The sequence below is a fragment of the Xenopus tropicalis genome, chromosome 4 (genome assembly GCF_000004195.4).
Source record: "Xenopus tropicalis strain Nigerian chromosome 4, UCB_Xtro_10.0, whole genome shotgun sequence".
Lineage (NCBI taxonomy): Eukaryota > Metazoa > Chordata > Amphibia > Anura > Pipidae > Xenopus > Xenopus tropicalis.
In genome coordinates, this window is record NC_030680.2 from 120619535 (window position 1) to 120763713 (window position 144179).

Below are 144179 nucleotides of genomic sequence, written 5' to 3' on the forward strand. Positions count from 1 at the left end.
AGGAAAGACTTCTTATCTCAAAAACCATAGGTCCCAAGGATTCTGGATAACAGGTCCCAAACATGTACTGTAACAAAAATGCTGTTCATGGTGTTCATGTTCAAATGAAGCTGATTGCTTGTACATGGGTTACACCAGGGCAACTGTGCCGTAGATCACGCTGATTACTACAATACCAATATTCTATTATAACATCATTATTCTTACAGGCCATTACTAATTCCTGTTGTTCGGGTACTTACAAGCACTGGAGTGATCTGTTTTAGGTGGATGAAGCAAAGGAAAACAAAGCAATTGCCCCAGGCCAAAAACACACATCAAACCCATGATTCCAGGAACCATAGCCAGTGTTCCCGAGAAGAGTCGTACCCAGTAAACCTTTGATTCCTCAAACTACCCACATAGAAAACTGGGCATATAATTTAATCTTTTTCCAGATTGGCCACTTTTGAACAACTTGATTATCTGCTTGTAGTGGCTTTATTATTACTTTATATGAGTGCCCCAGTTAGAGGTAGATGGTTTTTGTCCTGTGATACAAATGGCAAGGGGAATATTTTTTTCTCCAGAATTTTAGCAAATTACAAGTTAATAAAATAACACATTTTACAGTCAAACAAGTTTTTTTAACAACAAAAATATTGATATTATCAAAAATATATTAAGTTAAAATAGATGCTTTGAGAATATAATAGTCAACTTGTTTTTGTAATGTACACTGCTACTGCCTATCCCTTGTGTATCCCCCTATTATACAAATATTGATTGGCATATATATTGCTCTAAGGAGTAAAAACCAGAATGCAGTGCTGAATGTAATGTTTCAACGTACGTAACCCTTTTCAATATCCCTATGTTTGCTGACATTTGGACCCAGTAAGCATATAATGGTTGCTGCCACCTCCTTGTACTTAACAATAAAATGCTTGTGTGGTGGGTTTCTAAACTCCTCTATCCTTTCCCCATCAATCTGATACCTTGTCTGCCCATGTCACTCCTTTTATCTATCTGTTCGTCTGTCTGGCTATCTGATAAAGCTGTGCATCCTTGGCAGTAGATCAGTGAATATATATTGCGCCTGTCTGCATCATCTAATACAGTCTTGTCAGGATTTTCTTGAAGCTTTTGTGTCTATAAAGTGCCTCGTTGTAATACACCTATAATACGCATGGTGGGGAAACAGTATTTTTCCCACGGCCAATGCCATTCATTTTTAACATTAAATTAGAATCCCTCCTCATTTCCTTACCTCAATTTTCTCAATGCGATCTTTCAGTGTCCTCACTGCCTCTTCCAGCTCTTGCACTGCCTGGGGGGAGTCGAGGGGCAGATCTCCCATAGCTCCTTCCTTGGTTCCCCAGCCATCTGCACCCTCCCGATAACTCTTGTCCAAGCCGTTCTCACAGCGGCTGAGCTTACCAGTCAGCTCCCTTATGGCCTCTTGGTCAGTGAGGATCTGCTTTTTCTGCTGTAACACAGTCTGTCTCAGCTGTTCTGCTGTGCTTTGCAAAGAGAGCACCTCTTCTCCGGGCGGCTGCGGGGCATCTCTCTGAACATCAGACGGGCACTCCATTTCCAGGGGGGTGCACAGGAGCCTGCTGAAGGTTGGAGGGGCCTGGCTCTTTGAACCAGAGAGCTCCAGAAGGGAATCTTTGGAGCCATACAGGGTTTTAACACCATGGAGAGCTCCCAAGCTCTTCTCCATTGGAACTGTAGAAGCAGATTCATTGTCAGCACCAAGGACAGGTCCCTTGGCTGCTGGATGGACACTTGCTATAATGCATATGATGGCACCCAGGAATGCAAGCATTCCTGCCACCAGTAGTACTGCCAGAAACTTCAGGGTGACAGCTTCACAGGGGCACTTTAGCAGAGAAAAGAAGGCACTTACGCTGAGATAGGCAGCCCCTGTGTTAATAAAGACAAGCCCTTTCTCGGCAGAGAGTGCCCAGGCAGATGGATGGAAGCTGACAGGCAGCTCTCTCAGCTCAAGCCTCACTCTGTAGTGCACAGCCGTTGCTTAGTCTATGGCTTGCAAGGGAGGAGAGGGTTAGACGTCACAGCTCCCACCCCCATTTTTTTTATCCCCCTAGTGAGTTAGCACAGCTCGCTTTAACCCTTTCGTTGCTTAGCCTGCTTTTGGATTAATTACGTGTTTGTACCAGAAAATGCTGTGTACAAGTATAAAATTGCACATGAAATATAAGGAACAGTAATGTTGCTATACACAGGGTGGAACAGCCTTTACGAGCCTTAAAGATAATGGCACATTGAGAGAAATTAAAACATTAAAAGATGAGATCAGCTGTTTGAATGAATGAAAACTTTTTTTTTACCTTTATTATTTGTTTTTAGCAAATAAAGAGGAATAGAAAAAAGGAAGGGAAAACAAACAAAAAAAACCCATGAAATAATAGACACTATACTATTTATAAGGTGGTATGTATGTGTACGTCATAGCATATAGCTATGGATTCACCTGCTCTTATCATTATCTACCATAATAATTTAGGTAATGTATGTAATTAAAGGGAATCACCACCCAAAATTAGTTTTTTTGCATAGTGCAAAAAGAAAAAGTATTGCAATTTTTAAATGTTCATTTATTACAACTTTTCAGTGGTTTGAGTCAAAGCCAGCAGTGCAAAGAAATAACCTGCCAGACAGGTACTGCATTCAATAAGAATTACATTTACAAATAATTAGTAAAGCACTGCTTATAAATGCATATTGGAATATTGCTTAGAATTATATTTTCTTTCATTATGGAAAAATATGTTTTTGGGTAGAAATCCCCTTTAACCCAAGCAGACCACAGAGTTCAATTAAAGGAGAGAGAAAGGTAAAAACTAAGTAAACTTTATCAGAAAGGTCTATGTAAATACAGCCACAAGCACTTAAAGTAATGCTGCAATCAAAAGAAACACAGGATTTCTTGTCTCTTTTTTTTGTAAATATGATGTTTCAATGTTTGACTTCCTCTCTCAGAAACATCCTTAATTCCAGCGGCCAGAGTCTGCGCAGTTTTCTCCTCTCTCCTACTCCCCCCTCCCAACAGAATGCTAAAAACTCCCTCCCCCTACTTAGGAATGTGTGATCTGAGCTGTAAAGACTAGACTGCAGGCAGGAAGCTACTTAAAATGGCTGCTGCTATCTTAAGCAAACGGAGAAAGCTTCTAAAGCTGTTTACTCAGGTATGGTAATGGTTTCTGCAGAATAAATACATTGTTCTAGGTGGCACTAAGGTGGCATATCTATTGGCAGTAAAATGCCAAAATGACTTTCCTTCTCTATTTAATATGTACTGTACAAATGGGTGCAATCCACCATGTTTTGCATAGTAAATGAATTGTAGCAGGTGTGTGCTACTGCCTTCACGAATACAGTGCCGCCTGCACTGCACTGCTTTATTCATGAGGGAAGGGGGGAAGGAGGCATGTAGGTGCATCATTTTGACCAGTGGTCTCCAACCTTTCTTGCACCACGGACCGGTTTCAAGCAAGACAATTTTTCTGAGGATCAGGGGTGGTGGGTAAAATACAGCTCATCATAATACAAAATCAGCAACTAGATGCACCCAGCCCCTTTGCTCTTCTTACTCCCACCTAAGTGGTGACATCCCCTGACACTTAATATGGAGCTGTAAGCACTTTGGTCCTTTTCACGATCAGTAGAAAGCTTCCTGGGCTTCACATAGCTGTTGTCATGGAGTTGGGATCACAGGTAATTGGGACCAGAGGTGGCCCAGTTCAGCACAGCCCACGGCCCGGCACTGGTCCCCGGCCCGGTGTTTGGGGACCCTTGATTTAGACCACAAGTTAGAAGGAGCTTGCTGTGTCCCTGCAGCAAGTCCAACCTGAATGAACACTAAGGGGTGCACTTTTATGCCACTTATAGATCCAATCGTGGCAGGGGAAGTTGTAAATGGCCATACGTATTTCTCAGTATTCCTAAATCTGGGGGTTTCTTCAGCTGCTGTTTTCTTCTATTCTGAGATTTTCATTTTGTGGGAATGATTCACAGAATGATAGCCAGATTCATAGAAACAGCCAACTGATCTAAGCATTATTAGCATGGATAATGGCCTCCTGACTAGGAAGTGAAAAATAAAAAATTGATTAAAATCTTTTTTTTGTTATTAATTATGCCGATTTAATGATGAGAGTATGTGAATGTAGATTACAAATAGCATCCGGTGTTCAGTATTCCTTTAATGGCTTTGCATGCTGCACACGTTGTTGACGAGTTTGGCTGCTTATGGTCTCCTGGGACACTCACATGTCATCAGATTTCCTGATATTTCCATGAAGCTGGGGATGTGCTGAATCAGTATATGTGAACTATCAATCCCAGGATCCTAAGCTGGACTTTCATTTACAGCTGTTGGAGGCTAGTAAATACAACCTTTCTAACAACTCCAAGTGAGGAGCATCAACATCCTCCCTTATTTATATGGGCTAATAACACACTTGATTAGTTCTGCATGTCTTACACTGTCCATGTTTCCTAAAGAAAAGATTCACTTAAAGCATATAATTAGACGTCATGTGGATGATTTGTTGTGGATTGACTTGTCAGCTTCAAGTATGTAGGCTTTCTCCTACTATTAAGGCATAAAATAGGTTTTAGAGCTACTCTGATGGGATTGGTTGTGAGTTTTTCTGGTCTAGCACTTCCAAGTATACCTAAAACTAATTAGCAAGTAGGGGGTAAGTTCTTGGACACTGTGGGTACCAGAAGAGCAACAGTTTTACAGGCAGGGATAAAAGGAATGAACATTACGTCCTACAGGTTTGGGAAGGGGCCCACCTGTAAGATAGTATATAGTAAGGTAAGATGGAATCGGACAGGGGCTAGAGCTGTGGCATAGCACATACAGCAAGGGAGCTGGTGCCAGGAACACTTAGGGCTGTACAATATGGTTTAGTCCATGGCTATTGTTGTACTATAGAATTTACCCTCCCTTTGGCGGTTCAGGGAAGCTGGAAGTTGAACAGCTAAAGGAGAGATTCAGACTGGATTCTATATATTATTATATTACTCTAAGGGGTCATGAGACCTGGACTCACAACTATAAACAGTCAGCATTCCTGTATGTGGCACTTATACTCTCTCTTCTGTTGTTTTCTGTCCTCTGCTGCACTCCTTATTTCTTTGTATCCTATTTTGATCTGTCATTTTGATATCTTTTCATTATTCTCTTCACCTTAACTCTTCTCTGGTGTCCTTTATTTCTCCTGTCTCTTTTCAGTCTTTCTATCTCTTTTTCTGCCTCTGTTTCTCCAATTCTCATTTTTTCCATTATGTTTTTCTTTCTATTTCCCTCCTCACCTTATCTTTTCCATAAAGGAAGGAGAAAAATATGGATTTGCATTAATAGCTACTAGGATTGATGAATACAGAAAGTACAACATGGGGGCGGTCCTCTATTCCAGTTTTATTTCTGTGATATGTGCTTAATAAAAATGTGCTCTTTGCACTTCCGTATAGTTGTGCTTGGTGCCTCTCAGTCCTTCCTGCCTTCTGTTCTGAATTGAGCGCCTACTGGCACAGGGGGACACTGGAGTTACCATTGCTTTCTGACCAGACAGTAGTTTCAGGGTTACTTTATGGCCAGTCCACTTGTGCCTAGAGAAAATGGTGCAGATTTCACATGCACACTGGAAATGATTGCGCCAGGGAAAAATATGAACAACTGTGCCAGGGAAAAATACAAGTTGATTGTGGAAAAAACGTTGTCTTTGTTTAGTGCACTTGCGGACATAAATGGCCCCTTATGTTTGGATTTATACCAAGACAAACTAGATTTATAAATAATATGTTAGAAAAACACTTTGTTCTTAATCATTGCTTCGTAAAGTAAATCAACCATGCCACCATTTTTCTTGACCAATAGTTTCATTTGATTGGATGAGGTTAACTTGTCAAAACAATCTTGGCTGCCCCCATTAATATCAATTATCACAAATATATACAGGTAATAGGAATCCCTGTGCAGAACAACCTATGCCAATATTTTATACTAGGCAATAACTATGACATAAATTTAATGCAAGCCCTGCTTCTAAATAGGGCACATTGTTCTATTAACCACGAGCCACCTGTTATGATCATTAAAAATGTCTGGCTCCATGTTCTTAAGAAACAGACTTTGCACAATTACTCATCATTTTTTGAACATGTCACATGATAATACTTAATTAACTAAAGCAAAGCTCATGTGCATATGGACTATAATATCTGTGGTGCAGATCTGTAACATGTATTACTTTATTTATACATCAATATATATGATGTTTTATTCATAGATGGAAACAAATCTATTGATGTGGTTTTACTGTCCTTTGATACCTCTAGTGATATGTGCCCTAAAAGTTACTGTTGTGTGCAGGTCTGGGACCTGTTATCTAGAATGCTTGGGACCTGGGGGTTTCCGGATTAGGAATCTTTCCGTAAATTGGATTTCCATACCTTAAATCTACTTAAAAATCATTAGTTAAACACAATTTGAATTATTTGCTTAAAATGGAATCTATGGGAGATGGCTTTTCCGTAATTCCGAGCATTCTGGATAACGGGTTTCTGGATAATCCCATACCTGTATCAGGGTGTATAAATGCACATGTGAATTTAAAATCTGCATTGCAAAACTGTACAGAGGCTGTGTATGCTGTAACTTACATGTCATCAATTATATATAGCACGCAGCATCTAACAGCATTGACTCAGGAGATCAGTCCATAGGCACCAGTGCCTATGCTTTATGCCACGTGATTCCTCTTTATGGCTAAAACTGTAGGAAATGGCCCTGTGATAAACTCCTTCCAAATGAAATATGTTTTGTTAATGGCTGACATGTTCAGCTTGTGGTCCTCCAGCTCTCTAAACTACATTTCCCACCCACTCCAGACCAACTAAAGCAGTTACGGGTTACATGGGTTAACTTACCCATGATCAGGCCCCATCCCCCTGACTCAAATGTGCCTTCGATATACTTGCAACCCAACCTGCAGGGGCTATTAAGGCACTGTGACCCAAGACCTGCTGCAATAGAATTGTCATCACGAGGGTAAGCAGATGTGATTTTCAAAACCAGTCAAAAATAACCCAATTTGTACAGTGTATATAAAACTACACATGCTTCTAACCCTGATCGCTGATATATATTTTCTATGCCTATTTCCTACTAAGATGACTTATGTGCCCTGCTATCTGTGCCCAGTTTATGCAGGTTATTGCAAAGGTGGCCAAACACGTTGTGTTGCCAAATAAGCAAATCTTCTCTTAGTATGCCCACTTAAGGTGAGCGATGTCGGGCTAGTCCAATCCTTGGCCCTAGGCCTTAAAATGTAGGGCATAAGCTTCATCGGACTGAGAACCGCATTAATAAGCCGAGTGGTCCCTGATCCCTGAAAGAAAAATCAAACCTGCCCGATTGAGATCTGACCAATTTTAGGCCAGATGTTGGTCGGGTAGGCCCACCGGGGGTGAACATACACAGGCAGATAAGCTGCTGAATTGGTCTGAAGGACTGGCAGCTGAAATCTGCCCACGTTTGGCAACCTTAACCTTTGCTGCCAGCCCCTGGTTAAAGTGAAAGTACATTATCCAGCATGCACTTGGTACTTGTATTACTGAATATTGTTCCAGGAAACAAAAGGTCATTAAGAAATCTTTGGAACGTTGGTAGTTATTAACTATTGAAAAACGCTGCTCAGTTGGGGCCAACCTGGTAACCATGGTATCACTATACCCTGCCAGTGCTGCTACACCAGGAGGTGAATCAATCATGAATCAAACATCAATGTCCTTCTTGTTTATCCTCTTTGTAGACTGCAGTAGGCACTTTTACCCTAGCCAACTTCCCAAGCCTGTCCCTGGAGACTGCCCACACAATCAGGGCTTTCCTGCAGGAACAGTGAGGTGAAATCTCCACTGGTACTGTTGGTAGCATCTCTCCCTACTATACCTGCTATCCCACAGCCACAGTCCCTTCCCAGAGGCTATTATCCCACTGCTACTATAGGCACCATCTCTCCCTACTATACCTGCTATCCCACAGCCACAGCCCCTTCCCAGAGGCTATTATCCCCCCCACTGCTACTATAAGCACCATCTCTCCCTACTGTACCTGCTATCCCACAGCCCCAGTCCCTTCCCAGAGGCTATTATCCCCCCCACTGCTACTATAGGCACCATCTCTCCCTACTATACCTGCTATCCCACAGCCCCAGTCCCTTCCCAGAGGCTATTATCCCCCCACTGCTACTATAGGCACCATCTCTCCCTACTATACCTGCTATCCCACAGCCACAGCCCCTTCCCAGAGGCTATTATCCCCCCCACTGCTACTATAAGCACCATCTCTCCCTACTGTACCTGCTATCCCACAGCCCCAGTCCCTTCCCAGAGGCTATTATCCCACTGCTACCATAGGCACCATCTCTCCCTACTATACCTGCTATTCCACAGCCCCAGTCCCTTCCCAGAGGCTATTATCCCACTGCTACCATAGGCACCATCTCTCCCTACTATACCTGCTATTCCACAGCCACAGTCCCTTCCCAGAGGCTATTATCCCCCACTGCTACTATAGGCACCATCTCTCCCTACTATACCTGCTATCCCACAGCCCCAGTCCCTTCCCAGAGGCTATTATCCCCCCACTGCTACTATAGGCACCATCTCTCCCTACTATACCTGCTATTCCACAGCCCCAGTCCCTTCCAAGAGGCTATTATCCCTCACTGCTACTATAGGCGCCATCTCTCCCTACTATACCTGCTATGCCACAGTCCCTTCCAAGAGGCTATTATCCCCCACTGCTACTATAGGCACCATCTCTCCCTACTATACCTGCTATCCCACAGCCCCAGTCCCTTCCCAGAGGCTATTATCCCACTGCTACTATAGGCACCATCTCTCCCTACTATACCTGCTATCCCACAGCCCCAGTCCCTTCCCAGAGGCTATTATCCCCCCCCCCTGCTACTATAGGCACCATCTCTCCCTACTATACCTGCTATCCCACAGCCCCAGTCCCTTTCCAGAGGCTATTATCCCACTGCTACTATAGGCACCATCTCTCCCTACTATACCTGCTATCCCACAGCCCCTTCCCAGAGGCTATTATCCCCCCCACTGCTACTATAGGCACCACCTCTCCCTACTATACCTGCTATCCCACAGCCACAGCCCCTTCCCAGAGGCTATTATCCCCCCCACTGCTACTATAGGCACCATCTCTCCCTACTGTACCTGCTATCCCACAGCCCCAGTCCCTTCCCAGAGGCTATTATCCCCCCACTGCTACTATAGGCACCATCTCTCCCTACTATACCTGCTATCCCACAGCCCCAGTCCCTTCCCAGAGGCTATTATTCCCCCACTGCTACTATAGGCACCATCTCTCCCTACTATACCTGCTATCCCACAGCCCCAGTCCCTTCCCAGAGGCTATTATCCCCCCACTGCTACTATAGGCACCATCTCTCCCTACTATACCTGCTATCCCACAGCCCCAGTCCCTTCCCAGAGGCTATTATCCCCCCACTGCTACTATAGGCACCATCTCTCCCTACTATACCTGCTATTCCACAGCCCCAGTCCCTTCCAAGAGGCTATTATCCCTCACTGCTACTATAGGCGCCATCTCTCCCTACTATACCTGCTATGCCACAGTCCCTTCCAAGAGGCTATTATCCCCCACTGCTACTATAGGCACCATCTCTCCCTACTATACCTGCTATCCCACAGCCCCAGTCCCTTCCCAGAGGCTATTATCCCACTGCTACTATAGGCACCATCTCTCCCTACTATACCTGCTATCCCACAGCCCCAGTCCCTTCCCAGAGGCTATTATCCCCCCCCCTGCTACTATAGGCACCATCTCTCCCTACTATACCTGCTATCCCACAGCCCCAGTCCCTTCCCAGAGGCTATTATCCCACTGCTACTATAGGCACCATCTCTCCCTACTATACCTGCTATCCCACAGCCCCTTCCCAGAGGCTATTATCCCCCCCACTGCTACTATAGGCACCACCTCTCCCTACTATACCTGCTATCCCACAGCCACAGCCCCTTCCCAGAGGCTATTATCCCCCCCACTGCTACTATAGGCACCACCTCTCCCTACTATACCTGCTATCCCACAGCCCCAGTCCCTTCCCAGAGGCTATTATCCCCCCACTGCTACTATAGGCACCATCTCTCCCTACTATACCTGCTATCCCACAGCCCCAGTCCCTTCCCAGAGGCTATTATCCCCCCACTGCTACTATAGGCACCATCTCTCCCTACTATACCTGCTATTCCACAGCCCCAGTCCCTTCCAAGAGGCTATTATCCCTCACTGCTACTATAGGCGCCATCTCTCCCTACTATACCTGCTATCCCACAGCCCCAGCCCCTTCCCAGAGGCTATTATCCCCCCACTGCTACTATAGGCACCATCTCTCCCTACTATGCCTGCTATCCCACAGCCACAGTCCCTTCCCAGAGGCTATTATCCCCCCACTGCTACTATAGGCACCATCTCTCCCTACTATACCTGCTATCCCACAGCCCCAGTCCCTTCCCTGAGGCTATTATCCCCCCACTGCTACTATAGGCACCATCTCTCCCTACTATACCTGCTATCCCACAGCCCCAGTCCCTTCCCAGAAGCTATTATCCCCCCACTACTACTATAGGCACCATCTCTCCCTACTATACCTGCTATCCCACAGCCACAGTCCCATCCCAGAGGCTATTATCCCCCACTACTACTATAGGTACCATCTCTCCCTACTATACCTGCTATCCCACAGCCACAGTCCCTTCCCAGAGGCTATTGTCCTACTGCTACTATAGGCACCATTTCACCTTACTATATATTTCACAGTCCTTTTACAGAAGCTACTGAATTGTTCCACTTTTACAACAGGCATCACCTAACACTACTACTATATCTATGATACCCCAGCCACAGCCTCTTTCCATAATTTCAAATTTAGCTTCCTCTACTGGAGTGGTTGCACAAGACTGATGTGCCTGATATATAGAAGGTCTTACCTTAACCCTCAGCTACAGATTCTGTACTTCCTAGTTCCAGTCAGGCTGCTGACAGAGGGAGGAAATTCTGAGGAATGTAGTCTAGATGCAACTTTGCTGGGTTTAAAACTGCAAGAGAAATAATAAAGATTGTTAATAAAACTGCTGGCATGTTTTAAGATTGACAGGAATTTCTTAAAAGTCAGTGGCATAACTAGGGGGGAGCAGACCCTGCAACTGCAAAGTGCCCAGCAAAGAGAAGGGGCCAGTAAGAACTATAGTAAGCCCCTATTCATGCTTATTCCCCCCGATTACCTGTTCCCGAATGTCCTACATTTGCACTGACTGGGAATCCCACCGTATGCTCCTATTAAATGCTTTATAGGGTTTTCATTCGTACCTGTGGGCCATAACATTTAAAATGTACTATGTAATAAGACTAATACAACTGGATCATTTTCCCTTAGTTTTATTCATCCTTTTATTTAGGATTAAGTGCATAGCTGAGAAAGTTAGGACAGTGTGTGACAGAGAAAGGAAAAGGCAGATAAAGAGATTAAAGTGTTTGAGCCTTGGAAATCAGACAAAGGAGCAGGGACACTGTTTAATGATGGGTATATTCAGGGCTGTATAAATAACCAGCTCAGGAACAGACTTGTTCTATTCATTATACCTTATGATGCATGGATTCTTTCACTTAATGCTGAAATATAATGTGACTCTGTGTGCAGGATTTCTCTTTCATTCTGTGGCTGCTGCTGAGCTTCTTTCTGATTTCCAACATTGTATTAAGCCTAATTGTGTTGCATCTTGTATAGCGCAACTGATTAATAGCATGTATTAGGCTCAGAGGTGAGGAATGAATGTGTAATGGCATTGCTCCCCTCAAATGATGTGGGTGTCTGCAGAAAGTACATAAAATAACAATAACTTTGTTTTCTATTGTGCACTCACACATTTATGTTGTGATTTTATTCAAATGTAACTACCCCTCCCCCCCCTGGGTTGGTTACACCAATATAGATGCAGTATTCTTGTTGTATCTCTTGAATAAGCAATTAGTAATGCAAGAGTTGTATGTTAAACACCCAAAAGGTTAAATGTCTGCCCTGGGTAAGCAGCCTAAAACTCTAACAGCCCCTTGTTCTGCTCCCCTATAGGTGTCTGAGTGTCAGTAACTCACACAGAGGCAGGGAAATGAGAAGCGTTAGAGAAGGGGACAGAGTGAACAGGTGGTGAGGAGGAGGGTGAGGGAACAGATTCATTTTTGGACAAGAAGCGGAGGAGTGGGAGAATTCTGAACGGAGAGAGGGAATGAAAGAGAGAGATGGAAAACAGGAGGAGCGGGGGTGGATGCTGGTTATGGGAGCCAGAGCAGAAGGGAGAGTTAAAAGGTGCTATAGAAAAGGACAGAACTTGAAAAGTGGTTAGAAAGCATTCTGCCCTTGCCATGGGGGGTTGTTACTGCAAGATATACAGGTACAGGATTTGTTATCCAGGAACCTTATATGCAGCAATTACAGGAAGGCTGGCTCTAATTATGTCCATTTATGCAAATCATTCATTTTTTAAAAAGTACAGGTTTGTAACAGGTTATTCAGAATGCTCAGGACCTGGGGTTTTCTGGATAAGGGGTCCTTTCCATAATTTGGATCTCCATACCTTAAGTCTGCTAAAAAAAATCATTGAAACGTAAATGTAAACATAAACTTAACCCAATAGGATTGTTTTTCCTCCAAAGAATTACTTATATCTTAGTAAGGCTCAAGTACAAGGTACTGTTTTATTATTATTATTATTATTATTATGGAGATTTGGATGAAGGCTGCCTATGGCATTACAACATTATATGTTGTATTATATGTAGGTATATGTAGGTATTATATGCATTATACCTGTTCTGTTTGCATATTACCCTAAAGATGAAATGTTTGAAGATACCTACAGTATATATATATATATATATATATATATATTAATTTTGTTAGTGAGGTTTTAAATGGGCCCACATGTTGCCTATTGTAAGCGAATAAGGCATTCGAGAAAAAGGGCAAAGAACTAATAATCTATTTGACCTCTAGAGAGAGCTTTTAATGTAGCTTTAGCCATTGGTTGTAGGCTGTGAGGCAGCTCCAAGTTCAGGGTAATGATAATTTTCAGGTGCTCTGCAGATTCTTTGTAAAAATGAAATACTCCCGTAGAACCAAGCACCAATAAAACCTTTGCTTTCAGTTAAGTGAAAACTGCCAGTTCTCATGGATTCTGAAGAAGAATGTGATCATTTTCCAGGATCCATTAAATTACCAAGTTATAATACACAAGATCCATGAATATCCTTATAGTGATGTAATTTTTGTCACATGACCCACTGAAACTTATGTATTATATTAAATCATGTACCCCTTGTTGTTCAATATGAGGATATTAGAAGTCCCCTTGGAGTTCTACGACCTGTATAAAAGCACTTGGTTTTTGATGTTTTGCTTTTATATGGTGATGAAATTCTTTAGTGAATTATAATATCCTTATATTTTATAATAGGTGGTACAATATCCACTATACATTACATATAATCATATGATGCTGCAGCATTTAGTAAAATGAAGCATTAGTAATCATACTCCCACAGCCAAGTTGGGAAACCTACACATCCCACATATGTGGGTAGGGTCAACATATCGTGCAGTGTACTTTGAGGATATCCAAACACCACATAAAACTTGATTCTTTACTCCCAGGAAACATTACCTTTCTCCAAGAGGTGAATGTTACAGCAGGGGTAATACATAGATGTCTACAGGGACAAATTTAACACAACCCTACACTACTATTGGGAAACCAGATATAACCAAGACCAGTGTACAATGTAGATTAATATAATGAAACGAAAACCTGAACAGTGATGACAACATAACAGGCAGTTTATTACTTCTTGGTGGCCTCAAATGACTTTGCTTTTTCTTAACTGTTAAATACTGTTCAATCCAGATGTGAACTGACGCAGTGGGAGGCAATAAAGCTGAAGCTGTGTCCCATTTGTCTTAATGAAAAAACATTCCTACTCTAGAATAGCAATTGGGAAATCTGTTGAACCATACGCTACGAAAAATGCCTTTGTATTGATGTGTTCTCTGATTTGTAGATAACATAGCCAAGGACCTTTCAAGCTATTCTATAGATAGAAATTTGGAGTATAAAGTAGACAATGATGGTGTAAATGTTATATCCAAAATGTACAAGTGGTTCTTTATCTGCTGTTGCTATGTTACCAACAGGTTTTAACACTGGAGAATGATTATTTGACAGAAAGTCTTACTGCAGCTTTACCTGATTGAAGCGTTTAATATATATGTGTGTTTTATATATATATATATAAACCAAAAATGTTCCACACTCATTTAGAAACTTGTGCAAATAATAGAAAACTGTATATATATCAGCTTGTAGAACACAGAGCTCTCATGGGACTTAAATTATGTGCAAAAATTGAATGGTGTAAGTGGATGTTTCAGTCCTACACAGAGGACCTTTATTAAGACATCACAAACTGCAAACATACCCATATATATGGGGTAAACCCCGTAATGCTCTTGCACTTGTTCCCCCAGCCTGTAAATGGCCCTTTATGAATTATTTGATTTCATCAAGCCTCCTGAATTTGTGAAGAATATACTTTTTTTGGTAATTCATCTTTCCTGCATTTTCTTTAATGATTCCACTCAGAGGGCACCCCTGTACAACCGCAATAACAATTTTACAAATACTTTTTACCAAAAAATCTGTTATACTCACATATATATATATGCACACTATACTGAATCTTCTGAATTTCAATTTATTCCATCACAAGATGGTATATTAACACAGTCTGCATGTCTGTAATGTCATGTTTAGGCCAAACTACTGTTCAGCTGCAGGGATACCCCATCTCATAACCATATAGCACACTCCACATATGCTTGTTAAATGTGAGAGCCGCTGACCTTTAGTACTGCTCAATATGAATAATAGATGACAAATGTAAGATTGCTTCTGCTGTTTTATTTTGAAACTGAAAGGAAGAATAATCTAGTGGTCTCCGATCCAATTTTGTTTTTGTAAAACAGTGTTTCATACATAACAAGCAATAATGTACTGAAACTCACAATAATAATAAATTACTAAATACATGCTGCCCTTGTACATTCAGATATGATTTGGTTCTTCTCTCCTCCCTTCCCTCAATGATTCATATTTAACTATGGACAAACACATACGTAACTCATTATTCAGAGAATGCCCTTTATCCTTCAGCCTCCTGGTTTCAATCTCAATTTCTCAACCGATTGCAGTCAGTTAGATAAGTGCTGTCCAACGTCTGTGGTGCCAAGGGCCGGAATTTTTCTTGCCTGCATAGTGGAAGGCCGATAATGGAAGCCAGTTTTGACCACTCCCCACATCCACTTTAAACCACACCCATGTTATCACAAGAGCTTTAAAGACCATACCCACATTAATTGTGGTAGCACAGAAAAACCAAAATGGTTGGTGTAGGGATAACACCCTTCATTCATATGTGTGTAACACTATTTTGACTTAGATAAGGCAAATCCTGGCTAGTAGCGTAGTGTAGAGCATGTGTTACACGCAACACTTAATACTTAGGCATGGGCCTCCGCTAAGTGGGAGATTTACTATGGAGCGAGGGTGTAGTTGAACTACAACTATCTGAGGTTGTGTGGTGCGGTAGATATAAATGGATGCCAGAAAGGTTCTTGCTGATGAAATATAAACTTGTTTATTGTCCAAGAACAGATGTTATCAGGGTATTATACTCACAGACACAGCAGATGGATTAGATATAAATGAGAGAATGCCCTTTAGCAGAAGGGAAGGTGTGTACCAGTTTATCCCACCTCTTGGTAGAGTCTGGGCAAGGAAACACATTGATCAACCAGTGCCCTTAGGAGGTAGTCCAGGTAGCAGAGACTCCTTCAGGTTGATAACCTCTAGTGGATGAATCCTACAGGTGCGTGGATCAGGGATTATGCTTGCCTGTCCTACTTCTACTCTGTGGCCCTGCACTGAGGCAACATTGCCGGATAGGAGAACTACTCCTGACCCTAATCACTCCTTTGGTGGGGCTAATGGCTGCCCTTTCTAGATAAAGCTGGCTGTGCTCACTTTCCTAGAAAGTGCTATTAACAGAAATCTGACTGTGCTGACTTACTCCTCATTCACGGGGCCCTGTCCCCGACTTTCACTAAGGTCCCCTAGGGTACAAATTGGCTTCTGGGCCTATGTCTGGTCTCAGGCTCAGATGGAGCTCTGCTTAGGACACAGTATGCAGCCAAAAGAGGAAAACACTCCCTCCTGCCAGACACTATATCAGTCTGCAGGGGGAGTGTACAACCGGACTAAACTATAAGGTATAGTGTTTTAACTGTAACCTGAGTATAGGGGGCTCTGCCCAACAACAGTAAAGATATGAAAGGTAGGGATATGAAGCCATAGGGAACTTAACCCTATGGGTCCCTACATCTGTAACAGGGCAGGCAGAGTATAGCACACACAGGCAGCATAGGGCAGGCAAGGTATGGCATAAGCAGGCAGCATAGGGCAGGCAAGGTATGGCGCACATGGGCAGCATAGGGCAGGCAGAGTATGGCACACACAGGCAGGGTAGGGCAGGAATATGGCACACACAGGCAGGGTAGGGCAGGCAGAGTATGGCACACACAAGCAGGGTAGGGCAGGCAGAGTATGGCACACACACGCATCATAGGACAGGCAGAGAATGGCACACACAGGAAGCATAGTGCAGGCAAGGTATGGCACACACAGGCAGCATACAATGACACAGTGCTGGCACTGCTCCTGAGGTGTGAACAGGGGATCAATGTGGGGGTTGACAGCCTGAGGTGTGAGCACTGCAGGGGGTGAACAATGCAGGAATTAAAAGGTGTGAACAGTACAGGGGATTACATGTTTAAACAATACAGAGGTTTAAAGACTGAATCTGAGGAGTGAACCATTCAGGGGGCCAGTTAATCTCAATACTGATACCATTTAAAGCCTACACAAAGGTAAGCAGTCACAGCAGGCAAACAGGTGGGGGGACACACAGAGGGGGGCTGCCAGTTGGACAGCCCTGAGTTAGATCATCCCTCTGCTCTTTGCAGCGGCAGACAGTACCGCTAGCACTATTGAGTGCTATTCTCATATCTACCACTTGGTAGGGCAGGGGAGCATTTGTTTTTTTTAGCAATACAGATGTCAGGGAGCTGTTATCATGCTACCTTCCCATTGGCTGCTGGGAGGAAGGGGGTGATATTAATCCAACTTGCACCTCAGCAGTAAAGTGTGCAGTAAAGAGCACAAGTCACATGGCTGTGGCACCCTGGGAAACTAGCCTCATGTTGAATTTCAAAATAAAATATCAAAAAACTGTTTGCTCTTTTGAAACACGGATTTCAGTGCAGGATTCTCTTGGATAGAAATGCTTTTTGTAAAACAAAAACATGTTTTCCTGTAACAAAATCCCTTTAAAGGGAAATACCTTTTCATGGGATGATCTTCCTGTAGAACATCTGTATTTGAGCTGGACCACTGGAATTGAGTGTCTAACCCACCTGTTCCTTCTAAAACACTTCAGCCAAGTCTCAAATATGTGACACCTTCCCTGGAACTTACATCTCCCACTATGGAGAAAACAAAGGAAAACATGTCTTTTGATCTATCTCTCACAGTCTCTACTTTGAAAAACAAAATATCAATATATAGCATTTTTACAGTAGCAGGTTTTTTGGAAATTATTCTAACCTTTTTTTGCTGCCTCTGCTTTGAGCGTGGGAATATGCCTCCACCATATGTTAAAGCAATAAGATATATAAACTAAGTGTATAAAGTAAAACATACAGTACCTATTGGTGTCATGGGTTTATTATTATAATCCTTTATTCATATAATCCAAGGATATTGCACAGTTGCAAGATGAGGTAGAGAGTAAAACTGCCAGACACTGATAACAATATAGGGCCAAAATGACACAGAAGGTAAGAAGACTCTTGAAAATGTTCTTTGAAAAACTCAATTGTGTTTTCAATACCTCAGACTAGCAGAACACCAACTCTTGGCATATTATACACATAGAAAATGTATCAACCAGTTTCTCTCAAGCTCGTTCCGCTTCCAAAACCCTTATTTTACCCAAAAACAATTATGGATGCTTTAGAAGCAAAAATGGATCCTATTCTCAGCCTGAAAACTATAGGCCTGTTAGTTTGGCGTCTGTGGTACAGGTATGGGATCCGTTATCCGGAAACATATTACCCAGAAAGTTCTGGGAAGGCCTTTTCCCATAGACAAATAATTCAAAATTTTAAATCTGTGATGGCAGTGGATGTGAAGCATTGGATACGGTACGGCACAGAACTTTACAGGTTAAAAAGAGGAATATTGGCTTGGAACATAATATTTGTACATGAAAAAATGTTCTGGCACAGAAATGGGAGAGCACATTTTTCAATGCAGAACTAACTCTAACAGTCACCACGGGGGAATATATTAACAGGTGCAAAGCATGCTCAAAATGAGTTGCACCCTGTAGCAGTGAGTGACATATTTGCTTGCAAACAGTACCCTAGTAAAATCTACCTGCTGTGGTTGCTGTGGGTTACTAGACCTGGACCAGTCACTCATTAAAGCTTACCATTTCAACATAAGCAATATTTGGCATTGCACTTTATCCAATCTGTCTCAAACCATTTTATAAAGTATTTAATGCATTTTGTATTAATGTCATTCCAGTTCTCAAAATAATCTTGGATTTCATTACAATCTTAATTATAAATCCTTGTTACATGCTGTCCTCCAAGAATATTTATGGAATCCAATAATGTGGGAAGATTACACTAAGAAGCATGTGATTTATGATTTAAATCATGATATGCCTTAAAAGCAAGTAACAAAAAGGGCTTTTGATATATAGTTCTAGAATCCACTGTGCGAAAACCTGTTATCCAGAAAACTCAGATATGCAATATTATATAATGTCCTATTTAACAAACAACGATTCATTTACCAGCATTTAAAAGCTAGACCTTGTACGTGATTTTTAATAAATGGTCATGATTGCAAAATAATCCTATTAGTTTTTTCTTTTACAAATTTGTTTTGTAGTGCTCCATATTTCATAAATACCTCTTATCCAGAAAAGCCAAGGTACTAAGTATTCTGAGTAGCTGGTCCTATATTCATACTGCAGACATATATGGCACTCTGTAATACAATATAATTCTGCAAACAGCTGGAAATGATACATAATAAAGAGACAGCATTCCTGGGCCCCAGCTAAGCTGTCATGGTTATTATGGGGTACTTTTTAATTTCTGAATTACACAATTTGAATTTCATATAATTCACTCTCCCATTTAACATTTTATTCTTGAACCAACAAATGTATATTTTTAGCTGTAATATTGGTGTGTAGGTGCCATCTCAGTGCATTGTGCCTGAGTCTGAGCTTTCAGAAGGAGCCAGCGCTACACATTAGAACTGCTTTCAGGTAACCTATTGTTTCTCCTACTCCCATGTAACTGGAGGAGTCCCAAGCCGGACTTGGATTTCTTACTATTGAGTGCTATTCTGATACCTACTGGGAGCTGCTATCTTGCTCCCTTCCCATTGGTCAGCTGATCAGCTGCTGGAGGAGGAAATATTACTCCAACTTGCAGCACACGGGTCACATGGCTGTAGCACCCTGGGAAATGAAGAATATGGCCAGGGCCGGATTTACCAATAGGCCGCCCCCGCTCGCACGCCCCCCCCGCAGTGCGCATGCGTGTGCGAACAAGGGGAGGCGGGGTTTACGCGCGCATGTGCAAACAGTGCGGGGCAGGGGTGCGCACGCATACGTGTGTGCTGTAGGCCAAACATGCATACGGAGCAGTGGGGAGAAGTCCCTATTGCTCCGTATGGGGACAAAACTTTTACAATTTTGGTGCGGCGGAGCGGCATGCCGCCCCCAGGTTTCTGCCGCCCTAGGCCCGGGCCTTTGTGGCCTCTCCACAAATCCGGGCCTGAATATGGCTAGCCCCATGTGAAATTTCAAAATTAAATATAAAAAAATCTGTTTGTGCTTTTGAAAAACAGGTTTCAGTGCAGGATTCTGCTGGAGAAGCTCTATTAACTGATGCTTTTTGAAAAAAACATATTTTCCCATGACAGTATTTATTAATTATAGCCTGAATCTTTTCTATATGATATTTTACATATTTGTCTAAATATCCAAGATTTGTTGCTCGTTTTTTTCTCTGCATTCTCAAACACTGTGTACAACAGAGTTCTTACAGTCTAATAATCCCAAAAGGGCAAAAATAATATTAATTAAAAGAACGGTATGAAATTAGCACTAACCAAATCATTGGTCATGCCTGGGTGTATCAGTGCTCTGGAACCTGCACTACCCTCATGTATTGCACAAACTGCTGGTGAAGCAGCAACAGTATAGGCTCCCTGAAATGTCTCATTGGTCTGGGCATTCAAGCCCCAAAACTGTCCCGGCCAAAATCAGGAAGCTGCCTGTCCAAACAGCTCATTACATATTATGGCAAAATATGGATTTTTAAAAACTGAAAGAATTTGCCGAATGCATTTGCTCATTTTTAGCAAAGGTGATTTTAGGTGGATACTGTCACTTTAACTGATCTTCTTTTTCTGACTCCAGTTTCAAAGGCAGGTCAGTGGCTGACACCGGCAATCAAAAAACACTGCTTCCTAAGATTTTACTGTTACTGTTAAACTTAGATATCTTTTAGGCCTCTCCTATTCATATCCCTGTCTCCCAGTCAAACCACTGCCTGGTTGCTAGGGTAAGCTGAACCCTAGCAACAAGACTGCTTTTAAAATTCCAAACTAAAACGCTAACAAATTAAAAAACCCACACAAAATAAAAAATGAAGACAATTTCAAACTGCCTCAGAATATCATTGTCTAAATGATACTTAAAGTTAAATTAAACATGAACTACCCCTCTATTTTTTCTCAACATGACATATGGCAGATTTCAAAAAAACAAAAAATTCTTGAGTGTCAATGCTTTGAAATAAAAATAACAGACATAACCAATTTATTGTAAGATTTCTTGTTTGGTAAAGAGAATTAGTCTAGGGCCCAACATACAATTTTGCTGTCAGCTTCCCAGCTGAAATGCATAGAAACCTATTGTTTTGATCAGAGACACAGACAGCACTTACAATACGATTTAAAGGTCATTGGGAATATGTTTAAAAACAATGGACCAAGGACAGAGCACTGAGGTACTGACAATGCTGGTCTGGAACCACATTCCATTTAAAAGAACTCTTTGTAATTATCTGCAGACAGCTCTCCAAGTACAGTTAGTATATTCAGCATACATTCCTTAAAGCACAAGGAAAGGTTAATACTGTCCGGAGGGGGGGTACCAAAATCTCTGCTCAGGGGATCATTTTAGCTAAGCGCCACCCCACCATGTTATTAGTATATACCAATGCCCCCTTGCACAAAATATTGGCTGCTGACTTGTTGCCGGAATGTTGGTTTCCATGCACTCTAATTGCCATATTAATAGGGTAATACCTGATAAAGGCAAGAGGGTTTTACTGCCTTCCTCACTGGTTGCTCATTCTGTACTGGTCTAGTGATGAGTGGAGTTTTTTGACAGGTTTCGTAGAGGCCATAAAGGGCGATAACGCTTATCGCATGCTTTTTTGTGTTAAAAAGCATGCAATAAATAAGTCCCAATTCATCAACGTCATTTTTGCATGCGATAATCCGCATATCGCACGTGCAAAAAAACAAAGCGTTATTTCTAACACATTGACTTAATTCTCGCATAGAAATAATACTAACCCATGATTCACAAACACATATGAAGCACTAAACACGCAAAATATCGATTTAATCTGTGCGAATACCTACTTGGGGCGGTACTTAAAGAAAATTGCGGTTGGTGAGCTTTTGGCAACACAATATGGACTTTGCAGTGGGATTTATTCAAGTCTGTGTTGGCCCTAGAGTCATGCAGCCTCCAGTTTGCAGGGAAATGGGCATTTTCTGAACTGTAGTTTTCTGAAAGTAACGGTTACGTGTGTAATATCATGCGCTAATATAGCAAGCCGCAAAATATATCACAAGCAGCGGGAAATAACGCACATGGCGGGAAATAACGCAAGAAAATCACTAATCGCAAGTAAAATAAATACCGCAAAGAACATCGCTTCTTAATTATGACACGTGTCGTTTTAGTGAGTCGAGTGTTAAGTTGCGTTTTATCGACCTTTAGTGAATCGGCCCCATAGACTCCAATGCCTGCAAAAAAAAGTTGTGCAGAATGAAAGGAGTAATGACTTCAATGCATTTTGTGATTTTCACAATTTGAGTTTTATTTGGCAAAGTGAAAAGGACAGATTCGCTCATCACTACGGTAGCCCTTCTCAGATGTAATACAATATAAATACTATTGCACAAAAATGTGATCACTTTATATTGGCTTAAAGGGGTGGTTCACCTTTAAGATAACTTTTAGTATGTTATAGAATGTTCCAACTTGCAATTGGTCTTCAATATTTATTTGTTACAGTTTTTTAATTATTTGCCTTCTTCGTCTACATCTTTCCGGCTTTCACATGGGGGTCACTGACCCTGCTAGCCTAAAAACTATTGCTCTGTGAGGCTACAGTTTTACTTGTATTGTTACTTTTTATTCCTTAGTCTCTCATTCACACCCCTGCCTGGTAACTAAGGTAAACAAGTACATACATTAACTGTATATGAAAATGTATAAAATAATATATAAAATAATAAAAAGGTTCATTTACAAAAATAAGAGAAAAGAGTAAAACATTAGCACATATCACCAATGCACTATTGTTACCCAGAATTCCAGTGTAATTGCACCTGACACAACATGTCACAAATCTCTGCGCCAGATGCAAAAACATACAACTTGCTCCTTAGGGGAAAGCCGGTCGGTATAATCACCAAATGTCCAATGTTTCAATGGACGCAATTTCTTATTAACATTCATATCTGTCTTAAATAAATTAATACTTATTTGTAAAATAGATTTATTATCCATATCAGTTTAATGGATTTGTATATAATAACAGTGGTTCCCTTAGCAATGCTAAATGCTACATTCTGAACAGAATCCTCACTTACTCTAGATATTTCAATACTAAAGAATACCTTTACATTCACATGCAGCAATAGGATGTGTAATTACACTCAGTTACAAGTCTGTATCATAATATTGCTATGTATAGTATAGCTGCAGAACTGACATGAACGCCATAATAACATGATAATATCAGAAGATATCTGTAATTATATTCATTTATGTGGTAGCACAGTTTAGCAGAAAAAGGTATGAAGCTGTTCTACTGGAAAACCCAGCAGGGGAAGAAACAGATATAAAGGCAAGAATGTTTTATGTTGGCACAGCACAATTTTGTGCAATAATGAGAATGTGAGAGGCAACTTCACAATGAAAGGACAGAGACACCATACAGGGCAGAATGACTCAGAGAGGAGCAGAACTATAGCACTGCGCAAATAGAAACCAGAAAAGAGATAAAAGACATAGATCTAATTTATGGGCTTTGTTCAGAGTGGGTTCTGGTGCCACCTAGTGGACAAAGGTACATATTAACGCACAGGCACACAGCACAAGGCCTCAGAATTAACACAAACTATGTTTGTCATGCCATATATACTGTATAGAGAGGGCACTGTTCAAAGTGGCATTGTTGTGCTAAACACAGGCAATGAAAACTCTTTAATTAATTCTTCAGCTATCTGTGTAAACTAGAGAACATACTTCCCTAATCAGCAGATGTGGAAAGGCTGCATCACAGAAAGAGAACAATACATACGAGTCAGTTCTCGATGGCCAACTCAATAAAGCATATAGGGTATAAATGAATGCTGTTTGCCTGTTAGGCTTAGGGGTGGCGATGATGGTTGGTTGACAGATGGCAGTGTTATTACACCATAATAATAATAATAAAATCTCTAAGAACCATGTTTGGTCCTCTTGATGGTCCACCAAATGTGCTATATGTCTTTAAAAGAATCAGAAGCCACTCAAGAAAGTCATTGTGTGTTGATGTGCATTGATACTTGACACCAGTATACTTGGCAATGCAGCCAAACATTGTGAGCCCTTCCACAGCACTTTGCTTACATGGCAGGATGTGGCCGATGTCTAACATAATAGCCATAACACTACTTCCTCCTTTACAGCTCTCTAAGCTGTTAGCAGTCAGTAACCAATCAGTGACTTGAGGGGGCCACATGGGACATAACTGCTTAGTTATTTTGCATTTGAATCTGACCTGCGTGCTCACAAACTAACTGGACAGTTATGTTCCATGTGGCCCCCCCCTAAAGTCACTGACTAACTAAGAGGTTAGAGAGCTGAAAGCAGGAAGTAGAGTTCTGACTATTATGTTGGACATCTGCTCACTCCAGCCTTTATAGATTACATTTTTGCCTAACTATATTGAAAACATTTTTTTATTTTGTGCAGTCTATTTAGCCCCTTTTCATTTTTAAACAGAACTGTTCCTTTAAATTATCTGTAGCTGGGTGGTTATCTTGAGCTCCAGAAGAGCCAAACGTAGACCATTAGTGAGCTGGTTTCATGAGAGAATCATGGCTGATAACTGAGAGGGGTGCTTGGGGAGGAGATGGTGATGGTAACTCGCTAACAAAGATAAACCAGGGTGCAGTTTTGTGTGTAGAATATTTGACAGTCTGTGATTCAGGTTAACTTCAGCACTAATGTATTTGCGGATGTTTGGTCACCCAGGCTGGAGCCGATGAACAGGAAGCAGTGAGCAAAATGCAATTTTAGAAAAACAAATCGCCATTTTTTTTTTTAAACCAAAAATGCACCCCCCCCCCCAATTCCAGCATAATTGCGGCTCACTATAAGTTGCATCCAGTTAAATTGCACCTGATGCATCAAAGCAGATACAGTTGTGGTTGCACTTTGATGCAAATCAGGTGAGAGTTGTATCTGGCATTTTAAAGTTGGGAGTTTTGTCATTCCGGAACCTATTATACTGTAGGTTAACACTGCTATTAAGTTAGAATTTGTCCTTTCATGTCATTTTTTGATGCCCACACTTCCCCTACACTTTTTTGATGGCAACAGATCACTGTTTTTTCCATAGCCAAACTAGTTTAACCATAGTTTTCTAATTTAGGCATGACAGCAATAAAGTGTAGCCTGTGCCAGTCCCGTATACACTATATATTAAATAGATTTTGGGATAGTGTGACTGCTTTGGGAATTAAGACGTACGTAACTGTGGTGATATCATGATATAAGTTTTGCTTCAGAGGGTTATTTTAAGAAGTCAGTGCAATATATAAATACTTACTGTACGGAAGAATTTCCTGCCCAGGGGGAACAAATATATTGGCTGGTTTAGCCAACAACACTGAAAAAAAAAGATATAAAGAAATACATGGCCTAGATTGTTTGTTATTTTTTCAAGCATACAAAGTCCCTTTAGTATTTTATTGCCAGTGTTTTTAAGAAACTGCCTTTTAAGTTAGCAGTGTCACTACATACTGTACCATAAAGTAACATTACTATAATTATTAGAAACTCATTTGTCTAAGTTCCTTCATATCCTCCAAGTTCCAGCAGGCTATATACTAGAACAGTGCTGTCCAACTGGCGGCCTGCGAACCCCCTCTGTGTGGCCCCCCACCTGTCTGGCTGCTTTGATGGTTTACCCTTGTATAAGCTTTAAAGGAGAAGGAAAGGTTAAGTCACTTGGGGGTGCCAAAATGTTAGGCACCCCCAAGTGACTTAGAACGCCTACCTTGTACCCCGGGCTGGTGCCCCCGTACGGAGAGAACAGCACCAGCCCGGGGCACCTGTAGACACCGCTTCCTCCTTCCTTTGCGCGCTGCTGCCGAAATCCGTGGGCCGGCGCATGCGCAGTAGAGTGAAAAGCCGACTTTAATGTTTAAGTTCGGCTTTTCACTCTACTGCGCATGCGCACGCAAGCGAGGAGGAAGCAGGTAGCGCCGGCAGCTGCCCCGGGCTGGTGCTGTTTTCTCCTAACGGGGGCACCAGCCCGGGGTACAAGGTAGGTCATGTAAGTCACTTGGGGGTGCCTAACATTTTGGCACCCCCAAGTGACTTAGCCTTTCCTTCTCCTTTAAATGGTATCAGTACTGAGATTAACTGCCCCCCTGCATGGTTCTCACCTCAGATTCAGGGTGTAATCCCTCTGTATTGTTTAAACATGTAATCCCCTGTGTTTTTCACACCTTTTAATACCTGCATTGTTCACCCCCTGCAGTGTTCACACCTCAGGCTCAGACTGTAATCACTCCCATTGTTCACTTATTCACACCTCAGACATAAGTACTGTAGGCAGAGTATGGCACATACAGCCAGCATAGGGCAGGGAGGGGATGGCACACACAGGAAGGGTAGGGCAGGCAGAGTATGGCACACACAGTCAGGGTAGGGCAGGCAGAGTATGGCACACACAGACAGCATAGGACAGGCAGAGTGCTGCCTGTGTGTGCCATACTCTGCTTGCCCTATGCTGCTTGTGGGAGGTGAACCTGGCAGGGGTTTGTTGTTGGAGTTTGTTAGCAGTTGGAAATAGCCATTAAATGGTCCATAAGGTATGTAATTATGTACTGGGGGTTGCTCTGCTATCCACAGGGGAGGAGGAGGCATATGGAATTTAAGGGTATATCTTAATATGACATAATTCTTTCACATATGAATGATGGTTGATATCCCCACAGTAAGGACCAAGCATTTGGGATTTTGCTGTGCTACCACCATTGTGATAAAATAGGTGTGGTTTGAAGTGGGTGTGGTTTCAAAAAGGGGAGTGGTCAAAACTGCCTTCCATTAGCGGCCCTCCACCATGTATGCTAGAGAAATTCCGGCCCTCGGCACCGTAGAAGTTGGACAGCACTGTACTAGAATGTACAATAAGAAAGTCCGTCGTTAATCATGGCAATGACAAAAGTAGGCAACGTCTCCCAATAGCTCTGCTGATATGGTAACAACTTACACAGGGGCAGGTTTATCAAAGTGCGAGTTTAGAGCCTTATTCATAAAAACTCACCCACGTTCTATTCATTCCTATGGGATTTTTAGAAGCATATTTATTGGTGGGTGAAAGTTAGAGTTTGCCATTTTATAAATATGCTTCTAAAACTCCCATAGAAATGAACAGAGAGTGGGTAAGTTTTCATGTATTAAAAAGAGTCAGAGAATCTGGAGAAAAAGAAAAGTGAAAGCCAATATTGAATGCCCATGATCATTGGATCCTAAAGAGGCACTGCATTAAAGCCAGACATGATTCTATAGTAGAAATCACTGCACAGGCTCAGGAATAATTCCCCAAACCACCGTCTGGGAACACAGTTCATCACTGCACCCACAAATGCAAGTTAAAGCTCTAGCATGCAAAGAGCAAACCATATATAAAGCTGATCCACATACAGTGCCGCCATCTCTGGGCCCGCTCATGTAAGAGGCAAACTGAAAACTGCCCTGTGGTTTGACCAGTCTAAATTTGAAATTCTTTTTGGAAATCATCAATGCTTGTCCTCCAGGCTAAAGAGTAAAAGGAACATTTAAAGCTTGTTATCAGTGCACAGTAGAAAAGCCAGCGTCAGTGATGGTATGGGAGGTGAATTAGTGCACACAGCATGGGTAGCTTGTACATCTGGGAAGGCCCCATTAAGGTTGCCATACATGTAGCAATTCCGATCTTTCCCACCCTCCACTAAAGTTCAGGGCTGAATCGTCAGATATGGAGGTAGAAACAATAGCAATTCTACCTCCACCTGGCGATTCAGCCCTGAACATAGATTTTGTTCAGGTACCTTCAATGGTGCCCAATCAAAATCTTTTAACCTGGCCGATTGCCAAGTTGACCGATATCCGCAGCCTCTTTGAGCAGGCATACACCGAATATTGTACGAACCGATGTTTCATACAACATATCAGTGCATGTATGGCCGGCTTTAATGCTAAACATTATATTTTTATATATTTTTCCAGAAAACAAGAACATTTCTAAGTTTCAACATTTAATATGTACGCTTTCTATGACTTCTTATATATAGCAGTGATCCCCTACCAGTTGCTGTTGATCCCTAACTCACTGGATGTTGCTTGCAGTGGCCTGACTTGAAGGCAAGCTTTAGTTGCATTAAAAAAAGCTGGCAGTGCCCAATACCAATAGGCAACCACAAGCCATATTTGGCACCCCCAGGATATATTTGTATGCTTGTGTTGCTCACTAACTTTTATTACATCACAATGCGACTCACAAGTGGAAAAGGTTGTGGACCCCAGAAAGATCATATCATGGGAGTAGTAGGCATGTATTATAGACTACCAGATTTATACATATACTTGTCTACCCTATCACCAAATAATTACTGAAGAATAAATGAATCATACACAATAACAGACACCAGACGGTCAGACAGTTAAATGTGCATAGGTAAAGAGAGACACACAGGTTAGCGGATACACTTGCCAAAGATAAGAATTACCCCAATGTCTCGGCAGAAAGCCTTTCTCAAGGGGAATCCTGATGTGTCTCTTTTTGCCTATGCACATTTTTGTGGTATGTATTACGTTACAACTTTGTGTTATTTTCTGTAATTTTGTAATTAAAATTGATTGTTGTTAAACTTTGTGTAAACCACTGTGCTTGTGTTTTTTGTGTGAAAACCCTTATTCTATTTAAAATTAAGCGCCTTAAATAACCTTGTGTCTGCTGACTGCCCCAATCAAGTGGGAGCCCAATGTTCCCTATAACCACGAATACTGCCACACAGCCCACCAGCTTCATGCCACACTCCCATGCCCAGCCATAGGGGGTTAAACCCCCAGCTGGGCCATTCTCTTTATATTTACATTTTACACAATGTCACCAATTTTTTGGAAATAGGGGTTGTAGAATTCAGTGTAGAAGTAACACATTTACTATATATCATCACAATGCTATTACAAATTAAAAAATGTCCTTACTTTAAGGCCTCTGGCACTTGGGGCATTTTGACCACCACCGCTATACAGCCAAGAATAGTGGCGTCCATAACATAATGGGGTTTTCACTGTGAGGGCAATAAAGTAATGTATTGTGGCCAGCCCATATAATGCTCCTAACAGGGATGGGCTATTGCTTGGAGTTCAACAGGAATATAAAACAATTTAGGAAAATACATTAATTACCAGACTTGTTAATTATCCTTGTTAAAATTTGCATCCTATATTTTAAATAAACACAAAAACAAAGTTAACATTTTTGGAATGTAATATTTTATTTTTCAGGTTTTCAATCTCAAACTCCAATTAAAACACTGAGCGCAGCAGATAATGTATATATATTTTATATATATTTATATGCAGTACAACAGATATAAAATCCAGAAAACAGAGCTGAAATACATTGGGGCAGGCTTGGCCTGCTAATATCACTCACAAGACTATTATCGCCAGCTAGGCACCAATTTCCAACACACAATATTTATTTTATTTCATTTTTAACATTAAAAAAAAAAAAGACAAAAACGCCCATTTTTATCCCCCAAGTTTCATGCAAGAAAAGAAAAATATAATATATATTTTAACATAGTTAATTACAAAATACATTTGATAATTTTCCTTTTACAATGGATGTATCCTTCATTCCTGTTTATAGAGACACTGACACTATGGTGATTATCACTGTTCGTATTTTATATTTTTCTAAAGTATTTATATGCCAAAATGCCCCAAAAATTATAAATTTTTATTAAGTTAAAAAAAAATTGGAAAAACTTCACCATGTGAAAGCTTGCTAAGGAATTCCAATTCAAACATTGATAAATTAGCCCCTTAGCATCCACCAAATGAATTCATGACGATTGGTTGGAACTGCGGATCTGTATAGCTGAAACCTTATAAGGGATGTGAAATCTTCTGGCTTTTTTCTGCTTTAAAACAATGTACAGAAATACCAGTAAGTCTTTGTGAACACAAAAGGGAAAATGAATATTATGGTTTATTTATAAACAGTGGAAATAACTATGGCGCATATACAGGCTGACTGTACTTAGCATTTAGCGTGTATATTGTAGACATCTACAGTAGCACCGGCTAGAGAAATGAAGCATGATCACAGCACAGATATAGAGTAAATGGCGACAAGCGAATTAAATGGGATCCAAGACACCCAAGCATTAAGAGATGTAGCAGCACAGAGTTGGTCTTGCTTGGATCTGCTCTCAGCAGAGGAGGATGTGAGCAATTATTCCCATGCTACCAGCATAGCTTTGGCTGCACCAATAATTATACAGGAAAAGCTGTAGCTTATTGCATAGGGGTTAGGGGAACAAAACGGTGTTTGCCTTCAGCGCATTTAACAAAAAGCTTGCATATTTACTTCCTATTTGGGTCGCTGACCTGTCACGTCGAAACCTCTCAAATAAACAAAAGAAATGAGTTAGCACCACTATTGTGCATCCAGTATGGCAACACTGCAGCTTACTTACTGTGCAATTAAATAGACATACGCTACATTGAGGTTTGGTTTCCCTAATCAACACTTTTGCCGCTTAACATCCATGTAACACTAAACTGCTACTTCTGTCCATTTATCTATGTTTATGAAATGTCTTCTGCCCTACAGCTCACCCAGCAAATCAGTAACAATTTCACAGTGTGGGAAAATGACAAAGGGACATTACAACCATAAAAAGCACCATTATTTATAAAATAGGAACAAAATCATACTTTGAGCTTTTCATACAAAAATGAAATTCTGGTTTAAATGACCAATAATAGGATATTATTATACAAGGGTTAAAAAAGGGAACGCTTTTTTTCCCCTTGGTACCGGATACTGACGAACAAATAAATGAATAATTCCTTAGATTTTGCTTATTCTCATTAGATCAGCTACCTACAGGGGCATTTAAAGATTTATGAAGGTATAATTGCTAATAATGTTTTTTAAATGAATATACTGTATATGGCCACACATGCAATCAAAGTGTAAAATTAAGTGAAATAATATACACCTTCCAAAGAAAGTATTTATATGTCAAAATGCCCAAATGATTAAAAAAAAAAAAAGAAATATCCTTATATTTAACTAATAAAACGTGTATAGCACCCTTATATTCTAATAAACCAATTAGCTTCCATGGCTTTACAAAGCCTGATTTAAAGATCCTTAATGCCCGAGCAGACATCTGACATTCACTCAGATGAGCATGAAGAATCTGTGCATTATAAACAATTCTGTGTAAATTGTGGCAAATTATTCTCTATGTTCTGCCTACAAATCCTTTGGTTCACATGCAATAGAGCAACGGACGTCAAACGTTACTATAGCAACACGAGGGGCTCAGTAGCATCCCCTAGCAGAGCGTATATATGTATGAGCTGGCTAAACACTAATGCAGAGCTGTTACGTTATGGGAAATGATTACCCAGGTGTACAGTGCGTACATGTTGTAGTTCAATGAAACGCTAGCAAGTCATAAAGAGTTACGGATAGAAAGACTAGCATATATAACCATATTTCTCTGCTATGCCTGCAGTAGAATGGGTTAAATACTTTCATATTTTAACGGTTATAACCCAAGGGAACAGCTTGAACACTTGCCGTGGGTTCTATCAAATGAACAGTGCAAAATTGACCATCTGTAACCCTCAAACAACCCCCCACCATAAATACAATCCGATTGGTTATTTTCTTTCTATGCTCTATTGTAACATCTAACGTGCATAAAAAACGCTTTCACATAGCAATCACGTACGTCACAATTAGCAATTTGATAAAACCTTTTGCTAAACAAAAAGTGTCATCCGCAGGAGAGTAAACTGAAGTCGAGAGACATCAGAGCAAATAGCTTTCTTCTGTAGCAGAAGGGAAGCGGGCGAGAAGTCGGCCCATTAGCTTCCGAGCCATCTGTAAAAGTGCAGCTTCTCAAACTCTTAATGAACATGTACTTTTAGCCCAAATGGAGTACCGGACAGAATCCAAGGCTTTGGTTTTTAACTCATACCTTGGACTCAGAGTTGAACAAAATACATTTCATCAATTAAATGCCCAGTTAATAAATATGTATAAGGATGCTGTATACCCAGCTCTCTATGAGGATGTCAAATCTCTAACATTTCATTGATACATCAACTGATCAAATAAATATTTTAGTTTACTGTGATTATTCGACGACATCTTATTCTTGCACATAATCTAGAATATTAACAAATAGGTGTTCTCTATACTGGGGTCATAAAAATAATACAATGGCTGTTCCTAATGAAGGTAAAAGCTAAATGTCTGTCTAAAGATAAATACAAAAAGTGCACAGATAGTATGTATCCCATTCCACATACCTTCTCTTGTGGGCAATATCAGTATCTTCTTTAAACCAGGCCCTTGCTAGAATCAGTGGAGGAGAGATGGAAAAGTGCAATGTCTCAGATGACCTAGGAACTACCTACAATGCACACTTTATTAGACATATACATTGTGCTAAAATGGAGCAAGGGGACTTAAAAAAAAAAAAAGTGCATATCTGGGAAATGGAAAATAAACTAGAGAGACTACTATAAAGGAAAAACAACCTTTAAGGTTTCTTGGCTACTTCAAAAACATAAATAGTTTCCTGGACGCAATCTTAGTTCCATGTAGAATTTTCTTCTTGCCACCAAAATATAATGCCATTTATTTTTCCTTAAGGCAATCAGTATAGGTACTTTGAGCTTTGAGACCAGTACTGCCTTATTTTCTGTACAATTGGAGCCATTGAAGCACTAGATCAGGGGTGCCCAGATTTTTTCCCGCGGCGAGTGACTTCTGACTCCTCCCCATGTAAGTACGTGACGCAGCATACGTACACATACCCAATAACCAGAACCGCCGCACTTCCTGACTTCAACGCGGTCCACCAGAATTCCATGGGGGATCGGCTGGAGGACCGTGATCAACGTTTTGGCCACCCCTGCACTAGATACTTTAGTTTGGTGCGCTACACTGAATTTTGTCTTTGATTAACACCAACCCAATGCCCTGTTTCAACTGGCCAGGCTGCACCGACATCTACCTCGTAATACCAGAACCATTCATATACAGAGTTCTGCAAAACTATACAAAATAATTAACCAGCAATCATAACTGAAAATGCTCAATAGTGAGATCTTCTAAAGGCAAAATAAAAAGTACTCCCCCACCCCTTCATTCCCCTTTCCCCCTCTCTTAGCTTTCTTTGTTTCCCCTTTTCTGTAGCCCCATCAGTTATTACAACATTGGCAATAACCCTATAGATTACTGGCTTTATTGCCAAAGTAAATATTCGTTATTAACTATGTGCTTGCTGTGTTTTTACATAGAGGTCTATTTAATATGGATATGGCCCTTTTTGCTAAGCTTCACCCTTTTTCAATTCTTGTTAAAGTGCAACTACAATACAATACAACTACAATACAACTACAATAATATATAAATTGTAGTTGTATTATTCATTGCACTTTAACAAGAATTGAAACATATTGTAACATATAGATGAAACTTAGCAAAAAAGGCCATAAAATATCCATATTAAATGGGCCGCTATGGAAAGACACAGCAAGCACATAGTTAATAAGGAATATTTACTACTTGGCAGCAAACCTTAACAGACCATTCCAACTGAACAAGAAAGATGGCAACCTTCAAGTTCAGGTTTATATAAACAATTGCAAGACAAAGGTAACTCTATAGGCACCTACTGACAAAATACTTAAACTATTAATTTATAACAATTTTTTAACACAATCTCTGGTTGTTCCAGTCACCTTTGTTGTGGTTCAAGGAAGGCCTACATGGCACCATGCATCTATCCGCCCGACACTGCTAAACTGCAGTAAGAGCACCAATGGCAAATACAATCAAACTACTTTACCCTATGCTGCTATTTTGTACCTATATAAAACAAGTGCATTTGTTTTCTTCAGTATCTGGAAAATATTTATGGTTCAGAAACAGATACTGCTTAATGTCGCCTTGCATGTGTTGCATTGAAAAGCTGAGTGAGTTTCATTTACAAGATAAAAAAAAAAAGTAAAAAACATGGAAGAAAAATGTTCAACTGTCTGTTGGTTAAGAAAGGATAAACAGGGGTTAGCACCAGAATAAAGCACTCGGAAGATGAGACATATGGAGGAATCTGAATCCTGCCATGACTTGTACTAGCTTTTTCATAACTGAAATGTAAGTAGTTAAAAGTGCATTCACTCAAACAATCTGAAGTGAACCATTCACATTTTCAAATTTGTTTTGTCTGAAGAAAACTGGAAAAAAACCATTATAGCTTAAAATGACTAATCTGTCCAGGCACAGACTAACGATTGGTCAGTTAGACTGAAAAAAATTCAAACACATACATGAGGCTGGGATGTATATGGGGTCATCAACAGACCTGTAACGGGATGAAGTATTTCAATAGATCTGTATAACATAACATAGCTCTATGCAGAAGGCAAATTGCATGAGATCTAAACATTCGACTTGGGAGGTCAGTAGACCCTTGCCCTCTGTATGGACAGCCCTGCAGCTTCCCTAAACAAATCAATGGAAGTGGCAGGGCCTGTTACGTTGTACCATATGTTCCAGGAACTTATTTACTAACACTTTGCAAACTTTTCCCAGTGCAGTAGCACATAGCAACCAGAGATTTAGCAACCTGCAGAAGATTGATTAAAGCTACTTGCTAATGTGGTGCTATGGGTTGCACCCCTTGCCCAAAGGTACTCAGGGTTAGTACGCTTTAAATGAACTCTAATAATTATTTGAAACCAATCAGCAGGCGTGCCATAAATATTCTACCAACAAGACTTATGAAATGTATACAGCTTGTAACTTTTGCTATGGCACTTGGTCAACTGGGCTAGGATACTGCAAACCTCCTTAAATTTAATGGCAGCCACTAACATATGCCCATCATTTTAAAAACTTCACTTTGCATTTATATCAAGATTAATATTTTAAATAAATTATTCAAGATTTTCACCTTTTTATAGTTTAAGCTTCTACGTTTTTCAAGAAATATATTGACTATCATAGATACAAATGCCAGTGGCTTTTTGCAGCTAAATTATTGGTTATTATTTTAAATAAATATTTCCAAGCTTTATATATATATATATATATTTATATATATATCTATATCCATATATATTGCTGCAATCTTGCTCAGATGCCACGGTTTCACATAACATTAAAGTTGGCTGGTACTGTCTTTACTGTACAACCATTATACTACTCCCACGACCCACTGTTTCACAGATATGTTTGATGTATAAATTGTGTTTTTGCTGCCCCTCAAATGGCAAGAAAGGATAGGGTTGCAGTAAGGTATGTGGTTTTAGAAAGTTAAAAGCCAGCTTTGGGGATGGGATTGTGCACTTTTTTGTTTTTTTTCTTTTCTGTCCCTCTTAAAAATGTTACAGAAAATGTACTATTTAGAACAAGTTATCAGACACAAAGAAATGTAAGCACCAATATTACATTTTTTAGAGTAGCACCTATCAAATATAGACCTCTTGTGGAAAGGGTGGTGTAGCTTCAGTTGGTATGAGTGAGTGAACTGTTACATGTCAGGGCCCATATCTCCCTGCTCTTCTTAAGTGAGGGTCTTTCTTTCTCTTTCTGCACTTATTTGCTGGTAGCGACTTTCTCGAAGTCTTGAGCATTGCAGAATTCCTTTATGGTGACGGTTAACAAATTGCTTGTGACATCTGTCACCACTACGTTGGAGCAAGGAGACATGTCTGGACGCCAGTCCCCAGTCTCATCAACATCAGACTCTTCGGGTTCTCCTTGACCACGCTTGCTTGCAGAGGACTCTGGGGGAATTGACAGATCCAAGGCCTCAGACTCTCGCCAATCTGGAACAGCAGGACTGAGGGTCTCAGGCATAAGCTTGGGTGGGCGGTCATCAGATGGTGCTGGAGAGGGGCACCCAGAGGTACTAGAGCTGTCATCAGCCAGGCCTTCTTGGGTAGCCTCATCACCATCTTTAGCCGCCCCAGGATCCTGAAGAGCCGGATTATTATAAAGAGAAAATGCCCCATACTTAAGATGGCGTATCTGATTGCGTAGCATACTTTCGCTGTACTTTTTACTTTTACCAATCACCCGATTTCGGGAGGGAATTTTCGGGCGACCCAGAGGAGCCTTTGTTCCTTTGTCTATGACTTTAAGGTTAAGGATGATGCGGTTTCTTTTTGGCTCTCTAGGCTTGGCCTTGCGATTGATGATGCGCACTGTTTCAGAAAAAGGTGAAACAGGAGGGCGCATGCCGGAGCCTGTTCCAGACGGTGCGGTGGGATCTGGGCGAGGGAGTGGACGACGAGACATGCTGTGGCAGCGGCGGATGTCTTTTTTTAAACGATGTACTGCTGCGCTGGAGTGCAACTTTGGGGAGGGGCTGGACCCAGGCTTCATGGTAAAATGAACATCGTTCAGTCGCAGGGCTTCAGCCTGTGCTCTGGCCTGTTAATAAGGACATTACAAATACGCATCAACAGAAATATTTTTAGCCAAACACTTGATGATTATTTACTAGAAACGTAACTTCAATTAAAGGGGATATAAACCTTAAGATGGGATATTAATTACATCTTTATACCTACTCTGAGCAATTCTAACAATATTTTCATATATCTTTTCAATGATGGCAGATTGTCATTTGCTTTATTTACATGTGCTTCTCTGTGTTTGAGTGCTGGAGGATCAAATGATTAAAATTGAATATGCAGGATTCTTCTACCACAGTGATCTTCCTTGTATTCTTTATCTCTCAGCACTCTGTACTTTTGTTTTGCACACTAAATTAATGAAACACTTTCCTGAGGTTTTGAGCACAAATAAAACCCTGCCTGTGGCACTGCTGACCTTGTAATGTCTCATTTCAGCAGTGATAGACATATAGTATAAAACCACATTTTCTGCTTTTTTTCTCAGCATCAAAGCCAATAAACATTTTCCATCAGCTGCAGGGAGAGAGACTTTTTAATACAATTCAAATAGGACTCTCTTGCATCCTAATTGGTGGGCCTGTATCAATTACAGCCTTAGATAGCAGATAAAAGGGGAAACAAGAAGAAGTAGTGGATTCCAGCAGGAAATAAGAAATCAGAACAAAACAAATTTTAAAGGTCATGGAAAGCTAAATAGCCTAAGGGGGTGCAGTCTGTAGGGTGCCCCTCTTGCTGGCTCCCCAGTGTGGGCACAGTGCAATCAAATTAAATTAAAGCAAAAGGCATATGAATTTTTGCTGCTGGCTTGGTTGATCTATGCAATTGCATGAAGCTCATGGCAAAGAACAGAAACTAGGCGATTCAGGGTAAGCAATAGGGTCACATGGGGACCCAACAAGGTTGCTGGCCTTCGCTAGTCCTTCAATGTTTATTAAGAAGTGTTTATATCCTTTTCTTAATTTCTATTAGACACCGTGAGTTAAAGTTTTAAGGAGATCTATCGGCTGCGTTTGATATGGTTGACCACTCCCTCCTGATGCAGATTCTGCATTCAATTGGTCTCCGTAGTCAGGCTGCATCCTGGATCTCCTGGATCCCTTCTTACCTCTCTAACCGTTTATTCACTGTCTCCTATTCTAACACCACCTCATCTCCAGTTCCTTTTAATGTGGGGGTACCCCAAGGCTCTGCATTTAATGTGGGGGTACCCCAAGGCTCTGCACTTAATGTTGGGGGTACCCCAAGGCTCTGCACTTAATGTGGGGGTACCCCAAGGCTCTGCACTTAATGTGGGGGTACCCCAAGGCTCTGCACTTAATGTGGGGGTACCCCAAGGCTCTGCACTTGGGCTGTTGTTGTTCTCCCTTTACACGCTGTCTTTGGGAGATCTTATCCGTTCATTTGGCTTTAAATACCATCTGTATGCTGATGATACTCAAATTTACTTTTCGACCCCTTCGTTAACAGTCGAAACAGATTCAAATCTCTAACTGCCTCCTGGCTATCTCCACTTGGATGAACCAACGCCACCTCAAACTGAACCTAACAAAAACTGAACTAATGATCTTTCCGCCTAAGCTTGGTCCTACCCCCCCTTCTCTATCTCTATTGAAGGCACCCTCATCAACCCGGTTGATTCGGCGCGTTGTTTGGGGGTGATCTTTGACTCCTGTGTCTCCTTCTCTGACCATATAAACACCACTGTCAAAACCTGTCACTTTTTCTTATGCAATATTGCCAAAATCTGTCCCTTTCTCTCTACTGCAACAGCTAGGCTGCTCATGCATGCTCTCATCCTATCCCGACTTGGCTACTGTAACCTGCTACTAATCGGCCTCCCTAACTCCCATCTTTCCCCCCTACAGTCTATATTAAACACTGCTGCCAGAATTCTCCTCCTCTCATCCAAGAGAGTTCAGGCCCTTCCCCTGCTAAAGTCCTTATCGTGGCTTCCTATTAAACAAAGAATATTTTACAAACTCCTTCTCTTAACCTTCAAAGCCCTCCATTCCTCTGCTCCTCACTACATCTCTTCCCTTGTGTCTCCGTACGTTCCTGGCCGACTCCTTCGTTCCTTGCAGAGCAATCGTTTGGTTGCGCCCCGCCACTAATACTGCCGTTTCCCGCCTTAAACCTTTCTGCCCCTTACATTTGGAATGCCTCCTTGATTTCCTCCGGAGAGAATCCTCCCTCAGTCTTTTTAAAACCAAACTAAAAGACTACCTTTTGGAGCACTCACCCAGCACCTGACCAGGGAACTAGCACTTATATTGTAATGTCACCCACTGTGACCTACAGCACTTATATTTGCCTATTTGTGTCTGTAAGTTACCCTCCCATATAGATTGTAAGCTCTACAGGGAAGGGACCTCCATCCTCTTGTGTCTGACTCTTAACTTATTACAATTGTATCTTTTATTTATTTGTACTTATTGTAATACTTTGTATTTATCTATTTTAATACCCCTGTTTATATTAATGTATTCTACTGTACAGCGCTGCGTACATAAGTAGCGCTTTATAAAGTTATACATACATGCATACAATTACCTTCATAAGGAATGTTTTTGGTTTAGGGCCTCGTTTCTTCGGTCCATAAATTTCCTGTTCCCTCTCCCTGTTTGTTTAAAAAGAAGCACATAAGGAAAGGTGGAACACATTTCATACAGGTTGAAGGCTGCTGTAATTTTTTCCTAATATGAGACTTATGAGACTGAAGATTCCCTCATTCCCTTCCGCCCCCCATGACAGATATTGCCCAGTTTAGCTCATCATTCTGCAACTCCGGGTGAAAGAGCAGCTACTCTGGCCCAAAGACTTGGGAGACAAAGTGGATCCGTGGTAAATAAGAGATCCATGTCTGTACAGGTATGGGACCCCTTATCCGGAAAACCATTATCCAGAAGGTTCCAAATTACAGAAAGGCTATCTCCCATAGACTTCATTATAAGCAAATAATTCTAATTTTTAAAAATGATTTCCTTTTTCTCTGTAATAATAAAAGAGTACCTGTACTTGATCCCAACTAAGATATAATTAATCCTTATTGGAGGCAATACAAGCCTATTAGGTTTATTCAATATTTATATGATTTTTAGCTCAAGTTATGGAGATCGAAATTACAGAAAGATTTCTTATTGGGAAAACTCCAGGTCCCGAGCATTCTGGATAACAGGTCCCATACCTGTACCCACATAGGGCTGTATATTAGTAGTGTTGAACCTTACTGAAGCTTTACAGGTCTAGTGCCATAATTTTCTTATTAGCATAAGAATATCAGCTGCCCTGCAACTGCCATAGAAATGAGAAACAAAAGCAGCATGCACAGATTTGCAGGGGACATCAGCCCTGTTTCTCTTGCCATGGCCAGCTATTTAAAAGTTTAAGGGGCTGATTTACTAAAATTAGTTGTATACTCAACATGGTATAAATTCAAATTAAACGTGATCATTGTTATATTTATAAAATGTCACGATAATGCGGTTATTGGTTGTACAAAAATTTCGAGTTTACGTTCGAAAATCACAAATTTTTCGAGCTGAAAGTTTCGTTAAAAGTCATTCGTTTCCATGAATCCTCTTTATTTTCCCCATACAGGAATTGCTCCAGCAGCCATTTTAGGAACATTGGCACTCATTCTCGGAAAACAATAATGTGTTTAAGTTTCACTTGAAAATGGGTGAAATAGAAAACAATGATGGGATTAACGTCCCCTTAAAAATGTGTCAGGCTGTAACAGACTATTTTATTCCTCTACCATTGTAAGCCTCAATAGGACTTAATGGCAGACACGACAGGTCAAACCTGCTGAAATTTTTTTTTGCCAAAAAAAGTTAAGTAAACGTTAATAAATCTCGAATTATGGGAGTTATTTCTAAAAACTCGAATTTTTCAAGAAACAATATTGGAAAAACCGAGTACTGGTAAAAATCCAAGTTTACATCTTGAAAATATCTAGAAGTAAAAAAAAAAAAATTTGATTTTGTTTCTCTATATTGCTTAGTAAATGTGCCCCGTTATGTAAGACAGTTAAAATAATCATAGATCAGAAGAACAGAGACTTGGTGTAAAAATGATAGAACATACAGCATAACTCTGCATTGCACAAATATCCGTGGTACTGATATGGGACATGTTAATTGTAATGCTTGGAGCCTTGGGCTTTCTGGATAAGGGATCTTTGTGTTATGTAGATCACCATTCCTTAAGTCTACAAAAAAATCATTCAAACATTAAATAAACACAACAGGATTGTTTGCCACAAATATGAATTCATAATAATATCTTAGTTAGATTCTAGTAGAAGGTAATGTTATTATAGAAAATGCTAAATAATTTTTAATAAACTGAACTCTTTGTTAAAAAAGCAGTCTATGGGAGATGGCCTCCTTGTAACTGGGCAGATTTTGGATAAATGGTTTCCGGATAAAGATTCCATACCTGTACTCTTAATCAGCACTATTAAAGTACTGTATTTTTAGTGAAACAGAAGACCTCTTTCTGTATATTTATTTTGTTGCAGACACAAAACCCCACCCATTGTCAGCACAGGAGCAATTAGAGCTCATTTACTAACACTGGATGCTACATAAAACAGCAGTAGTGCAAGTTAGCACTTTTCCTGTCTTTCCTTTTCCTTTCATAGAAACAAACTGCTGCTTTCTATTGGTACCTGACTTGTGCAATTCAGCATCTATAATCGTTCATTAATCCAAGCGTTTCTTAGTATTTACAGTAGCTGTAGGGTAATGCAGACATTATGCTTTAATAGAACTATATGAGGTAAGTGAGGGAAAGAACAGAAACATTCTTACTTCTGCTCAAAAGCTACAATAAGGCGGGAATCCAAGATGTTCTCTTCTGGCTCCCAAGTGCTGTATCTGCAAAAGAACATAAATATCAGAAATGTATGCAGCATAAACACAATACTCACACAGACTTGCTGTTATCTACCATGATGCCAATGCTTCTTAGGGTATCTTTGCAGCATCTTATCAGTTTACAGTGGCACTATACAATGTCCAAACTTTATTGGTGGCCCTGAAAATATTACACCAAATGAGAAAATCTTATCACATTAATGAGCTGATGAGGTCCTCGATCCGACAGAAAAATCAAGCCTGCCCAATCGACATCTAGCAAATTTTTGGCCAGATATTGGTTGGGGAGGCCTTCGGAGGGCCCCATACAAAGTCAGATAAGCTGCCACAACAGTGGCAGAGAGAAGCAGATTCGTTGAGAAGAAAACATCAGATATTGCCAGAAAGCACAGAGAAAAAAGTGGGCACTTCATAAGTCCTGATCAAAGACCTATTTTTGAAGTCCACAGTTATTATACTGAAAAAGGTAAAGTAACTTGTGTAAGCATGGTGGTTGAGTGGCAAGCATGTCTGTCCTTGCAGCGCTGGGGTCCTGCGTTAGATTTCAGATTGACTCTATCTGCAAGGAGTTTGTATGTTCTCCTCTTGTTTGAGTGTGTTTCCTCCCACATTCCAGAAACATACGGGCAGCTTAAATGTATGAAAGTGTGTGAATGTAATAGGGACTTTAGATTGTAAGCTCCACTGGGGCAGGAACTGATGAATAATCTCTGTAAAGCGCTGTGGAAATATGTGGCCCTATAAAATTATAGGAAAAAAACCTCCATAATACTGCAGTTCACTATATAGGAGGCACAGGGAGAGAGGCTTATGACTATGTGATAGATACAGTTGGAGATTTTAAACTGGCTCAGAAAACCCTGGACTAAGTTTAGATTTAGATTATGGGCAATGACACATGAGGAGATTCATGGGGACATGGGGAGCGTTACAAAAAAAAAATTGGTACTTTTGGTTACAAATCTATCTGAAAATGCCTTGGCATAAACTAACATTGGGATAGGCGCAAGTAGAACATCTTACTCACAGCTATCGGGCTTGATCATGGGAAATTGCAAGGGAGCGGCCAGATCGCCGCAGGGAAATTAGTGGCCAGAAGTTGCATTTTTTTTTTTAAGTCTTGCTGCAAAACTTCCCATGTGTCATTGCCCTAAAGAACACTAGTTAAACTCCCAGACAATGCCCCCCCCAACTCCCTTTTGGTATCTTCAACTAAATAATTAGAAATTGCTCAGGGTTTCCAGAGTTCCAGTTTATTATCTCAGAGTTACATATATGGGCAGGTTAATGGGCAAAAGCTTTCTGTCCAATTCTGTTAAAGCTAGAATGCTAAATTACTCCCAACACTTCCTAAATGTTACTATGGATTGCTTTCTGTGTTCCACCAGCTCAATGTCTACCCGACAATAATGAAAACCTATTCCTAACTATTGCAACAAAACCTCATCCTTCCCATGAGACAACTGCTCTAAGAAAAGTATGATGAAGTGCAACCTGATGCCAAGGCTTTCCAAAACTTGGAAATGGATCAAAACCCACATTTAGAGGCAACAATAGTGGGCATTTAATGAAGGCTTTTGTAAAATTGATCTGGAGTAGAAAGAAGTTTACAGAGCCAATGCACTATCCTTGAGAAATGCCGACCTCTATGTGGCTGACCAAGCAGATATGGGTAAGTCAACAATACCATCCATGGAAATATATTTAATTGGGACCCACCCAAATCAGCATGCTAACCTACAGGTAACAAACAAAGCAGCATAAATATTTTTGTAGAAAAAAGGCAGATGGATGAAATGGTACAGAGTGGCATAGTCAGCAATATTTGATATCAATACGTTTTATCATAACCAATTCATGTTCCTATTTTTATTATAACCTATTCAATCTAGCAAAGGATCATGGATCAGTTTGAATACACCAAAATACTTGAGGTCATGTTGCCTTATGCCAAAGAGGAAATGCCTTAGAAATGGGGTTTTCACAAGACAATTACCCCAAATACACAACATCTTGGGTTGGAATACCTGTTCATAGGTACCAGAAGTTGGTCGACTCCATGCAACACAGATGTGCAGCAGTTCTCAGAAACAGTGGTTATACAGCTAAATATTAGTTCAGTGATTCAAAGGAAAGCAATATCTTGAAACCTTTTTACAGTTTATACAGTTTCAAGAATGCAGACACTGCTATTATTTTTTTAACAGCCTATTACTGCCATTTCTTTACTTTCTGTAAAGGAATAACACACATTTGATAATTTTCAAGATATTGATTTGGGCTTTACTCACTTTTTTTAAACCCACTGCTATTATTCTGAACACAACTGTGTATAGGAAATCCAAAAATAGAAAATGGCAGGCACTCCAGGACTTGAAGAAAAAGGTATCAGGCACTAGCCATGTAGCATCTAACACTAGATGCTACATGGCCTTATGCGTTTCATACTGTATGGTACTTAATCATAGACTGAATGCAAAGACATAGACAACAAGTATTTAAAGGCAAACTAGCCAATAGCTGTACAAGGTAAATTGGACACACATGATATGTACCTTGTACAGCTATTGGCTAATTTGCCTTTAAATACTTGTTGTCTATGTCTTTGCATTCAGCCTATGATTAAGTACCATATGGTACGAAACGCGTAAGGCCATGTAGCATCTAGTGTTAATTAAATAAACTTATGATTTTATTTCAATTTTTGGAGTCTACTGCCTGATACCTTTTTCTTCAAGTCCTGGAGTGCCTGCCATTTTCAATTTTTGGATTTCCTAAATGATCCCCTCAAGCTGAAGGTCTGGGGCATGAGCACCCAGGCCCATCTATACTTTCGGTGAGATAATATATATACTAAATAACTTATGAGCATAATCCTAAATGTTTGTTCCACAACTGTGTACATACTTGTTGAGGTCTGCACAATTTTGCCTTTGATGGAGTAAAGACTGTACTAACACAGAGTGCTTCTGTCATTTTATCTTTATTATATTTTATACCCACACAAAACAATACCATAACTACCTACAGAGGAATATATAACAGTTAACTTCAGTTTCCCACTCCAACACAGATCCCTGCTCACAGCAACTACACAGGATTATGGCTAATGATTAGCTGGGACACCTGCATCTGAATATCTTTTATTTGCATTTTTCCCCTTGTTTAGCCCTTATTAAATCTGGGCTAAGGGAGCAGGACGAATAGCTTTGTAAATAGCTGCAGCTGGATCAAGGGTGTTACAGTGGCGGCAGAAAAACTCTATAATCAGGCTGTTTTCTTAGCAATAAAGCATGAAAATGTCTTACTGCGTGGGAGTTATCAATCATTATGACACGGAGGGGAAATGCAAACTACTTGTTCATGTAAATAAAAGTTCAGGGGTGGGAGAGTTTTAGTAACCACAGCTGAAAAATTTAATTGAAACCATTTGAAAAAAAAAAAAATGTGTTGTTTCACATGGTGAATCAGGCTCAAGACATCTGGACAGGCAAAAAAAAAGCAATAAAATCAAAACCCTGCTCTTTAAAAATTATATATCTCTTTTTATTATCCGATTGTACACTCATAGTTGGCCCAGATATAATGGGAAAGTTTTCATGTATGGGTAGGTGTGAGTTATACATGGTATATTGTGGGTTGGGGAACTCTCAAAATGCCCGGTAACATCTCATTTTAGGAAACGAATAACATTAAAACTGAAAGTTCTGATTTTATTATAATCTGTGTGGTCATTAGTTATATTGTGGGTGCAAACAATGTATGGCTTGCGTTACTAATGGAACATTTTATTTTGAAAGTGTAAAAATGAAACTTCAAAATCTATGTGCTTATTCCAGTACAGAGGTTGTAGTATGCATGGGCTGAAGACGAGAGTATTTCTATATTTTAGAAATCAGGATTTTGCTGCTTTCCCTATGGCATTGTGCTGCATAATGTGGCAAAATAAGACAATAACACAAAGAAATATGGCAAATGGTTACTAATAGAAAATATTTCAAATCTGGTTGCCACAAAATGTAGACATTTTTACAAGACGGAATTCAAAATACAGTTTAAATTTGGCCTGTCACAGAAACTAGTGTCTATCAATCCAAGGGCACTTATAACATGGGGCAAGTTATCAGAATTGCCACAGAGGGTAGTGCCCCGCGAGTTTTATGGGGTTTCAAAAGGCCATTACTTTGAACTTGGAATTTTGGAATTTCTCTCTTCTAACAGAGAGAGGGTCCAACTCCCTGCATTAGCAATGCACCCCCGTTCCAATGCTCAGAAATGTAAGTGTAGGGGCCAAATCTGACCCTCCTTAGGGTGGCTAGGGGCCCCCTCTCTACATCCTTTGGATTTCAGGCCAGAATTAACTGAGGAACAACTGGAATACTCATGGTATTAACTGCTCTTGGACAATTAAAATTAACAGAAAGAATACACCCACTGACGGTGGATATAAGGCACAAAATTAGCCTCTACCTAGGTCCATCATAATTGTTATCTTTTCAACTATCAAAATAGTAAATTGCTTGTGGTGATGGTGGGAGGGAAAGAGGCAGAGAATAGCATTTTGTCTGCGTGGACAGCATGGATGCTACTGCAAAATGATCAGCCAGCTTGCTTATTTGCACCTCAAATATGTCATTATGCAAGTACAAAAATGAATCAGCATTAACCCCAAACATGCCAGAAATGACTGCAGGATGAATGATCAGCATTAACCCCAGACATGCCAGAAATTACTAACATAAGTGGATATAGGCATTAACCATCCCTTATTTCCACACTTCACCCTGCACTGTGCCCTAACCCAGCCCTCCTAAATCTGGATCCCCTGCAGTAGATGTGGATCAGGGGGAAGACTATGCCTGATACCCTTGTCAGTACTGCAGTCCCTTTACTAAGGCAGAAGAGCCTGCAAAGTAGCATACTCTCAGCTATCTCTCCTGGTTGGAACTAGAAAGCTGCTCTTTCTATCTAAATCTAACTTTCCTATAAAGTGCTATTACAGATGTTATTCTCTCTCGCTCTTACTAATCCTCGTTCACAGGGGCCTTGTTTATTCCAGGCTCAGTGGAACTTCAGATGCAGCCAAAGAGGAAGATTCACCCCTGCTGAACACTATATTAGTGTGTGAAGGGTATGGTCTAACTAAAGGTCCCCATACACGGCCAATTGTAGCTGCTGATATGGGTCCCTTGCATAGGCTCGTTGATGCGGTCCCCGAATCGACTGCCCCATTGCCCCCATTATAATTCGATCGTTTGGCCCCAGGGCCAATAATGCACAACATGCTAATATTAAAATAGATACCTGGGACTTTGTCCAGTAACAAGGAATAAGGAAGTGTAAGGTTTAAAGCCATAGGGGCATATTAACCCTATGGGTCCCTATACCTCCATGCATCCTCCTCCACCTTCTTAGTCATCTGTCTAGCGTCATTTATCCTACCTGCAATATCCAGTACCAATGGTATCTGAGCTATACGACATCTGTTATCCTCCATTTTGCCTCTTTCTTGCATTATTCACTTAGATTCTCCACTTTGTCCCATCCCAGCATGTCTCAGCTAATAGCTTCCCAACAGGGGGTGGGTACATGTATGTAACCCAATCAGGAATCAAAATTCTATTATTGCTGCTACAGAGGAGCCAATCACACATACATTTAAAATGTCAAGGATATTTTGAATCCCAGTCCAGGCCTGATCTGTGTGCATAACTGAATGCTAACATTGGGGAGATGGGAGTGCTAGTCTCAGGGAGGCAGGAGTTTTGGGGAAAGGGGCATGTGATATGTTGCTCTGAAGCAAAAATGAACAAAAATAAATGAAAAGCTCCAGTATTCAGAAACCTTGCATCCTGTCAGAGGGGATCCAGTTAAGTAGAAGAAAGGGAAACAGTGGGATGCCATCCCTCCATAATTCAGGCACTGCACACTGTTTTAAAAGGAACAGTAACATCAAAAGATGACAGTGTATCAAACTAATATATAATGTACTATTGTCCAGCACTGGTAAAAGTTGTGTGTTTGCCTTAAAACCCCTAGAGTAGTTTATATAAATCAAGCTGCTGGGCAGCCATTCAAGCTAGAAGAAGGGAGAAAAGGCACAGGTTACATAGCAGATAACAGATACGCTGCATCGATTCCTATTGTATTCTATAGAGCGTATCTGTTATCTACTATGTAACCTGTGCCTTTTCTCCCTTCTTCTAGCTTTAATGGCTGCCCCCATGGATACACAGCAGCTTATTTATATAAACTATAGTAGCTTTTCTGAAGCAAACACACAACTTGTATCAGAGCAGGCAACAGTACATTATATTTTATGTACTTTAAAACATTTTCATTTCTGGTGTTACAATTCCTTTAACTTTTGAAAAAAAAAATAATTAAAAACCCTATTTGTTGCAATCATAAAGCATTCATTTGAAAGTTGGGTTATTTTTCACTGACCTTACCCCCCTTTTTTTTTTTTTAAAATAGGGCACTTTGTTTGGAGCACCCTATCTGCAATCAAACCTCAGCCGATTCTAAGCAGCAGCCTTTGGGTTAATGGCATGGGAAGTTTTGTCACCTGCAAAAAATATTCGCTACCACAGGTGAAAAACATCCCTTGTTTTAGAGGGAAGATATAAGGAGCTACTAGTAGCAGCTACTTGTCGTGGCTACCAAAATAGACAATGCTGATCATTTACTGAAAGCTGTCTCTATGTGTGTTTTAGCAGAGACAGTTCTCAGTATTGTCTATGGCAGGGTATTTTCTGGTGTTTAGTAGCCATGACAAGTAGCTGCTACTAGTAGCTCAGTGTGTCTTCAGCCTTACCCGTTTCCTTTCCACTGGCTAACATGCAAATCGCCAGAGGTGAAACATACGCAATGTTAAGTCTCCTTCCAAGGAAACGCCCGGCTACTTTCGGAAAGCCAAAGCGCTGCATATATTTCCCCATCAGCATGTTAGCCGGTGGATAGTAAACAAGGGATGTTTTGTTGCCCAAGTTAGAGAAGATTTATGACTGGTAACAAAACTTTCCGTGTGCCATCACCCCTGAGCAGCTCATTGTTAGGGACCTCCCAGTGGACACAATTACTTTTATCAGCTCCTTTGAATTTCTGTGGGATCAGGAAGTGACAGGAAGTACTAAAGTGAAAATGGCTGTTGAGTGCCAAAAATAACAAAAACCATAGATATTTCTTAATTAAAACAATAGGCAAAACATATGCTCAGAACATGCCCTATTGATTGAGCTCATGTACAAAATGGGGGGGGGGGTTCCTTTACGGTTTAGTAAGAAGTACTGTAGTTCATCTGCTTGAAAGACAAAGTATTGGCATTACCATGGTAAGTTTACCACAGTAAACGTAAAACTACATGAGTGAAGTCACAACTGTATATTATTTTGGTGCACCACTACTGTAAGAGTAAATACAGCTATATAAGAAATATTTGAATAAATAGCACATGTAATGCATATGTTGTACTTGTTTATTTAAGTAACCAAAACTTACTGATTATTAAAAAAATAACTTACTTAATAGCCCAGCCTTTCCATTTCACCAGATACTCGATACGCCCCTGTAGAAAACAACAGAAAACCAGGCGTTGGGATCAACTCTCATTCACAGATTGCTTTTTGTACAAAAAGGAACAATTCACAGAATGTAGACTAAAGCCTCCTACAAGATTATTTCTGCAGAAACTAGGCTTGCCACCTTTTATGAAAAAACAAATATCTTCCCTATTAATAAGATTGGCATCAGACATTTTACCTACCATATCTATAGTATAGGTTTGATCCCCAGAACACAAATTAAACCCATTATGGGACAAAAGAGAAAATGCAAAAGGACACTTCTTTTATTTCCATTCTGCAGAAATTATCTTCTGCATTTGAAATGACTGACCATTTCATGAAAATTCTTCAACCACAACTGCACACTGGATTATGTGGGTATGGGCAGGTGGCTAAATAGAGGTATAGGCAGGGGGCAGGTGGCTAAATAGAGGTATAGGCAGGTGGCTAAATACAGGTATAGGCAGGGGGCAGGTGGCTAAATACAGGTATAGGCAGGGGGGCAGGTGGCTAAATACAGGTATAGGCAGGGGGGCAGGTAGCTAAATACAGGTATAGGCAGGGGGCAGGTGGCTAAATACAGGTATAGGCAGGGGGCAGGTGGCTAAATACAGGTATAGGCAGGGGGCAGGTGGCTAAATACAGGTATAGGCAGGGGGCAGGTGGCTAAATACAGGTATAGGCAGGGGGCAGGTGGCTAAATACAGGTATAGGCAGGGGGCAGGTAGCTAAATACAGGTATAGGCAGGGGGCAGGTGGCTAAATACAGGTATAGGCAGGGGGCAGGTGGCTAAATACAGGTATAGGCAGGGGGCAGGTGGCTAAATACAGGTATAGGCAGGGGGCAGGTGGCTAAATACAGGTATAGGCAGGGGGCAGGTGGCTAAATACAGGTATAGGCAGGGGGCAGGTGGCTAAATACAGGTATAGGCAGGGGGCAGGTAGCTAAATACAGGTATAGGCAGGGGGCAGGTGGCTAAATACAGGTATAGGCAGGGTGCAGGTAGCTAAATACAGGTATAGGCAGGGGGCAAAAGGACACTTCTTTTATTTCCATTCTGCAGAAATTATCTTCTGCATTTGAAATGACTGACCATTTCATGAAAATTCTTCAACCACAACTGCACACTGGATTATGTGGGTATGGGCAGGTGGCTAAATAGAGGTATAGGCAGGTGGCTAAATAGAGGTATAGGCAGGGGGCAGGTGGCTAAATACAGGTATAGGCAGGGGGCAGGTGGCTAAATAGAGGTATAGGCAGGGGGCAGGTGGCTAAATACAGGTATAGGCAGGGGGCAGGTGGCTAAATACAGGTATAGGCAGGGGGCAGGTGGCTAAATACAGGTATAGGCAGGGGGCAGGTGGCAGGTAGCTAAATACAGGTATAGGCAGGGGGCAGGTGGCAGGTAGCTAAATACAGGTATAGGCAGGGGGCAGGTGGCTAAATACAGGTATAGGCAGGGGGCAGGTGGCAGGTAGCTAAATACAGGTATAGGCAGGGGGCAGGTGGCTAAATACAGGTATAGGCAGGGGGCAGGTAGCTAAATACAGGTATAGGCAGGGGGCAGGTGGCTAAATAGAGGTATAGGCAGGTGGCTAAATACAGGTATAGGCAGGGGGCAGGTGGCTAAATACAGGTATAGGCAGGGGGGCAGGTGGCTAAATACAGGTATAGGCAGGGGGCAGGTGGCTAAATACAGGTATAGGCAGGGGGCAGGTGGCTAAATACAGGTATAGGCAGGGGGCAGGTGGCTAAATAGAGGTATAGGCAGGTGGCTAAATACAGGTATAGGCAGGGGGCAGGTGGCTAAATACAGGTATAGGCAGGGGGGCAGGTGGCTAAATACAGGTATAGGCAGGGGGCAGGTGGCTAAATACAGGTATAGGCAGGGGGCAGGTGGCTAAATACAGGTATAGGCAGGGGGCAGGTGGCTAAATACAGGTATAGGCAGGGGGCAGGTAGCTAAATACAGGTATAGGCAGGGGGCAGGTGGCTAAATACAGGTATAGGCAGGGGGCAGGTGGCTAAATACAGGTATAGGCAGGGGGCAGGTGGCTAAATACAGGTATAGGCAGGGGGCAGGTGGCTAAATACAGGTATAGGCAGGGGGCAGGTGGCTAAATACAGGTATAGGCAGGGGGCAGGTGGCTAAATACAGGTATAGGCAGGGGGCAGGTAGCTAAATACAGGTATAGGCAGGGGGCAGGTGGCTAAATACAGGTATAGGCAGGGTGCAGGTAGCTAAATACAGGTATAGGCAGGGGGCAAAAGGACACTTCTTTTATTTCCATTCTGCAGAAATTATCTTCTGCATTTGAAATGACTGACCATTTCATGAAAATTCTTCAACCACAACTGCACACTGGATTATGTGGGTATGGGCAGGTGGCTAAATAGAGGTATAGGCAGGTGGCTAAATAGAGGTATAGGCAGGGGGCAGGTGGCTAAATACAGGTATAGGCAGGGGGCAGGTGGCTAAATAGAGGTATAGGCAGGGGGCAGGTGGCTAAATACAGGTATAGGCAGGGGGCAGGTGGCTAAATACAGGTATAGGCAGGGGGCAGGTGGCTAAATACAGGTATAGGCAGGGGGCAGGTGGCAGGTAGCTAAATACAGGTATAGGCAGGGGGCAGGTGGCAGGTAGCTAAATACAGGTATAGGCAGGGGGCAGGTGGCTAAATACAGGTATAGGCAGGGGGCAGGTGGCAAGTAGCTAAATACAGGTATAGGCAGGGGGCAGGTGGCTAAATACAGGTATAGGCAGGGGGCAGGTAGCTAAATACAGGTATAGGCAGGGGGCAGGTTGGGTGTTTTGAATCTTTCCCTCCCTCCAAAAGGACATGTTAACCCAAAAAATCATTTCAGTTATTTGTATATATAACTGCTATTAAAAGCAGTGTTTTTATGTCTTTTTCTATTCCCTGCCCTGAGGCTCTGGCATTTGAAACACTGTAACACAAGACTGACAGACCTGACTTTCCGGAGGAGACTGACCTTTGCAACATTGTTTAAAAAGCCATAACCGGGAGTTAAACAAATGCTGCTTTCAATAGCAATTACATTTACAAATAACTTTTAAAGAACTAAAACTTGTCATAAATTCATATTGAAAAGTTGCTTAGAATTATGGGATTTTTTTTAATAGAAAAAAAAAATTGGGGGGTTGACAAGTCCTTTAAATCAGGATTTCCAACTCTCTTCAAGCCTTCTGCCTGACCTCACATAACATGGCTTCTAAGTTTCAGTGTGTGTGTTTAGACCCATGCAGGTATCTGCCTGTTATTGTAGTACTACAACTCTCTGCCCTGTGCACACAAGCTCCCCAGGCTGGTCTGGGTGCCCCTCACCTTAACTGACACCAAAGTTCCAGCCATGGGAAACATTAGCATTCAGCTGCACTTGCAGTAATATGCAGAGGAAATCTGCCCATAAATGATACTCAGGCTGGGATATGGGCATTGCATGCAGCTGCTCCCACAGCTGCCAGACTGGGACCCCCAGTAGAAGATTTAGTTCCGGGGGGGCCCAGCGCTAGCGGACTTACTAATGCTGACTCTATGCAAGTTTAGCGCTAAGGGCAGCCCGCACCTGTCTGTATGCAAGTTTAGCGCTAAGGGCAGCCCGCACCTGTCTGTATGCAAGTTTAGCGCTAAGGGCAGCCCGCACCTGTCTGTATGCAAGTTTAGCGCTAAGGGCAACCCGCACCTGTCTGTATGCAAGTTTAGCGCTAAGGGCAGCTCGCACCTGTCTATATGCACGTAAGACCGGTTACCGGTCGCCTCGCAGAGGGTTTTTCCATCTCCCCAGTATATTTTCCCAGTATGGATTTATTAGTAAATCTATATAGATGCCAACCTCGCTACTATGACACAGTGCGCCATTATTATGGGCGCAAAATCCTTTCCCAGCCGCAATACTAGGCTCTAGGATGCTCATACTCCTGCCTGCACCCAAAGAGTTAACGCCTGCAAACCAGCGCCATTGCGATGCAGAAGGGGCCTGCCTGGCTGGAGCTGACAGCGCAGCTACGAACCATGTAAACACAGCCGCCGGGGAGCCCGCCGCACAGTGCCGCCCGACCCATCCATTCCTTAACGCGTTCTTACCTTTCTAATACGGCGCTTCATGATAGACTCTGCGGCAAAGACTCGCTCCCCGACAGCAGACAGCTCCATGTTCAGCGCGCCCCCGGCAAACACCAAGCGAGCAGACAGCTCCTCCTCTCCCGGCCGCTGTCACCTCAGCTCAGACCCGCCCCTGCCGCTATTCTAGGGCCCGCCTCTTTCTGCTGTCAACTTCCAAACCACGCCCATCTCTGCGTCCCCTAATAAACTGTGCGGAGAGTGCTGCTTCCCAGAGGCAACCGCGCCCGCTAATTTGAGCCAAACTAGGATTTTTTTTTTTAGGATCCTCAAACATCCTTAAAAATATTGAAACTCGGCTTAGAACTAACAAAAAACTAATCTTTCGCGGACTTTGTGCTAAGTAATAGTAATAACGTGTTTTTTTCTTTAAAGTGTTTGGGTGATAGGTACCTTGGGAGCATATGAAACTATTCATGAAGGGCAGGGAGATTGAGGAGAATTTCTGCCAATGGCATAATGTTGAAAACTGTACAGAAAGTTTTGACCCAGACAGTCCCCTGAAAAACAAGGATGCCCAGGTCACTGTCCAGGCACCCAAGGGTGGCCGCTTTATGGGGGTTTCTCTCCGGTGCCTATGGAAAAAAGAAAAAACGAAAAATAAATAATGGAAACCTATGGAAATCTGATGGCAGAGCTGGGGGAATGAGGGTGTAGAGGGTTCAGTGCAGGCGGAAAGTGACATCATCTGGAGAAAGTGACATCACGAGTAGAGAAAGTCTGTAACAAATACAATACAATTGTTAGGCATGTACTCACAAATAGAACTCCCAGAAGTGTTTATCCATCAGGGGCCAGTGACCAGCCTGGGGATAGTCAGCCTGCAAATGTTCAACCCCAAGCTTCAGGCCCTTCAAGTGGAACTTAGGTGGGAACACATCTACCCTAAAGCTGGCCATACACGTGGCGATCTCACGATGTTTCGTACGACCGTCGGTCGCACGAAACATCGTCAGATCCGCCACACACCATTCAGGGCTGAATCGGCAGGTAAGGAGGTAGAAACAATAGGATTTCTACCTCCTTCTGCCGATTCAGCTCTGAAGGGAGAATTTTGGTCAGGCGCCTTCTATGGCGCCCGATCAAAATTTTCTAACTTGGCCGATCGGCGAGCCGACCGATTTCAGCAGCTTCCTGCGATATCGGTCGGCTCGCTGACATGCCATACACGCACCGATTATCGTACGAAACGAGGTTTCGTACAATAATATCGGTGCGTGTATGGCCACCTTAAGTCTGTATGCGAGTCCCTATCCTGGGGTAGTACAGCCGGCACTCTAATCCTTCTACTTTTCTTCTAGGTGCATCAGACTGCTCACTAATTACCCTGAACTATATCAGACAAGCATATTTACCATAAGGTACCTGTGACAGGGCATCAGGTTCTGGAAGGTGGCCCTCGAGTGCCTATATTAATAAAAAAAATTGCCCCCAGCCCCTGTCGCAGATTTCCATAGGAAATCCAACAACGGAGTGGGGGGGGGGGGGGGGTGAGAGGGTTGGAATGCAAGAAGAAAGAGAGTGAGCACTATCAGCTTCTCCCTTTTTACCATAGAACAGGGGTCGGGAACCTTTTTGGCTGAGAGAGCCATAAACACCACATATTTTAAAATGTAATTCCGTGAGAGCCGTACAATATGTTTGGCCGCGGATGCTGCGGGGCAAGGGAGGGTGGGTCCCAAGGATGCTGGATGCGATGCAGAGGAGGGCGTGGCCTGCGCTCGGCAGATGGAAGACGTGTTCTAAGGCTTAGAACACGTCTTCTATCCGCCGAGCCCAGGGGCAAGGTAGGGTGGGTGCCAAGGATACCGGATGCGATGTGGAGGAGGGCATAGCCTGCGCTCGGAGGATAGAAGACGTGTTCTAAGGCTTAGAACACATCTTCTATCCGCCGAGTGCAGGCCACGCCCCTCGTTATTTTTTTAATTTATGATTTTGCAGAGAGCCAGATGCAGCCATCAAAAGAGCCACATCTGACTCCCGAGCCATAGGTTCCCTACCCCTGCCATAGAACAATGACCCCTCCTGGTCAGCTATAGAGCTGGCAGGAGCACACATTTACACAAGTTCAGCAAACAATTACCCCTTCTTAACTTTAGGGCCCAACTTAGCTGTGTATACCCTTAAGGGGACTGCCTGCAAACATAAAGGGTAACTACTTTATCAGCCCCCTACAGGTGTATATACACGTATAACATTTCCCAATTATCATCCCTCTCCCCCAGATTTAAGTCATTCTAAGGTGTTTTTGCTCCTATACAAATGAATAAGGGCTCTTACACATTTTATGTGCATTTGAAAATACATGACAAGCACCTCAGAATGCATAGATTGCAATTACATACATTTTTTGAAACACAACTATTTGCATTTTTCTGTGTTCCAAATGCCACCCTCTATTCTATTTTAATCATGCTTCAAGCACAAAAAGCAGCATGTTGCCTCTTCACAAATGCAATAAAACTTGACTGCAACAAAAAGCAATTCTAAACGTACAAGTACAAACAGGCAAAATACAATGAAGTCAATTAACTGATGCATTTAAAGGAACAGTAACACCAAAAAATGAAAGTGTATACAAATAATTAATATATTTTGTACTATTGCCCTGCACTGGTAAAAGTTGTGTGTTTACTTCATAAACACTACTACAGTTTATATAATAAGCTGCTGTGTAGCCATGGGGGCAGCCATTTAAATTGAAAAAAGGAGAAAAGGCACAGGTTACTAAGCAGATAACAGATAAGTAGCATAGATTCCCATTGTATTCTACACAGTTTATCTGTTATCTTCTTATGTAACCTGTGCCTTTTCTCCTTTTTTTTTAATTTAAATGGCTGCCCCCAGGGCTACACAACAGCTATTTCTATTAACTACAGTAGACTTTCTGAAGCAAAAACACAACTTTTACCAGTGCAGGGCAACAGTACATATTATTTTAATTATTTTAAAACATTTTTATTTTTTAGTGTTATTGTTCCTTTAAGTGAACTCAAACCTCTCTCAAAAGCACAAAACAACAGGAGAGCTTTGGGTAATAGCATATGGAAGCCACTACCATCCAATGGAAACCTGTAGAGGATAAAGTCCCCTTTTGTATGTCACCTAACCAAATGTTTATAAAAACCGTTCCCTGGCTGTGCGCTGGGGTTGATTCTGGCTATGCCAATATGGGGTGGATTTATGAAAACTTATTTTACCAGTTTACTAGGGAGTAAAAAACATTATAAATCAACTGTTCCTTGTGGAAGTGGGCAATGGATGGACAAATGACACAGCATAGGAAATCAGCCTATCTGAGAAAGGATGGGTGGTTGGCGGTATGTGGCTGATGATGTAAATTTGCACCCTTAATGCTTGTGCACTTTCCCTTGGAACAACATTAAAGGATTCCCAAGATATAAGACCATTTATATTTTATTTACATGTTTCCCATCTAACTGTACTGCCTTCTGTAGTGATATTCTGCAGGGGAAAATACCTTTCCATTAAATGCTAAGCTAAAGGAGGGAAAATGCATTCACATACAATAATTTAGCACTGGAACCTTTGGCAATGTATTACTAATGAGGTAGTACAGTAGCTTACAGCAGGGGGAAACCAGGGACCAAAATTGCAGGGTTTCCCCCCAGCTGGTGTGCCAGCCAAAACACCATTTTTCTGTTATCCCAGGTATCCCTTCCATTGATCCAAGTTGGGTACATGTGTAGTAAGGTACCAAGACAATAGCCTGATTAAATAGGTATACAGCATATAAAGCTGCTGAATGTTAAATGAGAATACATCAAACCAATTGAATGTTATACTCTTCAACTAAAAATAACATTTCATATCTGGTTGCTAGGCTTTCTTGACCTTAGCAACCAGGCATTTGTTTGAAAGTCAGAACAAAAAAAATTATAGGTTGCTTTATTAAAATCTAAGTATAAACAATACTAACAATAAAATCTGCCCATGGATACACTTCTGACCCTAGCAATTAATTTACATTTGGAAAAAGGCTAATTATTTAAAATTTTATTCATAAAATGAAAACTAACTACAATGTTGCTCACAGTGTATTCAGATCCAACAGAAGCAAAGTTAATTCAAGGATGACCTTCCCTTTTTACCAGAAAAAGAGCTATCAGAAGTGATGTATTTCCTAGGCAAATTATTTCTTGTCCACAGATGCTCCCGTATGAAATGCCTGTTACCAATATTGTTTAAATCAAAGGACATTTTAAACACCTCTATGAGAACCAACGAATAATGAGCGCCCCATTCCTAAGCCTTCACCCCAAATCTCACACTGACAGTCTGGGTTTACTACCGTAATGCCCTAACTGCAAACATGCAATTGCCAATAGCAGCCAATAAGCAATTAACTTTGAACTACGACAAGTTTGAAAATGAAATCACTGGTTGTTATTGGCAACTGCACTAGTGCAATGTAGCACCTACATTGATAACTAAGCCCCACTGTACACAATTCCCCCTCTCATGGAACCAAATGAGGTCTCTTTGGCTGGGTCTGGCATTTGATCAAAGAAAAGTATAAAAGCAGTTTGGTCAGAAGTAATGAGAAGAGGGGGGAAAAAGGAGTAGATTACTGGGAAAGTTAGAAAACAAAAGCAGTAATGTAAAAGATGTAGAGATTACAAACATGGCGAGGGGGGGGGGGGGGAACGGCTGATACATGGATATTATAAGCTTGGGATACACTAGAAATGAAACTCAGTAATAGAACTTTAAAAATTGATATTAAAGTATTTCATATAATCTGTCCTGGTTTTACCTTTTTAAATATTAAAGACAAGTGGAAACACACTTTTCACATTCCTCATCTGCTTCAATGTTGCATGAATTTGTTAACCCACAGTGGAGGCAGTTACAGGGCTGCATGTGATATTGTACAGAGCAGAGCTTCGCATTCATGCTTGCTTCCGGCCGGCCTGAGCACAGGTCCAACTCATAATTCTAAATAAAATGGAAAGTGTGTATTTTCTTTGGCCAAAAAAATATTTGTGGTTCTGTGATTGGGTTCCAAGATATACATATGTCATGCACAAAACACAAGTTTAAGCCTGGAGAGAGTTCATATATTACATTTTGGCACAGGTACCTAAAAAAACCTGAAGTCTATAATTACATATAGTGAAAGTGAAAACTTTTACATCCTGCACCTTGGTGCCTTGTACTCCAGTTTTCCTACCCTGAAACAGACACTAAGGGGGCAATTTGCTAACATATGTATTCTTTTTCAGCAATTCATTTAGTTTTTTGTGGAAACAAAAGCACATTTTTGATTATTTATTATGTGTCAAAACCTTGAAAAAGGCAAATGTAAAAATACACCATCTAAAAGCTGTCAAGGTAATGTAGAAGTCACTGAGAGCTTTTCAAGGCAATATTTTTCTGTTCTTTTACTTCATGGTATTCAAGTTTTCTGTATTTTTTGGGGGGGAGGGAGCTATTCATGCTATTTAGGTCATGTAATATTCATGAATTGACATTTTTGAGTTTTTTTTTACGCATTTTGGCATCAGCTTTTTTTTTTTAATAAATAAGGAAACAATTGTGCTCTTCTCATTTGTGAGTTTAGATGTGGTAGAAAAAACCTCTAATACTACATAAACTGGAATTTTGCTAAATCTGCCTCCATGACAATAAGCAAGGGGGCACTAAAGGTCACAAACTTTATTTAACATTATTGCTATTATTCCTGCTGACATCTGTCAATAGTGGGTTACTCAAATGAATGAGCTTTGCAGAAAGTGTACACTGAGGTAGGAAATTTTACTATATATGCATTGTACCTGTATATATAAAAAGTAGAAATTGTGTCTTCATTATTCTTGTGTCTTCACATATCCTGATAGCAGTAAATACACCTTTTTTGTTTATCTATTTCAATATCATTTTCCACCACCCGAGTGTGGGCTGTGCCAAGCTGCAGTCTGAAGGGAACAATTTGTGGCCAATAGATAAAGTTTTTTTCATCTTTTGCTACTGGATTTCAACCCTTTAGGTTTATGTTGGGACATTACAGTTCTGTACTTGCTTTCATCTCACGTCATCACTTTTACCATTCCCTGACAAAGGAATGTGGGAAACATATACAGTAAATACACAGTCTACTCATATTTCAGCTGGCTGACGGCATATTTACAATATAGATGCAGAGCTATAATGAAAACAAGTACAGAAATGTTAACAATGTTGATTCTCATGACTGGATGCAAATATACAGGGATTCCTGGTGTATCATGGAAACACACTGTCCAAAACACAGAATCTAAATTATTTAAAGACATAAAGTCATTTTAGATCACAATTTTGAAAATACAACAGAATAAAATAAATCAGAATATAATAAAATAAATCTTGTAGAATCTCACTGCAGTGGCCTCCCAGCCTTTTTTTTAGTATTATTTACTTGCTGTCGAGTGTAAAGAACTTGCTTAGCTACAAAATAAATTACAGTTTTAGTATATTTATATTATATATATAGCATTTTTATTTATTCAGCAACAAATTTTCTACATAAATAAATGTCAAACAAGGATACAAAAATATAAGCAGACATATTTTCAATATTCTTTATACACTTTATCTTCCAAGTTTCCAGACCCTGGTTGCTTCCCAGCCCAAATCCCCTACGGCTTTTCAGACTGGATTACCATTTTAGGGCTTAATTTTGTTACAATGGATTCAAAACATTCACTACTAGTGCATCCCTTCCTTACATTGAAAGTCAGGAAAATGTAATGAAATATCTCTTGAAACATTTTGCATCATATAATATGCAGACACATTTATACAATATTTCATATTTTTCTAAATACATGTTTTAAGAGCTTTAAAATGTTGACTGAAACATTTGTATTATTTTAATTTAATACAAAAATAATTTAGCCAATACAGTTTCAATTAGACTATAAAAACAATTTTAAAAGGACAATAAAGGGCAACAATACTTGAATTATCTAAATAATATGTTGTTAATTTCTGGTAACTGAAAGTCTTCTTATAGGATGGAACTTTGTGCAAATGTCCCATGACTTAGTGAATTGAAATATAAATGGATTTTTAGGGGAACAGGCTAGCATTATGATAAGCAGTTGGCCTAGTTGGCCAGAAGTTATATATAATAAATTAAAATCACAACTGGTTTAAATCCAGTCTGAAGAACTCCTCCAATGTACATTCAGTCTGTCTTCTATGCATAATATTCTATACAATTAAATCAAGAGAACATGACTTCCAGAATCCTATATAACAATTAAACTTCCTTAACTCTCAGAAATAGAACAATGCAACATGCGTTTTCAGCCAAGGGATGCAATCTCAGTGCCAGAGTAACCATGAATTCATGGCTTTGCAATAAGCTGGCACATCCAAGCAATTAAAGCAGGCTATTCCCTTCTTAACAGACCTTCCCAAAGTGTTAAAACAAAGCTATACATACAGTTAATTAAATTCAACGCTCTCTCTCTATATTATATTATATATATATATATATATATATATATATATATATATATACACAAGAGCCATGAATATCCTGTAAATGATATCCTTATAAAGGGTGCTTAGTGATGTCATCAGTTATAATCAGTGCTCAGTGATGCCATTTGTGTCACGTGACTTGTGTATTATAATAATGTACCCCCTGTTGAAAAATATGAGGATATTAGAAGTCACCTTGGAGTTCGATGACCTGTATAAAAGCACTTGGCCTTTAGCCTTGTGCTTTTATACGATTATGGGACTCCTCTATTAAGCTGCTGTATGTAGTATTTACTTTAACACTACGGGACAGGTTTAAATTGGATGCAGCTTTGATTTAATCCCATACAAAATTAAACAAACTCTGTTCACACCAATATTTAGACTACCACATTTTTAGACATCGGTGGGCCATATTATACACAACTATCCCACAAAATAATTGTAAATCTTTAAATCTTATCAACAGTTTTCAATGTAACATTATTCTTAACATCTGTAAATGAATTACTGTAGAAGCTTAGTTAAATGACGTTCAAAGCTCTGACTACCTCAGCCAGCACACAGATCAATAACCAACCTATGCTAAATTTACATAAAGATACAAAACATGCACATGTTTGTGTCAAAAGAAGTGGTGGACTTTCCAAAGAAGTTCAAGTTCTGTTTCCTGTAGAAGACAATTGCATTGTTTTTGTCCTTTTTTTTTTTTGGATGGTTAAGGATTTAGGAAGTGGAAACACAACTTGAAGCATCTTGGTAGCCCATCAATAACCCATTCAGTGTCTAAAAAACGTTTTCACCACTTTGCACAAACATATGTAAAATCGCAGGAAGAGTGCTACAAATCAGCATTTGTAAGCTTTACTGTATTTCAACATCTCTTTGCTGAATTTATGGTGATCCAAAAGGAAGTTTAAAAACTTTCTGCAGCATTTTAGGGGAAGGTGCTGGAAAAGATTTAAATGACCTGAAATAGTAACATAAAATGCAAAACAAAGATTGGTCAGTTTTGTTGCCTACGGCAGCATGTGTGGAAGCCAAGGGATTTATGAACCACAAAAAGTGAAGCTGTTGCTTTGTAATGCAATGCTGATAGCTACATACTGAATATTGCAGAAATCCCAAACTATGTTCCGACCCTACCACTACATATAAGTGCAATGTCTTGGGAAAGTGTATTTATTATTATTAATTATTATCTTACTGGTACAAATCTTTTATTTATTACATTCAGCCAAATCTATGTTTGAAAGAAAATACAAAGATCTTAAAGCCTTTATGCCATATCAGGCAATATGAAGCCATGATTTTGTCAAAGAAAGGCTGGCAACCATCTCACTTTACTGCTGCCTTTGACAATATTAAAAAATAGTGCACAAGAAATGCAGATATATTACCTCATGATGCTCACTTATGCGTGCCTGCAAAATCATAACACCTGTCATTTTATTACCCAACATTTGATTTACGCAAAACCTAAACCCAAATTATATTAAACTGTCACTTACTAGGATTGTTTTTACTACACTTTCAAATAATATGAATATAAAGTCACATATTAAAAGCAACGTGAGTAGTTGAGCAGAAGAATTTGAAGAGAAAGAGAAAACAAAATATACAATATTAAGCCCCAAACCTGGTACAATACAACAGATATGATCTTACACAATACCATAGCACTGCACAAGTTATCATTGTTAAACAATGTTTAGATTTTATATTTTCTGTACTTCTATTTCCGTATCCAAAATGTAAGTCTTGTAGAAGCTATAAGCAGCTGCTCAAAACAGATTTGTAAAGAAGGGATAAATAGGAAATTGCTTCCCTCCTTACACTGATGATGGGTTTCTATTTGAACTATGCCAGGCTATGTGTTTATTGGTAGCACACAGCAAGTGAAGCTGCCACACAAAAGGTTTCCACGGATTCCGAAGGGACATTTAGCTTGGGCATAAGTGCTACAGGAAAATCAAGCTACTTAGAGCTAATTCAAGAATCACTTGTACACCAGGTCTTGCTACACTCTGGACCTCACGGCAGATTAATCCAGTATGAGATTCAGAGTGGAATTCTGGTGGGCACGAGACAGCCCTCCTTACTGCCTGCCACAGGAAGCCTGCACTCACTGGCACTCACTACATTGTGCTTCTGAATAGCAAGCAAGTTAGGGGGCAGAAGGAACTCAACCTATGTGCTTCCCTCTGCCACCCCTTATGAGTACAGCACTGACGAGTGCAGGCAGCACTGTATACAAGGAGGAAGCACAAGATCCTGCCCCTGTGGGTGCAGGTCAGGAAGCAAAGTGTGAAAAACTTAAGTAGGCTTATGTATGTTTTTCACACTTAACACCCTGCCCAGTCAATGTTAAATGCCCCCTATCTCTGTATACATTTGAACACAAAGGTACAGCCTTTACCCTCTTTGTTTGGTCAATATCACTAGAATGTTTAACAATCTAAAAAATTAAACAGCTTCAGTAAAATGGCTGTTTTTTTGATGGTCCTGACTAAACCAAATGGTATTCTTTATACATAAAAATAATATATCTTTGTTGTCTTTATATTGAGGGGAAATGGCAACACCCTTAGCCAACTCACTAACTGTGTTTGTCAAACACAATCACTAGTTCTTTTCAGTATTGAAATTTGTACCCTAAAGACTTGGGAAATGCTGATTAACATGGCAAGCAGAACACCTGAAGTCTGAGCTAGCATATCTAAAATTTGAAGCAAAACATCTCACTAACAATATTTAATATATATTCAGATTTTAGTTAATCTACAGGATTCCCCAAACCATATCACCAGGCAATGACACCCACCCTACCTACATGTCTCACATGTCAAACATTTAATAGCCTTTAGTATTCACAGAAAAGTGTTTTTTTTATATTCATTTTGGTTTATGCCAGCTATTACATATAAACTAAAGACATTTTAACCATACAACAACTAACTGAAACTCCATTTTTTAAAATTCTTTTGCTGTTTTTTTTTTTTTTTTTTAGACCTTCAGTATGTAATATACAGTACATGGGAAGATGGACAGTAAAGGTACATTAATGTAAATAAATTAACTGTGCAGACTTGAATCAGGTTAAGTGGATTGGTTTTGGCCCTTTTTTGATACTAGTTCTGAAGTCATTTACTTATTTTATGAATATCTGGGCCTATCTAATGTTGGGTACGATCTAGCCTTGAAGTGACCCAGCTCTGAAGTTGCCAAGTGACCTGCTAGGGCTGTGGCACACAGGGAGATTAGTCGCCTGCGAAAAATCTCCCTTGTCGCGGGCGACTAATCTCCTGGAAGTGCCATCTCACCAGCGAAAATGTAAATCGCCGGTGGGATGGCATGATGGGATGGGAAATCGCGGAAGTTGCGGAAATACGGCGCCGCTTATGCTATCCCACCGACGATTTACATTTTCGCCGGTGGGATGGCACTTCGGGGAGATTAGTCGCCCACGACAAGGGAGATTTGTCGCAGGCGACTAATCTCCCCGTGTGCTACAGCCCTTAAACAAATCTCAAAACAGCAGGGGGGTTTATCTACTACATTATAAAGACAGGACAATAAAAACAAATGGATGATGAGGACAACTAATTTTTGAGCTCCTGTGAAATATAATACAAAATATCATGTAAAAGTGTGCCTAAATCCTCAAAAACAGTGCAACTAATGTCTTTTTAAATTTGGGGAAAAGACAGTGCTGCAGGACCGTAAAAAAAAAACAAAAAAACATCAGCATCAGAAAACTCTTTTTCCTAATGTGAAAGTATAACTGCTTTTTCTTTAAAGGGAATAGTTTACCTTGAAAATGTTGGTCCAATAAGAGATATGTTGTAATTCTACAATACAACTGTCAGCCCAATATATTAATATACATCATCTGTAAATGGTTAGATGATCCCTTTTCAAACATGAGCCACATTTATTTTGCCTAGAGCAAAATCGAATGTAAACCAGAGAAAAGGGGAAAGAATCCCTAAAAAAGGGTTTACAAAACATCTATAAAAATGCCATTATCCTTATGTTTAACACCATGCTGATTTAATCAAAACACCAGTGTTTTATATCAATATTATCTTTAATAATATTTCTAATGATAACATAGCCCTTTCCCTAGTGCAATATAAAGTGCTTAAAGTCAGAAAACCCACTTGACATTTCTTCAGCCATTTCTATTTTACCCTGTGTTAACCTCTTGCATATTTTGGTACTGGTAGATTCTTTGTATCCACTGAATTGTATATTTGCTCTTTCTCTTCTTATCACCTCTATCTGTACCACAAAAGAATGAAATGTTTCACTTGTGCACTGAGAACAAAGGGACCAATCTTTGTTTAGAGACCTAGTATTCAGTTATTAACAAGTATAAACATAAGGGTATAACAATTTTCTAGAACAAACAGATGAATAGAAACAGTGGTCACAATGACCTAACAAATTACCTAAATGTTTAGCCCACATGTTCTGCCCTGTAGTTGTTCAAACTGTAAGGCTAATGGCACACAGTTAAATTTCTTACAACACACACAAAGTGGATTTTGGCATGGAAACACTGAAGTATGCATTTTACCACCAAAATCGGCTTAGTGTTTCCAGACAGGCTGATTCCGTGCCGGTCAGTAAAAAACACATAAAGGGTGCGGAAGGCAGCAGATAGGTTTTTTTCTGTTGGCATATATATATTATACAGCTACGGTGTGCCATTAGCCTAATGCAAACTGAAAAATAGTGGGTACACTGGAATCAGGAAGAGGCACAGGGTAGTAAAACAATACAGTCTGTTTTTCCAAACATAGCTTAGATCTGATGGGTTTTGACCAAACAGACATTTAGGGTAATGGCACATAAGATGTCATCACCCGTGGAAAATCTGCTCTACTATGGGCAACAATCTCCTGAAAATGCCCTTCCCTTTACTAAAATTCATTGCAATGGTGCACGTCTGTTTTTTTTTCATTTATTTCTCAACACCTCCTTCCGATTTCAGTCGATTTTCCAAGTAGTGACTGTACTAAATGCACACTAGTGTTGCTTTGCATACATGCCTATAATGACTCCCCCAGATTAAAAGCAATTAAGGAAACCTGTGTCGCAGGTTTATTAAACATTCACTACAACATATGAGATACAAGCCTCATGTAGTTTGTTGTTAATGTATAAGACATTTAGGGGTAGATTTGTTGCAATATGCATAAATCATTTGCAAAAATAATAAAAATCTCACAACCTAAAACCTGATGAAATTTAATTTTTCTTTGAAAAAACACAATTGTGGGGGGAAAAAAACAAGACTGAAGAAAAAAAAAAGTTTTTTTTCTTGCCATGGTTTACATAAATCACAGGAAACCTTGAAAATGAATGAATCTGCCACATAGGTTATTTTATCTTTAATGTGGTGTGGATAACACTGTAGTAGGGTGCTATGGGCAACACTTTCAATTAAAAAACACTTGCAGCCTGAATCTCTGGTCTTTACACCGACTCTCAGAATAGCAGCTCCACCCCTAAATGTGTAATTTCTGGAGTGCTTGTTTGGTAGCAGTGTGTGTTGTGTTTGCTTTCAGTTCAGAAACTGGAGGTTTTATTAAAAAAAAAACCCCATAAAGGCCTGATACAAACATATGTGATAAACTACAGAAGTGCATATTCCCAAAGCAACCAATCAGATCTTTGCTTATCTTGTGACAGACTGATCAAAATAAACTGCTGATTGGCTGCTATGGCTAACAGGATTTGTGCAGTTTATTATGTAATGTAGTAAATGAGCCACAAGTAGTCCAAAAGTGCATTAATGGCTGTGTAATATGGCAGTCATTTCCCTCTGGGGTGCTACAATTAAGGACCTTTTATACAAGTTTAAATACAGGTTTAGTCACTTAGGCCGAACATTTTAAACAATCACCCCTGCAAATTAAACTGAAATCAGAGTGTCCAATGGTAATTAGGGAAGGATTTGATACATGCTATTTTTGCAAAATAACAGTGATTTGTGGAAAATGCTGTAAAGAGTACCTTTCATCAGGATATATATATATATATATATATATATATATCTACATACATATATATAAAGCTCACTAAGACAGAAGCAATTAGTATAGATAGCCGTGCCAATATTGGTAGGACACACATTTGTAAGACACATATTTCAGAATGTAAACAAAGAAACTGAACAGGGTATTAGCTCACCATGCTTACAGAGTGTGGCTAAAACACCTGTGAATATTTTTGAGATACTGTCTGAGTGCAAATATATAAGTGCTTTTAGTATAGGAAGCTGTGTAAATACAGTGACAAAACCTGTAATTAGTGAGTGCATTTTAACCTGTCTATATTACAAGATGCAAGCATTAGTGCACCTAGAACACCTATCAGTAGAATAGGATATTGAGTAGAAAATGAAGTCTACCCAAAATGCCATATGCCATGGCTTACACTAGATCTGCAATGCCTGACATTTCTGTATTTAAATTCAGAAGTGAACTGTGGCAGACATAGTTCATGAGCCTATCTACAATATCTCATTGTAACAGAGTTCATACCAAGGGATAAATATATCAGCCTTGGCTTTACTGTAAACAAAGAGATCTTATTGAGTTTACCCTTAAACCACAAGCTAGAGATGCACCACCGGTGCACAAACCTAATCCCGGATTTAGTGCATCCCTGGCACAAACTATTGGATACACGCTTCTTATGTCTGTGCTCTGTAAAGAACATCTCCAAACATTAAAATACAGGGTGACAAGCTGAAAAAGTCAATGCAATTTTAAGTGCAGCCAGAACAAGTTCACAAATGTTGTAACATAAGATCATGGCCCTGCACTCTCCTATACAGCCTCTTTAAGAGGGAAAAATAATTGGTTTCTATACAACATCCCTCTTTTCCTATTGTCTCCTCCCTGCATTTAAACATAATTTCAGAAGAGGATGGAAGAGGAATAACATAGATAGAGCAAAGATGAAAAGATAAGGCTAACAGTCGCTTCCGCGGTCCCGGAAGAAACCTTCTGCTGACCGGGCTTCTCGAAATGTCACTGTGATGGAATTTGAGGTGATGTCGGTGACAATGATCTCGCTGGGCCTAGGGACGGCAGGAAGCCAAAGAGGTGGAGTCGCTGGTGTGCCATTTTCTAAAGCAAGACAGGACACATTTAGCAAATTTAGAATAGTTGCCTTTGTTCAAACAAACATAACCAACTGAAGATAATGAGTTAATTAACTTTTAATAACTTGCAAAGACAATTAAACTGAATTTAATATAACTTATAATGTAACTTCGAATTCATTACAAAGATAAAATTCAAATAAAATAAATGAGTCAAAATAAATAACTGAAGTTTGCTAACCCACTTCTTAACGTAGCAAAATCTGCCACTTGCATAGTAAGTAAGATTAAAGATCATTCAGATGTGCATGGTCAGACTGCCATACCCCCAGTCAATCCTACTGTGTGGTTTAGACTCATAGGAGAGCTTTGTAATGAGATAATAAGGAATAGTGGTATTAAAACAATCAATAGGAACACACAATTTCATCTTTACTGGCAAAGCAGAATTTGCAGTAAGCAAGACCTTTAAAGAAGAAAGACAAATTCTTGCAACAACAATGTTATTTATTATCTGGAAACCCTTAATCAAAAAAAAAATCAAAACAAAGGAATGTCATTTAATTTACAAACAATTCTTATTTTATAATCATTTCCTTTTTCTCTACTACAGCAGTATCTTAGTACTTGCTGGTACCTAAGACAGCACAATCTACTTTGCATCATCTTTTTTAATATTTGCATGTTTTTTTAGTAGTCTTAATGGTAAGGACCCATGGAGTGGTTCAGTCGCCCACGATAAATCTCTGCTATTACGGGCGACTAACTGCTTCGAAGCGCAACAACAAGAGTAGCTGGTGGAATGCCCTTCACATCGCTTCTGTATTCTGAAGTTGTGCTAAGTTTTTTCCAGCAGCAACTTTGCGTGGCTTCAGAAAAAGAAAGCAATGCGAAGGGCTTTCCACTGGTGATTCCTATTGTTGCCGGTGGAAAGACATTACAGAGTGGTTAGCCGTCCAGGATAACAGAGATCTATCACGGGCGACTGAATTTTTTCATGGGTCTTTAGCCTAAGGTTTGATGATCCCAGATATTCCAGATAATTGATACTAAACTTATATGCCATCTTCACTTTTTCATCAAGCACAAAACATTGCCTTGGCTTTAAACTTTTTGCTGCCAACTGCAGTGTTCTAAATGTGATCAGTCATGTACTACAAATGCAGTAGATTCTATGAGCTATATTATTAAGGGATTAAAAAGGTTAAATCTTGACCAATTTAAAATGAAGTATTATGTAGACAGTGGTATTCTAACACAACTTGCTATTGGCCTTCATTTTTTGTGGGTATTTTTTTTTTAAATTATATACATGTGGTTGATGGTTCTTACTTTGTAGTAACCTAGTAACCATACAGCAGTTAGACGAATTAGAATCAAAGATGAATAGTACAGGGCCTAAACATAAAAATGAGCAACAAAAAAATAATAAACGTAAATCTGATTTTTGGGTCACTGACTAATAACCAGATAACATTTTTAGTTGCAGGCTAAAAAATATAAGTATAAGAGGCTAAAATTATTTTTTTTTTTTAGGTTCAATTCCCCTTTAGGGTTAAATTTGATCTTACTTAGGAATATTAAAGTCAGTATAAATATTTTCAAGGTGAAGAAGCGTGCTCATCTTAAAGGAAAATTATACCCCAAACAATGTAGGTCTGAATAAATATATATAACATGAAACAGCTCATATGTAAAACCCTGCATCATCTAAATAAACCATTTTGATAAAAAAATATACTTTTTTGGGTAATCCTTAATAGAAAATTGCCATTTTAAGTACTAAGGGCTACCCCACTGGGATCATACGATTCACAGTGCACACAAACAATCCAAGGCACACATACATGTTAGGTCTCATCAACCAATTGATGGAAGAAGTTCTGCCCTGTTAGAGCTGCATTATTTCTGGTCATGTGATCTCTGAGGGAGCACACAGCCCATCACTAAATGGTGGCTCAATTTAAACAATTCTGGTAAGTAACCACAAAGTCTTGCAAATGTGTAAACTGCAATTTTTGATGGCAGTAGTCTTGTATCTAACTAAAGAGATATATGATATATTATAACTTTATTTATTGAAAATGACCAATGATGAGACCTCAGTGGTCCTCAAAGCTTACAGAATTAACTTTCATATATAGAATTGTTACATTTAAAATGTAAAATACAAATTAAAAAAAAAAAAAAAAAAACGCTTTCATTATTACAATTACCCAAACTGCTGGTTCTCGGAAGAGCTGCTGTATGTTGTGAATAGCGGGATATTTTTTTGTCTTTTTTTTTTGCCTTATTTTTTTTTTGCTTTGCAAGTCTCAGATCTGTGTGTAAATAAGAGCCTTGCTTATTTTTTTTTTTTTTTTATGGAGGTCTTGTGAAATAAAGTACACCTCTGATTTTTACATTTAGACAGGAATTTTCTTTGTGAAAAATTCCCCATGCCTCACACAATTAAGTTGGACTCATGCACAAAGGGGCATAAAAACTACCTAAACTTCCAAAACTAAACAAAAATGTAATGTAATGTATGTAAATGTCATGCTACCCCTGTCTCACTTAATTCCATTCTAAAGTGATGGGACTTCTCAACAGTACAAGAATCTATCACTTCACAAAGATGGGGGTTGTGGTTTTCTTTCTGTGAAATCAGGTATTTTTATGTTACTTATGCCCAATAGAATACGCTCATGTCAAAAAGTGGAGTATATTTTTCCTTTAGTGAGACCTGCATAATTGGTGGTACTGCTTTCTATCTGGTCTTTTTTAGGAACAGAAGGGTTTCACTTATGATTTAGGTATATTTCTACAAATCCTTTTGCAAGTGTACTTTTACCTTCAAGGCCTTGCTCTTCCATTGATTTTTCCTCCTGCCAATCAGGAATTGTTTCAGTCTCTTCCTTTTCTTCTTCCTTTGCAAAGAAGTCTGACCTCCTGCTCAATGGTTCATAGGTGGAAACACGCAGGAACTTTTTGCGTGACAGGCACAAAAATTTTCGGCCTTTACGCTGCTTGCTGAGTGGGAATTGCAGCGATTTGGCTTTCTCTGGCACTGAAGAAGTTGGTGTAGTTTTACCACCCAATGCAGGATTAAATCTTCTAGACAGTGAAAAGCAGAGGTTCCTTTCCTTAGATTTGTGTGCACTACGCAGGTCCATGCTGTACAGTCTCTGTAGCAAGAAATAAATATTTATACATGCATGTATGTGTGTCTTTTTATAGTCAAAGCTGTTACTTTTACCTCAAAATAACACTAAAAGTGCTAAACAATGGATAGATTTTTTTATTGTTTAACCACTTTATGAAAATTGCAGGCAAGAGAAATGACCACTAACAGAGTGTACTACAGTCATTACCTGTAGGAGAAGACGTTTTGGTTTTGGACCACGTTTTCGGCACCCTGAAGCTCTTTCCTTTTCTTCCCTAAACCACCAGCATAAAAAAAACACATTTTTTAATGGGTCTGCAGCATATTTACAAGTCATTCAAAAGTATAGCTCCTTTAAAATGGAGGGACAATGTATTTCTATGTAAATACACATTGCCACTTATGCACAGATATCATACACATTCTCAATAGTCAACAAGATTACACAAATCCAAGTGACTGTGCCACATCTAACGTTGTCTGTATGATGCTGTGCAAGAGTCCCACAGATGAACTACATGTAGGTGACACATGGCAAAAACTGGAAAAGAATGGAAACATTTGTTGAGTTTTATTGGAGTGAGATACCAATCATGATTCCCTTTGCACACACTCTGTCCTTTATTCTTGTATTGATTGAGGAGGTTTCAATACAATTATTGATCAGTTCCCATTCTTCCATATCAATAGACTATTTAACTTTGTTTCCCTGTTATGCATTTGTTTGCTCCTCTCAACCATTTTTTTTCTTGATTGCATTGTCTGCATATAGAACATATTTTGCCTTTTTTACAGTACATACATGTTTTCAGTGTGTCATTTTGTAAATTCCAGAAATCCTTCTTACTCTCTATAATTTAAAATGTCCTTTATGCACCAACAGTTTTAAATCTGAGAGGTAGTAATCTGGTGTTGGTGTTTTAGTTTATTATGTGGTGGTGCAGATTCAATCTTCAACTCTATGCACGCGGTAGCGGTGAACATGAAGTACAAACGTGGTGGCTGCCCTATATTATTAAAACACTGTGGGAGGATATTTAAGATAATCAGTGATACCCAAGTGATAGAACTTACTTCTGATCCCTGGATGGCACTGTTACTACAATAATACAATCATGTCAAAATGAACATAAAGTCTGTAATCAAATATGCTTCGTGGTGAGATGGTTAATTGCAAGAAAACTGTATGCCACCCACCATACAAGAGGTTTCGAACCAGTTATGGTGGGTCATGGAGAAATTAAAGGCTTTACTATGCAAAAAAACTGGCAAATGTATAAAGGTTTGGGATATATGGTTATACCAATAACGTTTACTAGACACCATTTAGGGTGTGCTTATATTTTGGGTCTAGCTCAACCTCCCCATCATTCTTCCCCAAAACGTTCCTAAACCTTTCACCCATTAACATTTATTGTCTGTTTAAATATATCTTTATTTAAAATAATTCATGGCAACTGTGAATACATTACAAACACAAAGCATCAACTCATTTTTCATTAAAGGGATGCTGATGCCATTCTAAGGACCCGGTGTCAGAATTTGTTTGACAATTCTGAGAAACTGCTCACCACTCTACTGGGTATTAGCATCACTGAGCTCCGACACCCCTCCAAACCGTTAATTCCTGATGCAAATTATGTTGGGTTGAAAAACCCAACATACTGTTTTTCGAGTTCAGCTTATTCTACCTCTTCTTCTTCTTAGCGCCCCCCATTTTCTAAACGCTACTCCTAAAGTTTTACGGGTACAACACCCAAACTCTCCACACTTCTTCGCCCTATAGCGGAGCAGGTTGCTTGCGCTTTTCTAAGCGATCCCGCCCCCCGTCTTTTTGTGGCGCTGCTCCAAACACCCCAATTTTCCCATTGACTTTGACAGGGAAGATTTTCAAACTGCTGCCACTCTTACAGCTTTGAAGCTACACCCCCCAAACTTGAATAACATAATCATGGGGTCACCCGGAATAAAACAGCAACATTTGTTGGATGACCCCAAAGTAGGAGAGGCCAACAACAGTCAATCAAATTTCACCCATTGACTTTTATGGGGAAATTGAAACTGCTGCCAATCTTACAGCTTTGAGGCTACACTCCAGGTAAATGCGGTTCAAGGTTAGAAAAAGTGGACGGGGCCTAAACAGCCAATCAGATTTTACCTATCGACTTTCAATGGGAAAATTCAACCTGACACCGGGGTCTCTAGGGGACTGCATTTTTAGTTTTTAAAAAGTGGGTGGAGCCACCAACAGCCAATCAGACTTCACCTATTGAATTTTTTTGGTTTAAATTTAAAATGCTGCCTTTCCCACACTATTTATGTCAGGGTTCCCAAACTTTGCACAGTCAGTCACTGGCTGACTACATATTCAGGGTTAGAACAAGTGGGCGGAGTCACCAACAGCCAATCCATTTCCACCCATGAAATTTCATTAGTTTATATTTAAACTAATGCCATTATTTAAGTATTAATTCCAGGGTTGTTAAACTTTCCAAAGTTAGTCACTGGGTATTTGCCGTTCAAAGTTAGAAAAAGTGGGCAGAGCCACCAACAGCCAATCACATTTACTTTCAATAGTGAAATGTAAAATGCTGTCAGTCTCAAAGTTTTTTTGCCTGAGTCCCCAAACTTTGCAAAGTTGGTCACTGGGGGACTGCAGTTCAAAATTAGGAAAAGTGGGTTGGGCCACTAACAGCCAATCAGATTTCATCCATTGAATTTTATTAGTTTAAATTTAAAATGCTGCCATTCTCACACTATTTATGCCAGGGTGCCCACTGTTTGTCACTGGGCGACTTTGACTCTAGTTTAAAAAAAAAAGTGGGCACACCCACCAACGACCAATCACAATTTACCTATTGACTTTTATTGGTTTAAATTTAAACTGCTGCCGTTCTTTAACTATTAATCCTACGGTCCTTAAACTTTGCAGTTAGTCACTGGGTAACTGCAGTTCCAGGTTAGAAAAAATGGGTGGAGCCACCAACAGCCAATTAGATGTCACTCGTTGACTTTTAGTGGGAAAATTTAAATTGCTGCCATTCAGACACTATTAAAACCAGGGTCCCCAAACTTTGCACAGTAGTTTTTACTATATAACTGTGATCCAAGGTTAGAAAAAGCGGGCGGAGCCAACAACAGATCAGATTTTCTTTAGTGACTTCACGTTTTTCAACCCAACATGAAGTTTGTTCTCAACTGTCCTAGTCTGAACTGCTTTCTTATCCCCCCCATAATTACTCTAAAAAAAAAAAAAAACAGTAAAGATATTTAGATCCATTGTAAAACAGAACTTTTCAATGTTACTTTTCTGTTCAGGGGGTGGGTTGAAATACTCACTTTTCCTCGTATGCCAAAACAAGACGTGGATCCAGAATGTGCTCCTCTGGCTCCCACGTGCTGTATCTAGAAATGTAACAATAACAATTAATATGTATAAGTCAAACCAAATACAGCTCCTAGACTGTTATACTGTTTTCATATTTGCAATATATTATAAATTAAAACTGATATTAAAAATATCTTTCAGGACAGTATTGGTGATCAAAATGTCTGCAACTCACATTGTCATCAAAAGGAAGCAGCACCGTTTGCCTGGATGGCCATGATTAATGGCCAAAAACTTACACATACAAATTTCATCCAAAGGTAGATAATCCCTCACAATGAATCATACTGACGTCTGCCATACAGGTTGACTTCATTAAAGGAAAACTATACCCTCGAACAATGTAAGTCTCTATAAAAATATATTGCATAAACAGCTCATATGTGAAACATTGGTTCGTATAAATAAACCACTTTCATAATATATAGCTTTTAATTGTGCCACTTGGTAATCCTAAAATAGAAAACTGCCATTTTATATGCTTAAGTATTTTAAGGGCCATCCGCTGGGACCATATGATTCACGGTGCACACAAACATGTTAGGTCACATCAGTCAATCAATGGACAAAATTATTTTACTCCCACACTACACTACCACCTGTTACAGTTAGAGCTGCATTATTTCCTGTCAGCTGATCTCTGAGGGAGCACACAGCCCATCACTAAATGGTGTCTCAAGGGAAAAGATGTAAAAAGATTCTTTAATAGGCCACTTAATATGATAAATGCTTATCCAGCTGTCCAGAGAATGGTACCAGTTGATTGGCTACTATATGACACCAGACTTGTTGCAAACATTTTGTCCTTAATTATATTGTCCTATATGTTCTGAAATCATGTCACTCTACAATACTAGACGTAACACCATTCAAAACAATGAGGTTTAGTAAATATGTATGTGACACCGTGGGACACAATAATCCGGCTGAACCAAAGGTGTATATATCTAAATTCTGTTCCATCTGTATACTGTACCTTTGTTTAAGAATAAGTGTGCAGAAAATATTATGAGGTTAGTGGCAAACAGCCAACTCTTCTTGAAAGTATGACAAAGAGATCTTAGATGACATGACATATAATTGGCTCTTGCCTGAAATAAGTGTGAACCCTGCTGGCTGCACAAATGTAACATCCTATTTGCTGGTATGTTATAACAAGTTCTAACTACCCTTTAGCTACAATACTGCAAGGCATTCACATAAGCAACTTGCACCCTGCACCAGATAATTGCTCTTAGCCATGCTAGGGCCTCTTCTGCTGGCATGTGACAAAAGCCTTTAATGTTCAACAGCTTTTATTCATGCTGCTCCTTACAGTAGCAAATTCTAGGATAAAGTAGTTCACAACAGAGTTCACAACCCTCCAAAAATCAATATATATGCAAGTTATAATTACCCAAAAAATACCAGTGCTACAGTGGCTAAACATTGCTGAGGATCAGATTGCACCAATAATGTGCTGAAGATCTATAGCCATAAGCGGTTTCTAGCTTGTAATGTATCACACAGCCTAAATATATAAAAATATCATAAGGAACAAGTTTGATTTTCTCTCATTTGCATCACCAGTATTGGTCTAAGTGAAACATAACGTTAAAGCCTGTTACACATACACATACATTAGAAGTAACTCATTCTGGTGAACATCAAATGCATGTTATGGAATGGCCATGTGAAACTTCAAGTCACGCAGCTAGCTGCTGACAAACAAAAATCCCATTATTACTATACTTGGCAAGTGAATGCATCAGACTCACAGGAGTTACACATGTGCAGTGACTGAAAATATGTGTGTACTCATCAATATTCTAGCACAGTAACAGTCTGGTGGCTACATGGTTAAAAGACTATAATAAACACAAGTGCAACTAATTCATTTTACAAAAGCATAGGTAGTTGAAACTGGAATCTTTTGAGACTGCAGCAAAGATTCCCTCTGCGGCAAATGGTGACTGCAAAACAGTGTTTTGCATATAATGCAAGGTCCCCCAGGCAGCTAAAGGGTTACAAGACGCGCACCTTCCTTGTGCTGTTCCTGCGCACACTGCAGCACAGGCTGAAGTAAACAAGCGAACATATGACTCATGCGTCACTCTCTGTCATTCCCCCTCCCCGAGTTCTTACTCCCCCGGTCAGATTAGAGGTGATAAACAAGACGTATTCAATAGGCAGTCCTTAGCTACAAGCAGGCAGTGCCATGCAGAGAGCACAGCTCACTCTGTAGCTAAAGCATCACGCAGCCTGCAACTGAAAATGACTCATACTCAGTACAACAAAACCATATATTATCTATCTATCTAAATAATAAATTCTGCTGTATTCTTTCTTTCACTGAGTACTTCTGATTCCACTTATTACCTTTCATTGTGCTGCAGTCTGCAGAACCTGTGAATCCGGTTACTTTCTTACTTTTTATTTTGCAATTGCAAATGAAAAGGTGACACACTACTTATTAGAGTGCACTGCCTCTTCTTGTGTGTGAGTGTATATTGTAGTTAATGTGCTCCTATATAGCCTGTGCCATGTTTTGCCATATTTCTTTTGATTCAGCAACAACTTATTCAATCTTACTACATGTGTAGGATCTATTATCCAGAATACTTGTGACCAAGCAATTTACATCATCATACCTTAATATTTACTTAATAAATATGTAAACATATATTTTATTTTTTTTTAAAAAAGCCAGTAAGATTGACACCATTGTGCTTAGTTACAATCAATTACAAGGTACTATTTAATTATCACAAAGAAAAGAGAAAAATATAAATTTTTTGTTAAAAAAAATTCTCGATAATACCATACCTGTAGTCTATCCATCAATGGTTTCCAGCCATGGTGAATCTCAGAGAGATCCAGCCAAGGGTATTTTAAATGTGAATTTTCTTGTGCTAGCTTGGAATAATGAGAATAGGTGGCATGACCCAATTCTGTGCTATCTGCCAGGACCAGTGCAGACACATTAACTCCTTTCTTTAAATTAACGTCTTTCTCTTTCTCAAAAAATATTGCATTAAAAAATTAATAAATTGCAAAACCCTGTTTGTGAATTTAGCTTGGAACATTTGTAGGAAAAGGAAACATCCATATTAACATTTGATGCAGCTTTTTTCCCACACAGAACCTTTTCCCCCATAGTGTATCATGTGTTATTTACTACAGAAATTTTCAAATCTGCATCTAAAAGTGTAAAAGCCCATTTTAAGATGCTATAATCCAAGTTTTTCCATGAGGAAGACAAAGGAAAACTGTTGAGCTATTTTTCCAAATGTTCTGATCTGCCACCTAGTGGTCACTGCAATGCTATGCTGATGTCTATGGAGATGTATGTTTTTGTGAGGCAAGCAACATGACATTTCCTGCTCTTAAATAAATAAAAAAAATGATATATATATTTTACTATTCTGTAAATAAGCTAAACATTTGAACTTACTTGCTGGTAAAAGGCAAAACACTTATTGTAATTAAGGTATATTCTACAAAACCATCTTCTACTGAAGCTGTAGTACTTAAAGTGTTTACTGTTACCTTTAAAGGAGAAGTTCACACTTTAACTTTTAGTACAACAGTGAAAGTCTAAATGGTCTTTATTTTTTTTTTTAATTATTTTGTTTGTTTGTTCAGCATCATTACAGTTTGGCATTAATCTGCAGCAATTTGGTTGCTAGGGTAAAATGTACTCTAGCAACCAGTGGTTTAAATGAGCAACTGCACTAGGAATAGGATATGTCCTGAGTAAAAAGCAAAGACCATTTAAAAATCTGTAAAGATGTTCAATAACAGGCATCCCAAACCTTTTTTACCCATAAGCTACATTCAAATGTCAGCCTAAATGAGGCAGTACACCTGTTTTTTATGCAAACAAAATCACTTTTAAATTACTCTCCAAATCTGACTTTGTGCACAAATCACAGACATCCATAAAAACATCTTTGGCTGTGAATTGTGTAAAAGGGTTAGGTTTTATACTTTTGCTCTATGTCAACAACAATAGTTTTATGAGGGGAACGGTATTGTTTGTCAGACAGAGTACATAAATCAGTGATTAGCAGTGTGCACATTTACAGGGGTCTCACATGTGGCCCTTAAGGCTTCATATTAGATACTTGTGTTGGTGAATGCTCAGTACAATACTAACTACCTTTCTGTTCAGTGCAGCACTGTGGGTTACACAAGGAATCACCAAATGAAGAATAAATACTCTGACTTTTGATAAAAGTGGCATTTTGAATTCCTTTACAATATGAGGATGTCCACAAATAGCTTTCCATTGTGACTGGGCATCACTGACATTACAAGTGCTAAGTGCCAAGTTCTGGCACTGCTCACCATGGTCACTAAAGCTCAAACATCCACAAATATACTACATACATTACTTTATTTTAAATGCAGCTCTGTCCTTAATTAAGAAGTTCTAACAAGGTAAGATAGTAGGATAAACTAGTAATAGCACAGAAGTGTAAACAGACAATACATTATCTTAGTGGCTGTCAACTATACATATGGGCTTGTTTATTAAAGTGGTGAATCAGCTAATAGAGCTGCACAACATTTTTGGCCACAAAAATAATAATAATCTTTGCCAGCACTGAGCCAGGGCAAATCTCTATGCTTAACTCTGCAGGTGCAAAGATTAGTATCTTCAGGTGCAAAGATTTGGCTGCTTCACTCACCATTTAAGGGTGGCTCATGGACAGGACATGGGCATTTATTTTGCATGCCCCTAACTTGAACTCTATTCAACTGGCAATATTAAATTGTGCACTGTGTCTGATAAGGAAATACACACCCAATGGCACAGAGTACACACATGACATATATGGCAAGTAACCACAAACACTGTAGTTAGTGCTGCAGTGATGGCTGCAATTCTGCGGTTATTATTGTGCCCATAGCTGCACCTTTTTTTAAATAGCTAAATGTGTTTTTTTATATTCATATAGGTACCTGTCACATACCTAGCAATGGAGAAATAATGGTGTGTTTGTACATACTTGTGTGCAAGCATTTGTTAGTATGGCAGCTTATAAAAAACTACTGCTAACTAGTGCAGTGCTAAAGCCAGGAAAGAATATTATTGTTAGAATGAGTGTCTTATAATCACTGCAACTGAAAGCACAGATAGGGAAATATATGAAAGTTCTTTCTGTGCTACTTGGCAAATTGTAATTTCCACAAAGCTCCACTTAACACTGGAGCAGATAAGTAGAAAATTCTGGAACTTCTGCACTATGTACTAAAGGAGGTGCTTGCATCTAGGAGGGATCTTTCTCACAAAGCTAAATTCACTCCGACAACCTATCCCTCTCCCCCTTTCCCCGTACAGTTAAGTCTCAGTCAAATTTAACAAACCCTCTGCAAGTATTATACTGAGTGTGTAATCAAAAACATAATAATTCTTACTTGGGAGGCCAGCCCTTCCACTTCACAAGATATTCCACTTTACCCTATAGGAAGAAACAAGTAGGCAGAGATTTAAATTAGGATATTATCAGACTATATCAGAAAAAAGCTACATTCCTAAATTTTATTTACAGGTAAATGCAAATCTATCACCAGGCCATGTCCCATTCTAAAATATACAGTGTTTTGAAAAAGTACAACATTCAACAGTTCACTTGTGTAATATGCTATAGTGCTAACCTGCACTGGGAATTCAAAGAAGACATCGGTATTATAGAAGGTATCAGCTATGGCATTCACTAAAACTGTATCAGTGACACCTATGTTATAGCTCAGATCCCAAAACAAATTGATGATGTCAGGCCAGCTGCTGATGTCATGTTCTATTTTACTGTTAGCAGGTTCTGGATTACAGGAAATGCTAAATGCAACCTCTGTGCAGCATGACAGTGGAAGCTGCATTAGCAGCAATATAAAGCATTGAACATTCCCACTTGCCACTGGCACAAAACCTGAAGTCATTTGGATACTTGTGTATTATGACTAACAAACTAAAAGTTTGGCTACTGGTAGCTATTTTACTAAATGTAATGTAGTACATTTGGTATATCTGGTAGGTTACTCAAAGGACAGATATTCCCCTTAGGCGCATTTTAAAAAATCCATGCAAAGGCATATGCACGGAAGGCAATGCCAAGCCGGGGGGCCCTGTATTTGTAACTTTTGTGAGATAGTGATTAATAGGGATAACAGTCGGTCCCCTTCCAATGTGAGACTCCCTAATGTTATCAGGGTTCATCTGGGGTCATGCTCTACTCATGCAATAGCAAAGCAATAAGCAAACACACCCACCCGACCCCTTCCCGTTACCTTCCGGATCCTCTTCTTGCGAATACTTTCAACTGCGAACACTTGCTCTCCAATGGCAGACAGCTCCATAACAGAATCTGGAGTACTTTCCCTAAACCAAGGGCTCTCCAGTCCACTGGTGGTTGAAGCCCACTCTCAATGCAGATGAGGGATCTGTCCTGTGTTGCAGAATGAGAGATGCACTGTGACACACCCCCTCTGCAATGCACTGCTGCCAACTATATGCTGTAGCACTCTCTAGTCTGATCTCAGTGTAGCTACAAGGGACAACTTCTCCTTGGCTTGCAGAGCAGTGCAGCAGGCTTAATGCTTCCAGGGCAGCTCCTTGCAAACAACTGCTGCCTTCAGGCTTCACAGATCAGAACTATAACAATTACAATTCTGACGTACACCCCCCTTTCTTATTTTTTAGAGACCTGCTATTCGCCCCTGAATGCTGCTCACCCTCATTGCTGTATTACTGCTGCTCCTCCTTGGGATGCTTTCGAGTTGGCCCACGCCCCCTTAAAAATGCTATGGTCCTGTAATTAGCGCAGCTCACCTGCTAATGCCTACCCTGCACAATGGTGTCCTGCCTACTCACTGAGTGCCAATGAGTCAGCTTGCACAGGCTCCCCGGGTAGCCACACACAGAGACGCCAGCGCAGATACTGCTCCTTCTCCCTCTCCTCTTTGCATTACAACCTGCGCAACATTTTCAGGGAGCGCGCAGGCACAGCTCGGGCACACGCACCGGGAGCGCGCATCATTCAGTTCGCGCCTACCTGCCCCGCGCTGACGTCAGCCGACCTTGAGCGCAGCTGCTGGAGAGCAGGGAACAGCTGACCTGCCTATGGCGCTGACGTTATACGAGTGTTTACGATGCCCTGATAGTTGGGCAGGTAGTGTCCTGCCGAGGGTGCTGTTTCACAGGGCGCGACTGCGCCGAAAAACTGCAATCGTAAAACATGAAGGCTCAAGCACGCCCATGTATAGAGTGCATTTAGCTAAAGTACTCGGAAGCGGGACACATTCTCTCATGTCACTAATACCGCACTGGCGCTCTGGGCTCACTCATAGCTTGCTTTTAAACCGTCTACGCTGAAAGTTAGCATTTTATTGAAATGGCATTATTATTGTGAAATCTTAATTAAAATAATTTGTGCAGCAAAGTGTTCTGGGGTTATGTGCCTGCTTTGCCCACTGGGTGTGAATGTGTGGCAGGATGTTCTGGTTAGTCACATGATGCGTGTTTTGCCTTCACTTTGAAATTGTACCACAGATACTATATAGCACGGATCCCCAACTAGAGATGTAGCGAACTGTTCGCCAGCGAACTAATTCGCGCGAACATCGGGTGTTCACAAGTCCCCAAATTCGTGAACTTTTGGCGATGTTCGCCATTTTGGGTTTGCCGCGTTTTTTCGCCTCGGTTTTTTCCGCCGCGTTTTTTCGCTTCGGTTTTCGCCTTTGCGTATACATAGGAATAGCTTGCGGGTTTTTTTGCGTTTTTTTTTTTGCCGTTTTTTTTACAAAGTATTTTTCAGATAAATTTTTGCCCTTGATCCCCCTCCTGCATGCCACTGTCCAGGGCGTGGCACCCTTTAAACAACTTTAAAATCAGTTTTCTGGCCAGAAATGGCTTTTCTAGGTTTTAAAGTTCACCTTCCCATTGAAGTCTATGGGGTTCGCAAAGTTTGCGAATATTCGCGAGTTTTGGCGAAAGTCCGCGAACGGGTTGGCGAACATTTTTGGCGATGTTCGCTACATCCCTATCCCCAACCAGTGACTCAGGGGCAACATGTTGCTCACCAACCCCTTGGGTGTTGCTCCCAATAACATTAAAGAAGGTGATTATTTTTAAGTCCTTGGCTTAGAGGCAAGTTTTGGTTGCATAAAAACCAGGAGTAATGCCAAAAAAGAGCCTTCTGTTGGCTTCCAGTCCACATAGGGGGCTGCCAAATAGCCAATCACGGCCCTTATTTGGCAACCCAAAAACTATTTGCATGCTTGTGTTGCTCCCCAACTTTTTTTTACAGTTGATGGTGGCTCACAGGTTAAAAAGGTTGGGGATCTCTGCTATATAGGGATGGGGGCAGAGCTTATTCCTCATTTTCTGTAACTTTCTTTTTTTTTTTGTTTAGCAACAGTTGGAGAGCTGGTCTGGAAACCATAAATATATAAATGGGCACATGCAGACACTAGTAACAATAAACAAAGTGATTCTGCACACGTTTGCTTCTTCTTTATTGGAAATGTGTTGGAGCACCACTAAGGCACGCAAAAGAATTTTAACAAAAAACTGCTGTCTCTATGGACTATACCTTGAGTAAGCTGTAATCTGAGGCGGAACTAGTAGTAGGCAAGAAGGGTGCAACAGTGGAGGGCGCTAGGCACTTACCTTCTGTTGCCTACCCCTATTTTGGGCCCTTGTCCCACCTCCAATCACTTGTTACCTGCCCCACCCTTGCACATCAACACATGCCTAGTTTGCCAGCTAGAGTGCCTGGCTGGCTTGGCCTGGCACTGCCTGTAATCATGAGTATCCAAACATCCAAGTGTCCCAGAAACCCCGCATCCCACACTTTAGTTCATAAAATTGTTCCATTTCTAAGATAGCCTAACCAGTACTTGTCAGTTGTCTGGTTGCAGCACCCTGTCACTTATAGGAAATAAAACTGCACCTCAATTCTGCCTGGGAGGTGTGCAACCAGTGGGCCCAGGGCAAATATTTCATTGGTGGGCCCTCACTTTCCCAATACATTTGTGACAGAACAACCTTTAAATATGTAAATGCCAATATAATAAGGCAGGCAGTGGTACACATGAGCCCCAGTTTATGCTGATAACATGTTGGATAAAGCTTAATCATTGCATGCAAAATCATCCCTCTGTCAAATAATATAATACGTTATTTTATATGAAAATATAGCAATTCCTTATAAAATTTACTCTTGTGTTCTTGCTTTTCAAAACATAAACAGCAATCAAAAAATATTTCTAAATAAAGGGTTCCCTTCCATAATATTAAATAAAGCCACTGTCCATGTCACTGTGCCTAATTATGTCCTTATAAACTCATTGGAATCTCAAAAATATGTAATTAAAAAAACAGTTTTTTGAAATGTGCATCTTTTTCCCTTTTAACAAATGAACCATAGATAGTTCTTTGTTAGTTATAGGCAGGGCTATAACCAAGCTAAAAAAGCAAAATGTCTTTATGGGATTTTGGGGCAAGGTTGTCAGGAGCAATTTTACAATCTTGATATCTTCTTTTTATTTGTGGAATGCTGAAATGTATGTTGCAATTATTTGTTGTCCTATTTTCTATTAAAAAAATCTTGGTTTGATAAAAAAACATATCCAACATATTTGAAGCATTTCAGCCTACATTTTATAGAAGTAAGTTTTTTTAGATAAAAATTTTGATAAAACTTTTCCTCTCCAGATCTGTCATAAACTTTTTTTTCTTGACAGCTGAACTGCACATTTATGGCAAAGTTATTAAAAGTAGCTAGCTTATTAAATAATATGTAAAGTAATAGTATTGGTTTGAATTAGGGATGCCACTTTTTTGGGGATTCAGCGAAACCCTAAATCATTCATGAAAGATTCTGAACCGAATCTTAATTTGCACCTGCAAATCAAGTAAATGAAGGGAGAAAAAGAATGGTGCGCTGTGTGCGTGGCCAAAAATTTTCAACTTCCATGTTTATATGACAAAAACTCACATGATTTTAAGGATGCGGTTTGGCCAGGACCATGGATTTGGCAAAATCCGAATCCTGCTGAAAAAGACCATACCGAACCGAAACCTGGACAGGTATGGGACCTGTTACCCAGAATGCTTGGGACCTGGGGTTTTCCGGATAAGGGATCTTTCCGTAATTTGGATCTTCATAACTTAAGGCTGATGCCACACCAGGCGTAGGGCTGATTTTTTCGGCAAGCGGAAAAACGCTTGCCGAAAATTCAGCCCTACGCCTGCTACTTGTGCCTGCACCCGAATGAATGGGATACGCTCGGGTGCAGGCACATGTAGCCGATATACGCATGAAAACGCGAGAGAATCCAAAGTCTCGCGTTTTCATGCGTATATCAGCTACATGTGCCTGCACCCGAGCGTATCTCATTCATTCGGGTGCAGGCACAAGTAGCAGGCGTAGGGCTGAACTTTCGGCAAGCGTTTTTCCGCTTGCCGAAAAAATCAGCCCTACGCCTGGTGTGGCATCAGCCTAAGTCTGCTAAAAATCATTTAAATATTGAATAAACCCAAAAGGAATGTTTTGCCTTTAATAAGCATTAATTATATCTTAGGTGGGATCAAGTACAGGTACTGTTTTATTATTACAGAGAAAAGGGAATCATTTAACCATTAAATAAACCCAATAGGGCTGTTCTGCCCCCAATAAGGGGTACCGTATATACTCGAGTATAAGCCGATCCGAATATAAGCCGAGGTACCTAATTTTACCTAAGAAAACTGGAAAAACCTATTGACTCGAGTATAAGCCTAGGGTGTCACCAGTAGGGCTGGTGCGAGTGAGCCAGCACACAAAGTGTGCTCAAACTTTGGTTTAGTTGATTATCCCAAAAAAAGGTTGCATTGTGGGATAAAAATGGCAACTTACCAATTTTGCACATAACGCTTTTATATCTTTTTCCCCAATTGGTTGCCCTTCAGCTACTGCCAAGCGACTTAAAGTTCCCTCAGTCCCGCTCTCTGCCTAGGCCAGCTTCCCAGAAATATGCGCATAAGATATATAAATAGAGAAACTAATAAGATGCAATGATTGTGGGAACTAAGGGGGCAATGTACCAATCTGCAGATCAATACTACTCATTTGCAACACAGACCAGGACCAGAAAGGAAAGGAAAGGAGGGGAATGAGACGGACTTGTGTCAGTGCACCTGCGCTCTCCCTATGCCAGCTTCCCAGAACCGCCATCCTGCTACCTGTGCGCTCAGACTTTCAAGATAAAATTAATTCAGTGGTTGCACACTAGGCTGTAGTGATGGATAAAAAATTCAGTGTCAGTTAGCTGGACAGGGTAGGGAGGGTCAAAATCAAGTATTCTACTCCCCTTTGATGAAATAATAACATTGACCCCTCCCCTATGGTGGCTGATACGAGTCATCAAAGGGAAGTCAGGCTGGGGGTGTTGGGCATGAAGTGGAACTTTGAGCTGGGTTGGGTGCAGGTTGGATGCAATGGATTAGGGTAATGGTTAAATATTTCTGACCTGTTCATAATTAATATCTCCAGTGCGCTCTTCTACGGTGTGCTCATCTCCGGTGCGCTCTTCTGCTCTGCTTGGCGCCGCAGTCGCGCCAGTGACGTCACGCGCCCGTTCAGTTACTCGTGGCCTGATCTTAGACCTTGTAAGATCAGGCCACGAGTAACTGAACGGGCGCGTGACGTCACTGGCGCGACTGCGGCGCCAAGCAGAGCAGAAGAGCGCACCGGAGATGAGCACACCGTAGAAGAGCGCACTGGAGATATTAATTATGAACAGGTAGCAGGATGGCGGTTCTGGGAACTGACATAGGGAGAGCGCGGGCGCACGGACACAAGTCCGTCTGGGGGATCGGCACAAATTATCATACTCGAGTATAAGCCGAGGGTTACTTTTTGAGCACATTTTTAGTGCTCAAAAACTCGGCTTATATTCGAGTATATACGGTAATTATATCTTAGTTGGGATCAAGTACAAGGTACTGTTTTATTATTACAGAGAAAAGGGAATCATTTAACCATTAAATAAACCCAATAGGGCTGTTCTGCCCCCAATAAGGGGTAATTATATCTTAGGTGGGATCAAGTACAGGTACTGTTTTATTATTACTAGTTATTACTACTAACCCTTTCCAAATGCTAATTAGCATATGCTAATTTATGCCAATTAGGATTTGGATTCGGTTCAATCGGGACTGTGGATTCGGCCGAAACCAAATCCATCAAAAAAAAGGCTGGATTCGGCCTGAATCCCGAACTGAATCCGGGATTCGGTGCATCCCTAATTATTACAAAGAAAAAGGAAAAAATTACAATTATTTGCTTATAATGGAGTCTATGGGAGATGGCCTTTCCGTAATTCGGAGCTTTCTGGATAACAGGTTTCCAGATAAGGGATCCCATACCTGTACTAGGAATGCACCAAATCCACTATTGACGGATTCGGCCGAACCCTGAATGCTTCGTGAAATATTTGACCGAATACCGAACTGAATACGAATTTGCATATGCAAATTAAGATACGAATGGGTTAAAGAGAATGTTTAGCGCACGGCTAAACATTTTCAACTTCCGTGTTTATGTGACAAAAAGTCACGTGATTTTAAGGATCTGGATTCATTTTGGCCAGGAGTGTGGATTTGGGCAAATCCTAATCTTGCCGATAAAGGTCGAATCTTGGCCGAATTTACATGGATCGCTACATAGTAACATGGTAATTTAGGCTGAAAAAAGACACACGTCCATCAAGTTCAACTTTTTATTTGTATATAAAGATTAGATTGTAAGCTCTACGGGGCAGGGACCTCCTTCCTACTGTGTCTCATACCACATGGCACTTATATATATATATACATATATATATTTATTGTATTTATTTATTATGACACTTGTCCTCCCTGTGTGTAATTTTGTATTCTGTAATATTGTACAGCGCTGCGTACCCTTGTGGCGCTTTATAAATAAAGTTATACATACATACATACATAAAACCTGCCTAATTTCTAGTTGATACAGAGGAAGGCAAAAAATAAATAAAGTATTAGATTATTAAATGATAGCCTTACTTATTTATAAATAGTTATCATATACCCCTTAAAGTGCTTCTTCACCAGCATAAACAAGTCAGTCTTCTCAGTCTTCTTCATAACTGAGATTTTCCATATCTTTTACCAGCGTAGTTGCCCTTCTCTGGACCCTCTCTAATTCTATAATATCCTGTTTGAGCACTGGAGACCAAAACGGCACGGCATATTGTAAAGTGGAAGAATAAACCCCCTCCTCCCGTGAATCTATGCCCCTTTTAATACAGCTCAAAACCATGTTTGCCCATGCAGCTGCTGCCTGGCATTGCTTGCTACAGCCAAGTTTATTATCTACAAGGACTCCAAGGTCCTTCTCCATTATGGATTTGCCTAGTGCAGTCCCATTAAGGGTATAAGTGGCTTGCATATTTTTACATCCCAGGTGCATGACCTTACATTTATCCACATTAAACTACAGTTGCAACATATGGATATTGTGGGCTGCAGTCCTGATTGTAAATCTACCTGGAGGTAGAATATTATAGTTAAATATATTTCTGTAGTATAAGTAAATGAGAACACAGCATTTGGCCCTCTGGGAAGCTCTTGTCCTATTTAGGTACAGAATATGTTAATCGGCTGTTCTGCACATGCAGAAACTTGCTGAACCAATTATTTAAAATTCCTTGATTTTTCTCACTTTCACTGTTTTCTTAAGTGACACTGAAGGAAGCAAATAGACGTAAAAATATTCACACAGTGTGAGAATAAGGATAGAAATATACCTGCAACTAAGAAGAGGAATCACAGCTCTGCACACATACGTCAGTGGCTGACAACAGCAAGTACACAGATGTGGAAAACATTAAAAATAGAACAAATTAATAGAAATATATCACTCAAAAAGTAAAGTTCTTAGGTAATTGGATTCTGTTCATATTTAGTGTTTTACTCTTCTAGGGGTATGTGTACTGTGTTTAGGTACACACATCACATTTCGCTCAATAGTGGATTTCATATTTATTTCTCACTCGCCACCTTTACTATGTACAGGTAATACAAACAAAGCACAAGCACTAGGAACGCTTATCTGTGTTGCACTGATTTTTGTAAATTGCAGATTTAATGTAAACTAGTGCCATTTTAAAGCGGTTTTAAGCACAGTCAGGGCAAGTGCTAAACTGCTCAAACTTGTCTTGACATATCTTTACACATTACTATTAATGCTGTTAATATATTACAAAGTAACATAGTAAGTTAGTTTGAAAAAAAACGTACGTCCATCACGTTCAACCATAATGCCTATATATAACCTGCCTAACTTCTAGTTGATCCAGAGGAAGGCAAAAAACCCCATCTGAAGCCTCTCTAATTTGCCGCAGAGGGGAAAAAATTCCTTCCTGACTCCAAGATGGCAATCGGACCAGTTCCTGGATCAACTTGTACTTAGAGCTATCTCCCATAACCCAGTATTCCCTTGCTAAGAATCCATCCAGCTCCTTCTTAAAGCTATATAATGTATCGGCCAGCACGACTGATTCGAGGAGGGAATTCCACAACTTCACAGCTCTCACAGTAAAGAAGCCTTTCTAAATATTTAAATGGAACCTTCCTTCTTCTAAACGGAGTGGCTATTCTCGTGTCCGTTGTAAGGACCTACTGGTAAATAAAGCATTAGGGAGGTTATTATATGATCCCCTTATATATTTATACATAGTTATCATGTCACCTCTTAAGCGCCTCTTCTCCAGTGTAAACAGACCCAATTTGGCCAGTCTTTTGGGTGGGACTTGGCACTCTGGCTCCTCCACTGTATACACAGAAGAAAAGAACTGGTTTAGCACATCTGCCTTTTCTGTATCCGCTATACATATTTTTTCCTATATAAAAAGCAGAGTAGTGCAGTCGGGTTGGTGGCCATAATATTGGGTTACTAGATGTAAATATTCCTGGCAATCTTGTTCCAGGAGCATGTGACATTAAGCTAATCTGTAGCTGACTTCCATTATACATCCTGGTCGGCAGTCACTGGGAAGAGGAACTTATGCAATGTGAGATGGCATCATCCAAGCCTGCTTTAGTACTCTGCTTTTTATGAACAAGGACGGCAGGTGTGGATATATACAACCAGACCACTTGGCAGCAGGTTAAAATTGGGTAACCATCCAGACATTTAATGGCTCTCCAGACAAATTGCAATTCAATTATTTTAAATAGAAAGTGCAATATATAGGGATAAGAACACATTGCATTAAAAGAAATGTGTAGAAATTTACCAGTGTTATTTTATGCCTTTTTCGTGTAGGAAAGTATTGCTGAGCAACAAATGCGCATCTAATTTCATGTAGATGTACTTAAGGTCAGTTACAAATGTTGAAGCTCAACCTTTACCGTGGATGCTAAAGAGTGACTCATTTCATAAAGTTATCACTGTTTGTTTCATATCTTTCTGTTTTCATGGAAACCATATAAATCGGCATTGTTCCTCTTGTATTACACAGTTATCTTGTGTGGTTCTGTGGCCAGGAATAATTTCGAACAGGGTCATCAGGTATCACAATTGAGATAGCAAATTTTAGAACAGGTAAAGCCATAAGAGGGACAAGATAAACAAAAGACACTTTTACAAGGGGACTGTTATTGGATTTGTTATTTGAATGAGATTTCATTTGTCTTGCTTCTTATAAAGGTAGTATTTTGGCTTTTAATTTTGTCCTTATTTTACAGATATGAATATTGATCTACTCTTTTCCAGAGGCACAAAAACTTTTCTCTAAGGATTAAGACATAGTAATATTTTTAATATGATTACTCAATAAAGAATAGTAAATTTGGGGATATTTGCCCTTTAATCCTTGTTTTATTGTATTAAGATAATAATTTATAATATAATAATGTTAAAACTTTGTATTCTATTAGGTTTTTGTTGCAAAAACAAACAATAATATGTTGAACTGACTATTCAGAGCACTTTGCTTTGCAACATAATTAGTGTTGAATAATGATATAAATGAAGCACTTTATTTTGCCACATAATGGACTTTTTGTTGCACATTACATGAACTTTATAACTTGCACTTGCACTGGTTTGTATGCATGATGAAGGGGTGTGCCCCTGAAACATTGCAGTTTACATAATAAATTTCTGGGTCCTCCCCAATTGCAAAAGCTCTGCGCGCTATTGATTTTTCTATACTGGATTTGTGGGAGGGTGCCATCTCTCTATAATGAGCACCGAGCAAATATCTGTAGTCTGTAACCATTCTGGTTCTAGTCAGTCTTAGTAAGCACTTTGGGTCTCCTCTTATTTAAGGTTACATGCCTTGTCCCTATGAGCAGCAGCTGCATTCTTGCTGTGGTAATCTTTTCTTCCCATTTGTGTATGTTTTTAGTTGTTTCAGACATAGTCCATTCCTCCTCGTCAGTGCTTGACTGGTAAAGTTTTTGGAAATTTGTCAGATGGTTCAAAGCTGAATGTCCCACTATATACATTTCCTTGGCATCTCAATGCTCCTAGTACTAAAGCACTCTGAAGGGCAAATTCTTTAAATTTTGGATTTTTAAGAATGTCCCCATATTTATTACCAAATAGTCTTATATCTTCAAGAGTCTGCTTCTAACTTGGTCCTTTGGGCTGAGCAGGCCATAAAACTTGCTTTCATAACATAGAGCAGTAGAAATATAAAGTTCCTTAGTTTTCATGTTAACTCAGCAGGGACCATAGTGAGGAAAGGCTTATATTAGGGCATTGAACATGGGTCTTTAGTGTCTATTTATTTGATGTTTTCACCAGGCACAACATGATGACATTATGAGCCTGCTTGCCAATGTCACTGCACCGACGCCGCCTATTTGGACACGGTGCTGGAGAAGAGAGGAGCACCATCATGCACTCCTCACAAGTGCCCACCTTGCCCACCTAGGATTCAGTCTTTTGAGAGCCTGAATGTATTCCTAATTCATATAGTCAGTAAGATGGGGTGTCAGTTCTAAAAGATGTTGCCACACCTCCCAAACTAACTTGGTTGTGAGTAACTCCTGGTTTCCATGTCATAATTCTGCTCAGTGGGGAAGATTTATTTGAAAAATAGGCACATGGATGTAACTTCCCATCAGATTTGTACCTCAGAGACAAAATAGCTCCTGCTTTAATGTCAGATGCGTTAACTTCAATATAGTAGGGTAGAAGAGCAGAATCAATACTTTGTTTAAGAATGTAAAAGCTTCCAAAGCTTGTGGTGGCCAACATTAGGTTTTCCTCCTTTGCGGATGAGAGCCAGGATGGTCACTATACTATAATATACTAGTATATAGTATATAGTATATACTAGTACTAGTAGTTTTGTCCCTGAGGAAGAGCACAGTTTGGTGCTCGAAACGTCGGATTTTTCCAATAAACCTTTTTTGTTTTCATAAAGTCCCTTTGTGTGCGGTACTCTGCTTGTCTATAATATACTAGTAATAATACATCTCTGTATAGCATCTTTGCTGGTAGGAAGGGACCAAACCAGGATTGCAGAGACTTCAGCAGGATCTTTTTCAAAACCTTCCTGGGAGATAATATATTCAAGACAGGGAATTTTGAGACATACTTCTAGAGTTAGGCATAAAGTCAATTCTTTCTAAATCAAGATTGAGTACTTCATGCATCTAGGTTCTGTGGTTGGTTAAGTCTTTACAGAAGACAAAAATGATATCCTACTAAATGTCCCAAAAGCTCTCTGGACATATCATTAACAAATTCCCAAAGAACAGCCAGAGCATTGCAGATACCAATTGGCATTAACAGATACAATGCCCATCTCTGGTATTAAAGGCTATCTTCCATTCTTACCCCTCACCAATCCGGTTCAATTTATAATCCCACAGAAGTTAAGCATTGTAAAGATCTTTGCTCCTTTTAGTTGGTCAAACAGTTTAGAGATGTGTTAAAAGGGATAACAGTTTTTAGATGTATTCTTGATGCATTTGTGTGATCTATATAGGGAAACAAAGAATCATGCTCTGGCAGGCGAAGTGGAAGTCAAGCAGAGCTAGGGTCCATGCCCCAATTATACTGTTATGCTCGGCCCTTACCAGGGTTAAAGTCGGGACAAAGGCACAGGGGCAGGGCAGGCAATGATCAGAGTAGTCAGAATCAGGAAGGAAAGTTAGGAACCATAAGCAACTCACCTAGAAATTGGGCATTAAACTTGGCATCCATGATGGCATGCATGATGATGACAGAGCAATAACACTTTTCTGACATCATGTAGACAAGGAGTGCCGTAGACAAATTTAAACGCACCATGTGTATATAACCCTATATGAGTGTATAGATAGGTAGGTATGAGTCTATGTGTGGGCTGGGGTTCACTTGGAAGGGTTGAACTTGATGGAATTTGCTTTTTTTACAAACTCATCCAACCAGCAGGTTTCAAGATGGCCCACACATGACTAATCCTGACTGGTTCAAAATATTATTGTGGACTTTTTGAGATGCTCAAATTAGAAACATTACATGTAGAGACCTGCTAAATATAAATGTGGAAGTTCGTTAAAACTTTTATCAGGAAGTGATTCACCCCTCATTCACTGTAGGAATAATGGTTCCTCAGTTTGAATCCTTTATCTATCTATAGAATGTGGTTGACTGATGTCCAACTGTAATGTTGTTCCATCAATTACTGTAAAACAATGGTAATGTTTATTTTAAATATGCATTTTCTGATTAGCACTGGGCAGAGTACTAAGAAAAGTTGTGGACACAGGCAGGGGAAGTTAGGAGGAGGAAGAAAAGAGTGAGGAATAAAACCCTGCAGTCTGTCATACATGTGTGGATTTTTTTCTGCTATACCCTACACTGGGTCATCAAATGAACCTTTTGAGAAGTTAATGCAATAAGTAGGGATGCAGCGAACCTTGAAAAAAAAGTTTGCAAACTTACACCAAAAAGTGCAAAAGTTTGCAAACTTTGCGAACCCCATAGACTTCAATGGGAAGGCGAACTTTAAAACCTAGAAAAGCCATTTCTGGCCAGAAAACTGATTTTAAAGTTGTTTAAAGGGTGCCACGACCTGGACAGTGGCATGCAGGAGGGGGATCAAATACGTTGTTGACACAGCGTTGCGTAAAAACGCAAGCTATTCCTATGTATACGCAAAGGCAGCTGGCAGACCTAGCGGAAATACGCGGCGTTTTTTGCTATTTCGCACTATTAGTACCATGGAAACGGGATTTGCTTACGTCACCAGTACTAGGCTGAAAAACGCAATGTGTGGCTTGTGCGGCGTTTTTAGGCCGAGAAAAAACGCAGCGGAAAAATGCCTAAGGTGAACCCAAATTGCGAACATCGCGAAAAGTTTGCGAACTTGCGAACACCTGATGTTCGCGCGAATTAGTTCGCCGGCGAACAGTTCGCTACATCTCTAGCAATAAGTGGCTGCCCACATTTTGGAAGGAGGTAAAAACTACAAGCAGACATACAGTATCACCCTGTTTTGGTGGCAAAGGAAGCATTCTATAACTGCCCTGTTCAGGGTCACAGCAGAATTCTACAATGTTGTAATAGGCAATTTTAATGGCGTACAGGTATGGGACCTGTTATCCAGAATGTCTAGGTTCTTGGGTTTTCTAGATAAGGGGTCTTTCTGTAATTTGGATCACCATGCCTAAGTTGACCAGAAATCAACCCAACAGGATTATTTTTCTCCAGTAAGAATTAATTTTATTTTAGTTGGGATCAAGTACAAGGAACCGTTTTATTATTACAGAGAAAAGGGAAATTTGAATTATTTGATTATAATGGAGTCTGTGGGAGATGGCCTTCCCATTATTCAGAGCTTTCTGGATAACAGGTTTCTGGATATTGGGTCCTATACCCATATTAGAATGCCTGCACTTTACTGTACAATATGTAATAATTCTTAAAGAGTTGGGGTTGCTAACTATGGGTGCAACTGTGAGTACTTTTTGTAGAATTCAGATTAGACCAAATGCTAAGTATTCAGATGATCCAAATTCAAACTCTCATGTGACTCTGAAGCTCTGGAAAAGTGAAGTTAAATGTACAAATTAGGATTTTCCTCTCAAGGCGCCGCATATGCCATCCCACTGGCGATTTACATTCAAGCCTGTGGGATGGCATATCGGGGAGATTAATCGCCCGCGACAAGGAAGATTTGTCGCGGGCGACTAATCTCCCCATCTGCCGCAGCCCTTAGAGAGCTGTAAAGGAGAAAGTACAGTTCTGACCATTATGTTAGACATCTACTCACTCCAGCCTTTATAGATTGCATTTTTGGCTAACTAACTATATTGCAAACATTTTTTATTTTGCGCAGTCTATTTTGCCCATTTTTATTTTTACAGTGAACTGCTCCTTTAAGGCATTGTAACCACAATATATAAGGCCCCCATGATGAAAATTTTTTTATATCATTTATTATGCGACAATACTATGACAAAGCTAAAAGCTGTAGAGATCATGTAGAAGTCAGTGGCACGTGTCCTTTTTACTATTGCATGATCATTCTTTTTTTTTGTGGCTTTAAAAGGGGTTTTAGGGGAGTGTTTTGACACTTGCTCTTGTATGCCAATACGAAAAAAGTCTCAGTTTTCACGTTTTTTCCCACATCTTTTTTCGTTCATCCTTTTTCAATTCGGATCTTTTAATAAATGACTAGACATCTGTGGTTTTAACAGAAATCAAAGGATAATCTTAATAAATCTGCCCCTCAATCTCATCCTAACTAACTGCTTCTGTAAGAGGCTACAAAGCTGTATTTCTTAGACAAAAAATTGCACATTACATTTAACAAACAAGAAAACTAAAAAATATGGTTTGCATCTAAAGTAGTTGTATGATATAACCATAGCAACACCAATAAACTCCAATCTAAAGCTTACATTTTATTTGCATGGTTTACAAAGTACTGCATAGAAACAGTTTTTGTTTTAGATTTTGATTTGTTTTTTTTTAAAGCTAACGTGCAGGAGAAGATTAAATGAGACAAATCACATTGACTTAACAGTTACACTTAAGGTGGCCATACATGATAAGATCCTCTTGTTTGACGAGGTTGCCAAGTGAGTGGATCCTCTCCCAATATGCCCATCTACGACAGGCATAGGCTCCATCGGTGCAGGGACTGCAACAACTAGCCATTGCGGTCCCTGACCTGACGGAAAAACCAAACCTGCCTGATCAAGATCGGGCCGTTTTCAGGCCAGATATCATAGGGGAGGCCGGTTGTAGGTGCCCATACACAGGCAGATTAGCTGCCGAATCGGCAGTTTAAATCGGCCCATGTGTGGCCATCTTTACTTGGTTGTTAGCAGTGCTTCTAGGGCTGCTGCCTCAGGCATTATAATGATGATTTTACATGATGGATGATTTTGCCTTTTATCTAAGCTACGATGTTGTATTGTTCTTTAACAACACTTTGACTTAGAATTTGGGATCATCTATAATGGTGTCAGGTTGACGTTTTCAGACTACTGGTATGTCCATTTGAGTAAACACACGGACAACATATATTTTGAAAACTTACAGTGGAACCCCCAAAGTGGAATCTTGTTTGATATGATCAAGCAGGGTTGGACTGGGCCGCCGGGACACAGTGAAAAATCCCGGTGGGCCCCGGTGGCCCAGACCTGACCCTTGCCGGCGCTCCCCCTGTCCGACCACTCCTCCCCTGATGCGTTAAATTTATGCGCTTGGGGGAGGATGTCGGGTGGGGGGCCCTGTGAGGAGGGTTAGGGGGCCCCTACGGGGGGGGGGGCATGGGCACCTGCAGGGCCCCTGGGGCGGGAGCCCCGGTGGGCCCTTCAGCCCCCAGTCCGACCCTTTGATCAAGGATGCATAATCCATTTAAATAGCACCGGCATAAATTGAACAAGTGTATTACAATTTTTATAAAGTCAAAATTGAACATCACAGTATACAGAAATATATACTGTAGCACTAAGGCTCTTTATACTACAACCCTAACAATATTAACAGTATCTGTTTTAAAAATTATGGTTAACCTAGTTGGTCTTTATTCCATTTTGCATTGTGCACGATTGACTGTGCTTGGATACAATACAAATTTATTTTTGTTTGTTTTATGTCACATTGTTTGTTTCCATTTGTGTCTATGGTGTCTCACAAGAGTGATATCATACTGATGTCATTCAAGTTTCTTTTCCCACCCATGAGTGTTTTTAGGGCATTTTATGAGTTTGGATTTTCAATTTGATAAAGGCTGGGGACCAAGAAGAAATGTAAATCTCCCAAATAAATGCATATTTAAAATCTTAGAAGCCCTAGGAGTGCGGATCTTCTTTGCAGCATTTAAATACTTACAAGAAAGGACTGCACCAGTCCTGTCAAAATGGAGTCCATTTGTGATGGCCTTCCTGTTATTTGGAACTTTCTGTATGACGGGTTTCTGGATAACAGATCCCATACCTGTACTACACGTGAGTGGTGGCATTCAGTGAAATCAATACATTTTATTGAGGTATGATGTTATTTATTTAGTATATGTGAATTAACAACTTAATCCTTTTGTTTATTGTAGTCTGACATTCCCCAATGTTGTTAACTGAATTGAGATCATAGGGATTCAGTCATAGTGGATACAATTTCAATTAGCCCTTTCTTATTATATCATATCTGCTAGATTTAGGCATAGTCCGACACTGTAAAGAACAGCTGTATAAGGAGGGAGAACTGTATAATAAATTTGCTTTGCATCAAGGACACTATATAAAATTAATTATTTTCATTATTAGTTCTAGGAAATCAGGAAGGAAAATAACTGTACTATGTATGGATCATGACATAAGTCTATGTGCTAATAATTGCATAACTTTGCTTATTAAAGGTGAGACCATTAACACATTAAAATCCCTCCCTGTTCATAGGCAACATTATCACAGTGCAGACTATTATAAAAATGTCTGTTAAACATAAAAATAACTATTGAAAAGTGTTAACCAGCATAAGGCTCAAACAATGGGATGGGTGTACCATTTTGCACTATAAACTGTTAAAACTAAAACACTATTCATCCTACTGATGTCTTGGCATCAACATTTTCTGGCAGATTGACAACAGGCTCACTGCTGCATATAGGGAGAAATATAGAGTGCAGTTTTGTGCAGTCTGGGCATTGAAGCAATGCACAGTGTCTAAAATTGTGTCACCAGTTGTATGTATTCTCCTCTGATCATACCCACAAATGATATATTATTTGCACATTAACATGAATTACTCACTAATGTAATTTACTTTTTGGCTATTTGGACTGCAGCTGTTGTGCCGTTCTAGAATATCTCAATGTTGCCTGGTTGCAAGGGAGTCTCACATAACGTGAATAGTCTCAATGATCTGAGTTGCTGTCACTGTATTTTGTAGATCTTGTACCAATGGTATTTCCGTTGGAAATAAAATTATGGTGGATCAATTTCTTGCTCTTGGCAATTTTATGCTGTAATTAAATAGGCAAATCACAAAATTTGACTTCTAATGTCACATTTGAATAACATTTATCAAGAGAAAGCAAAGTCCTAGAAAAACATGGCCGCATTGTCATGTGTGATTATTTTTATCACTCGCCCCAAAAGGTACCTCTACCATTTCCCTGATTACACCAGTGAATGTATGTAATTTACTTCATCCCCCCATAACCAATTGTACTTATATATACACTTTATTGTGCACAGAGGAAGCAAATGAAATGTGCCCTATGCATTCATACACACCAAATGGGTGTTTTTAGCTTTAGTTTCTCTTGCATTTTCTTATAAAACACAGTCATTTTTGTCAATGTGTCTGGTAATATAGTGTTTATTTGGTGAGTGTGCTGTATGTATTACAGATGGCATAATGGATGAGAAGCAAAACATATGCAAGAAATTGGCATGGGGTATCTTACACTTATTCTGAAGAAGCTTAAAAAGAACAGCATGTCAATCTCTTACAAACAGATGGAGTTACATAAGCATAATGAATATGCAACATATCTATAGCTGTGTGCAGTCACTTGTACTAGAATTTGCCTGAAAAATAGAAGGACTTGAGAAAATTGCAAATACAAAACATACTATAAGATGTTGTTTCCACAAACCTGGCTATTGAATTCTCAATCACTTATGTAACATCCCATGATGAGCTGAATCATTATAAACATAATGGAGAGGCTCCAATTGCCATTTTTTTATCTACTAAGAAAACACCTCAGCAGTTTTGATATTGGACTGGTTTTTTTTTAAAGGTAAATTTACCATCACAAAATGATAAAATACAAAACAGTGTTTGATATACTGACATTGGAATGGTGTCAAGTGGAGTTTAGGTCAATACAAGCAAGGATACTATTGCTAGGCATTGCAGTTGTCACTATATAGGTGATTGTGTTTAGTTTTGTCAGGTCGGTCACACTCAAATTAAGGGGGTGAGCTATGTGTCCAAATTATCTTGGTTGCACCAGTTTCCCCAGATCTTATCCAACTTGTCATATGCACCCCTTGTAAGTTAATTTAATGAGGGAAAGAGCTCCATCCACCAGCCGTTTCCAGAATGTTAGGGAGGGAAACGTATCCAGTGCATAATTACTCTTTTTTTTGGCATAGAACATGAGCGTGAGTAGCTCCTGGACACGTTGGTGGATAGTGTTTGTCTATGACTCCTAGCAAGCAAGTTATTGGGTCCACTATCTGTGGTGTACGCAGTTCACTTGCCAGTGTTTCCATTATTTTGGACACGAATTAATGTATGGGGGGCAGGACCAGATACTGTGGAGGAAGTTGGCCCCAGGGGATTTACATCTTTGGCAGAGGTCATCCTGTCTCCTCCCAATAATATTGGACTGATTTTTAGAGGGGGCTGGGGTCTGGGGTTCGCAGGTGCTATGGTGATGAAGAATGATCATTTTGGGGATGTGTTTTTGAGTATGAAGGGAACTGGAGAATCTGTTATGTTCTATTATTATTATAACAGTTTGAGTTATCATTAAATGGTAAACCATTTTGCCCCAGTCACCCCGCCTTTTATTGCAATAAACATTAATGGGAAATTATTCAGCAGCTTGTGGAACAGCATATTTCATGACGAGTCACAAAACAACTACTAACAAGATGTATTTTGAACTAATTTTGCTGCATTACTAGCTTCTTGTAGCCTAATGCCCTATAAAGGTACTGTACATCAATAACCTTTAAATGTGAACTAAAGCTTAACAAAGAAGTACTAAGTATTTTCACAGTAGCTCCCCATCGTCTTTTCTACTAATGCTACTAATGCAATGCCCATGCTCTGTGCTGCTCTGTGACCAACTCACATTATAATATATATAGTCACAATACAAGGCTGATTAGTAATGTATTCAAATTCTCATTAGATGGCAGCTCAGAAACCAGTCCAGTTTGCATCTTAGTTTAAAGGAGAAGGAAAGCTACTAATGCAGTTTCTTCCCAGTAGATTAGCCACAACGGGACAAGCTAGAACACTATATTTATTCTGCAGAATGCTTTACAATGCCTAACCAACTCTAGAAGCTCTCTTTGTTTGCTTAAAGGGGATGTAAAGTCAAAAATCATAATCCTTGTGTGTGTTACTTAGACCAAATTATATAAATTTGCAATATAAACCCATTAAAAATTCTCCAATGTTTTTAAATTAGTAGCCTTTGTATTTTGCATCTTATGCTATTCACCTGTGATCACAATCACAGCTCCTGGAAACCTTCAAGGCCAGTGGTCCTACTGATGTGAAAAAATCAGAGGACTGCACCAGTTTTGAAAAAAAAAAAACAAAAGTAGGGACTGTCCTATATCAGACTTGAAATAAGCACAGGAGTTTGCTTACTGAATTGTTATTGGTCCGTTGCTAATAAGAGCAGGTCGGGCCCATATGGAAGTGAAACATGAGTAGAGAGCCTAATTAAGTGATGAGGTATACAGCAATTTAAAGATGAATGCATTAAAAGGATTTAATAAATCAGATATTTGACTGTGTTATCTATTTAGTGTAATGCATTATACAGTCTTATCTGCTATAAACTACCTAAAATGCCCCCTACTAGCAGAGGTTGGTTCGTATTACCATATATGTATAGGTGGCCAGAATCTGATATAGCCAGTCCCATTCCTGTCATCAGGATTTCAGCATACTTCTTGCTCTGCTTTGTTCACTATATCAAAAGATAAAACTAATATAATATAGTTAGCAGCTGAAGAGTTAACTTCTCTGTCATTTGCATTCAATTAATAGCTATCCTAAGCTTCAGCATCACCTTCTCATGCATTTGGAGAATGTACAATGCTTTTGGCACCCACAGTTTAGTACCATTTACCTAATGTCTCATCTCAATTATCCAGCCGATGGATATATGACATTGAAGTTCTTGGCATCATTATGCTAAGAATCAGCAGGAGTTTAGAAAATTGGATGAATGTTGCTGCTGTACAGCAGTGTTTTCATATATATCATAAACTTTGTGATGAGCTAATGGGGGCCCTGACCAATTGCTGAAAATTAGAGAGAGAGGGCTTGATCCAAAAATTATGAAATGCACTGGTTTAGGGGGTCCTCAAGTTTAGGTTATTTATATTGGATACTGACCTGTCACACTGACATCACAAAGATCAAATGGTCTTTGCTGTTTGAGGTGTGGTCCATGGGTGAACAATAAATACGATATTAAAGTGAGGGGGAAGAAACTTTCTGCACCACTAACAGCCTAGGGCACCAGGGGCATGATTTCTCACACATCACGTAATGACGATTCTATTTCTTTGCCTTTATAATAATCTGGGGATACTATTACTTGTTGCTCAAATTATGTGATTAACTGCAATGCCATTTATCCTTTCACTTGCAGTATAAAGGATAACCAATTGCTCTCACTCTAGAATATGATGGGGAAGCCAGAAACCTTGCTATTGACATTTTTTCCAACAATATATTTTGCTGCAGATATCATTGCCATTGCTCTTATAGTGCAGTTATGGGATCCATTATCCAGAAACTCATTATCTAGAAAGCTCCAAATTATGGAGTCCCATAGACTCCAATATAATCAAATAATTAAAATGATCTGAAATAATTTCATTTTTTTCTCTGTAATAATAAAACAGTACCTTGTACCTGATCCCAGCTAAGATATAATTAGTCTTTAATGACGACAAAGCAATCCTATTGGGTTTCCTTACTTATGAAATGGAGAAAGTACAGAAATCCCCTATATCAACAGGGCCATCTAAGGGCTCAGTGCCTCCCCAAAGCAACCACATCAATGCCGCCCCTTCCTCGCTCCCCCTCTCTTTGTTTCTTCGCGTCAGAAAGGGTCGAGGATTGGTCACATCATTAGTGCAGAGACATTTTGCTGCCCCTGGTAATTTGTGTGGTGCTGCCCCTGAGGCGAGTTTCTGAACTCACTTCATGGTTGCAAAGCCCCTGCTTACCCAGAAACCCCAGATCTTGTGCATTCTGGAAAATAGGTCCTCTACCTGTGAATTATATTGAGTATGCCAGTAATGACTGTTTTCAATGTTTAATGTATTTGGATTAATATTACTCCTGCTCTTAGTGTATAATATGCTGGAAATACTGTTACCTATCACTGTATAATATCCTGGGGATGCCAATAAAGAACATGTAAAGCCTACAGTTTCCTACCATGTATATAAGTTAGGCACATCTCCCCCCCCAAAATGCATAATTTGTACTGAAAGTATCCATTTTGTTCATCAGCACCATCACATTTTCCTAAAGCTTTCACAGAGGGGCCATTTTTCCTCTGACACATCTTCAATGATATTAACATCTGCAAACAGCACATGTGCACAAAGAGCCTTATTCAGTGTAAGGTTCATGTAATCAAGAATGCAGGCTAAAGGTGGCCTTAAACGTAGCAATTCTGGGAAAGATTGTTCATTTCCCCGACTGATGTTCAGATGTGGAGGTAGAAACAATAGCAATTCTACCTCTACCTGCCAATTCAGCCCTACAAAACGCCTTCAATGGCGCCCGATCAAAATCTTTTAACCCGCAACCTTTGCGATATCAGTCGTCTTGTCAATCGGCCATACATGCACCGAATATCATTCGAAACAAGGTTTCATATGATATGATCAGTGTGTGTATGGCCAGCTTTACACAGCAAGAAATTACTTTGGTCCTGCTTAGATAAAGTAAAGCAGTGGCTAAGCTGAGCTCAGGAGAGGAGACAAAATAGGAGCAGACAGCTAGAACAAAGTTTCTGTTGGAACCAGCAATGCTTTCTCTTCATTGGCTTCTAGGCTGGAGGGTGGGTTTAGTAACTTGCGTTAAGACAAACCGAGCATGCTCAGTAGCCAACAGCCAAAGCAAATTCATGAGGGAGGAGGCCAAGTGGGTTAGAAGAGGAGAGGGAATCCTTATTGATTAAGGGAATGCTGCAGCCTTACTATTAACCTTTTAACAACCAGATAGGCAGGTATGTAAAGATTTCAATGAGCCTGTTCACTGATTAAATTTTTTGTGGTGGGGTTGACTGGTACTTTGTCCATTGCTGGCACTGTATAATGTGCTGTGGGTGCCACCGTCCTTGACTGTTAAATTATAATAGTTGTGCAAGTACCTTCTGTTCGCACAGTGCAGTACAGTGCCTAGTGTCAAAATGTCATCTCTGCCTGATTTTGTAGGTGCAAGTCTGTTATGTATTGATGCTGGCCACTGTGAGAATCTTGTGGCTCCAGACTGAAGATGGTGGTAACTCGGTTTCACTGCATCAGTTTCTGCACTTGGGCACAATTCACACCAGGAGACAGGATGGACACACTGCACACAAATATATGTGCTATAGGGAGTTGTAGCTGAGCCTTTAGAGCACAGTCTACAATTTTCAACTGTAAAAGCAAACTTGCTATACTACAAATTCATGTTTTTTTTATATGCCCTCTCTCTAGCTAAGCAAACATATTTTACAAAATTAGTATCCTCAGTCTTCTGATCCAAAACACCCGTTCCAAGATTTCAACTCTCTTCTCTGCCCACCCCCGCCGGTTACACCTTTCTCTCTTACATCCCAAGGTCTTGCTATATGCTGTCAAGAGAAGGCAAGCACCCAACACTACACCTGTCACTCATAGGCCAGCCCCTAACATAACATCTGTCGCACAGACCTATAAGCACACACCCCAGCTCCAACTATGCCTCACTGTCACAATTCTCCAAAGTTAATGAGGAACAGGTAGTTTCACTTCTCTCTCCCTAACATCCATACACATGCTCTCTTGATACAATCTCTTCACAAATGATCTACTCACTACCATCAGCCCACTGCCCAGAACTGAATAGCTCTCTCTTTCCCCTGGGACATTCCCCTCTAACTTTATACATGTACTTGTCACTCCTGCTATAAAAAATCCTCACTTGATCCTTTGTTTCCTTCCAGCTTTTTATCACTCTATAACCTGCTTTCTTTCTACTAAATCTTTAGTGGACCCACTTGATACTGTTTTTTTTACCCATTGCATTCAACAGAAACTACTCTAACCAAAGGACAATTCTCCTTTCAAATAAACCTCAGCCTCTCTGCTGCTTCTGACTCAGTAGATTATTACCTCCTCTGTGACATTATTCTCTCCTGTGGCATACAAGTTACAGTACTGTCCTGGATCCAGTAATAGCTCACTTAACAGCTCCTTCTCTGTTTCTTTCTTAGATAAAACCTCTGTCTGTTTACAGTCTGTCACTGTAAACAACACTCTCTTTTATTCCAGTACACCGTTTCACTTGTAGTCATATTTGGTTTCTTGATTCATTATATACAATCCCTCACAAAATCTTGCTGTCTACATCTTAAAATATTGCTATAATACATGGCAGACATAAGGACATCAATTGACATTAGAACAAAAAAGGTTCCATCTTAAGATGCAAAAAGGGTTTTTTTACAGTGGGAGTTGTGTAGTTCTGTCTTTGAAACAGTTGCACTGGCAGCACAGTGGCTTAATGTGTTTCAGCTAGGCTACCTAGTATAATAAAAAATTGGGGCTTCAGTACCTGCAGTGATCTACACCCTCAGTCACAAATTGCTGCAGGCACCCCCCACAGAACCCTTTTTCCCATGGGCGCATACGTACACTAGCTTGCTAACTTTCAGCAAAGAGTTCAGGATGAGGAAAAAGGCACAGGCAAGTATGAGGTGAAACCACACAGCAGACCCCATGGTCTGGGCCCCTCTCTCTCCCTGTCCCCATGGTGGTCGTAGGGTGTGCTGTATAGTAGTTATACCACTGACTAGCAGATACATAAGATTCTAAAGAGGGCTTCAAAGAGGAAAACTGCAAAAACCTTCCTTTGGGTCAACCAGCAGATAGAGCAGATTTCACTTCAAAAAGCTTTAACATGCTAGATAAATGTATTTTTCCTTATCTGCTATGTTACTATGTCTGTCGAAAATTAGCTTTTCCTTTTCTCATTCTATTACAGGCTGCCTATATCTCAGGCTTATGATTTATGAGTTCATTATACATGCAGTTTGAGAATGACTAATAATTAACTTCTACAATTTATTCAACTTGCTCGGGTTAAACAAATATATATATTGCACATCATAATGGCTGTGTACACATGTAGCATATGCATGCTTTTGCAGTTTTAAGCCCATATGAAAGTGCATATAAATGCAAATGAACACTAAATACTCTTGGATGATAAGTTTTATACATTTCATAATATTTTTTAGACCCAATATTACTTTGAACATTAATCAAACTCTAGAACATAAGACCCCAGTGGACCGAAAACCCTTGAATAAATGCCTCTGCGTATTATTCAGTTTACTTTGTACTGCACAATTTTATGCCTTTACAATGCCCTCGAAAAGCAGTAAAAACTGTATCTCAAACAAATAAGTCTTGAGCATGTGAGTGAGCCATTTTGTAGGTTGCAGTGCTACATTTGACCAGCAGGCAGCAATCCTTCCTCATTTAATAAAAAGCTCTTTATGATTTGTTTTATGAAACTACAGAGAAGACAAATAATTCTTGTTTTTACTTTCTAATTTGATCATAATTGAGCCCTTTGAAATTTTAAAACAAAAGTAAGAGCGGTTTCGTAAATCCTAAAGTTAAATTCACTTTTGAAATAGTTAATATCTGTTCAATGAAGGAGCCAACTATTTACAGGGAAAGGCAGGACTTTTCATTATTATTATTGGTTAAATAATGTTAATATCAAAGATAGTTAATATGACAAAGTAAGAATCCTGTATATATAATATTTTTAATATTAGGCAATTAAGCCATTCCCAGACCATCATTTCCTTGCCTTTTTGACACTCCATGTGACAACCTTCTGAGAGTGCAGGATCTGACATGTTAAAAAAAATGTCATGAGTGTCAAAAAAAGAGAAAGTAATAATGGGCTGGGCAGTGGGTTAGAGTGTTTATTTACATACTGCACTTATAGGCTTGTGTTTTAATAATATTGACACTGTTCCTATAGGAATGATTCTTTATAACTTTAAACTGTCCATACATGGGCAAAGGCCAAAGAAATGCTTCCACATGGTCAGATTGGGCTGACGTACATGTTCCCTTGGAGAAGACCAGTTATGTATTGGGTCAAAATGTGTTGGGTAAATATGTTTGCCAAACACACCAATAAGTTGCTAACTTGGTCAATAGATAACAACTCAACAGCCAAAGGCAGGAGCTGCTGACAGCTAATGGAAAACAATATGTTGTCTTTTGGTAGCACATGTAAGCATTATTTGTGGTTTGGCCTTAGGTCTCTCAGAGACTCATTTCAGGTGCCAGGCCTTAAATAAAACCTTTTTAGTCCTTATTTCGGACTAATAAAGTAAGTACTCCTTGCCACATAAATGCAAACGACTAACTGTCCAGGCAGAATTTGGTGCTATAGTAACAATATGCTGTTATATAAAAGGATAAAACTTGCTGTAATAGAGCAGGTAATATTCCCATGTGCCCCTGTTAAAGATATAGCTTTTATTAAGGTGCATATGTGTCCCCTATAGTAGAAGTATATTTTCTTACTTATTGTACGCTGTTGCATGACTCATGCTAACTGTACATTATGGGCAGTGTCGGACTGGGACCTCATGGGCCTACCAGGAAACCTTAGACCACATGCCCACTCTTTTATTTACATGCTAGCATCTATTCTTCTGTCTATTTCTCCTCTTTGTTCCCATTCAGAAATAGGGAATGACCATGAAGCAGACTAAATGGTCAGAAGAAGGAGGGCTCACTAACACCTGGGCCCACCGGGAGTTTTCCTGGTATCCTGGTGGGCCAGTCCGACACTGATTATGGGGATAGGTAAGAGTTATACGGAGGAATAACATAAACACTTTGAAATGAAGAAGGGTATGTATGCAAGCAGAACCAGGGTGTTCAAGTAAATAAACACGGTGGAGGACATGTATGAACAGGGTCCTTCACCCAAAAACTACTTAGTGAAAAAGAAATGGAAAGGACTGCTGTTATATAAGTAAACTAACTCTTCTATGTCTTGAAATAAGGTAAGGGGAAAAAAATAATGATAAGCAATATTGTGCTTCCAGTTTGCAGACTGTTACTTCTCTCCTTTGTGTTCAAAGATTACATATCAGTTGATGGATTGGTTTGTCATCGGCATTTATAAGGCTAATGAATATTGACATTGCTTGTCAGTAACACATTTGCCTTGAAATTGTGTGATAGAACTAATGGATAATTGGACCATAAAAAGTTATATACTCTTTTATTTATTCAGTAGAATATAAAACAACAATGTGTATGTAAGAAAATATATTAGAGCATATCAAACTTTACAAGTTGTACTCTGATTATCGTATTATTGTGTAAAATATAAGTATGTAATAAGTTATATCTAGCGAGAGCGTAAGGTTCTTCATAGTCATATTCAATGTCAGCTTTCTCCTACAGCTCACCGGAGAACATGACATCCAGGGCCTAATAATTCACAACGATTAGGTGGCAGTGCCAAATGTCATAGACGTTGCATAGGCTTATGGTGCAAATGCAAATTTCCCAGACTGGGGCCCAATTAATTTCAGGAAAAAAACCTTATTTGGAAATCCCAGGTTCCAAGCACTCTGGATAATGGATCCAGTTCCTGACAGTATGTAAAATGTTTTTTAACAATTAAGACAGAGAAGAAAGGTGCTGTGGGTTGAACATTTTGCAAGCACATTACTAGTGATGCATTTATGCAGTAAAGTCCACAAAATGCATTCAGACGTTAATTGGTCTCGCTATCCCTGTTCTACTTCACCACTAATTGCACCGACAGTATATACTGTATAATTACACAAAACTTTACCACTTAACCGAAGTTAAAAAAGTTTAACTCTCAATCTCATATTAGCCATCTATTAACTGCCGCCTGAAGGGATCAGCCCTAAACCTGTTCCTTTACCAGTATTAGTGTTTCTCAGACTGTGAAGTGAGAATTACATTTGTGGCTGGCTTGCAATTCTAGTAAGGCCAAAGGGGACTTCTTGCTCTACTGATATGGCTTGGTGAGTTGATGATTTTCCCTTTTTTTCAAGGAAAAAACACTGTGTTCTGATTGTTTTCTTTACTTTTTGTGTGTAATGTTAATCTAAAACTGTATTATGCAATAATTTTCATGGACATACATAAAAGTATGGGCAAAAAAAGATTTGCATCTGAATGTTGCCCTTTGTACATTGACCTGTGTTTCTAATAAGCCCTTAAAGGGGAACTTGACCCAAGCACAACTTACATTTTTTGAAAAGTAAACATGATTTCAAACAACTTTGCAGTATGATTTTTAATATAATAATGTGGTTTGGAGCAGTTACCTAATCCTAGCCCCATCTTCTCCTGCTGATCTGGCCGACTAATGTATATTAATAGTTGACTGTCCTTAGCTTTCCTTCAGCCTGCATCCTCCAAATCCCACAATTCCCTGCACACATGACGTGAATAAGGAAAGAAACATCACAGTGCTATGAATTGTGGGCTATGTAGTTCCTGCATGCTGTCTGTAAACTGTGGAGACTTATTTCAATTTGTAAAATATATGTTTTAGTCCCTCCTCCAAATGATGATGATTTTAAATGGTGCAGAAAGAGAACTGTTTTGCAGCAGGATTTCAGCATATAAAAATCGTATTTATTCATACTTTTTGAAGATTACAGTGATAGGTATATTAGGTTTTCTGTATTGTGTGGGGCTCATTAACAAATTTTGGTTCGGAAGCTGAAGTTCCCCTTATAAGACTAATGCTATTAATGGAAACACAGTCATACATCATTTATAGTAAATGCACAAACAAAGGGTAATATGTAAGTAACAACACATCTCGCTTTTTCCCAGCACCCATTATGCTAAACAACACTGGAGAAAACCTAGTATGCATGCTTATTTCCTCTTCTATAAATCTTTTTTTCCTCCTTTCAGACTGCTTAGTCTACAGCAAAACAACAGCACTACATAATGATCATGAAGAATAGTAAATCAAACCCCCATGACTCTTTGTTTCATTGTTTTATCGATGCCTCTCTCTTCCATGCTCTCTTCACAATCTTTTGTTGACTACTTTAACAACAAGGTGGATCCCATTCAAAACCAGATACCCGTTCCTTATTATAAATCTTCTCTCCTCCCACCTGAATTCACAGTATCTTTATAGGATTCTTTTCTACCGTGACTCATTCTTTAAATATCTTTTATTTTCTCCACTGTCTATTTGTGTTCTTAAGCCCATGTATTCTTTTTGCTCAAGCTCTTACCCAGAGTTAAATCCATACATGCTTACACATCTTTAACTGTTCTCTGCTATTTAATGCTTTCCCTTTCTCATTTCAGTATGTATTGGTTCTAAAAAATTTTAAAATGTAGAAATTGTGTACTTTTTTTGGCTTTTGTATTGCTCCTTCTTGAATATCCAGTTTTCATTCTGTACCTGCTATTAATGACAAAGACGCACATGGGTCGAAACGTGTTAGGTTGTCTATCTTTATTTTCTATTTACATGAGTGTGCAATCCTCCATTTATGCTTCTTTTTTAAATTGTTTTTATTTGCACCACCTTAAGGAATACATACATATTTCATTTATATTGCTAAAATAACCTCTAAAAACTGAGAACACAATTTATAAACCTATATGAAGATGAAATGGTGGGCGAAGTAGCAGTAACTTAACTAAAGCCCAAGGGGGCTGGGTGCAAGCCCAATGGCGCTGGGTGCAACCCCAATGGCGCTGGGTGCAACCCCAATGGCGCTGGGTGCAAGCCCAATGGCGGCAGGCTGTTATGCAGCTTCACTCCCAGTCCTCCAGGTAGTTCCCATGTCAGGTAGCACTAACTTGCTACTGCTGATTATAGAAAGGCATTCTGAAAACACAGGTTAGAAGTACATATATTGGACCCCTTATCCAGAAATCCATTATCCAGAAAGTTCAGAATTACAGAAAGACATAGACTCCATTTTAATCAAATAATTCACATTTTTAAAAATGGTTTCCTTTTTCTCTGTAATAATAAAACAGTACCTTGTACTTGATCCCAACAAAGATATAATTAATCCTTATTAGAGGAAAAACCATCCTATTGGGGTTAATTACCATCTAAATAATTTTTTTTTGTAGACTTAAGTTAGGAGATCCGAATTACGGAAAGACCCCTTATCCGGAAAACCTCAGGTCCCCAGCATTCTGGATACCTGTAAAGAGGCCATGCTACTGTTTATTAGTGGAAGGCTTCATTAACAGATGGGGTGTTGGAACACCACTGAAGGCATGGGAGGTAGCAGAAGTTAATACATTTTTTTATACACTAAAACCAGGGTGATACTGGGATTGACATTTTATATGTTATGGTGGCTTTTGTAGAATTTAATTTTGTACCCCTTACTTTTATACCCTGCATGTATTTTAATCTTGTAAACACATCTATGCTTGGGGTAACAATTCCTCCCAATCCATTGCAAAATAATTTATGTAGCTGATAGAGAAGTGCATTATCATGTTTGTACTTCTTATATATACGTCTTTGCATGTGTGGATGTGGAGTCATGTCCTATGTTATGTATTGCGTTGGTGTGTTTGTGTTTAGGTGGAGTGTGTAGTAACTAGGAGTGGATGTAGGGGTTATAGAAAGCACTGTATTGTGTTGACGTGCAAATTTAGAGAAGGGCAGTAAATTTGTCAATAGCAGTTTAGGAGTTCAGGAGCGGAACTATTCTGCTTTTGTTTCAGTAATAAGATTTTTGAAAACACCAAATGGAGCAGCAACAGGGGTTAAAAAGCAAAGGTCAACATGGAGTGTGAAAGTGTCTAGCTATAAAGGAGCCATATAAAGCAGAAATAACTCATTAGCTTTAATTATATAGTTAAAATATGTTTACCTGGTTGAAGCAAATATGCATTAACTTGTCACTATTCCTAAAAATAATTTTTTTAAAGAATCTAGAACTTTACCCTCTCATTTTGCTTCTGATTTGGAAAGTTGGCATGTTCTCTGCATAAAATTACAATGTCGCAGAATGCACATTTCACCAGACATGTCTCAACAACATTCATCCCTCCTGCGGCATACATTCAATAAAATATATATGTGTATTTTTTCCATGTTTCCTCCAGGTATCTCAGACTAAAATGCATATCTTTGATTTATTAACTGTTGAGAAATGTTTGCATAAAGATATGCTTTAAAGTCAACATCTGGTATGATAGGTACCAGTGTACCGTCATTCCTTTCTCAGAATGCTCGTCTATGAATATAACCAATTACACAAATACAGAAAGTTGGACTCATGTTAAGAACAGAGTAGGCAGCAAGCTTTTTGCCGTCTGTAAGGGAATCTATTATTATTAGAAACATGTATATATAAAGGGCCAACATATTCCACATCACTACAGTAGATGGGAATATACATACAGATTACATAGTTATACTGACAGATAAAGGAGGTAAGAAAAATAATAATAATTTGCAACATTCTAATCTGCACTAATATGAAAATGTGCAAATGCTGTTTCACAACTGTACCCTCTTTGCTCATCTGAGCAGTTTTTATTTCATGTATAAATAGAAAGCAATTTCTGTGTTTTTGCACGTATCAGTTTTAGTTCAGTTAAACGCATTATTGTGGTATAACTTATATATAATATATACATTTTACATAATAGTACATTTTCTAATTTGTCAAAATCTTTAAAAAGCTTTGAAGAAGTACATATCAATCCAGAAGGGTGTCAGCAGGAAAAGGATTCCTGTATTAAGGTAAGATCCTTTTTGGAAGAGCTTGCACACAAACATTAGCACAACATATAAGCAACTTCTGAAGAGCTACATGATAGTGCTAAATGTTTACATGTATCATTGTCAATTACGTTAATGTCACACATAACGTTTTACCACCAGTGAAAATGCCTCCATCAGCTTCCATAGATTTCAATGCAAACTGCACGGAGGGCTGGTGTGGGTGCTTTTCCTGCCATAAAACCAGCACATTTTTATCTACAAAAGCACTCTCATTCACACAGCACGGCTCCCATGGGTTGCAGTTGATGTGGGGTCACTGACTGTGGGAAAGTGCCAGCAGAGAATATGCCATGTCTGACATTTTTTCTGCAGATAGGTTAGTAAGTGAATGTACCAATCTGTGCCTGGAAATTTTTCATGGAACAGCCATGCAGATGATATTTCAACTATGCCCCTTTATTAAATGGGCCCCATATCACTTCTATAGACATCAGATTTTGTTTTAACACTAAGCAGGTAAGAGGATGACATTTTAGCAAATAGAGGGTTTTAAATATTATGCTAAACCACACACACACACACACACACACACACACACACACACACACACACACACACACACACACACACACACACACACACACACACACACACACACACACACACACACACACACACACACACACACACACACACACACACACACACACACACACACACACACACACACACACACACACACACACACACACACACACACACACACACACACACACACACATATAAAGCAGGGCACTCACAGAACTTGAAAGTATAGTGAAAAGGAAAGATATATATAATAAAACAATAGTGAGTTTGTCTGTAATGTAACAACAGGAATTTATAAAGGTACAATAGCCTGAAAAGTCCAATATTCCAGGTATTTGGATGTGTACAGAGTGCAGTCAGGAGGCCTCAGGGTTTCTTTATCAGTTGGATCAGTGTAACTGACACTTTTAACAAATAAAAGGCTCAAAGGCACAAATTACTAGATACCTCCTAGGAATGGAATTATTGCTTGTGGTCAGTGGACCTTTAACTCCTTTATTACCAGTGATGACTGCTGCACATTACTTCACAATACACTTCACATTTTGATAATTAAAGGGCAATGTTCCCTAAGCCGTGAATTTAAATCTGCTTCCAATTACTACTTTTTTTAACATAATAAAAATCGCTCATTAGCGATGAGTTAACACACACACATTAACTGGGTTTTGTTTTTATCAGCATTACTTTTACAACAGTTTTCTGAAAAATTAATGGTTTTGTTTTCATCCTCCTCAAAATGTATAATGTATATTGTTGTTACTAAAGTCAGTTTGGGCTTCTCATTTTTACTACTGTATATGTCACATCTCAGTCTATAGTATTGAATGCATTCATGGTGAGTTGTGTATAGCATATATAGCTTAATTGACTTTTTAAGGACTCTTACCGTCTTACTTCAATGTGTAGTTTTTGAGATGGACTTGGTTCCTGAATATTCTTAGGTTAAGCAGGCTCTGAGGGCACAGCAAAACAGCAGGTGAGGAAGTGATCTTTACAGGGCATAGAGCAGAATATCCACTAAAATCCAAATTATCCTAAAGGTCAGCACATTGGACAAGGCAGCCTTGCAAACAAACCACTGGCCTACACTGTAAATATGCTTTGGAGCAGGATTTTTGTACCCTGGTACATTAGCCAGTTAGAAACTTTTATAATAAAATCACCTTTTATCTACATATTATCATCTAAATGGTCAGTGACAAGGCTAGGGAATACAATATTGTTATTTTCATGGTCATTCACAAAATAAATAAATTAGAGGGATAATTCCCCCATAAATATAGTTATACATGTGTTCAGCAGCACTGTATTTATTCATGAGGGGCAGATGATGGCGGCACTTCTACTTAAATGTGTACTAAGCACAGTTTGTGTCCCTTAGTTCTCTAGCTCTTGCATCTGGGGTCATCGTAAATTACGATTAGCTGGGGAGAATACAGTATTTTACAGACGTAACCATAGGCAAGTTAGAGTTAATTAGGGTTAAGCAGAGGTAAAGCAGATAATTAGTAGGTAGTGATTGGTGAAACATATGTTTTATCTAAGGTCCCTCACATTACTGGAGAGGATCTGGGACAATGGCATAACTACTAGCTCCACAACAAACTCAAAATGAAAATTCTACAACTCTACCCTACTCTAATTAGGGCAGTAGAAGGGGAAGGCAAATCTATAACTTCCCATTTTAAATAAGAATAAAGAACCATCATTTAATTATTGATTACTTTATACCAGTTTGCACAGTCATTAGTTTAAATGGGAAAATGGGGGATCCATGTTGTAGATGTAGCATTTTCTATCCCAAATGATTTCTTGTGATATCCCAGGTAGTAACATTTTTTTAGATGGACTCCTACAAATTATTTGATGTATGTTTTAGTTATTGTGTTTTCAATGTTGCATCATTTCTTATGTATTTAGCCATCTAAAGCTTGTAAGTGCTGGATACGGTAAATATGGTTTGTTCCATGCATTGTGTTGATTGTTTGTATGGAACTGAATTTGTATGAAACAGCGACACTCATTAAATTGTACAGTTCCCATAGACTTAAAAAACAAAAACATTAAAATCAAAGTAAATTGAGTAAAATATCAAAAGTTGTCAAATTAAATTCTCTGTTTTTTGAAATTTTGATAAATACAGAATTTCCTAATTCTTAATTCATTTAATTGCTGCAATTTCATAAAGCAAAAATATTAAAATAAAAATGAAGGTGCATATATATATATAGGAAAGAAGGATTACACTGATTTAGTATTTATATTGAATAGCTATTTTTTAAGGTAAAAAGGGCTGGGAGACATCATGTATACATTCTGTAGAAAGCATTTTTTACAAACTGCTTAGCTGATTGTTAGGAAACTGTCAAATGGTTAGTATACAATGAACAGTTTTACATTATATTTACTGTTCAGAGTGACAAGTGTGTATATTATGGCAAACATTTGGCTAGCAGGGCTATGTATAATGTTTTCACAGTCAAGCTTCAAACCTGAGCTCCACCCTATAACATTCCTGAAATAATTCTGCTAGAAGAGGAATACTATTCTCTATAAAACAGAGTTTGCTGGAATTTATGGCCATTTGTTTTATGACTTGTTGCCTAACAACAGCTAGTGGGAGATTGCCCACCTGCGAGTGGGCACAAACTGGTGTAGGTGAAATTATTGAAGTCACACACAGTGGTACGGGAATGAAAAGTGGAGACATAGACTAACATACATTAAATGTGAACCTTCACCTATAAACAACATAAAATTAAAAAATGCATCCAGACTAATACAATATGTATTTATTTCCAGCTAGAATTTAAAAAGAGGCATCTGTCTCTGTTATATGGAGTAACTTGGTCCTGAGCACTTGAAAACCCTGCACATAGGGCCAGACTGGGCTGACGGGCCACTGGGAAAAAACCCGGTGGGCCCCGGCCCTTGTAGGCCTCATCTACTTTGTGTTCTTGCTGAGAGCCATAGAGTGATCTTAGGGATTTCTATCTGATAGTCTGAACTTAAAAAATCAGTAACTGTAAACCAGACAACATTCAGAGCTTGCAATGAGTTGAATTAGTGAATTGCAGCTGCAGGGATGTAAACAATTTGCAGCAGACACAGAGCACAAGTATAAATGAATATTTCAATCAAGCCTTCTTATTATATATATATATGTTATCCAAATTATGGTAATGCCATCTATCATATAGTCTATTTAAAAGTAATAGTTAAAAAAAAATTATAATCATTTTTTTAAATAATTTTCTTTGTAAAAGAGTAGTTTGTAATTCATCCCAACTAAGCTGCATAAACCCATATTGTTATCAAAACCCCAGGTCCCAAACATTCCAAATAATTGATCCCTCACCTGTATTTGTGAATTAGTTATATGTAATTAGAGCATGCAACCTACTCTGGTACTGCACATGTAGTAAGGAGCCTGAAGGTCAGTTAGTGAGCTGCCCAAATTGTAATAGTTAAGTAGTTACAATACAAATGGAATCCGTGTCAAATACTGTTGTCCATTCAATTCTATCCCCTACCCCTGACTTCTTAAGAAGGCTTAATTTAGGTACAAACTGTGTCTCCATGGGGAGCTGTTACTTTGGCTGTTAGTTATGCCATGCTATGTATGTTATGTGTCAGATAATTAATTTTATCAAATATACAAACTTTTTCCTAAAGTCTTTAAATACACAACAGATTGCAGGAATGTGCTGAATCTGTATTGGACCATAACCACCCAAAAAAGTCAAAATAATTAATTTGAATTCATTTAAATATAAAATAACTGTCCTTTAAATGTAAATATATTTTATCTGAGAAGAAGAAAGAAGAAAGCCTGGCTGTATGTGATGTATTTTCTTTCTGTTCTCCTGCCTTGAGACATGTTTTATCTGCTGTCTAAACAAAGTCCCTCCCACAAAGTAAATGGGTCCAACAGAGTACTCCTTTATCTCTTCCAGCATCAATAGGGAAACTTGCACAACTTCTAGCTGCATAATCCACAAAGGGTCCTCATGCAATATCCACTAATATTATTAGCACTCTCAGAGAGAACCGCAGTTGGGAAAAGCTAAACAGCTAACTAAAAAAATCACAAAAATACAGTATAAAGAGGAGCTACAAATGATCTTGGAAACCACTGTTTATAGCAGGGGTCCCCAACCTTTCTTACTTGTGAGCCACAGTCTAATGTAAAACGACTTGGAGAGCAACACAAGCATCATAAAGGTTCATGGGTGCCAAATAAGGGCTAAGATTGGCTATTAGGCAGCCTCTATGCACACTATCGGCTTACAGGAGACTTTATTTGGTAGTAAATCTTGTTTTTATTCCAAAACTTAACCAAAACTTGCCACCAAGTCAGGAATTCAAAAATAACTCCCTGGTTTGGGGGCACTGAGAGCAACATCCAAGGGGTTGGTGAGCAACATGTTGCCCCCGAGCCACTGGTTGGGGATTACTGGTTTATAGTATACTTAGTGATAAAAAGTTAGACAGGTTGCTATAAGAAAAACTAAAAAGTCAAATGGGTGTATAGTGGGAATGTAAGCAGATGGGAAATATTTTTGAATCACAATGTTTTATATATTTATATATATATATATATATATATATATATATGAAACTAAGATGGTCTATTATTTATGCATTACCCAAAAAATATGTTCTCTATTTTAAAAGGCAAATGGGTGTAGTCGCCCAGAAACACAGGTAGATCTTTGCTGTTGGCTTTGTCAAATGCATTCTGTATCAATTCCAGCATAACCCAAATGCATGCATTTACCATCTGTGCCCCGGTGCTCTTACCTGGTGGGTTTGCCTTTGCTTTATTGCTAATCAGTTTTTTGCCTTTGAACTGTTTAGCACCTGTGTTATATATAATATATTTTTACCATATACTGTATAATGGTCCAAAGAAGTGCTCCGGTCTTTCCTTCTCCGAAATACTGTAAATAATTGGTTATATATTTGGAAGCCCATTTACCTATAGCACTACAATAGGAAATAAAACAATGAAGGGTAAGAAAAATACAAATTGACATCAAACTGATGCATTAAGGAACTGCGCTAAAGAACATCCTGAAAAAATCTCTAATAAGCAAATAAAATACTGATTACAATATTTATTTAAGACAAAGCCTTTTGATATTCAAAAAAGCACTTTATTAATAAGACATTATAGTTTGTGTTTCAAAAAGATATTCATAAATATACGATACCAGAGCTTTATTATCAAGCTGTTATATTGGGCGGTTCTTTCCTGGAAGTTCCCTGTGGAGAAGTGTTTACAGGTTTAGATGCTCTCAAGACATAGTAAACTCATGCAAGTGGCATTCTTTTTTATATTAAGGAAATCATGTTATAATTTCTGCAAGTAAACACACTCCCTACCAAAGGACATAACCGATCTCTAACCTGTTTTTACAAGAAACGGTCATATAAAATTTGATTTACAGATTCAGATATAAGTAGGTTATACTAGCACCACTTATAAATCAGCTTGAAGCTACACTGCATTGCAGTAAGCATATTGTAGCTAAGGACATATTTTAAAAATATAGAAATATTCAACATATTTAAAGTCTCTAGATTGTACAAAGATGGAATATTCCTATAACAGACCAAACCTACTGTTATAAGTGTCTCTATCCTTACAGTATGTGTTTTTGTTGTTAACTAAATTGCTAATTGTTAATTTCATTCCCACTTATTTTGCCTTGACCAGACCATTGCCCATCAAGTTCAACCCTACCAAGTGAACCCAGCACACACAAAGCCATACTGACCTATCTATACACTCACATACAGACCCACACTGACCTATCTATACACTCACATACAGACCCATATTGACCTATCTATACACTCACATACAGACCCACACTGACCTATCTATCCACTCACATACAGACCCATACTGACCTATCTATCCACTCACATACAGACCCATACTGACCTATCTATACACTCACATACAGACCCATACTGACCTATCTATACACTCACATACAGACCCATACTGACCTATCTATACACTCACATACAGACCCACACTGACCTATCTATATACTCACGTACAGACCCATACTGACCTATCTATCCACTCACATACAGACCCATACTGACCTATTTTCCACTCACATACAGACCCACACTGACCTATCTATCCACTCACATACAGACCCATACTGACCTATCTATCCACTCACATACAGACCCACACTGACCCATCTATCCACTCACATACAGACCCATACTGACCTATCTATCCACTCACATACAGACCCACACTGACCTATCTATACACTCACATACAGACCCACACTGACCTATCTATACACTCACATACAGACCCACACTGACCTATCTATACACTCACATACAGACCCATACTGACCTATCTATCCACTCACATACAGACCCACACTGACCTATCTATCCACTCACATACAGACCCATACTGACCTATCTATACACTCACATACAGACCCATACTGACATATCTATCCACTCACATACAGACCCACACTGACCTATCCACTCACATACAGACCCATACTGACCTATCTATCCACTCACATACAGACCCATACTGACCTATCTATACACTCACATACAGACCCATACTGACCTATCTATCCACTCACATACAGACCCACACTGACCTATCCACTCACATACAGACCCACACTGACCTATCTATACACTCACATACAGACCCATACTGACCTATCTATACACTCACATACAGACCCATACTGACCTATCTATCCACTCACATACAGACCCATACTGACCTATCTATACACTCACATACAGACCCATACTGACCTATCTATCCACTCACATACAGACCCACACTGACCTATCCACTCACATACAGACCCACACTGACCTATCTATACACTCACATACAGACCCATACTGACCTATCAATACACTCACATACAGACCCATACTGACCTATCTATCCACTCACATACAGACCCACACTGACCTATCCACTCACATACAGACCCATACTGACCTATCTATACACTCACATACAGACCCATACTGACCTATCTATCCACTCACATACAAACCCACACTGACCTATCTATCCACTCACATACAGACCCATACTGACCTATCTATACACTCACATACAGACCCACACTGACCTATCCACTCACATACAGACCCATACTGACCTATCTATACACTCACATACAGACCCATACTGACCTATCTATACACTCACATACAGACCCACACTGACCTATCCACTCACATACAGACCCATACTGACCTATCTATACACTCACATACAGACCCATACTGACCTATCTATCCACTCACATACAGACCCATACTGACCTATCTATACACTCACATACAGACCCATACTGACCTATCTATCCACTCACATACAGACCCATACTGACCTATCTATTCACTCACATACAGACCCATACTGACCTATCTATCCACTCACATACAGACCCACACTGACCTATCTATCCACTCACATACAGACCCATACTGACCTATCTATCCACTCACATACAGACCCATACTGACCTATCTATCCACTCACATACAGACCCATACTGACCTATCTATCCACTCACATACAGACCCATACTGACCTATCTATCCACTCACATACAGACCCATACTGACCTATCTATCCACTCACATACAGACCCACACTGACCTATCTATACACTCACATACAGACCCATACTGACCTATCTATACACTCACATACAGACCCATACTGACCTATCTATACACTCACATACAGATTCAGATATAAGTAGGTTATACTAGCACCACTTATAAATCAGCTTGAAGCTACACTGCATTGCAGTAAGCATATTGTAGCTAAGGACATATTTTAAAAATATAGAAATATTCAACATATTTAAAGTCTCTAGATTGTACAAAGATGGAATATTCCTATAACAGACCAAACCCACTGTTATAAGTGTCTCTATCCTTACAGTATGTGTTTTTGTTGTTAACTAAATTGCTAATTGTTAATTTCATTCCCACTTATTTTGCCTTGACCAGACCATTGCCCATCAAGTTCAACCCTACCAAGTGAACCCAGCACACACAAAGCCATACTGACCTATCTATACACTCACATACAGACCCATACTGACCTATCTATACACTCACATACAGACCCATACTGACCTATCTATATACTCACATACAGACCCACACTGACCTATCTATCCACTCACATACAGACCCATACTGACCTATCTATCCACTCACATACAGACCCATACTGACCAATCTATATACTCACATACAGACCCATACTGACCTATCTATACACTCACATACAGACCCATACTGACCTTTCTATCCACTCACATACAGACCCATACTGACCTATCTATCCACTCACATACAGACCCATACTGACCTATCTATATGCTCACATACATAAACCATATTTACCAACATCAATACTAACTGTAAATATTAGTATCACAATAGCCTTGGATATTCTGCTTGTTCAAGAACTAATCCAAGCCACTTTTATAGGCATTAACAGAATCTGCCATCACAACATCACTAGGGAGGGCATTCCCCAACCTCACTGCAAAAAATCACCTATGCAGTTACGCAGTAATCCAATCAGTGACTTAAGGGGGGCCATATGGGACATAACTGCCGAGTTAGTTTGCATTTTAATCTGACCTGTTATGTCCCATGTGGCCCCTCCTAAAGTCACTAACTAAGAGGTTAGAGAGCTGAAATCAGAAAGTAGTGTTCTGGCTATTATGTTAGACATCTGCCCACTCCAGCCTTTATAGATTACATTTTTGTCTAACTAACTATTTTACAAATATTTTTTATTTTGCGCAGTCTTTTTTATCCAGATTCTTTTTTTACACTGAACTGTTCCTTAAGTACTGGATCCCAAAACTGTACTGCATACTCAAGGTGAGGCCTTACCAGAGACCTATAGACCTATATTTATTTTGCCTTATGTAGTGAGAGGTGGTAATCTAGCATATAGTCAGGATATTGCCTTTCTTAATACAATATAATAAATGCACGCAGAAAGCCCCTCTTGCTCCTCACCAATACACCACTCACTAACATAGTCAGTGGTGTATTCATGTGGCATGTGGCTGGTCTCTGCTCTCCAAAATGAAGTGCACAAAAACACATTGTAGATGGATTTAATTGTAGTGTATATAGTTTTGTGTTGCTGACAAACAGAAAAAAAATGCTTTCAGTGGCCTACCAAGTTTTCAAGAAACAAACATTTTTTAACTGCAAAAGTATTTTTAACATATATAATGTTCTTAAAGTTCTTTGTTAACAAGATGTTCTACTATTCTACTGTTTGAGATCACCAGATGCAAAACAGCATATTTTCTGGAATCCTCAAAAAGATCCGTGACATGATATTGTTATGCAGAAAATATATCACTTTCTTCTAGTGAGTTGGCCATACTGTTCCCTTGTTCAGTATGGGGAAAATAAATAAATAAAGTTCCCCATTATTAAGACTTAAACCAAACTTGCTGTTTTTTGCCTTTCCACCAGGGGCTAGGCCTCTAGAATGCTTCTATCTATGTAACTCCTACCTATATACTGTAGCTTCAGCTTTATTACGAATTTCTTCTGAAATGTTTTCCATTGTACTGTGGTATTAAATCATGCATAACATACAGAAACATCCCTTCTTTTTTTTTTATTTATCCTGTCGTGTGACTATTCAACCATGCTCCTCTGCTCCCTATAAAAGAAGGAAAGGGCATTTTATACAATGACAAAGAGAAACCGGTGGGCCTGGGCAGATAGGAAGAGGATCTTGCAGTAGGGGGATTAAAATCTATTGTTTCCCAATCATTGATAAGCTCAATTGTGCTGTTGGTTTGCATTCTTTTGTTTTGTTGTTGTTTTCTTCCTGAAATGAGGACTGTCATTTGGATTTGCCCATGTACATTTATCACATTTATTGCATTTCTTTCTTTTATACTTTTAAAAGGTATTTATAGACAAAGTATTTACATCCATACTTTTTATTCACAGGCATCAGTCATTTTGAAAGTGATCTATACTCAGCTGCAACCAGCTTTGGCCAGGGAGAGACTGGGAAGTATTTCTGAGACCTCTAGCAGGTTAGGATTTCCCCTTGCGAATTACTGATGTGTGGGCCAGAATGCTACATCTAAAGGAATGAAAAAATGATCCAACACAATCCCACACGTTAAGCAATTAGGAAAGCAAAAAAAAATCTAACAGAATATCTGGTTACATGCTTCAAACTGACTATAACTTCCTTAGGGGTTTTCACCTCCTTCAGTGCAAGAGAACTCCAAGGCATAGAATTTAAACTTTGTTCAACTGGAGAACTGAAGCTGATCTTGTTTAGCTAACTAGACAACTCTGCTTTAGAAGTCATGGCTTTCATTTGTCTGCATTGTTTTGTCCAGAGAAAAATATTAATGTATAGTGACATTTAATCTGTAAGAATTAAGATGGTCCATAATGCAATTGACAGGTAATATGGCTACTTTGCAAAAATCAAAGTATTTATTAGCTTATATACAAACAGACCCTGTATAACCTGGTATGTTTTATTTCTTGGAGGCTGGATATACTGTTTGACTGCCAGTCAAAGTTTAATGATTTACCACTCATGTATTACATGGTGAACAATGTATGTGCAATTTTATATTTAAAATATTACAAATTAGTCTCTGTGTGTAAGGGCACAATATCAGATCCCTGTGCTGTATTGTTGGATTTTCATCCTAAATGTTTGTTACCCAGTTTTATTCCAGAAATAGGAAAATGTGCCTAGCTAGAAACTGAAGAGTTTTTTTTATAGATTATTATACTTTTTTTAGCTTCAGTATATTTCACAGTGCTTTACAGAGATGATACATCATCACACAATGGAGCTTACAATCTAAGGTCCCTATCCCATTCACACACACCCTGTCAGTTTAATCAGGAGCCTGCTAACCTTTCTGTATGTTTTTGGAATGTGGGAGTAAACCACCATAACTGTAGGAATCCCATGAAAGTACAGTGAGGACATACAGTGTGACTGCAGTTTATCAGAACACAGGTCACATGGCTGCAATTCCCTGGGAAATGAAGAATATGGCTAGCCCCATGTGAAATCTCAAAATTAAAGATAAAAAACGTGTTTTCCCATGATAGTATTCCTTTAATAAACTGTTAAAGCTGAAACCCTTGTTTTTTAGCGCTCAGTAAGAGTTACTCAAGGTTAATAACTCAACCATTAATTGTACAAGGTAAGACCAAAAGCATTTAAAGACAATTAATTTACTGTGATAAATTTAATGCAAAAGTTTTTCATCTACTTTTTATCATTCAGGAATTAATCAAGAAAACAAATGCATTTACTATCATTGGCTTTCTCTTCCCTTCTGTTTTAAGTTTGATAAAAATACAGAAGGTATCTCTATAATTCATATGAATGCCAATAAAGGCTTGTATGTTCTATTGAGGAAATGTATTTTCTGGGGGCATAAGCTGGAATGCTCATTCCCATTCCCTTGTAGGGAGATGTTCATTTTTAAAATATAATCCTAAATGAACCCTGGGGCAAATATAGACATATAGACATAGTTGCATGCAGTGGTGACAGATTTAATATCAAACCAGTGTCATTATGTCATTGTCATGAAACAATGAAGTAACCCAAATGCCCACTTTATTCTTCTTTCCTTTTCATTTCTTCCATTTTTTTTTCTTTTGCAGCTTCTAGTCAGCAAAACAGGATTTGGTGTTTACCAACTGCAACTTCCTGAAATTTCCAAGCCTACAAGAATTTTATCAGCTAGTAAAAAACAAACCAGAAGCCGCATGAGTCAGCGCAGAAAAATTCGAAGCTTCTGACCCTCTGTCCCCTTTTATAGTTTTAGTCACAGACAGTCAAGGATGCAGCCATTGCCATGGACACAGGGGGACACTTCTGGCTAGAGACACAAAACAGGAAACAGAAGGGGATCAGAATGACAAAGGTTCCTATTTCGGGGTAGAACAAGGCTGATATGTGTCCTGTTAAATCAGACAAAGAAAGACAAACAAAGACTGTTTCGCAAGGCACACATTGTTTTAAAGGAATACATTTAACCCCTATTTATTTTACAATAGGCTGCTAACTAGTGATTAGGGCAGTGTTTTTCAAACTGTGGTTGCATTCTCTTGTGTGGTTACAAGTACTGAGAGGGCTAAATGGACTATGACCTTTGTATTTATTTATAAACCCTGCCCAAGTCTTCTCTTCTAGAGTACTAATATCGCTCATGACTCTGAGAATGGGCTCTGCACACATTTTTGAATGTAAGCTCTACGGGGCAGGGACCTCCTTCCTACTGTGTCTCATACCACATGGCACTTATATACAGTATATATATATTTATTGTATTTATTTATTATATCACTTGTCCTCCCTGTGTGTAATTTTGTATTCTGTAAGATTGTACAGCACTGCGTACCCTTGTGGCACTTTATAAATAAAGTTATACATACATACATTTATAATAAAATATATAATTATTCTAAAAACAACAATTTTGAAAATAAATAAAAAATGTAATTACATTTGAGTTTAACAAATGTACATAACAGTATTATCTGCAGACACCTCAAACCATTATTTTAATTCTGCTAGATATGGCTTAGGGCCAACAAGAGCCCCCCCCCCCTGGGGGCCATGGCTACTGGGTAAAGGTCCTGCAAACTAAGTAGAATGGGGCCCAGTTTTAAGAAATGCAAATCAAACAGAACGCACCTGATCACAGCACCAGTCTGCCTCAGCCATGCCTGTTATGCCAACGATCCATCCAAACCCAGCCATTCCCCCACAAGCTGTGCACCCTATTAAGTACTGGGCCTATGCATCTGTACAGGGTTCCCTATGGTGACTATACTCCTGACAAAGATTTCACCTATTCCCCAGAATACAGCCCTGGTCATGCTTCAGTGAAGTGAAGCCTTAATGTTGACTGTGACATGCATGAGAGGCCTTGGTGAAAAAGGCTGAGTACTCCTAGATTAATGGTAATACAGGCATTAAAAGGATTAAGAAGTAGATACACAAGTATGTTTGTTAGGTGGGAGTATCAGGTGCCTTTGTTTGCAAGGTGTATCCATCTATACATTTGAGGTTTAACTCTGAGCATAAGCCTGTTCCTTGTTTTCTATCAATGCATACAATTTGCTCTTATATAAGAACCAGTTCAATTTTTTTTTTCAATATTTTAAAATAGAAAATGGAAGTTAGAGACCAATTTATTTAACACATTGGCCACACAGTATATACCAACCACTCTTCTGAGGCATACAGTCTGCTTACAGTTCTCTCCAAAAGTTTGAACCACTAAATTATTGTGGTTTTTACAATTATTGGCAAATCTTATTTATCCTGTGATGGTGCCAATATATATACTGTAGATGGACTGCAGGTTTTAATGGGCATATGAATATCTAGATAGATATTTTTTAATTCTATGAATTTGTTACTTTTAGGAAGTGATGCATGTTTTTTTTGTTCTTTTGGTTGGTTATTATAAATTAGTATACTGGGATGTCACCTATACATGTTTAATTAATTGTGTGGGGATCTAATGTTGACCTTTTATTTGGCATAGTTACTATTGCCTTCTTGGGAACAGAGTTTTGCTGTTGGTTTGAGTGCCCAGCAATGGTAATTATACACCTGGCACAAATAGAGGGGTTATTGTATATTGATTCATTGGTTGAGATGCTGTAAGGCCCCATCCAGAGTTTTTCCTTACCAGTAACAAGTTACTCCTTCCCTGCTTAGAATAACCAAGGTTTTGCAGTTTTGAAGTAAAAATGCAACATTATCAGGAGAGCCTTTATTTTCTGATACTAAAGCAAGAATTTTTAGTCTGATTGGAACCAATTTGATAAGTCTATAAGTATTTTCTTTGGTACAGCTCAAACCATAAATATGTATGTAAAAAAGTGAGCATATTGAAAAATACAACATAGAGGAAAGGAGCTTAACTTCATGTCTTTTCCATACTTTTATGATGCTTTAGGGTTTCTGTTAACTACAAACTAAGAAATGGTAGTAACCTAAACTTAGAAATGGCTCAATGTCTCAAATGTTAGGAAATCAAGTAAATAAAACGTACCAAATACAAAAGAGAGATCCGGGTGTATAAACCCCGGATCTGTCTCACAGTTGATCTAGGTCAAATTCCCAACACCATCATATCAGCTCTCACAATGTGAAATCCTAAATGCAAAGAACTCACCGTTGTTCAGAAATGGTTCAGGTGCTCAGAGCCCCGAACCTGTAGCTGGGGAAGGCGAAATCACAGCGGCTTGCTTAAAACTCGATTTTTATTACTCCATTTAAATGGAGTAATAAAAATCGAGTTTTAAGCAAGCCGCTGTGTCCGGTGCATTTGGAGCCCTTTTGCATATGCAGGGTTTCTGTTAAAGTGTGTTTTTGCATTATTTGAGTTTACTGTTAGTATAATGTAGAGTGTAATATTCTGAGAAAATTTGCAATTGTTCTTAATTTTTTATTAACTTATTAGATTTTTTTTTAATTTCTGCTTTTGTTTTGCAGCTCTCCAGTTTGGAGTTTCAGCAGCTATCTGGTTGCTAGGGTCCAAATTACCTTAGCAATGAGGAAGTGATATGAGTAATATAAAAAAAAAATAATTATGAAGACCAATTGAAAAGTTGCTTAGAATTGTCCATTTTACAACATACTAAGAGTTAACTTAAAGATGAACCACCCCTTTAAAGAAAATTAAGTTTCATGCACACTTTGCCTATAGCTCTGGAGAGATTAGCACGGTCAAACAGATAATCTCCTTCCCACACTTACTCATACTCATAGCCATAATGCACCCACTATATAAACACATACCTATAAACACACCCACACCAAGCATAACATATAATACATCCCCATACAGACAAACATGGTAATCTAAAACTTTTATTAAAGGCAAAGAGGCCAATCAACCACGCAGATATGCAGCCAGACAAGACAAAAGTTACAATGAATTGTCATTGCTCAGAAGAGTAAGAAATGAAACACTGTAGGTGTGTGTGGGACCTTTGTTATTGATAAGTTGGTTGATGAAAACAGAAAGGAGTCAGAGGTTTAAAGCACTTTTTACTTCTATTTTCATCATTTAGAAACCAGTTATGGAAGATTGTTTTTTTAACAGACCCAATCCAGTAAGTTTCAGTGTAGGTTACTGTTTGACTCAAAAGTGATTAGATCAATTGAAAGTAAGAAAAGGCCAAAGACTTGAGGTGTTGATCCAAGAGTACTAAAGAAGTGTTGCTTTGTGGTTACCAGACCACTTTATGTAATGTTTCATCAGTTATGATGGCAGCCATAGTACCAAGAGACTGACAAATTGCTATTGTGGTGCCATTATTCTGAGAAGCCATCTGTCTTTTAGGTGCAGCAATGAATGTCCTTGTTGGTCAGTCTTTGGGGATTATAAGAGGGGTAAATATTGCAGATAGGAAAGAAATAAAGGGTAGTACTAATTTGTTAGGTAGATGGGATGGCCTATTGGTGTAGTATAGAGTTTAAGTTAAGTGAGAAGGAGGACAGCTTCTAAATGAGATACCAACATGGCAGGTTGGTACAGTGGGAAGGATGTAGAAAGAAGAGGTGACCAGAAAAGATGCTGGAGAAAAGGGTTCAGTGAATACTAGAAAAGGGTAGGCCGGAAAGGGATGTGAGAGTTTGAAAAAGCATATAGTATATAAAAAATTACTTGATAATGGCAAAACTGTTCTTAAACATTCAGTTAACAAGCTACTATTGCTAGTTTGTATAATATAGGTTTTCAACCCATAACAATAACAGAGGTATGCTCACTTCCTATTCGGTTAAATAACTTGGCACACTTAGCTTACCTATAGCTGCATGTGGACTGTCTCCACCAAAAGGTTGAGTTTACAAAAATCTGTAAAATGGAGATGTACAGTTGACAAATTCAGTCAAATGAGGTTTGCATTGCCTTTAAGGTTGTATAAAACTGGCTGAATGGTACATTATTTTTTCCCTAGTGCTAAATCTCCGCAGTGTATGTGAGAAAGATGCAGACCAGCTCGGTTTGGATTACTGTGCATGTTCTATTAGCATTGGGGACAATGGCTTTGAACAGACTTGGCTATTACTAATCCTTCCTGTTTACAGCACAAGTTACATAGATAGACACTTTGGGTACTCAACCTGCTACTCAGCACTTGCATTCCTGAATAACACAGGGACAGTCATGGAGGAAACACTTTAGAAAGGCTGAAAGCTTTTGAATGATGTGAATGTGTTAGAAATGTTTGGGACATTCCAATGCTGTGCTTCAGTGATCTAATGTGCACAGTGGAGAGAGCAGCAATGCCAGTGGTGGGAAGTTCCTAGCACATACAATACCCACTTGCTACTATCATTTTCATAATTTTTTCATATAGTGCAGACATATTCCCCTGTGCATTACAGAGATTGTCCATTTTTCTCATATTCTAGTGTTATAAAAGCACATCTATAAGAAAAAAAAACAATGGCTGTTACACTATTCTGTTTATTTTGTGTTTCTGCTAGAAATTCCAGTTTCCGTTCTAACAATGACCAACTGACCAACAGAATTAGAATAGAACATTCATATTAAAACTGGAATAAACTGAAAATGCCTTAAAAGCAGATAAATCACATTCTGTTTTCATATTTTCTGAAAGGCCTTAATAAGAAGGTACATGTTGACCTTTTGTCATTTTGTCCTTCCATCTAATCACAGCAAGGGTAAGTCCATTGCTAAACCAACCCTACATAGTTGGTACCACAAGGGTCAAAGACCAGAACCATTACTGCCATCAGCAACTCTCTACTCACAATATCAAGGTAATGGGTAATGGTACTAATATGGTACCAACTTTCCAGCGACCCTTCTGTAGGCTTTTGGGCAACACAAACATATAAGGGTGATTCACTAAAGGTCAATAAGCGTTATCGCATGCTTTTTTGTGTTAAAATTGAAGCGAAAAAACCGAGCGATTCCCTAAAGTATTACCGCATGCATTAAGTCGCGTATCGCGTGTGTTAAATAGCGCGCAACCGAATGTGTTAATTTTACCGCATTGCGTTAATTAGTGCACAGAAATAATACTAACGCATGATTCACAAACACTTAAATATCGCATTAGTCTGTGCGAAAATTAACACCTAATTAGGGCAGGCGGTAATTATAGAAAAGTACAGTTCGTGAGCTTTGGCAACACAATATGGACTTTGCAGTGGGATTTATTCAAGTCTGTGTTGGCCCTAGAGTGATGCAGCCTCCAGTTTGCAGGGAAATGGTCATTTTCAGAACAGTAGTTTTCCGAAAGTAACGGTGTGTATAACTAATATGGTGTGCGTTTTTTTGCACGCGGTGACAATTTGTGCACGCTGCGTTAATTAGGGTGCGTTGCGCGTCTAAATTAACGCAAGTATCCTTTTAGTGAATTGTGCATTAAGACGTGAAAAATAAGACGCGATAACATTTTTAACGCATGCTATAAATAGCACTCGTTTTAACGCACCTTAGTGAATCAACCCTATATTGTTCAACTATCTCTACCACTGACTAGATCTCTTTCACTGGAACTCCAACCCAGGCTTAGCCATCACTGGGACTTGAGCCCTACATCATTTATTTTCTTGAGCAGAATGTCCATCTCATTGTGGCATGCCCCTCTAGCTTTAGTTACCCTTTAGGTTTGCACTTGCACGTAAGGGTTGACTAAAGGATTTCTTAGATACTCCTTTTCCTCCTCTTTCTTTTGCCCACTTCCATGGGTTTGTAAATTGACCCTTCCCTTTCTGATGCCACTTTAGCAAGTTTCTCTGGCACTAGAAATTTGGTGTCAATACCAGCTGGCAGCCCCCTCTCTCCTCCATCTGTTGGAAGCCTCCCAACACTTGTGATGGCTTGAAAGCCAACCCTTATGAGTTAGTCCTATGTTACAGGTCTTGTTCTTTTACTTAGCCCTCCTGCCTCAGGCTCTCCAACACCATTCACCCTCACCAGAAAATGGAGTCAAATGGAACTCTTCAACTTTGCACACTAGGGAAACCACCTGACATCACTGGCCAATAAAAAAAATCCCAGCTTCCCCAGGGCAATCGTAACTAATAGAAATGCTAATGGAAACAGCCCTACAGCAAGAACTTTTATTTTGAAGTTTGCATCCTTTAACCATATACACAAAAGCTTTTATTTTGCTTTCTGAAGGAGTGTTGAGTTGAGAGCCAATGACATATATCTCTTTGTGAAAGATACAATCTGCAAAGGTTTCCTTTCTGCCCTTCACTTCTGCTTTTTATTCTAAATTCCTGAAAAAAGAAGTTATTTTTATCAGCAAGAGGACCGCGTGCCTCTGACACATGCATACATCCAGCTCTCATTGCGCAGTTCCTTCCGAGACACTGTGTCCAAACACACGTCCCGCACTCTTATTAACACCTTTTCTGCTGATATAAGATTCCTTAAAGGAAAACTATGCCTCCAAACAATGTAGGTCTCTATAAAATTTATTGCATCAACAAGCTCATGTGTAAAACCCTGCTTCATCTAAATAAACCCTTTTCATTAAAAAAAATTACTTTTTAGTAGTATATGCCATTGGGTACTCCTAAATAGAAAACTGCCATATTAAGAATTAAGAGCCGCCCGCTGGGATCAGAGAATTCACAGTGCACACAAGCCAAGGCACACATACATGCTAGGCCCCATCAGCCAATGAATGGACAGAGTTCTGCCTTTTACTCCCACACTACTTCCTGTTACAGTTAGAGCTGCATTATTTCCTGTCAGCTGATCTCTGAGGGAGCACACAGCCCATCACAAAATGGTTTATTAAGTAAAAAGATGTAAAAGGGCAATATTTACTGATATATATATTCCAGTTTGGTGAGATTCTTTAATAGGTCACTTAACATAATATAAACAATTTGCTGGTGGGTATAGTTTTCCTTTTACAAGAGTATCCAGTCTTTCATTTCAAGTCCTTTGCAAATTCCCTGTACACATATCATTATTTTGCTAATTCAGACAAACTCCCATATGTAATTAAAGGCATTAAGTTTGCCCAGGTGCAGTAACTCATAGCAACCAATAAGATGTTGGCTTTTAAACAGGTGACCAGAAAATTCTACCTGCTGATAGGTTGCTATGGGTAACTGTTCCTGGGCAAACTTAGTGCTCTTTATTACATAACCCTCTTACACGTATGCTCAATTACACATGCAGCAATTATACTGAGCCCAAAGTTGGTGGGTATTATTATTTGCAGCAGGATTCGTCTGAATCCAAGTGCCTGGCCAAACTGAATCAGATCTGAATCTTACCCTTCATGTCACGTCACTTTAGGTCAGATGATCAAAGAAATGACAAAGGTACGTATGTAACCATAATAATCCTTTGTAAAAGCCAAATACCAAAAAAGTGGATTTAGTGAATCCCTAATATTTTCTTGATAGTGTGAATTATTTAATTGTCTACCTCCGTACCTCCTATACCCCCGTAATGGATATTTGACCAACAGATAGTTTATAATTTATATCATATTTAAGAATCTTACCAAACTGGAAAATACAGTATATACAGGTATGGGACCTGCTATCTGGAAATCTGTTTTCCAGAAAGCTCTGAATTATGGAAAGGTAATAAAACAGTAACTTGTACTTGATCACAACTCAAATATTATCAATCCTTACCGGACGCAAAACAATCCTATTGGGTTTATTGAATGTTTAAATAATTTTCTAGTACACATAAGGTATGGAGATCCAAATTACAGAGAGATCCCTTAACTGGAAAACCCCAGGTCCTGAGCATTCTGGATAACAGGTCAAATACTTGTATCAGTAATTATTGGCCCTTCCCTTGAACAGGTTCGACTGTAACAGGAAAAAGTGTAGGAGTAAAACACAGAATTATGTCCATTTATTGTCTGATGTGCCCTAACAGTTATGTGTGCCCTTGGTTTGTTTGTGTGCACTGTGAATTGTATGATCCTGGAGGCGGCCCTTAGTACTTAAAATGGCAATACTACTAAAAAAAGTATATTTTTATGGAAATGATTCATTTAGACGAAGCCAAGGTTTACATGTGAGGTGTTTTATGAGATATATCTTTATAGAGACCTACAATGTTCAGGAGATTCCTTTAAAATCATAATTGCACCTTTGCAAGCCTAATGTGCTAAAACAATTGTATGGGGAAAATACTCTGGTAAATGAATGTCTTTGGCTTTATAATGGTAACTTGTCAGCTTGAACCTTGTGAAATTACCTTTGGTAAAAAAAAAAAAAGCACCTGCACAATTAATAAACTGTCATTAGAGTAATTATGCCTGGCGACAAGATGCAAATTTTTATCAGTGCAAAGTTAATGCAGAACATTTTCCATACTCGTGTCTTGGTAAATTGATAATATTACACATTTCATTACATTTACATTTTCATTTTTGCTGAAAGTTTGTCAAATTTGAACTCTTGCCCCCCCTACCTCAAGATTACTATACTCACCTACAAAGTGCTCCCCAGTGCTGCACCACTATATATATCCACCCTAATTACCAAGTACACCCCCGGACATAACCGCCACTCTGCACATCACCTCCTTCTCCCCTTCACTCATTACTTCCAACACCGGATTTACAATTTCGGCCCCCATTATCCCTTACCCCTACCCTGGATCGCTTGCATGCCCATCCATTTAGCTCTCGTTCAGAGCACTGGGGACAGGATGCGTTAAAGTTTTCTGCATGTCCTTTCCCCATTGCTCCTTATGTGAGCAAAGTTTAGGTGCGGCTGGGTGGCATGCCGCCCTTAAAATTGTGCCGCCCTGGGCCAGGCCTTTGTGGCCTCGCCACAAGTCTGGGCCTGATTACTTCCTCTCGCTTCTACATCCAGGACTTTTCATACTGCACCCATCCTCTGGAACTCTCTTCCTGTCCTATTATACACTTATAACCAAAAAGAACTTTCACACAGGTTACCCTCGCCCTGTTTCACTTCCTCTCCCATTTAGATTATAAGCTTTTGCAAGCAGCGATCTCGACCTACCATCTCTTAACAATTTGGTCTTATTTTTATCCCCTCACATCTATTGAGAAGAGATTTGCATGAACATAAAGCAACGATCACTTTGTTATTGTGAACAAGTGTTTGGGCTTTAATATAATCATTAGTGTACTGGCTGGATGCTGAAGCAACACCATGAGACTTTTATTTCCTTCAGCCTTACTACAGACTCTGACTTGCCTTTGTATCAGCGGTTGCACATAGACATTGTGTTCTTTTTAAAACGTACAGCAACAATGAACACTGCTACATCTGTATTTACTTTGATATTTACATAGCTATTGAGACACATTCATCACGATCAACCCTTAGCTCACATATTTGCTTTGTAACTTTTTTCAACTTTTCATTTGATTCAAAAGAAGGCAAAACCCTCTGAAGTTGAAGTTGTCTTCAGTTTGGCACCATATGAATAAATGAATAAATTCTTTCATGACCATTCCCTGGATCAAGACAATACAGTATAGCCGTTTCTTTTAACATTAGTTCAGTGATTAGGGCTTGTACTGAGCATACTTTTTGCCTGTTTTTTTTTTATTGTTGTTATTTCTTGCACTACACATGGCAAAATCTAAAAATGATAGTATAATTTAATAAATTAAATAAGTATAAATAATAAGTAAAATTCTTCTTTCTGACTCATAACCGCACAATCAAAATATATCAGCAGCCTATTAGGCTGTGAGATAAGAAGCAGCCTATAGTACAGGGGCTTGTCAGTGGACTAAGGATTTTGATTGTGCTCCTATGAGTATGGAAGTAGAATTTGACTTCAGCTTCAATTTCAGATTTTGCCTTAGTCTCTTGTCTCTGGACCAATGATGTCCTTTTTGTGAACTGAAGAACAGTGTTCCATTGTATATTCAAAGTGAGAGTCCTGGATCTTTACTCCTTTTAATACAGGACAATACTGTTTGTTGTTGCTGGTTCTGTTTAAAATTGATTTGTCTACAGCTATAAGGGCATATTTTCAGAGAGTAAAAATGCAGTTCACCACAGTGTGCCAGATGCAATCCCTTATATAGGATTCTTAAGAGACACATTTATAAAAGGGTGAATATAGAGTTTGCTCTATTTTCAGCTTTTGCCCATAAAGATCTGATGCAAGCCAATAGAGGCTATTAAATCCCCTGTGGCAAACTTTATTTGCACTTTGTTAAATAAGTACATCATGCATGAATTCTTTTAGATCAATGATTTCCTTAACATCATGATCTCTCTCAGCCTTCATTCTAACTATGTAACTATATGAAAGCCTATACATTCTACAGTAGAACCCTGAGCCCCAGGAATTTACCTGGAATTGGCACTGTTTTGTCATGGTCCCAATCAGACAAGCTGCATTATTTTCTTTTCTGGATTTAAAACTTACCAGGAATTTACACTGACACTGATACAGTCCCCCGAGAAACCTAAAAATCATGGTTCTACGGTATATCCTTGGTACAGGTATGGGACCTGTTATCCAGAAAGCTTGGGACCTGGGGTTTTCCGAATAAGGGATCTTTCCGTAATTTGGATCCCCATAACTTGTCTGCTAAAAATCATTTAAATATTGAATAAACCCAATAGGATTGTTTTGCCTCCAGTAAGGATTAATTATATCTTAGTTGGGATCAAGTACAGGTACTGTTTTATTATTACAGAGAAAAAGGAAATCATTTTTAAAAATTTGAATTATTTGCTTATAATGGAGTCTATGGGAGATGGGCTTTTCCGTAATTCGGAACTTTCTGGATAACAGTTTCCTTAATAAGGGATCCCATACCTGTGGTACGTTTGCTATAATACTAATATATAAGCATTTATTTACAATAAATTTGCTATGTTTCATGTCAACTACTGTATGTTCATATCTACGATATTAGTATAACCTTGCATTGGTATTATTAATAAGTGCTCCTGTTGAAAGGGGAAGGTAGTTACCCAAATTGTGTTTGTATAACAATTAGAAACATTTTTTATGCTATGAACTATCACATTTGGAAGATTTTTTTGTTGTGAGTTTTCTAGATACATAGCAACTTCCAAATCTTACAAAATTGGTTAGATGAACATATGAGGGGTTATATACGAATGCAAGCTCAGTCGCGCTCCTGCACTTTTCCTGCAGTTAGTGAAACCTCGTTCATTAAAGGTATTTGTTCCAAATGCACTTCCATATAATTGTGCTCAGCCCTTCCTGTATTCCATTCCCAAGTGAGCGCTGCTGCATCTATTGACACAGGGGTACTCTGGAGCTACTGCCAGTGCCACCTCTTGACCAGGTGGTAGTTCCAGGGTTCTCTTCACAGCTAGCTTCCATAGGCGCAGCGTGCTTGCACCTGAAGAATCGGACGCAGACATCACTTGCACACTGAACACCAGAAATAATACCATCTGAACAATTGTGTCCAATTTGGCAAATCGGACTAAGTTGTGTATGGCACAAAACCCCCTTGTGACCACAATGATGCTGGAATTATGGGGAAAACAGCTGCATTGCGGGAAAAAACATGGTGATTGTACTAGAAATTGCACTTTGCTTACTGCACTTGTAAATGTACAGTACATGGCATGAATCCTTGCGGCTTCGCATTTCTAGGATCATTATATGCATGACTTAACGTTCAAGAGATTCCATGGTTGACTTGGATTTGGTACTATTGCTCCTCATTATATTCACTCTCCTTTTCTTACATTGTACACATATGCAGTTCCAAACTATAGCTCTGCTTTGTTTGTGTGCTTGAATAAATGATAAATCCAGATTTATGGGCTTATTGTAGACTAGTGACATGTATCTAAAGGGTGTCACATGTATAATAGTTCTTTGGAGAACATGCACATTCAGCTATTTTATTTAGACTTCCGCTATTTCAGTGCAAAGCCCAGTAGTCAAAACACTGTTGTTAATGCCATATACCTTGAAATCAGCATGCGGTTAGTATAACGCCTGCTATGTTCAAAGTGTTTCCATACTGTATTTTTCCTCCCCTCCTCCAAACAGATTACACACCCAAATGTGTCCCCTTGGAGAGAGCTTTTGTTTCCAGTGCTAACAGTGGAAAATTGCTTAGTTTTAGCCAGAATCCCTACCACCACACACACTAGCATTTACAGGTTGTAAAATATATGCAATTAAATCTGTCTGGTTGTACATTACAGTTATCATGCTTGGAAAGGTGCACCTATCCCCCATTAAAAGCCCTAAATTCGCTTAGGTGGGACAATATCTCCATCTGAGACCATCTGGCCAATTAGACCATCATGACAGATATCATGTGTAGCTACCAAGTAGCTCTAATATTCAGGAGCAGTTACATTTATAGAATGAAATGTTTATGCAACAATAAACCAAGCATATCTTGATATGGCAGCTTTGACCAAACAGACCAAACGGCAGAACCTTCTCTGCAAATTGGTTTTGCCAACCTGACTGTCCCTTCTCAGCCTGTCAGTTACAGCTTCTAATGCTAACAGACTCCTGCTGCACAAATATGGCCACCCCCTCATAGAGGAACATGGGGGATCAGATACGTAATGTAAAAGCAACAGGCAAATACTTTTAAGGCAAATTTATAAAGAACATGCAAAGACAATGTTATGATAAATGTTAAAAAAACGTGTTTTTTTTTGGTGTCAATATTTCTTTAACCTTAAACATGTTGTGGGATAATAAAACCAATTTGCAGAGAAGGTTCTGTTTCTTTACTAGAAGCTGTTCCAAATGGTGAAACAGTAACATTTTTTGAATAAAAACAAGCAGCAAGTAGAGTCTGAAAGACAACCAGGATTCATTTATGCTGATAGTGGCATAACACGTTGTTGGAGTGGTGACATCATGCCACTCTGATAAAATCATAATTGTGATGACATCATGGGCATGATGCATTAGGGTTTCCACAAAGTCACATTTCATTTGGGTTGAGAATTATCTAAGTGTTTAGCTCCAGGTTTGTGTTCTTCTGCCACTGATTCATGAATTACCTACTGTAGAAAAGTACATGCATACACTAATGTTTTTATCCCCGTCAGTATTTGTATGTAAGCTGAATGTTTGTTATATAAACAATTCTATCAATAGGGAATACAACGATGCTTCATAATAATAATAACAATAACCTAAAAGGTACTGCAGTTACTGGGGCTCAGTTACATCTTTTTTTATTCTTCCTGCGGTTGGTTTAACATAGCCGATCACTAGTTGCTATTAGTGTTGAGTGAATTTTCCTGCCAGGCATGGATTTGCTGCAAATTTCACATTTTGCCATTTTGCAACAAAAAATTAGGCGAGTGAGAAAAATAAGTTGCAGTTGTGTAAATAAAGTTATGGTCATGTCAAAAAAAGTTGCAGTCGTGTCAATAAATAGCGCTCACAAAACAAGCAGCGTGGTATTTGCTTTTGTATATTTTTTGCAGAGCTCAGATTCAGGAATATGAAAGTATTCTTAAAGTGAAAAGCAATTGTTTGAAACAGTTAAGTCAGTTTTGGGAAGCACGTACAGTGCTGTCTGCTCACCTCGTTCTTGACCCTACAGTCTCAGTATACAGGAGAAGGTGACGCCCCCTCCCTATTTCTTGGCATACCTCCTAAGTCCTACAGCAGCTGCTCTCCTCCAGCCCAGTCACTACCATCTATAAAATTTCTTCTCAGGTTCCTAGGGATATGGCTGCCTCCGGTGGCTACCCGATCCTTCCTCCTGGCATGGGGTTACCTTTGCAGCTGCTGCAGTTGCTCATGGATCAGGAGAGAAAGAGAGGCCAGCTCTCTATTAGGATAGGTATTTGGAGACGAAGGTTAGTATCCCAGGACCTGTGAGATTACATACAGTCAAATAAACACCCATTTTATATTTCTTAATCAAGTCATTCATGGTTATTATATGGGTTTATGAAGGCTATCAGTTTTTGGATTTAATTCATATGCACCAGCTAATGTTTCTTGCTTCTTAGTAAAGGAAGTTGCTTTGCCATGTCAAAGAAATCTGTTTGCAAAGGAAAAAAGGAACTTGGAGACTGTTCTTGTAGTGTCCCTTACTGTCTACTGTAACAGCTCCTACTGGCTGTCAGCAAATTGAACATAGTTCGCATCATGTTCTAGTTGATTACCAACCTTAGCAGTGACTCCTATGACTGCTGGACCTCAAATAGAAATGCTCACAGCTTGCAGACTCATGCTGTATAATGTTCTTATTCCCTCTGCTGGTTGTATGCTACTTGTAAGCCAGTTGATAATGTAATTCCTTCTCTGTAATGTCTTTGGTTTTTGGTAAGTCCCTACAAAGACTATTTTCTGCTTTGGTACCTTATTGCTTCCTCCAACACCCAGTGTTAAAGTGATCTGTACATATTTTAGAAGTGATCATTAATTTAAGCTACAGCTATTTTCTTACTCCAACTCACAACAGCCATTCCCTATCAACAAATCTAAGATTACAGAAAAGTATCCCTGAAGAAGAATTGGTTAGCCTATCTTTGCCCTGTATAATTTACTGCCTATAGCTTCAAATACATATCAATTACCAATACAATTATTATCTCCATTCTACTGCTCTGGAAGCTATCCTTATGTGCCATATTATGTGATAAAATCTCACTACTGACATAATAGACACTACAATACTCCATATTCACCTTATGTGATAGATCTTATTTGTAGATATCAGTATGGTACTTTTCTTGTTGTTACTACCTGACCTACCATGCAACTGATGACATTTGTACTCTACAGCAGCTTCACCTTATAGCTTGCAAGCTTAATCGCAGGCTTACCCAATGACCAGTTTAGTTAAGTTCATATAAATACACCATCATAAGTTTCTGTTATATTAATTTCTGTCTATATTAAAATGTTGTTTGGGCTGTTTTTCCCAAAGGACTTTACAAGGACATTACAAGCTAAACAATGGCTCGCATTCTTCTGGTCAGCAAGGATCATCTAAAATCTAAATGTTGAATGTTGTGTAGTATGAAAAGCAAAATAGGTCAGATAAAAATATAAACCATAAAGAAATTGCTGTTGGTGGTCCAGAGTGAAGATATCCAAGTACAATTAGATCCTGTACTTCCACCATCTGTTTTATCCCAGGCAATGGTAGGAATGTACATTAATGGCAATGAAAATTAATTTTGTTTAAGTGCAATAAGTGCAATTCTGTTATTTATAGCTAGCTTAAAATGTTAGGCAACCCAGTGATTGTAATCGCTTACCTGAAACCCCCGGCCGGTGCACCTGTTAGGAGAAAACTGCACCAGCAGTAAGCAAGTGTCAGTGTGCGTTCCTCTTCCTTCTGTCTTCTTTCTTCAGAATCCTGGGGCTGGCGCATGCGCAGTTGAGTGAAAAAGGCGGCTTTTTTGTTTTTTTTGATTGAAGAAGGAACTCTTGCCCGCATACACCCGACCAGTGCCGTTTTCTCCTAACGCTGCCAGTGCCGTTTTCTCCTAACGCTTTCCAGGGCTTTTAGGTAAGCAATTATTGTCACTAGGGTGCCTAACATTTTGGCACCCCCAGTGATGTAGCCTTTCCTTCTCCTTTAATGAACACTACTATAGTTTATATAAAAAGGTGCTGTGTAGCATGGGGCAGCCATTCAGTCTGAAAAAGTAGAAGAAGCTCAGGTTACATAGCAGAAAACAGATAAACTCTGTTGAATACAATGGGATTATTTCTTACACAAGAACCTAAACTCGTTGTGTGCTACTGAGATCATCTGCTATGTAACCTGTGCCCTTTCTTTTTTTAGAGTATATGGCTCCCCCATGGCTACACAGCAGCTTATTTCTATAAACTATAGTAGTGCTTCACACACACACATCAGGTACACGGCAACACTACAATGTATTTTTATTATCATAAAAACTTTAACTTTTTGTTTTTACTGTTCCTTTAGAAATGTGATTAAATACATTATAAGTGTGCATGCTCATCCATCTCATTCATGGGCATATGCAAGTTTGTGTTGATAAACATTTCCATCAAAGTGACATTACTCTTGGACCCTTATACCAGTAAAGAATGGATCCAGTAATCTCAGGGAGGGGATTGTGCTTATTATTATCATAGGTTAAACATTGGTGCAGTACAGAAAGGTAAGGTATAGGCAGGGATTGGTGAAATTGAGAGGTAGGTGGAAAAAGAATGGCCAAGGCTTGACTAAACATCCCTACAGACTTTTGTCAGTTTACTGAAATCTATAGACTTTTTTCTATTAAGAAAGTGTGACATATATCTAACAAGTTCCATCCTATCCTTTTATTCTTACAGTCAGACTCTAAACAGTAAAAAATAGCTTTTGTAATAACAGAGTTGACATTATACATAATAGCATCTTTCCATTTTTCACATTCGCATTTCTAGGGCACAGACTGTTCCCTGCAATGATATTTATATATATGAAAAGACTGCTATTCATAGGCACAACAATTGTATCATAATCTATAAGCAAGTTTGCATGCTGTATGAGACGGTGCCACAAAGAGTAATGATTTATGCAAGCCCCTATTTGTGAAAAGCACAGCAAAAAAAACAAGAGCATAATGTATGTGAGCAAATAGGTCAGATCAGCCTCTTTTTAAGTCTAAGTGGCAAATATCAATATCAAAATGTGATTTTAGATCTTAATACATAAAAACTCACCCTAGCCCCTCTTTTACTAACATTGTAGCAGGAGGCGCAACACACCACCACTTTCCCATAAGAAATGTTAGAGGCAATCATCTCAAGGGTAAGGAAGGCAAGGACCTGGAGCTGGTGAAAAACTACAGGCCAATAGCCCTCCTGAATCTAGACATTTAAATATACACTAAACTCCTAGCCACTACACTTCAGTCTGTTCTACCAGCACTAGTGGACCGAGCTCAGGTAAGGTTTGTGTGCCACAGACAGGCTCCTGATGCCACAAGAAGATTCAATGACCTGATTGAAATCGCGGAAACCTCACGAACACCTCTATTACTGCTTTCATTAGATGCCAAAAAGGCATTTGACTGGGTCCACTGGGTATAATAGATCAGCGGGGCACTTATCAACAACCTCCGTATCACCACTTGTCTATCTCCTCCACTCTACCTCTGCTTCGTTTCACTACCTCCAAGGACAAAGAATATACAAATCCTGTAGCCCAAACAGTAAACAGTCCCTACTGCTCAAGTTCTACTTACAGGGTCCGAAGGACATTCAGGCAAAGACAAAGATTTCTCAACAAAGACAAAGATTCCTTTAAAAAGCCTATTAAGAATATGAAGATATAACAACTCCAAACTTACATTCTAGCTTGAATCTACAAGCCTGATGCATTTCATGAGTCCAATCTCATTACTCAGAGGCATTGACCCGTGCGTGTCAGTAGTCAGGTACAGGCCTCTGAGGAAGTGAGACTGGACTCAAACACATAAGGCTTATAGCCTCAAACTATAATTTTGGCCCAGTGACTTGAAGTAGTCCTACCAATTAATTGGTGAACAGACTATCTAAATTATTTGGGCATTAAATTGACCAAAACATAACCATAACGAACTGCACGCTAAGCTTGCGAATGCACTACAAATTAACGTGTGTCCTGAATGAGTCGTATATCAATTACCAAAATACTTATTTTGCGCAAATTGTTGTACATGCTTACAGCCATCCCAAACTCCCCACCCAAAGCTTTTACTGGGTCTATCAAAAATCTCAACTCATCTTGACTTTATTTGGCAACACAAAAGTAAAAGAATTGCTAATGATACTTTATAAAGGCCGCTTAGGTGCACTCAGTGTACACTAATACCTCACAGCAATTATCATAGAAGCTTCAACGCATCTTACAATTTCCACGTCAAACAAGCTTGGGGTACAAATAGAGCAATGCAATAACGCCCCACAATACTTAAATATTCTTCTCTGGTCTACCCCGATGCCCCCACCCACAAAGTGGATTACACAGCTCCAGATGGTACGAGATTTACTATGGACCTGGAAGAGAGTAAGTAAAATGAGGCCATTTACTTGCAATTTTTCACCATTTATTCCACTGAAACAGGTGGAGGCAGACATTCCTTTTATATCACTGGACAATTGGATATCCCAAGGAGCAGTTAGGGTTTTGACAGCCAGGCCAAAATTCCCCCTCCCACCGCCTACCTACTGGGAAACGGACTGTGCAGGGGATAGCCCTAGTAAAGGGATGATAGGAACACTCTATAAAATACTGATCAGTGGAGATTCTCCTGAAAAAAGGTAAACTACCGTTAAAATCGGAAGCAGACGTTCAGAAACATTTTGACATGGAGGACTGGGAAAGGGCATTCAGGACGGTGCAACAAGTTACGAAATGTACCAACCACTTGGAACATTATTCTAAACCGTTACTGAGATGGTATGTTACCCCATCAGTTAGCACATATTTACTCTAGTAGTTGAAGGAACTCCAAGCACACCGGACAACGGAGTTTGCTAAAGAAAGGTCTTTATTATTCCATTTAAAATCAAGGTGCCTTGATTTTAAATGGAATAATAAAGATCGTTCTTTAGCAAACTCTGTTGTCCGGTGTGCTTGGAGTTCCTTCAACTACTGATGATCTTCCCCTTCAGCTACGGGTTCAGGGCCTTGAGCACCCGGACCAACTTCGGACTATGGTGAGCTATTTAAATCTCGTTTGACTTCCTTGATTCTTTCCAATTGATCTGGGATCGTATACTTTTGAGATAGGCTCGGGGTCTATAGACCCGAGCCTCCACTTGTGTTATCATCCCAATACAAACTTTATAACTTATTTATTGATTGATTATTTTGGGGTTTATTTTGGTTTGGGGTACGTTTTTTGTACATATTTACTCTACACTACAGCAACACCTTTATGCTGGTGACAATGTAGCATAATAGGGACAATAACTCACATTCTGGGTATGTCCAGCAATCCAGGCTGCCTGGCAAGAACTCTCTAAATTTATAGCAACTAACATTTCTTTGACCCTACAATGTTAATGACTCTGTTACATATCCTTTCACCAGAGAAGGGGAAAGCCTTTCTTGTACACCAGCTTCTGTTTGCAACCACAACTCTAATTACCTGTATATGGAAATCTATATCAACCCCCACACTCAACACTCAAAGAGTGGGAAAACAACATAAGAATGGAAGAGAGGCCAGACAAAAATACACAAGTAGTAAACCCGGTGAACAGGGGATCTAGGCCCCTAACCCCACCCTGTCCTACTAACCCAGGGGTAGGGAACCTATGGCTCGGGAGCCAGATGTGGCTCTTTTGATGGCTGCATCTGGCTCGCTGCCAAATCTTTGATAAAAAAAAATAACGGGGGGCGTGGCCTGTGCTCAACAGATAGAAGATGTGTGTAAGCCTTTCATTTTCAAATATAAAACCCATTAAAAAGAAATTTCAATACATAAAAACTCACCCACGTTCTATTCATTCCTATGGGATTTTTAGAAGTGTATTTATTAAATGGTGAACTGTATTGCACAGTGTATGTATGTTGTATAGCAGGGATCCCCAACCTTTTATATCCGTGAGCCACATTCAAATGGATCAACATAATGGGGAGCAACACAAACATGGAAAAAGTTCCTGGGGGTGCAAATAAGAGCTATAATTTGCTATTTGGTAGCCCCTTTGTGGACTAGTAGCCTATAGAAGGCTCTGTTTGGCTTTACACTGGGTTTTATGAAATCAACACTTGCCTCCAAGCCAGAAATTTAAACATTAGCACCTACTTTAAGGCCACTGGGAGCAACATCCAAGGGTTTGGAGAGCAACATGTTGCTCACGAACCACTGGTTGGGGATCACTGGTGTATAGGCTGGGGCTGAATATATACTAATTGTGTATCCTCTGTTTTATTCATTTCATACAGATTCAAGGCAACTATTGACTAAAGAAAAAAAACAGAAGTCAAACAGGAGTTTTAAAATGGTGGGTTTTGTCTGGAA

The 144179-nt window shown here is 39.4% G+C and overlaps 3 protein-coding genes across 8 annotated transcripts in view; all 3 read right to left on the reverse strand.

Moving 5' to 3' along the window:
- Nucleotides 1–6952, reverse strand: part of nptxr (neuronal pentraxin receptor) — a 21585-nt gene extending 14633 nt beyond the window's left edge. Inside the window, exons 1-2 of the mRNA XM_012962517.3 lie at nt 6949–6952; nt 1250–2019 (exon numbers count right to left, since the gene is read on the reverse strand). Coding sequence (XP_012817971.3) covers nt 1250–2019; nt 6949–6952 — 774 coding nt within the window. The remainder of the gene's footprint in view (nt 1–1249; nt 2020–6948) is intronic.
- A 28568-nt stretch (nt 6953–35520) lies between these two features.
- On the reverse strand, nt 35521–53255 carry cbx6 (chromobox 6). The gene is made up of 5 exons (NM_001016617.2): nt 53133–53255; nt 48984–49027; nt 41395–41460; nt 39131–39197; nt 35521–36593 (listed from the first exon to the last, which is right to left on the reverse strand). Exons 1-5 carry the CDS (start codon nt 53199–53201, stop codon nt 35754–35756), a joined length of 1086 nt encoding a protein of 361 aa, NP_001016617.1. The 5' UTR covers nt 53202–53255; the 3' UTR covers nt 35521–35753.
- A 6388-nt stretch (nt 53256–59643) lies between these two features.
- On the reverse strand, nt 59644–81443 carry cbx7 (chromobox 7). Of its 6 annotated transcripts, none has more exons than XM_018093005.2 (7): nt 81350–81443; nt 80586–80743; nt 79716–79759; nt 74264–74329; nt 71133–71199; nt 70613–70946; nt 59644–67804 (listed from the first exon to the last, which is right to left on the reverse strand). In XM_018093005.2, exons 2-7 carry the CDS (start codon nt 80652–80654, stop codon nt 67647–67649), a joined length of 738 nt encoding a protein of 245 aa, XP_017948494.1. In that variant the 5' UTR covers nt 80655–80743; nt 81350–81443; the 3' UTR covers nt 59644–67646.
- Between the last annotated feature and the right edge of the window lie 62736 nt (nt 81444–144179).

Coding starts and splice junctions, on each gene's coding strand:
- cbx7 (XM_018093005.2), bottom strand. CDS start 80,654: ATGGAGCTGTCTGCCATTGGAGAGCAAGTGTTCGCAGTTGAAAGTATT. Junction 71,200..74,263: donor GTTTTGGCATACGAGGAAAA/GTGAGTATTTCA, acceptor CTGGTGGTTTAG/GGAAGAAAAGGAAAGAGCTT. Junction 70,947..71,132: donor CAAAACGTCTTCTCCTACAG/GTAATGACTGTA, acceptor TTCTTGCTACAG/AGACTGTACAGCATGGACCT.
- cbx6 (NM_001016617.2), bottom strand. CDS start 53,201: ATGGAGCTGTCTGCTGTCGGGGAGCGAGTCTTTGCCGCAGAGTCTATC. Junction 49,028..53,132: donor TGAAGCGCCGTATTAGAAAG/GTAAGAACGCGT, acceptor TGTTTTCTACAG/GGGCGTATCGAGTATCTGGT. Junction 39,198..41,394: donor ATTGTAGCTTTTGAGCAGAA/GTAAGAATGTTT, acceptor TTAAACAAACAG/GGAGAGGGAACAGGAAATTT.